The sequence below is a fragment of the Tachyglossus aculeatus genome (assembly GCF_015852505.1).
Source record: "Tachyglossus aculeatus isolate mTacAcu1 chromosome 12 unlocalized genomic scaffold, mTacAcu1.pri SUPER_6_unloc_2, whole genome shotgun sequence".
In the NCBI taxonomy this organism is placed as follows: Eukaryota; Metazoa; Chordata; class Mammalia; order Monotremata; family Tachyglossidae; genus Tachyglossus; species Tachyglossus aculeatus.
In genome coordinates, this window is record NW_024044829.1 from 1004247 (window position 1) to 1148425 (window position 144179).

General features: G+C 49.2%; 1 protein-coding gene across 1 annotated transcript; it reads left to right on the top strand.

Annotated features, from left to right (window-relative positions):
• Nucleotides 1-38124: 38124 nt before the first annotated feature.
• Nucleotides 38125-39188, top strand: LOC119921234 (olfactory receptor 5B21-like). The gene is made up of 4 exons (XM_038741568.1): nucleotides 38125-38401; nucleotides 38440-38688; nucleotides 38723-38773; nucleotides 39052-39188. The coding sequence occupies exons 1-4, from the start codon at nucleotides 38125-38127 to the stop codon at nucleotides 39186-39188; spliced, it is 714 nt and encodes a 237-aa protein (XP_038597496.1).
• The last annotated feature ends 104991 nt before the right edge of the window (nucleotides 39189-144179 follow it).

Below are 144179 nucleotides of genomic sequence, written 5' to 3' on the forward strand. Positions count from 1 at the left end.
AAGCCCGCAACCTTGGTTTCGTCCTCGACTCTGCACTGTCGTTCACCCCTCACATCCAATCTGTCACCAAAACCTGTCGGTCTCACCTCCGCAACATCGCCAAGATCCGCCCTTTCCACTTCATCCAAGCCGCTACCCTGCTGGTTCGAACTCTCATCCTATCCCGACTGGATGTCTGCATCAGCCTTCTCTCTGATCTCCCATCCTCTTGTCTTTCCCCACTTCAGTCTATACTGAAGTGCTGCTAGTATCATCTTTGTGCAGAAACGATCTGGGCATGTTACTCACCTCTTCAAAAATCTCCAGTAGCTACCAGTCAACCTACTCATCAGGCAAAAACTCCTCACTCTCGGTTTCAAGGCTCCCCATCACCTCGTCCCCTCCTATCTCACCTCCCTTCTTTCCTTCAACAGCCCAGCCGGCACCCTCCGCTCTTCTGCCGCTAACGTCCTTACTGTGCCTAGTTTTCGCCTGTCCCGCCGTCGACCCCCGGCCCACGTCCGCCCCTGGCCTGGAATGCCCTCCCTCCGCACACCTGCCAAGCTAGCTCTTTTCCTCCTTTCAAAGCCCTACGGAGAGCTCACCTCCTCAAGGAGGCCTTCCCAGACTGAGTCCCCTCCTTCCTCTACCTCGCCTCTTCCCTCCCTACCCTACCTCCTTCCCCTCGCCACAGCACCTGTATATATGTTTGTACAGATTTGTTACTCTTTTTATTCTACTTGTACGTATTCACTATTCTATTTATTTTATTTTGTTAATATGCTTTGTTTTGTTGTCTGTTTCCCCCATCTAGACTGTGAGCCCGTTGTTGGGTAGGGACGGTCTCTATATGTTGCCAACTTGTACTTCTCAAGCGCTAAGTACATTGCTCTGCACACAGTAAGTGCTCAATAAATACAAATGAATGAATGAATGAATGGCCTCTGTTTTTTCTTCTACTGGTATTTCATTCATTCATTCATTCATTTCTTAATTTCTTAAGGTGCTTCTTAATAAGTGCTTGCTATCTGCCAAGTACTGTGCTCGGCCCTGGGGTAGATTCAAGCTAATCTGGCTGGACACACCACTGCCCCACAAGGGACTAACAGTCTTCAACTTCCCTTCAAAAGATGAGGTAACTGAGGACCCGAGAATTAATTCCTTCCTTCCTTCCTCCCTTCCTCCCTTCCTCCCTTCCTTCCTTCCTTCCTCCCTTCCTTCCTTCCTCCCTTCCTTCCTTCCTTCCTTCCTTCCTTCCTTCCTTCCTTCCTTCCTTCCTTCCTTCCTTCCTTCCTTCCTTCCTTCCTCCCTTCCTTTCTTCCTTCCTTCCTTCCTTCCTTCCTTCCTTCCTTCCTTCCTTCTTTCTGACTGGTAGTTGGGTAGGCGGATCTGAACGCTGTAGAACGAGCATTTGGAGCGAGGTTGGAGTCTCCGTGTTTTGGATGCGACATATCACGGGGACTGGTAACAGGTGCTTAACAAATGACATGATTACTATCATTAGGAATGGGAAAACACTCTGAACATCTTCTTCCTGCATCTTCCGCGCTCCGCAAACTGGCTGCAGTTCCCCTGCAGGGCATGATGGGAGTGGTAGTTCGGTAGGTGGAGGGGAACGGTGTCTAGAACGAGCATCACACTACAACTCCCAGAAGTCTTTGTGCCCCTAACCCCCATGCCACTTTCTCTAACCTCGCGACAGGGATAGACGTGGCGCCTCGCCCCGCCGCTGGGCATAACGGGATGGGTAGTTCAGTATGCGGGGGTGAACGCTGTCTAGTACGATAGTCACACTACAATGCCCAGAAAACTTTACGTCCCGCGGAGCCATGCCACTCTCCTCGGGAAAAGGGCCTGGCATGGCTGATGCTCCGCCAAGGGGCGTGATGGGCATCTTAGTTCAGTAGGCGGAGGTGAACGCTGTCCAGAACGAGCATCACAATAAAATCCCTAATTCCCTTTGTGCCGTGAGCAGCCAAGCCACTCTCCCTCACCTCGTGGCAGGGCCAGACGTATCCGCGGGCCTATCCGCGGGATATGACTCCGCTCTCTCATTCACCCCTCACGTCCAAGCCGTCACCAAACCCTGCCGGTCTCAGCCCCGCAACATTGCCAAGATCCGCCCTTTTCTCTCCATCCAAACCGCTACCCTGCTCGTTCAAGCTCTCATCCCATCCCGTCTGGACTACTGTATCAGCCTTCTCTCTGATCTCCCAACCTCGTGTCTCTCCCCACTTCAATCCATATGTCCTGCTGCTACCCGGATTGTCTTTGTCCAGAAACGCTCTGGGACTGTTACTCCCCTCCTCAAAAATCTCCAGTGGCTACTAATCAATCTACACATCAAGTAGAAACTCCTCACACTCGGCTTCAAGGCTCTCCGTCACCTCGCCCCCTCCTACCTCACCTCCCTTCTCTCCTTCTACAGCCCAGCCCGCACCCTCCACTCCTCCGCCGCTAATCTCCTCACTGTGCCTCGTTCTCGCCTGTACCGCCGTCGACCCCCGACCCACGTCATCCCTCTGGCCTGGAATGCCCTCCCTCTGCCCATCCGCCAAGCTAGCTCTCTTCCTCCCTTCAAGGCCCTACTGAGAGCTCACCTCCTCCAGGAGGCCTTCCCAGACTGTGCCCCTTCCTTCCACTCCCCCTCGTCCCCCTCTCCATCCCCCCATCTTACCTCCTTCCCTTCCCCACAGCACCTGTATCTATGTATATATGGTTGTACATATTTATTACTCTATTTATTTATTTATTTATCTTACTTGTACATTTCTATTCTATTTATTTTAGTTTGTTACTATGGTTTTGGTCTCTGTCTCCCCCTTCTAGACTGTGAGCCCGCTGTTGGGTAGGGACTGTCTCTATGTGTTGTCGACTTGTACTTCCCAAGTGCTTAGTACAGTGCTCTGCACACAGTAAGCGCTCAATAAATACGATTGATTGATTGATTGATGAATGGGAAAACGTCTTAAACGTCCGCCTCCCGTGCCTTCTGCGCTCCGCAAAATCTCCGCGGCTCTCCCGCGGGGCATTAGGGGCGGGGTATTTCTGTAGGCAGAGCTGAACGCTGCCTAGAACGAGCATCACACTACAACTCCCAGAAGTCTTTGTGCCCCGAATAGCCATGCCACTCTCCCTGACCTCGTGACAGGGCCACGAGGGAGTTGGGGGGCATTCCGGGAGTGGTAGTTCGTGGTAGTTCGTTGGGCAGAGGTAACTGCTGTTTTCTACAAATGTCAGACTAGAACTCTCACAACTCTTTGTCTCACAAGCCGCTAAGCCACTCTGCCTCAGCTCGCGACGAGTCTTGAATGTCCGTGTCGGTGACTGGGCTCTATGAATAGGGTGGGGACGAAAGAGGGTTGGTTCTTGTAGGTACAGCGTCAGGATAGACAATGACACCTGCATTTGAAAGGGCGGAGCGGGCTTATTCAAAGGCAGGGATGTGTTGTAACCCAGCTTGGGTAAGATGCCCCTAACAGTGTAGGAGGGACCACTCAGTGCCTTGAAACTTGGTTGTGCGGTAAACTCTTTCAGGATCGGATGGGCTTAAAGAAGCCTGATTTGGAGCGAGGTTGGGGTCTCCTTGTTCTCTGTGCAACACCTCATGGAGAGTGGTAACTCGTACTTAGCAAATAACAAAATTACCATTATTACGAATGGGAGAACGTCCTGAACATCCGCCCCCCGCACCTTCTGCGCTCCCCTAAATGGCCGCCGCTTCCACGTGGTGCATGATGGGAGTGGTAGTTCGCTTGGCGGAGGTGAACGTTGTCAAAAACGTGCATCACACTACAACTCCCAGAAATCTTTGTTCATCGAGCTGCCAGGACGCTCTCTTCCTACGTGCCTGACGTGGCCTAGTCTCCCCCCGGCGAATGATGGGAGTTGTATTTCAGTAGGCGGAGATAAACGCTGTCGAGAACGACATTCGCACTACAATTCCCAGAGGTCTTTGTGCCCCGAGCCGCCATGCCACCCTCCCTCTCCTCCCCATAGGGACTGACTTTCGGTGGTCCCGCTGCGGGTCATGCTGGGAAATGTAGTTCAGTAGGTGGAGGTGAACGCTGTCTAGAAGGAGGATCACACTGCAGTCATTCGTTATGGTACACCTCACAGGGAGTGGTTTCAGGTACTTAACAATTACCATAATTACTATCACTGTGCATGGGAAACCGCCCTGAACATCCTCCTCCCGTGCCTTCTGAGCTATGTAAATGGCCGCTTCTCCCCTGCTCGGCATGACGGGAGTGATAGTTCGGTAGACGAAGGTGAACGCTATCTAGGACGACCATAATACTACAACTCCCAGAGGTCTTGTCACCGAGCCGCCATGCCACTCTCGCTCACTGTTCTGGCAAATACCACCCGATTCCGTCCCTGATGAACGGGACGGCCCAGGAATTCCGAAGAAGGATACAGACCACGCTATTTTGCTGAGTTATAGACGTTTACTGTGGGGAACGTATACTCGCCGATCGGCCCAGGGTGGCTGTAGGGCCCCGAATAGCACACCACAATCCCCCAATGCTATTGGAGTGGTTTATATAGCCGCCGCAGACTATACGCTCGCCATCAGTTGTTTATCGCTGTATCTTAGGACCACGGGGAGGGCTAACCGGTACGAGGGGGACTTCGTCGAAGCAACCCACCACAAGGTTAGACTAAAGGTTGTGAAGCAAGAACTGTTCCCAATTACACAGACACCCTGGGAAAATGATCCGCCCGCCCAGAGCGATGAGATAGCACTCTAGGAACGCATACCAAGAAGCAGAACATGGAAAAGCAGGTCGGAGCAGGGGCATTACCACAACACCCACCTCCCGACAGGGCCAGATATCGCCACGGGACATGATGGGAGTGGTTTTTCATTAGGCGGAGGGGTACGCTGTCTAGAACGAGCACCACATTAAAATTTCCAGAGGTCTCTGTGGGATTTTGTGGGAAGTCATCCCAGAAGACCGAGCAGATGACGAGGGCAAGGAATAGACAGACAAGTAGTATCAGGATCAGGGGGAGGAGTAAGTCCCTGACAGAATGGAGGAGGAGGGCCAGGACAGAATAGGGGAGCAGGACCAGGACTGGGTAGAGGAGGAGGGCCAGGACCCGGAGGTGGAGAAGGACCAGGACCAGGTATACGAAGAGGGCCAGGACCGGGCCGAGAAGGAGAGCCAGAACAGTGTAGAGGAGGAGGGCCATGTCTGGGCGGAGGATGAGGGCCAGGACTGGGCGAAGAAGGAGGGCCAGGACCAGATTTAGAAGGAGGGCGAGCACCGGATGGAGGGGCAGGGACAGAACCGGTTGCAGGCGGAAGGCCAGGACCCGACGGAGGAGGAGAACTAAAACCGAGTAGAGAGGTAGGGCCAGGACAAGATGGAAGCGGAGGGCCAGGGCCGGGTAGACGAGGAGGAGGGCTAGGATAGAGGAGGAGGGCTAGGACCAGATGGAGGAGGAGGGCCAGGACCGAGTGGAGGAGAAGGACCAGAACAGGGATGAGGAGGCGGGCCAGCACCAGTTAGGGGAAGAGGGCCAGAACCCGGCGGAGGAGGAGGGCCAGGAAAGGAGGAGAGCCAGCATCGGGCGGAGGAGGACCACGATCAGGTAAAGGAGGAGTGGAAGGACTGGACAGAGAAGGAAGGCTAGGATGGAGAGGAGGAGGAGGGCCAGGACAGGGTAGAGGAGAATGACAACAAACGAGCAGAGGAAGAGGACTAGGACCGGGAAGAGGAGAGGCCCAGGACCAGGTGGGGGAGGAGGGCCAGGACCGAGTGGAGGAGAATGACCAGAACCGGGAGGAGGAGGAGGGACAGCACAAATTAGGGGAAGCGGGCCAGAGCAGGGAAGAGGAGGAGGGCCAGGACCAGGCCGAAGAGGAAGAACAGAAGCAGGCATAGGAGAAAAACCAGGACAGGGAGGAGGAAGGGGGCCAAAGCCTTACAAAGGAGGAGGGCCATGAGCAGATAGAGGAGGAGGGCCAAGACTAGGCGGAGGAGGAGGGCCAGGACTCGGTGGAGGAGGAGGGCCACGGCCAGCCAGACGTCTAGTGACAGACGCGAGCTGAGAAGTAGCGCCAGGACCGTGCAGAGAAGTAAGTTCAGGACAAAGTGGAGGAGTAGCATAAAGCTTGGGTGGAGGGGAAGGGCCAGGTCCCAGAAAAAGTACGAGGGCCAGGACCAGTAGAAGGAAGGGGACCAGTGCCGGGAGGAAGAGGAGGTCCAGGAAAGGTTGGAGGAGGAGGGTCAGGACAGGGCGGAAGAGGAGGCCCAGTAGGAGACAAAGGAGAAGGACCAGGACAGGGAGGAGAAGGAGGGCAAGGACACGTTGGAGGAGAAAGGCCAGGAATGAGCAGAGGAGAAGGACCAGGACAGTGTGGAAGAGAAGGGCCAGGAATCAGCAGAGGAGAAGGACCAGGACGGGGAGGAGGAGGAGGGCCAGAACAGGGCGCAGGAGCAGGGCCGGGACTGGTTGGAGGAGGAGGGCCAGGATTGGGTACAGGAAGAGGTTCGGGACCTGGCGGAGGAAGAGGGATAGGACCGGGTAGAGGAAGAAGCCGAGACATAGGAGGAGGGCCAGGACCGCGGGGAAGAGTAGGTTCAGGACTCGGTGGAGGAGCAGCGCCAGGACCGCGCAGAGGGCTAAGTTCAGGACTAGGTGGAGGAGTAGCATAAAGATTAGGTGGTGGAGAAGGGCCAGTTCCCAGCATAGTAGGAGGGCCAGTACCAGTAGGAGGAAGGGGTCGAGGACTGGGGGGATAAGGAGGACCAGGACCGGGCTGAGAGGTTGGTCCAGGGCCTGTTGGAGGAGTAAGGCCAGGGCCGGGAAGAGAAGGAGGGCCGGGACCAGACATAGTAGCAGGGCCAGGACGGGGAAGAGGAAAAGCACCAAGATCGGTGGAAGATGAGGACCAGGAGCAGGCAGAGGAGAAGGACCGGGACAGGGTGGAGGTGAATGGGCCAGGACCGGGCGAAGGAGGAGGGACAGAACCAGACATAGTAGGAAGGCCAGGACCAGAGAAAGGAGTAGGGCCAGGAGTGGGTATAGGAGAAGCACGAGGACTGGGTGGAAGGGGAAGACCAGGAGTAGGCAAGGGAGTGGGTCCTGGACATGTTGGAAGAGTAGGGACAGGACTGCAAGGAGAAGAAGGACCGGGACAGGGTGGAGGTGAATGGGCCAGGACCGGGCGAAGGAGGAGGGACAGAACCAGACATAGGAGGAAGGCCAGGACCAGAGAAAGGAGTAGGGCCAGGAGTGGGTAGAGGAGAAGCACGAGGACTGGGTGGTAGGGGAAGACCAGGAGTAGGCAAGGGAGTGGGTCCTGGACATTTTGGAAGAGTAGGGACAGGACTGCAAGTAGGATAAGGGCAATGACCGTTTGGAGGAGTAGGGCCAGGACTGGGTAGAGAATGAGAGCAAGGACTAGGCGGAGGTGGAGGGCTGCGTCCGGGTGGAGGAAGATGACTGCTAACGAGCAGAAAACTAGTGCCCGGACCGCGCGGAGGAGTAAGCTCGGGACCTATCTGCCCCTGTCGCGAGGAGAGGAAGAGTGCCATGGCGGCTGAGGACACAAAGACTTCTGAGAGTTGTAGTATGATGCTCAATCTAGAGAGCGTTCATCTCTGCCAACTCAGCTACCACTCCCGTCACACTACGCCGGAAGCAGTGGACACTTATAGAGCGTGAAAAGCGCGGGAGGAGCATGTTTGGGGCGTTTTTCCATTACTAAAGACCGTAATTATGGTATTAGTTAAGTACCTGTTACCAATCCTAGTGAGGTGCCGCGTAGAGAACACGGAGACCCCAAATTAGCTGAAAATCAGGCACCTTTAATCCCGTTCTCTTTCGGGAGAATTTAAAACGTAATTAAGTGTCAACGCAATGAGCGGTTCCAAAATACTGTTTTCGGGCTTCTAACTCGGGATGGGTTATAACATCCTTGCGTTTGAATAAGCCCACTCCAAGCTGTCCAATGCAGATGGCGTTGCCTGTGACGAAGATGCTCCCACAAGAGCGAACCCTCATCAGTCCCCGCCCTATCCGTAGGGTACCTATGTACTTGAGCCCAGACTCTGACACAACCAATCATGCCCCTTCGCGAAGGGAGGGAAAATTAAGCGGTGGCTCGGGGCACAAAGACTTCTGGGAGTTGTAGTGTGATGCTCCTTGTTGACAGCGTTCATTTCTGCCTACCGAACAACCACACCCGTTATACCCACCGGCTTCTTGGAGATGGAGGTAACAGGAGGAGAATGATATGGCCATTTTCCCATTCATAATGATATTAAATATGGTGTTTGTTAAGTACCTGCTATGGCTCCCCTTGAGGTGTCGCAAAGTCAACACTGAGAACCCAAGCCTGCTCAAAATCTGGCACATTTATCCCTTTTCCCTCCCGAGAGAGTATAAAATACCAAGTGTCAAGGCTTTGAGCGGCGCCACAAACTGTTTTGAGGCCGCGTACCCAGGAAGTATTTTAACACATTCTTCCATTTGAATAAGCCCGCTCAGAACTAGGACATGCAAATTCAACTGTCGGTCCTGAAGATGCTCCCACAAGAGCGAACACTCCTTAGCCCCCGTCCTATCCGTAGGGTTCCGATGTAGGCGACACAAGCCAATCAGTCCCTGTCGCGAGGAGAGGGAGAGTGCCTAGGCAGCTGATAGGATAAAGACTTATTGGAGTTGTAGTGTGATACTCGTTCTAGAGAGCGTTCTTCTCCGTCTATTGAACTACCTCTCTCGCCATGCCTGGCAGCACGGCCCGCGGCCATCTCTGGCCTTGTCTCGAGGAGAAGGAGAGTGGCTAGGCGGCTGATGGGACAAAGACCTCTGCAAGCTTTCACCTCTGCCTATTCGTAATGCCCCACGGCAGGGCTGCGGCCATTTTACGGAGCGTGGAAGGTGAGGGAAGCGCGTGTTCAGGCCTTTTTCCTATTTATAATGAAAGGAATTGTGGTGTTTATTAAGTACTTGGTATTTAACACCCCGTGAGGTGTCGCATGGAGAACACCGATACTCCAACCTCGTTCCAACACAGGCTTCCTTAATCCCATTTCTTCCCAGACAGTTTACCACACAACTAATTTTCAAGGAACTGAGCGGCTCCATACACTGTGTTTGGGCTTCTTACCCTGGGTGGGATATAGCACAAGCTTGCATTTGAATGAGCCCATTCCGAGTTGTCAAATGCAGATGACCTGGCCTCTCCCAAAGGTGCTCCCACAAAAGCGAACTCTCATTAGTCCCCGACCAATCCGTAGGGTTCCTATGTAGTCGAAGGCAGTCACTGACACAAGCCAATCAGGCCCTGTCGCATTGTGCGGGGGAGTGGCTAGACGGCTGATGGGACAAAGTCTTCTGGGAGTTGTAGTTGATGATTTTAATAGACAGCGATCTCCTCCATCTTCCGAACATGCCTCGTGACTGGGCCTGCGGTACGATCTGACCCTGTCACGAGGAGAGGGAGAGTGGCGAGGCGGCTGATGGGACAAAGACTTCTGGGAGTTGTAGTGGGATACTCGTTCTAGGCAGCGTTCATCTCAGCCTACCAAACTGCTACTACAGTCATGCCTCCTGGAGATTTTCAGAACTTTTGTGGAGCCTGGAAGCCTCGGGGGGCGGGGGGGGAGGATGTAAAGGCGTTTTCCCATTTTTATTGGTATTAAGTATGGTATTTGTTAAGTACCTGTTACCACTCCCCGTGAGGTGTCGAGATCACGGAGACCCCAACCTTGCTGAGAATCAGGCTCCTTTAAATGCCTTCCCTCCCAGACAATTTACCACACAACCAAGTATCGTGGCCCTTTCAAACAAATCCACAGGAAATGTATCGAAGGGTCCTGGGCACTTTTCGAACCCATCTTCCTACTTGGGCGGATGTAGAGGAACTGCTCGAATTGTTTTTCACTTCTGATGAGCGCTCCCGTCTCAGAGCTCTGACTGTAAAGTTAGAGATCGATGGTCAGCCTCATGTGGCGTGGTCAACAATTGAGCACAAGTGGAATTTAAATGTGGAAATAGATTGGAATTGCCGCAAGAAAACCTCTCAAGGCTCGCTTGGTAGTGGGGCGAGGCATGCACTGAAACAGGCTCTCTCGCTTGGGGGCGATTGCTCCTTCTCCCGCCCACAACATGAACCCGAGATATTTTACCTGGGGCTGACATCACTGGATGGCGGCCAGGAGAGTCTGCCGTGTCTGTTACCGGTCTGATGAATTGAGCCGGAAACCTCCTAATTGGGACTCCTTCCACTGGATGATCCAGAGGGAAGGGGAAACCTCCGAAGACTTTTTCACTCGTCTTAGTGAGAGAGACGAGACGATGGTTAAAATAATTGTATGTGTATAAAGTAAGAAGGAGGGAAAAGGAGAAATAAAAGAGAAGGTGATGCAATTGCAGTTGAAGAAAATTGACTGCTCGGGCATCTACACCCTGCGAAGCAGGTGTCCCATAAGGGGGGAATGATGGGTGGAGAGATTGCCTTTGAAGGAAATTGTAGTGTATGAAGGCTAGAGGAAGTGTGTGTGAAGGAGAAAGAGAAGAGACACGAGAGAATTTTAGTTGAATGTCGGTCTCCTTGCAATACTCGGATGTTGCCTGTGCAAAAACCGGGCTCCCCTCTGTCTTATTAGCTAGTCCAGGACTTGCATCCTATTAACTTTTACGTTTTGCCCATACATGCTGTGGCTTCTGGTCCCACTGCGGTAGCTAGCTCCGTGAGTCCCAGAGCAACCTGATTTACTTGTATTGATCTAACGGGTGCTTACTTTACCATCCCGGTGTCCTGTGAGAACCAGTACCTTTTTGCCTTGACCTGGGAAGGTCGTCACCTAATGTGGACGAGGCTTCCCCAGGGTTTTGTCCACTCCCCAAGTATCTTTTTGAGGGAATTGTGCAGAGTCCTATCTCCCCTCAAATTACCCGAAGAGATCAGTATGTTCCAGTATGTGGATGATATCCTTATTGCTGGGGAAACGGAGGATCTGTGTCGGTCAGGTTCCCTCCAGGTCCTAGCTTGGTCGTAAAGTTAGTCGAGAGAAACTGGAGTGATGTCAGCCCCAGGTTAAATATCTTGGGTTCATGTTGCAGGCGGGAGAAGGAGCAATCACCCCCAAGCGAGCGAGCCCGTTTCAGTGCATGAATCGCCCCACTACCAAGCGAGCCTTGAGAGGTTTTCTTGGGAAGGCTGGGTTTTGTCGAGCCTGGATTCCAGAATTTGGGTTGTTAACCAGACCCCTTTTTGACCTCCTAAAAATGACCTCCCCAGAGCCTGGACGCCCGAGGCCGTAGAAGTCTTTCGGACACTAAACTCATGCCTGAGTTCAGCCCCTGCCCTGGGACTCCCTGACTATAGTAAGTCGTTCTATTTCTCCATTCATGAACGCCGTGGAACGGCCTCAGTTGTCTTGTGCAGAACGCTTGGTCCTCACTATAGTCCAGTAGCCTATTATTCGGGTGTCCTCGATCCTGTCATTCTATGCCAAATACCGTGTAACTACTGCATAGCTGCGGTGGTAATGCTGCTTGAAAAGTCTCAAGATATCCTCTGGGGACATCCCGTTGTTGTTCGTACTTCACATGAAGTTGTACGCCTCCTTCGTGGAGCGGCCACCCAACCCCTATCTGTGGCACGCCTGACTAAATATGAGTTTGCTTTATTGGAAAATGCGCAGGTACATGTGGAGCTCTGTGGCTCCTTGAATCCAGCTACCCTGCTTGAGTCCTCTCCCATGACTGACCAAATTCATGATTGTGATGAAGTAGTTCAGGAAACTGTCGCGCCTCGACCTGACCTTCGCGATGAGCCTTTGTCCTCTCCTGATATAACTTTGTTTACAGATGGCTCCTCCTTTATGGACCAAGGGGTGCTCCTCACCGGCGCTGCTGTTGTTCCCCTGACCTCTGTGCTGTGGACCGGCTCACTCCCAGCTTCTTGCAGTGCGCATGCGGCTGAGCCTGAAGCCCTTACACAGGTATTATTATTCGGTAAGGGGAGTGACCATCTATATGGACTCCAAGTATGCCTTTGGGGACTGTCACACTGCAGGTGTCCTGTGGCAAAATCGTGGGTTTCTTACTTCAGCTGGTCGTCAGGTTGCTAATGGGGATCGAGCGCCTATTACTCCTCTTGCTCAGAGCCTACATGGCCGTCGTGCATGTGCATGCCCACAGCCGAGGAAGTGATTCCCCGAGTTTGGGCAATCACCGAGACGAAGGGGCCTCTCGTTGAGCAGCTCGGCATGCCCCCACTTGTATGTGTAGCTCCTGTTATGGTCCTGGCCCCCACGTCTATGCCTGGCACTGTGTTGCCCTCCCTGATTACTAATAAGGAAAGAGCTGACTGGCCTCGGCAATATGAGGTGCTGGAACGGGACGGACTCTTTTGGGTCCCTGATGGATGCCCTATTTTGCCCGCTGCTGCATTGCGACCAGTTTGTTTGGGTCTTCACCAGGAGATTCACGTTGGCGCAGAAGCCTTGGCAGCCACAGTTCTCCGGGTTTGGTTTGCCCCAGGTATCCATCCTGTTGTCAAACGTGTTACAGCCAGTTGTGCTACTTGCCAGAGCTTCAGTGCTCACCCTGGTAGTCGGGTTCCCTTGGGGAGACGCCCTTGGGTCTATTCCCATTTTGAGGGTTTGCAGGTTGATTCTCTGACACTTCCAAGGGCTGGTCGTTTCCGATATTTATTGCTCATTGTTGATCACCTGACTGGGTGGATTGAGGCTTTCCCTTCCTCCCGAGCAACTGCTCTTACGGTTGTGAAATGTCTCTTGCGGAAAGTCATTCCCCGGTTTGGGCACATGCTGTTATTGATTCTGATCAAGGGTCACATTTTACTGAGTCTGTTCTATCTGAAATTTATCGATCACTTGGAATCGAACGTTCTTTACATGCACCATGCCATCCCCAGAGTTCAGGGAATGTGGAACGTGCCAATCGTGCGTTGAACACCCTTTTGGGAAAACTTTGTATGGAAACTCAGCTAAAATCGCCCGAGGTCCTAACTCTCTCCCTTTATCTTCTACAATGTCGCCCCCAGGCCCCTTTAAATATATCACATTATGAGATGCTATTTGGTCATTCCCCGTATTGGGGAAAACTTTCAGACCCCCGACATCCTCCGACCCTACATGTGGGCGATGATGCCCTGCAAGCTTATGCTTTGTCTCTCCAGGTAACTCTAATTGAGCTGCAGGCTGCTGGAATCCTCTGTCAGCGCACCCCTCTCACCGATCATCTGCATCGGTTCGTCGCTGGAGATTGGATTTGGGTTAAGCGCATGGTCGGTAACGCTACACTTAAGCCATCCTGGTCGGGGGGGCCTTACCAGGTTCTCTTGTCTTCCTTTTCTGCAGTTCGTGTTGCTGAGCGCCCCTCATGGATCCACCACTCCCAGGTGAAGCCAGCCGTTTTTGATGCTTCGCCTCCTGATTGTACTCCCCCATCGGTTTCTGCTGAATCTCAGGATTCTGAGCCACCCGCTATCCCAGCTTTACGGCTGCGTCGAACTTCTACCGGACAGGCCTCGGTCCTGTGAGATTTTGTCTGGTGGCTTATTTGTGTGTCTTCTGCTGGCTAGTTTTGGTGTTTGCCTTTGGGAAGGACAGACTGCTTGATATTTTTGCACCAGTGTCCCTCCTGAAGCGTTGAGTTTCCCTCAGGTATAGCATTTTGGCTTTTGGGCTCTATTCATTCTGCTTCCAGTGTTTCTTTCACTTCCCTTTCTCCAAGACCAGTTAAAATGAGGGTCCTCTGCCTCCTTTGCATCTTCCTCGCCTTGTCTTTGGGGGTTGGGGCTTGTCAGGATAATCTAGCAGTGGCGCTCGCACGTTCCATGAATGTCTCTTCTTTGACTTCTGGGATTATCTCCTCTTGCTGTATCTGTTTACATATTCCTAGCTCCCACGACTCGGGCTTCCTTTTACTCGGGGTCCCCTTGGCCCCACACCTTACAGATGAAAGTTGCTTCTATGATTTTTATAAGGGCTCCTGGCATCCCTAGTATCCAGGGACACACGATGTATATCTTTCCGTTCCCGTAACAGGGAGCCTGCAATCCCGGTGTCCTCTCGGGTATACGCTGAAGTGTGCTTCGTCCTCTTTAATTCTTCTTATAACCCTTATCAGCTCTCTTCCTCCTATCCGCTGTGCAATTCCACTCTTTACTTTTGCAGGTGTGTAATAAGCTATTCTGTTACTAATCCTCAAACCCCTTTCTGGACATTTGTTTCTAACTGTTCTGCAGGACCTTGACTACTGGGAGGGTGTCTAAACAGTTTTGGAATATTACCACCTTGCCACGTATACTTAATTTCACTGGGGAGCCGGATGTGGGGATACAGTTTGTTCCCGGCATGGGGCCCAATTAGGCCATACATCTCCTCGGCGGCCTACTGAAACAAGCCTTTGGCCGCAACCAGAGCCTTGTACTGTGGGTGCGGTTTCCCCTTTTTTTCCATTTTTTCAAAACCTGTCGCTACCCCATACTCGTAACATGGGCCTTCACCACTCTCGCCGTACTGCCCCACCGTGGGCGCTGGGGGATTCCTTTTCCTTGGGTAGCGCCTTCCTACACTGCCTATTCCCTGTTGTAGGTATAGAGCTTCTTGAGCGCTCCGTGTTCAACCTCTCAGCTCAATTTAGACTTTTTGCTAATGCCAATCTAGATGCCCTTACAGCCCTGAAAGAAGAGATCCGCTCGGTCTCTCAAGTCACTATCCAGAACCAATTGGCGCTGGACATCCTCTTGGCCAACCAAGGAGGAGTTTGTGCTCTGATCAATCAATCCTGTTGCTTCTACCAAGACCAGTAGGGCAGTACTGAAACTGATCTCTCTGTCCTACGAGGAGTCATGCAGTCCCTCCGGTCTCAGTATGCCTCCAGTTCGGACTCTTGGTGGTCATGGCTGGATTTTTCATCCTGGCCTGGCGGGATGACCAAAGATATTCTTGAACTCCTTCTGCCGTTACTGTGCATCTTGTTTTTGGTGTGCTGTGTTTTTCAGCTCCTGAAGGCCTGCCTCCGACGCGCTTCATCCGCCCGGATGCATCTGCAAACCCCGACCATACCCCTGTCCAAGGCTGAGGTCATGGGCATGCAGCACCATCTGGATGCCGCATTTCGCTGAGGAGGGAGATTGTTGTGTGTGTAAAGCTATGTCTGGATTTCTCTATCTTTTTTTTTACTTTAGGTGCCGGCTTTGCGGAAGACCTTTGGTAACCCGAGGAGGGTCGTATGTGATCCTCCCGGAGGCCATGGGCCTTGGAAGGATCAAAGGGGGGATTAGTGTCCAGTAGCGGACTTGACGTGACTGACTCCATTTTGTGTATACTGACAGTAACCCTCCATTTTGTGCAGGCTGAAAGAACAACTCCTTTTTGTATTTTATGCAAGGCTCAGCAACAGATGTCTTCAATGCCAGTAACAAGTAACAAGCGTGGGGATCGTGGGAAGGGGCTGAAACAGGGAGTATGTGCACACAAACCGTACCAAACGGCTCAAAGCCAAACAGACTCAACAACAGGAGATAAAGGGACCAGGGCAAGAAAAACAAGCTTGCACCTGCAAGGCTCGGAGGCAACCTCAAGGCCATATCCGCAGCCAGCGATGGTTGGCAATGGGTGGCTGGGGGCGTGCCAGAGCAAACGCTTCGTGATGGACAGAGCTGTTGCTAGGCTAGTGGCTGGAGGGTGGCGAGTGAGTGTGCTACATGGCCTGAGAAAATCCTGCCCCCGGGCAACGGGGGGTATAACAGACGAACAAGACAGGGGGGGGGGGGCACAGGTGCTCCCTCTCCCTCCCTCTCTCTCTCTCTCTCTCGTTCTCTCTCTCTTTATTAACCATGTAATCGCTGATAGCAAATAAACGGCAACCAAGCTTTGGACCTCTGGCTGACTCTTCCTGGTGTGAACGCGCGGCCCGCGTCCGGAGACGTCCGAAGACCCGGAGAGGGTAAAAACCCGAGAGTTGACCCCGAAACCCCGGGGAGCAACGACTGGCGCCCAACGTGGGGCTCGGGTACCCCCATAGGGGAAGACCAGGGAGAGTGCCCCGTAGGCCAGGTAGCTAAAGGTCAGGCGGGAAGATGGGGACGGTACGATCGCTGCCCATATATAAGCCAGAAGATAAGGAATTGTACACCCGGCACTGTTACAAGATATTGAGAAGTAAAGGGGTAAAGATTGAGCTGAAAACAATAAGGGAATTTATAGGGAAGGTAACTATGACCTCCCCGTGGATATTTGATTCCGGGATCACGGAGGAGCGGTGGGACGTTACTGGGGAACAGATGACGGCCTATGAAGACTCCCACCCGGGGGAGCTAAAGGACGTGGACTTTCTTATACACGGTATCCTCCGTGCGGCCTTTCAAGGGCCAGAGAGACTCGTTCGTAAGTTTGACGCGACCTGCCAGACTGACAAGGAGTAAGCGGGGCAGGAAGGGGAGAATAGCCGACAACCTGAGGAGACTGGTCAGGCCGAGGCAGAGACACCCCCCCCCCCCACGGGCCCCGAGTTACCACCGCATCTATCCTGATCTCGGGCCTTACACCCAGAGTGAAATGCCCAACGCCGAGAGGGAAAGAGGAGGTCAGGCTACACAGACGGAGGTTGAGAATGAGATAGGGGATACGCGGGAACAGTTCAGGCAGATGGATGTGGGAAGCACGAAATCGATCGTTAAAAGTGGGGAGGGGACGAGAGCGGTTTCAGCCCTACAGCTGGCTCTGGAAAAGGCGGCGGCGAGGGGAGAGGACGTCACGGGATGGGAGGTATTCCCCGTGATAGACAGACCAGACGGGGGACGAGGTTTCGCCCTGATACCTTGGGTGAAACTCAAAGAGTTGAAGGCGGCGTGTGCCGCCTACGGTCCCAGCTCACCTTATGTGAGCCAGCTCCTGGACACTATGTCCCTGGAAAGCGTTTTGATCCCGAATGATTGGAAATCCCTTGCCCGCGGGTGTTTGGATCCCGGACAGGGCCTTATATGGATGTCTGAGTTTACCACCGCTGCGAAAGAACTAATATACAGACGGGGTTTCCCGAACCCCGCCGAGGCTTTTGCAGCTATGACAGGGACGGGACAATTCGAGACTGCTGAGACGCAGGTCAACTACGATCCCGAGATGTATATGGTGATTGCCAGGGTTGCCCTAACTGCCTGGCAAAATGTTCCCGAGAAAGGGGACCATCGCTCCCCCTTAACGCAGATCAGACAGCGCCCGGACGAGGAGATTCAAGATTTCGTTTCACGCATGCAGTCCGCGGTCACCCGTATTATAGGGGATCGGGACGGCGCCGAAATTGTATTGAAGCAGATGATCCGAGAGAATGCGAATAGTGCCTGCGGGAAAGCATTGGCAGGGCTGCCCAGAGAGGCCACTTTGGGGGACATCCTGCAAAGATGCGAAGGGGTTGGAGGAGAAGAGTACAAGGCGCAGACGCTTGCGGGGGCAATAATGAAAGGATTATCAGGAGTCGGGGAAAGGGGGCGGCAGTGCTTTCGGTGCGGATGGATGGGACACCTGATGGCTCAATGCCGAGCTCAGGACAAAAGTGCCCCCCCAGCAAGCCGAGAAAGGGTGTGACCTGCTTTGAATGCGGGAAGCACGGGCATTATGCGAAACAATGCCGCTCGAAGCGGAGACCCCGAACGGCGTCGGGAAACGGTTGGAGGGGCCCCACTCGGGCCCCGAATCACGCGTTCCCCGTGTCAGCCGCGGGAGAGAGCCCGAAAAGGGTTTCTCTCATAGAGGAGTACCAGAGGCTTCGGTCCCGGAAGCCACTTGGGCTGAAGTCCGATGCCTGGCCCCAGTGGAAATCCGACCCGGGGACACTGTAAACGTCCCAATACAGCCCCTCCCCTGGAGGCCCCTAGTGGTGGGGCTTCAGACAAGAGCGGCGGGGGTCGTTCATTCGTCCGAACGGGGGGAAGGGCCCGGGAAGATCCCCCTCACCAATCATCATCCGTATGGTATATACCTGGGATCGGGAACGGTCATTGCTCGCGCTACGCCCCTTGACCCCCCGCCCCTTGATCCCCCGCCCCCAGCCATTGGACTAATACAAGAAATAACCCTTGATAAACCCTGGCGGACCCTCTTGGTTGAGGGAAAGCCCCTTAAAGGGCTCCTGGACACCGGGGCCGACCGCTCCATTATTCAGGATTGCTGTTGGGCAGCGGAGTGGCCACTAGCAAACCACTCGATGGGGGTGCAAGGCGTGGGGGGACTGCAAGCCGCACGAGAGGCGGGCCGTTCGTTGATTTGGTCTTGTCGGGGAAGGCGAGGTGCATTCGTCCCGCTGTGCGTTCAAGGTCTCCATATGAATCTGTGGGGTAGAGATGTGCTGCAGGGGCTGGGAGCCCACCTTATAGATGAAGCTGATCCTTTTTAGGTGGGGCCACTGGGTTCCGGGGCTTGTCAACACCCCCACTGATATGGCTTCCACACCCACCGGTATGGGTGGACCAGTGGCCCCTGACCAAGGACAAGCTGCAGGCGCTGAGGGAACTAGTTGCGCACCAATTTGCACAGGGGCACCTAGAGGAATCGTTCAGCCCCTGGAACGCCCCCGTATTCGTTATAAAAAAGAAAGCCGCGGGGAAGTGGCGCTTCCTCATGGATTTAAGAAAAATTAATGCGCTCATTGTACCAATGGGACCCCTACAACCCGGATTGCCCTCCCCTAACATGATTCCAAAAACTCACCAGATCCGGGTCATAGACATAAAGGACTGCTTTTACAGCATCCCGTTACACCCTGACGACAGGGTGAAGTTTGCCTTTACTGTTCCGAGCCCGAATTTCGCGGAGCCAGCACTCCGGTACCAGTGGAAGGTGCTGCCACAGGGCATGTCTTGTAGTCCCACCATATGCCAGTGGTTCGTGGAGCGGGTACTCGCCCCTTTCCGCAAGGAATACCTGGGGGCGACGATCGTCCATTACATGGACGACATCCTTCTGGGTGTGCCAGACAAGGGACAGGTACAGACGCTCACCCGCCGGGTGGTGGCAGCCCTCGCAGCCCAGGGTTTATTCGTAGCACCAGAGAAGGTACAAGAATCAGCCCCGTACACGTACCTCGGATTTGACGTCACCGAGACCCGGGTGACTCAAAGACCACCCCAAATTGACCCCCGAAAATACGTCACGTTAAAGGATATGCAGGGTTTGGTAGGGACGATTCAATGGATGCGCGCGAGAACGCCCATCCCCTCCGCCCTCATGCAACCCCTGTACGATCTCCTAAAAGGAGACCCCAATCTTAAATCGAACCGCGTATGGACAGAGTCCGCGAAAAGAGCACTCCGAGAAATCACACAGCGGTTGGCGGGTAGCCATACTTGTCGAGCTGAACCCCGCCTCCCCATGGAGGTCACGATATTTCGGGAGGGTAGCCTTTTCGCGGCTGTACACCAAGGGGCCGAGATTCTCGAATGGTGTTATCCTCGAAACCCCTCCCGTGTTCTCCCAAAGGAGACTGAGCTTCTCGGTCGCTTTTGCCAGAATGCCATACGGAGGGTAGTGGCGCTTTCAGCCACTTACCCTATAGTCCATGTCGGGATAGCCATGGGAGACCTTGAGGCGATAGCCAGGGACAGCTTCCTGTGGGCCCTGCTCCTACAGCAGGCCACCTTTACGGAACGCTCCCCCTTGACTCTTAGCCACTTATATGAGGGATCGGACATTCTGACCCCTCGGGTGATCTCCGATACTCCGGTAGGAGGGGACAATGTCTTTACAGACGCCACCAAGGAACACCGGGCGGCAGTCTTCAATCAGACCACCGGTGCCTTGTCGGTGCTCGACACACCATACGGCTCGACTCAGCGAAATGAACTTTTCGCTATCATATGGGCAATGACTAACTACCCCCAGGCGATCAACATTATCTCGGATAGCCTGTATGCCGTTAATCTTGCCCGGCGAATCGAAACCTCCATACTTTTCGACCAGCACTCGGAGATTGGGAACATGATCTCTCGGCTTCAGGCTGCCATAGCGGCCAGGGAATGTAGGGTATACCTCATGCACGTCCGTTCCCACACGGACGGTCAAGGGCCGATCTTTGAAGGCAACCGCACTGTGGATGCCAGCCTACACCCCACAGGGCCGTCACTAATGGGGCTGGATGCCGCGGCTGCGGCGCATAGGGAGTTCCATCTCCCAGCTACCTCGCTCCGCCGGCTGTATGGGGTCACCAGAGAGGAAGCCCGGTCTATTGTCCGGCGCTGTACTCGCTGTCTTCCGTTCACCCCACGGCCGGCAGGGTCGACGGGTGTGAACCCCCGGGGGCTCACGCCGAACGAGCTGTGGCAAATGGATGTCACCCATTGGGGGACCTCCACGATTCATATGACCGTTGACACCTTCTCCGGATTCATGCTGGCGACACGCCAAGCCGGAGAGGCCGCAAAACATGTGCAAAACCATTTGTACCATTGCTTTGCCACTGTAGGCACACCCCAGGAGATAAAGACCGATAATGGTCCCTGTTATGTCTCCAGAGCCATGTCCCTCTTTTTCTCCTCCTTTGGCATCTCCCATATTACCGGGATACCTTACAACCCCAACGGTCAAGGCATAGTGGAAAGGGCAAACAGGACTCTGAAAACTCTCCTGCAAAAGCAGGGGGTGGGGAAACGGATCACGCAGTGCGCCCTAGACAAGGCAACGTATACCCATAACTTTCTATCTATCGATCGGGAGACGGGACTCTCCCCCGCCATGCGGCAACTCTGCCACAGGTCCGCGACCGTGAAACCCCGGCGCCACCACCCGCACGCACGCACTATGGGGCGAGCGATGTGGCGTGCTGTGGAGGGCGATTGGCGCGGTCCTGATCCGGTATTAATTCGGGGTCGAGGATATGCTTGTATCTCCACAGGTGACGGCCCCGGTTGGATCTCCTCGCGACATCTCCACCTCGTCGAGGAAGACGATGCCCAGCTGCAGAGGAAGTCCCAGCGCCCTGATTCCCCTCCTCCTCCCCCTCCTTCCCCTTACCTTTCTTCTTCTCCCCGGGGGCGCGGTGGGGAGGGAGGCCGGGACACGGATTAACTGGACTGTTCTGGTAAATAGCCACCTGAAGGATGTTGAGGAGCAGAGCGGGGTTTGGAGGTGGGCCCTCCTTGCCAATGCGCCTTTGTTACGCATGGTCTCCTGGAAGGAGGACTCCCCCCAACTCTCATTCCAAGGGAACGTGAGCAAACTCACGGGCCAGCACCGGGGTCAGTCCCCGGACACAGACCAGCGTGGGATCCGTATTCGGGGCGCTGCCTTGCGCAGCACTGGTCCCCCCATATGCTGGTACACCGGCAATGGGGCTTTCTCGAACCAGCCCGAGGTAACCCGATCTTGCTTGCGGTTACTAAATTTCACTTACGCACTGGAAGTTACCATACCCCAAGGTCAGGGGCACCCCACACACCGAAACCTTACCCTGCTGGGGATCCACGGCACACTTCAGTGCACCCTCAACGGCAAAAAATCCAGCGAGGGATACGGGGGGTACTTTGGCCCTATCCAAAATGCGAGCTCGCTCCCCGGTCCTGGGAGACTGTGTGCCGAGGGTCGGGGGTGGCGTTTGGATGCCTCTAACTGACTGTTCCACGGGCATATTCCGCTGTATTCCCCATAACGATAGCGGTACCCTCCTACTCTCCTGGGATAACCACATTGGGGGCCACACATATACGGAGGCGGCCGCGCCCGGGCTTTATGCGCTACCGTGGGGGATGCACGACCCCGGTCTCTGGAAAGCCTTTACTTCCCTGAGCTCCCCCACCGCGACCGTCAGGCTCCGCTCGTGCGCCTGCCCTGACGGGGAGACGTGCCAGGACTACCCTTTCTCGGTGTATCGTATTATTTTCCGTGAGGGTCTGAACGTTTCCCTGCACTTGCAGGGCAATTGTGCCGACCATGATTATGCCTTTCAAGGGAACGCCCGCATCCCTGCCCCTTACGCGCTTATAGCCTGCCCAACTACTGACCTCAGCTGGAACCTTACAGCTTCCCGGTCGGCTTATGGCGACTTTTCCTTGTCCACCACGGGTTCCTCACAATGCGTCCTTATGTCTCGGGCGCGACCCATGACCACGGAGGGTGCGGCAGATTACGCCGTTTGGCTGGTCCGGCGGCCCCGCTACACCCTTATACCCGTTAAGTCCGCTGATCCTTGGTTTTCCCAGGCCTCCGACCATCGATGGCACACCCTTGCGACCCGCTTGCACGGCTTGCGCACCCGCAGGGAATTATTTGAGGCCATGCTGGGTATCGCGAACCTTGCATTTTCCGCCTTCCAGGAATGGTAAATCCTGAATCTGTACGATCGGACTGGTTTCCTCGCGTCTCAGCTCTCGGCCTTCATGCACTCCACCCAACTGGCGTGGGGGGTTCAACGTCACCTGGACGCTTCCCTGCAGCAGGAGCTGATCGGCCATGAGCGTGTGATCGAGACACTCGGTGATGAGGTTCGCCTCCTGTCCCTACGGCAGGTGGTGAAATGCGACTACCGGTATCGGCATGTCTGCGTGCTTCCGCTCCGCTGCAACGCCACCAACTCTTCGTTCCCTGCCTCCTGGGACGGAGTAAAGAAACACCTGGAGGGACTTTTCCTGGCCGCCAACGTGACCGGCGAGTTACAGGAACTGTGCCACCTTATCAACGAGCTCAACGCCCAGTCGCTGCGCTTCCCCAAGGCTTGGGATGACCTCGGCCGCGGGGAGGACGTGGTGGAGGAACTTTGGGACTGGATTAAACGCGTGATGCCAGGGGGATTGGCCCCTTGGCTGGTCTCGATCCTTGCCGCCGCTGGAGGGGTTTTGCTTTTGCTCATGTGCCTCCCGTGCCTCCTTCGTCTCTTTTGCTCCACTGTTGCCCGGGTGGTCCGCGAGCTTAAGGTCGAGATGCTCCCATTGCGCGGACGCCCTTAGCGGTCCCCGCCATAAAGGGAGGGGGACACGTGGGGAGCGTGGGAAGGCGCTGAGACAGGGAGTATGTGCACACAAACCGTACCCAACGGCTCAAAGCCAAACAGACTCAACAACAGGAGATAAAGGGACCAGGGCAAGAAAAACAAGCTTGCACCTGCAAGGCTCGGAGGCAACCTCAAGGCCATATCCGCAGCCAGCGATGGTTGGCAACGGGTGGCTGCGGGCGAGCCAGAGCAAACGCTTCGTGATGGACAGAGCTGTTTCTAGGCTAGTGGCTGGAGGGTGGCGAGTGAGTGTGCTGCATGGCCTGAGAAAACCCTACCCCCGGGCAACGGGGGGTATAAGAGACGAACAGGACAAGGGGGGGCACAGGTGCTCTCTCTCCCTCCCTCTCTCTCTTTATTAACCATGTAATCGCTGATAGCAAATAAACGGCAACCAAGCTTTGGACCTCTGGCTGACTCTTCCTGGTGTGAACGCACGGCCCGCGTCCGGAGACGTCCGAAGACCCGGAGAGGGTAAGAACCCGAGAGTTGCCCCCGAAACCACGGGGAGCAACGACAAGTATCTATGCAAGGCCATAGGGCAGATAACAACAACCTGCACAAGGCAGTGAGAACAGAGAATAATGAGAATTTGTAACATCCTGTCGGTTCTAATTGGATTCCTGAAATTCCCAAATGCTCCACTCCAATGTTGCTGTAAATCAATAAAAGAAAAAGTGAGAATGAGATCGGGGCTGCTTGTCACTCTCCCGGGAGGTGAATGGGCAGGTAGCCACTTTCCTTCTTTACTGCTCTACCTGAACTCATGTCTCCGAGTCATTTTTCCTATCTGTGTCACCACCTTGGGTACATGAACCCTGCGGAAGATTTACACCGGTTAACATGTTTTTGCACCCTACTTGTCGATAACAAGACAAAGACGTCTGGGAGTTGTAGTGTGATGCTCCTACTAGACAGCGTTCACCTCCGCCTACCGAATTAGCAATCCCGTCCTGCCACATGGGGGTGGGGGGCGGGGGGAAGAGTGGACATGTCTGTCCCTGTCATGAAGTGAGGGAAAGTGGCATGGCGGCTGATGGGACAAGGACGTCTGGGAGTTGCAGTGTAATGCTCGTTCTAGACAGCGTTCCCCTCCACCTACCGAACTATCAGTCCTGGAATGCCTTTTTGCAGGACACGCAGTCTTGCCTGGCCCTGTCACGAGGGGAGGGGGAGTAGCATGGCGGGTCGGGGAACAAAGTCTTCCGGGAGTTGTAGTGTGATGCTCGTTCTAGACAGCATTCACCTCCACCTACTGAACTGCCACTCCTGTTATCCCTAGGGGTAGGGCCCATAGCCATGTATGTCCCTGTCGTGAGGAGAGGGAGAGTGAAACGGCGGCTCGGGACACAAAGATCTTTGGGAGTTATAGTTTGATGCACATTTTAGAAAGCGCTTATCTCTGCCAACTAACCTGCCACTCCCGTAATGATTCGCGGGGAGCCGTGACCATTTATGGAGCGTGGAAAGCGTGGAAGGGGAATGTTCAGGGCGTTTCCCCGACCATAATGATAGTAATTATGGTATTTGTAAAGCATCTGTTACCACTCCACGCGAGGTGCCGCATAGAGAACAAGGCGACCCCAAACTCGCTCAAAATTAGGCTTCTTTAATCCCATTCCCTCCCCAGAGTGTTTAGAACACAACCAAGTGTGAAGGCACTGAGCGGCTCCAAATACTGTGTTTGGGCTTCTTACCCAGGCTGGGTCATAACACATCCTTGAATTTGAATAAGCCCGTTCCAAGCTGTCCAATGCAGATGGCCTTGTCCCTCACGAAGATGCTCCCTCAAGAGGGAACCCTCATTTGTCCCCACCCTATCCGTAGGGTAGCTATGTACTTGACCCCAGTCAACAACACAACCAATCAGGCCCTTTCGCAAATAATAATTATAATAATGTTGGCATTTGTTAAGTGCTTACTATGTGCAGAACACTGTTCTAAACGCTGGGGGGGCTACAAGCTGATCAAGTTGTACCATGTGGGGCTCACAGTCTTAATTCCCATTTTACAGATGAGGGAACCGAGGTGCAGAGAAGTGAAGTGACTAGCCCAAGGTCACACAGCAGACAGGTGGCGGAGTCGGGATTCGAACCCACGACCTCTGACTCCAAAACCCAGACTCTTTCCACTGAGCCACGCTGCTTCTCAGCGTGGGAGGGAAAATGGCGCTGCGACTTGGGGCACAAAGACTTCTAGAATTTGTAGTGTGATTCTCGTTCCTGACAGTGGTCAGGCCTGCCGACCGAACTACAACTCCCGTCATGCCCAGCGATGAATCCCGCTGCCTCTTTTTGCAGCGCGGAAGTAGCGGGATGAGGAAAGAAGAAGAAGAAGAAGAAAAGAAGAAGAAGAAGAAGAAGAAGAAGAAGAAGAAGAAGAAGAAGAAGAAGAAGAAGAAGAAGAAGAAGAAGAAGAAGAAGAAGAAGAAGAAGAAGAAAAGAAGAAGAAGAAGAATGGCATTTATTAAGCGTTTACTATGTGCAAAGCACTGTTCTAAGCACTGGGGCGTTTACAATGTGATCAGGTTGTCCCACGGGGGGCTCACAGTCTTAATCTCCATTTTGCAGATGAGGTAACAGTGGCCCAGAGAAGTGAAGCAACTTGCCCAGAGTCACACAGCTGACAAGTGGTGGAGCCTGGATTTGAGCCCATGACTTCTGACTCCAAAGACCGGGTTCTTTCCACTAAACCAGGCGCTTCCCCTTTGGCCGTTGTCACATTCATAATGACAATAATTATGGTGTTTGTTAAATTCCTGCTACTGCTCCTCTTGACGTGTCGCATAGAGAACATGGAGAACCCAAACTCTCTCAACGTCAGGCACCTTTAATCCCTCCCCGCCCCGGGGGAGTTAAAGACACCATCAAGTGTCAAGGCATTAAGCAGCTCCAAATATTCTATTACGGCCGCTTTCTCCGGTGGGGTTATAGCACCTCCTTGCATTTGAATAAGCCCGCTCAGTGCTGGGATATGCAGATTCAATTGTCAGTCCTGAGGATTCTCCCACAAGAGTGAGCACTCATTAGTCCCCGCTCTATCCATAGGGTTCCTATGTTTTCGCGCACATTCAATGACACATGTCAATCAGACCCTGCTGCTAGGAGAGGGAGAGTGGCTAGGCGACTGAGGGAGCAAAAACGTCTGGGAGTTGTAGTGTGATGGTCGTTCTAGAAAGCGTTTACCTCCGCCGACAGAACTACCATTCCCCTAATGCCTCGCGGCAGAACTGCGGACATTTTATGGAACGTGGAAGGCGCGGGAAGCAGATGTTCATGATTGTGGGGAAGGGCAAAGCAAGGCCGCAGCGTTGCATAAAGCTGCCCTCTGCCAGGGTGAATATTGGCTCCCTGCGCCTTCTGCGAGCCCCCCAATCGCCACGAGACAGGCCGTGGGGCACGAAGGGAATGATAGACCGGTGGGTGGACGTAATCGTGGTCCAGAGCGAACATCAGACTATGAGTCCCAGAGGACCTTGGACCTCGATCCTCAACAGAACACACACGGCAGGGTCTGAGTGAATGGTTCTGTACCTGGGCTGCCCTCCATGGGGAGCCGATGGAGGGCGGAAGGGGAATTAATGAGTGTTCGCTCCCGGGGGAGATTCTTGGGGAGGACCAAGGTCAGCTGCCGGGACCAGCAGGTAGCGGCCTCATGCCAATTATAGGAGGTGTAAAAACCCCTCCTCGTTAAAGGGCCCGGCCTTCAGAACATGGGACCTTGACGATTCGTATTTGGTAAACCCTTCCGAGAGCGAGTGGGATGAAAGAAACCCTATTTTGACCGGGTTTGGGGGTCTCTGTGTTTTCTGCGCTACACCTCCTAGTGAGTGGTAGCAAGAACCTAAGAAATACCGTACATACTATCAATCTCAACCAGTAAAGGTTCTAAACAACTTCCGCCAGCGCTTTCCGCACTCTAGCCTATGGTCTCGGGCCCCGTCGTGGTGCACGATGCGACCGGTAGCACAGGCGACGGAGGTGAACGCCAGTCAAGAGCGTGCAGCAGTCTACGACTCCCAGAAGTCTTGGTGCCTCGATCCTCGACCCCAGGCTCCCTCCCACCGCACACGGCCAGATTGGCTGTTTGGGTGCCTGGGCTGGCTTCTGTCACTTCCCCTTTCCCGTCGTGAAATTGGTTCAACGATTACTCTTGGCCAATCGCGAATGTGGGGACCATTCGACCAGAGCAGAGGCAGCCTGCCTCGCACATCAGGGCTCGCAGCCTGTGGAAGAGGGTTAACATGTAATTCATCCTCAAGTTTACAGGTGTAACAGCTGAGGCACACAGATTCCAAAGTGTCTGGGCCAAGGTCATACAACATTAAAGTGTCACAACCGGGACTTGGTACCGGGTCTATCAAATCCCAGTCCTGCGACCTTGCCAACTCGCTTCGCTGCTTCTGGAGGGTGGTGCGAGGTGGTTTCGATGGACGCGCGGCTCCGGGAATCAGCGGAGGCGTCCGGGGCCCGATGAATCAGGGCAGCTGCCCTCCTGTGGAAATTCTGGAGTATTGCATCGGCGTTCAATCGATGGTTCTGTCCTTTTGTACTTCGTCATGCTCTATGACGTCCTCCTACTGGGAAAATATAATTTTTGTCCCTCCTTCCGTCAACATTATCCAATTCCCTTGGCCAGAGTCCATGTTTGCCAGGGTCCTCAGAGCTTGGGAGAGTACACTATAAAAATCAACAGAAACAATTCCTGCCCACAGTGAGTTGACGGTCAAGAGAGGGAAACAGATGTCAATAAACAGAAATAAATAAAGACAGAAAGCAAAAATGAATCAATCAGTCATTTACAGAGAGGGAACCTGCCCACAGGGTGACATAGTGAAGACCCAGAAGGACCCGAGAATTCATTCATTCATTCATTCCTCCATTCATTCATTCACTCCTGTCTTCATTTGTTCAATCACATTGATTGAGCGCTTACTGTCCTCAGAGCTTGGGAAAGTACACTATAACAATAAACAAACACACTTCCTGCCCACAGGGAGCTCACAGTCTAGACGGGGAGACGAACGCTAATATACAGAAATAGGTAAAGAAGGAAAGAAAGAAATGAATGAATCAGTCGATTACAGAGGGGGGTCTTGCCCACACTGTGACATTGACAAGAGTCAGAATTAAAGCTCTGTCCACCAGATCCATCTGTTTTCCTTTAACATCACTGTAGACCGTACCACTTTTATTCCTGTCTCACAAGTCTGACACTTTGGTGTTGTGTTTGACTCAATCAATCGATCACAATCATGTTGATTGTGTGCATTCTGTGTGTAGAGCACTGTACTCAGCTTTTGCGGGACTACAACCCAACAATAAAAGAGACAGATTCCCCGGCCACAACGAGCTTTCAGTCAGCAGGGGGAGACAGACACCGATAGGAATTCAGTCACTGTGGATATAGACGGAAGTGCTGGGGGGGTGGCTGGGGGTTATGGGGAAGGGCTCGGCGCTACCGCATTGCTGTACTTTGTCGTCCTTTGTCAGGCTGAATATCGACTACACGCGCCTTCTGCGAGCCCCCTAAAGGCCAAGAGACAGGCCGTGGGTTACGACTGGGATGGGAGTTAGGTAGGCGGAGGTGATCGCTGTCCAGAAAGAGCATCGGACTACGGCTCTCAGAAGTCTTTGGGCCTCGAGCCTCCACAGAATCCTCCCGACAGGATCATGTCCTGGGCTGAGTTTCGTTGGGGATCCGACGGAGAGCGCGGCGGGCTAATGAGCATCTTGGGAAGGGCCCCCGGCAGCTGCCTGGATCAGCGGAAAGCGGCTTCTTGCCAATTAAAGGATGTGTAAAAACCCCTTCCAATTGAAGGCGCCGGCCTTTAGTACATGGAGCCGCTCAATGTCCTGACGGTTGGTTGTGTGGTAAACTGTTCGAGAGCGAATGGGATGAAAGGATCCCTATTAGGACCGAGTTTGGGGTCTCTGTTTTCTCTTTGCTACACCTCCCAGGAGTTGGAGCAAGGACCTAAAAATTACCGTAATTACTATCAATCTCAAAGATAAAATGTTATAAACAACGGCTGCCCGCGCCTTCTGCGTTCCGGCCCATGGCCTCGGGCCCCGCCGCTGGGCACGATGGGGCGAATAGTTCGAGAGGCGGAGGTGAACGCCCTTCAAGAGCGAGCGTCAGACTACGACTCCTAGATGTCTTTGTGCCCCAATCCGCCGCTCCACGCTCCCTCTTACCGTGACACGGCCGGATTGTTTGGGTGGGTGGCTGGTCTGGTCTCTGTCACATCCGATTTTTCACAGTGCTGTTGGTTCAGCGACTACTCTTGGCCAATAGCGGGTTTGGGGACCTCACAACCAGAGCAGAGGCGGCCTGCATCCCAAATCGGGGTTCGCAGCCTCTGGAAGAGGATTAAAAAATAATTCATCCTCAGGTTTAGTGGTGTGGCCGCTGAGACACAGATTCCAAAGTGTCTTGGCCAAGGTCACACCGCACAAAAGTGTCACAACCGAGACTTAGTCCCAGGTCTGCCACATCCTAGCACCGCTCCTTCTCCAACTCGCTTCGCTGCTTCTCGAGGTTGGTGCGTGGTGTTTACGACGGTGGCGGGGCTCTGGTAATCCAGAGGAGGCAGCTGGCGCCAGATGAACCCGGGAAGCTGCCTTCCTGTGGTAAATCTGGAGTTTTACATGGACGTTCAACCTATGCTTCTGTCTTTTTGTACTTCGTCATCCTCTATGGTGTCCTCCTACTGGGAAAATGTACTTTTGTCCCTCCTTCCATCTACATTCCCCTGTTCCTTGGGCCAGGGACTATGTGTACTGGGGACCAACGACACCTCCAACTACACATGTCCAAAACAGTTCTCTTACTCTTCAAATTTGAACCCTGTCCCGGCACCTGCTTTTTTATTGGTCTCTTTGTTTATTCTTCTACTAGTATTTCTTCACAAGCGCTTGCTCTGTGCCAGCCCCTGTGCTCGGCGCTGGGGTAGAATCAAGCTAATCTGGTTGGACACAGTCCTGTCCCACATGAGCCTCACAGTCTTCACCTTCCCTTTTGCAGATAAAGTAACTGAGGCCCAGATAATTAATTCATATATTCCCTCTTTCAATTATTCAATCGTTTAGCCGAGGCTCCCCGGTGGGTAATGGTGTGAGTGGTATTTGGGTAGCTGGATATCAACGCTGCATATAACGAGCATCACACTAAAACTCCTGGAAATCTTTGTGCCCGAGCCGCCACGACACTCTCCCACTCCTCACGATAGGGCCAAAATGGCAGTTGCCCCCTTGCTGGGTTTAATGGATGGGGTACTTGTATAGGTGGAGGTGAACGCTGTCCAGAACGAGCCTCACAATACAACTCGCAGAATTATTTGTGCCCCGAGTCGCCATGCCACTTTCCGTCTCTTCGCGACAGGTCTTCAATGTATGTGTTGGTGACCGGAGTCGACTATATGGGATAGCGAGGGGACTAATGAGGGATCGCGCTTGTGGGATCATCTTCAGGATAGACAAGGACTTCTGCATTTGGGAGCCTGTAGCGGGCTTATTCAAATGCAGAGAAGTGTTATAACCCATCCCGGGTAAGATGCCCGAACACATTATGTGGAGCCACTCAGTGCATTGAAACTTGGTTGTGTGGTAAACTTTTTCGCGGATAATGGGATGAAAGAAGCCTGATTTGAAGCAAGGTTGTTGTCTCCGTGTTCTCTATGATAGGTCCTATCATTAGGAATGGGAACACGCCCTGCACATCCGCCTCCGGCGAATTCCGCGCTCCTCAAAATGTCCGCGGCTTGATGGGAGTGGTAGTTCCGGAGGTGGAGGTGAACACTGATTAGAACGAACATCACACTAAAACAAAGACACTACAATTTCCAGAGGTTTTTGTGCCCCGAGAGGCCATGTCACTCGCACTCTCCTCGCGACAGGACCAGTAATGGTCGCAGGCCCTGCCGCGGGGCATTACAGCAGTAATAGCTGTTTAGGCAGCGGTGACCGCTGTCTAGCACGAGCATCAAACTATTACAACCATAGGTCCTTGTGCCCTGAGCCGCCATGCCAATGAATCAATCAATCAGTCAATCAAGCTTATTTATTGAACGCTTACTGTGTGCAGAGCACTGTACTAAGCGCTTGGGAAGTACAAGTTGATAGCATATAAAGACGGTCCCTGCCCAAAAGTGGGCTCACAGTCTAGAAGGGGGAGACAGAGAACAAAAACAAACATATTAACAAAATAAAATAAATAGAATAGATATGTACAAGTAAAATAAATAAATAGAGTAATAAATATGCACAATCATATATACATATATACAGGTGCTGCGGGGAAGGGAAGGAGGCAAGACGAGGGGATGGAGAGGGGCAGGAGGGGGAGAGGAAAGAGGGGGCTCAGTCTGGGAAGGTCTCCTGGAGGAGGTGAGCTCTCAGTAGGGCCTTGAAGGGAGGAAGAGAGCTAGCTTGGCGGATGTGCGGAAAGAGGACATTCCAGGCCAGGGGGATGACGTGGCCCGGGGGTCGACGGCGGGACAGGCGAGAATGAGGCACGGTGAGGAGATTAGCGGCAGAGGAGCGGAGGGTGCGGGCTGGGCTGTAGAAGGAGAGAAAGGAGGTGAGGTAGGAGGGGCCGAGGTGATGGAGAGCCTTAAAGCCGAGGGTGAGGAGTTTCTGCCTGATGCGCAGATTTATTGGTAGCCACTGGAGATTTTTGAGGAGGGGAGTAACATGCCCAGAGCGTTTCTGGACAAGGACAATCCGGGCAGCGACGTGAAGTATGGATTATAGTGGGGAGGGACACGAGGATGGGAGATCGGAGAGGAACCTGATACAGTAGTCCAGACGAGATAGGATGACAGCTTGAACGAGCAGGGTAGCGGTTTGGATGGAGAGGAAAGGGCGGATCTTGGCAATGTTGCGGAGCTGAGACCGGCAGGTTTTGGCGACGGCTTGGATGTGAGGGGTGAACGAGAGAGCGGAGTCGAGGATGACATACTCCCTCTCCTCCCGACAGGGCCAGACATGGTCGCACGCCCTGCCGCGAGGCAACCCTTCTAGCCTGTGAGCCCGCTTTTGGGTAGGGACCGTCTCTACATGTTGCCAACTTGTACTTCCTTAGCGCTTAGTACAGTGCTCTGCACACAGTAAGCGCTAAATAAATACGATTGAATGAATGATTGAATGAATGAGTGGTAGGTCCGTAGGCGGAGGTAAACGCTGTCTAGAACAAGCATCACACTAAACTCCCAAAAATGTTGTGCCCCATTCCTCCCCGCCACTCAACCTCTCCTGGGAAATTAATTAGGGCTCGCTCCCGTAAGAGGATTTTGGGTAGGGCCAAAGGCATCTGTCTGGACCAGCTGGGAGAGGGCTCATGCCAATGAAATGATGTGTTAAAATCCCTCCCGATTTGAGGGGCTGGCTTTCAGTATATGGGGCTGCTCAGAGCCTTGATACTTGGTAGTACGGAAAATTTTCCCGACAGCGAATGGGATGAAAGGAACACGATTTGAACCTAGTTTTGGGTCTCTGTGTTCTCTGCGCTGCACCTCACAGGGAACGGTAACAAGTACGTAAAAAATGTCGTAATTATTAACAATCGCAAACGGTAGACTTTCTAACCAACCGCTTCCTGCGCCTTCCGCTCTGGTGGCACGATGGGAGTGGTAGTTGGGGAGATGTTGGTGAATGCCAGTCAAGAGCAAGAATCAGACTGCGACTCCCAGAGGTCTTTGTGCTCAGTTTCTTGATGCTTCCCAGGCAACCCCGAGCCCCACAGCACATCCGTCCGTTACCACAATGAATTGATTCCTATTGGTGTTTGTCTCTCCCTGGAGACTGAAAGCTCGTTGTGGCCAGGGAATGTGTCTCTTTTAGTGTTAGGTTGTACTCCCGCGAAAGCTGAGTACAGTGCTCTACATGCAGAATGCACACAATCAAGCGATTGCTCAATCGATCGAACGATTGATTGAGTCAAACACAACTCCAAAGTGTCAGACTTGTGAGACGGGAAGAAAAGCGATACGCTCTACAGTTATGGAAAAGGAAAGCTGGATTTGGTGGAGAGAGCTCTAATTCTGACTCTTGACAATGTCACCCTGTTGGCATGTCCTCTCTCTGTAACTGACTGGTTCGTTTTATTCTTTCCATCTTCATCTATTTCTGTATATTACCGTCTGTCTCCCCCTCTAGACTGTGAGCTCACTGTGGGCAGCAATTGTGTCTGCTTGTTACCTCTCCCAATCCCTGAGGAGAGTACTTTCCATAGAGTAAGCGCTCAAACAATGCGATTGAATGAATGAAGGAATAGATGAATTAATTCTCGGGTCCTCAGTTACCTCATTTGTTAAAGGGAAGATGAAGACTGTGAATTCCAAGTGGGACAGAATTGTGTCCAACCAGATTAGCTGAATCTACCCCAGCGCTGCAGACAGTACCTGGCATATGGCAAGCGCTTTTGAAGAAAGTAGAAGAAAAAACAAAGAGACCAATTAAAAAACAGGTACCGGTACAGGGTTCGAAGAGAAGGAGGACTGTTTTGGACACGTGCAGTTAGAGGTGTCGGATGGCCCTAGGTCCACATGGTCCCTGTCCCAAGGAACTGGACAATATAAACGGGAGGAGGGACAAAAATATATTTTCCCAGTAGGAGAATGTCATATAGGACGATGAAGTAAAAAATTACTGAAGCACCGGTTGAACGCCGATGGATCATTCCTTTCTGCTGTCTTTATTAACAACAATAATAATAATAGTAATAATATGTTTTAAGTGCTTACTGTATGTCAAGGTAAGAATTTGAGAATGTGAGAATGTGAGAATCTCCTAACATTCGGCTTCAAGGCTCTCCATCACATCGCCCCCTCCTACCTCACCTCCCTTTTCTCCTTCTACAGCCCAGCCCACACCTTCCACTCCTCTGCCGCTAATCTCCAGACCGTGCCTCGTTCTCGCCTGTCCCGCCGTGGACCCCGGCCTACGTCATCCCCCTGACCTGGAATGCCCTCCCTCCCCACATCCGCCAAACTAACTCTCTTCCTCCCTTCAAGGCCCTACTGAGAGCTCAGCTCCCCCAGGAGGCTTTCCCAGACTGAGCCCCCTCCTTACTCTTCCCCTCCTCCCCCTCTGCATCCCCCCCGCCTTACCTCCGTCCGCTCCCCACAGCATCTGTATATATGTATATATGTTTGTACGTATTTATTACTCTATTTATTTCTTTATTTTATTTGTACATATTTATTCTATTTATTTTATTCTGTTAATAGGTTTTGTTTTGTTCTCTGTCTCCCCCATCTAGACTGTGAGCCCACTGTTCGGTAGGGACCGTATCTATATGTTGCCAACTTGTACTTCCCAAGCGCTTAGTACAGTGCTTTACACAAAGTAAGCGCTCAATAAATACGATTGAATGAATGAATGAATGAATGTGCCAGGCACTGTACTAAGTGCTGGGGTAGGTTCAAGAAAATTGCGATGGACTCAGCCCCTGTCCTACATAGGACTCACAGTCTTAATCCTCATTTAACAAATGTGGTAACCGAGGCACAGAGAAATGAAATGACTTGCTCGAGGTCACACAGCAGACAAGTGGCAAAGCTGGTGTTAGCACCCAAGTCTTTCTGATTCCCTGGCCAGTATTCTACCCATTAGGGCATACTGCTTCCCTAAGTACTGAGGAGAGTACAATAGAACAATAGAACAGACGAAACAGGTGAGAATATCAGATTAGCAGCGTGTCAGGCTGAGGATTGTCTTCTTCTGAGTGCTTAGTACAGCGCTCTGCACACAGTAAGTGCTCAATCAATACCACTGATTGATTGATTGATTGAATGTATCGTTGAATTTACTTATCTATGTAAATGCTGAGGATGGATGTAAGGCCATATTAGCTAAAACTGGCTGGCAATCGTTTTGATCCAATCCGGATGATTAGAAATTAATTGGTGAAGGCTTCCTGGAAATGGTGGGATTGTAGGAGGAGTTTGAAGATGGGGAGAACTGTGGTCTAGACTACCTTAAAGGGAAGAAACCTCTGGGCCAGGAGACTTGCAGGAGCGAGGATTCGGAGGGAAGAAAGACGATAGTGAGATACAGTTGATAGGTGATCTCGGGGTAAGGAAAGAATGAGAACCGAAAATTAGTGGGTGAAGACATCCAATAGGAAAAATCAATTGATCGATCTGTCAATCGAATCAACGTGGCCCAGTGGAAAGAGCCTGGACCTGGGAGTCAGATGACCTGGGTTCTAATACTGGGTCTGCCAATCATCTGCTCTGTGACGTTGGATGAGTCACTTCACTTCTCTTTGCCTCAGTGCCTCATCTGCAAAACGGGGATTAAGACGCTGATCCCTACGTTGGACATGGACTTTGTCCACCTTGATTAGCTTGTGCCTACACCAGTGCTTAGTATATAGTGCCTGGTGCATAGTAAGCCCTGAGAGACTACCCTATATATAAAAAAGAAAAGAATCTTTGTGAGGGAAAAATTAAGAACGGGTTTTTTTTTCATTTTTTTTTCTCCCCTCCTTCAAACCTCCAAGAGACCTTCCCTGACTAGATCCTAATTTCCTCTTCTCCCACTCCCTTCTGGGTCTCTCTTGCACTTGTATTTGCTCCCTTTATTCACTCCTCTTTCATTCCGACAGCACTTATGTTCATCTCGTTTTGGGCAGGGAATGTGTCTATTCGTTGTTATATTGTACTCTCCCAAGTGCTTAGTACAGAGCTTTTCACACAGTAGGCGCTCAATAAATACAATAGAATGAATCAATGAATATCCATAATTTATTTATAATAATAACAATAATTATGATATTTGTTAAGCGCTTAGTATGTGCCAAGCTCTAAGCCCGGGGATAGGTACAAAGTAAGCAGGTTGTCCCACTTGGGGCTCACGGTCTTTATCCCCATTTTACAAATGAGGTAACTGAGGCCCAAAGACGTTAAGTGGTTTGCCCGAGGTCACACAGCAGACAGATGGAGGAGCCGGAATTAGAACCCACATCCTCTGACTCCCAAACCCGGGATAGTACCACTAAGCCACACTGTTAATGTCTGTCTCTCCCTCTTGACTGCAAGCTCACAGTGGACAGAGAATGTGTCTACCAACTTTATTGTATTGTACTTTCCCAAATGTTTAGTACAGTGCCCTGCACAGAATAAGTGCTTGATAAGTATGACTGATTGATCGAATGACTTTTAGCCTAGACTGGAGAAGGTCGCGGAGTCAATTGATAACTATATTTGGGAAAGTGAGGAGAGGTAGACCAGCTTCCCAAGGCCAACTAAGGAGGAAATGAGCTAAGAAAGAAAGCAGGAGAGATTTGAATAGAATCACAATTGCGGTATTTGTTAAACCCTTATTGTATGTCAAGCCCTGTATTAAGTGCCTGGCAGATACAACACAGGCCTGGGAGTCAGAAGGATCTGGACTCCAATGCGACTTGTCTGCTGTGTGATATTGGATGAGTCACTTCACTATTTTGTGCCTCAGTTACCTCATCTGTGAAATGGAGATTAAGACTGTGAGGTGTGTGCAACCTGGTAAACTTGTATGTACGCCAGTGCTTAGTACAGAGCCTGACACACTTACGTACACTAAGTAAGCACTTAGCGAATGGGTAGTTGCAAGTTATTAATTTATTCATTCATTCAATCGTATTTATTGAGCGCTTACTGTGTACAGAGCACTGTACTAAGAGCTTGGGAAGTACAATTCAGCAATAAAGAGAAACGATCCCTGCCCACAATCAATCAATCGTTCACTCAATCAATCAATCGTATATATTGAGCTCTTACTGTGTGCAAAGCTCTGTAATAGCGCTTGGGTAGTACAATTTGGCAACATATAGAGATGGCCCCTACCCAACAGTGGACTCACAGTCTAGAAGGGGGAGACAGAGAACAAAACAAAACATATTAACCAAATAAAATAAATAGAATAAATATGTTCCAAGAAAATAAATAAATAAATAGAGTAATGAATACGTACAAACATATATGCATATATGCAGGTGCTGTGGGGAGCTGAAGGAGGTAAGGCGGGGGGGGATGGAGAGGGGGAGGAGGGGAAGAGTAAGGAGGGGGCTCAGTCTGGGAAGGCCTCCTGGAGGAGCTGAGCTCTCAGTAGGGCTTTGAAGGGAGGAAGAGTGCTAGCTTGGCGGATATGCGGAGGGAGTTCATTCCAGGCCAGGGGGATGACACAGGCCGGGGGTTGACGGCGGGACAGACGAGAACGAGGCACGGTGAGGAGATTAGCGGCAGAGGAGCGAGAGGTGTGGGCTGGGCTGTAGAAGGAGAGAAGGGAGGTGAGGTAGGAGGGGGCGAGGTGATGGAGTGCCTTGAAGCCGAAGATGAGGAGTTTTTGCCTGGTGCATAGGTTGATTGGTAGCCACTGGAGATTTCTGAGAAGTTTACAGTCTAGAAGGGGAGAGACAGACAACAAAACAAGTTTTGTTAAGCACTTACTATGTGCCACTCACTCTACTAAACACTGGGGTAGATACAAGGTCACCAGATGCCACCTGGGACACATAGTAAGCACTTAGTGAATGGGTGAATGGGTAGTTGCAGTCCTATCGGTGACTTCTGGATGTTGCTGCGGCAGATGCTAGGCCCGCTGGGGTCTCTTAGGCACCCATAGGACCGCTTTGGACCTATAGGACCTGTGGGACACATAGTCTAAGGAGGAAGAAGAATGGGTAGGGAATCCCCATTTCATAGATGAGGAAGATGAGACCCAGAAAGGTGAAATGACTTGTCTAAGTTCACTCAGCAGGCAAATGGTAGAGTCGGGACTGTGAGCCCGTTGTTGGGTAGGGATTGTCTCAGTTGCCGAATTGTCCTTTGCAAGCGCTTAGTTCAGTGCTCTGCACACAGTTACCGCACAATAACTATCGATTGAATGAATGAATGAATGAACCCAGGTGCTCTGCCTTCCAGACCCAGACCTGTCCCACTCCACAGATATGTCTTTTTTCTTTAGGGTATTTGTTAAGCACTTATCGTGTGCCGGGCACTGTACTAAGCTCTGGGGTAGGTTCAAGCTAATAAAACAGGACACAGTCCCAACCTCCATTTTACAGATGAGGAAACCGAAGCCCAGAGAAGTGGAGCGACTCGCCCGAGGTCACCCAGAAGATGAACGCGATTAGCTCCCTGGTCCTTCCTGCCCGCGGTCGGATCGAGTTCACCGCAAGAGAATGGCAGAGGGCAACAGGACCGGGGTGATCGGCTTCCTCCTGAAGAGACTGTCGGACCGGCCGGAGGTGCGATTCGCGGCCTTCGATGTCATCTACTCGGCCACGCCCCTGGCCAACGGTGTCCTCCTACTCGCTTTCTACACCGACCGCCATTTCCACTCGCCCATTTACTTCTTTTTCGTCAACCTGTCGTTGCTGGACGTCTCCCACCCCACGGCCGCGGTGCCTAAGATACTGCGGGGCCTCGCCACCGGAGACAGGCGATCTCGTTGGCCGGGTGCGTCCTTCAGCTCTATTTCTTGGTGGCCCCGACAGGGAAGAACGTCTTCCTCCTGGACGTGTCGGCCTCTGAGCATCTATTGGCCGTCCTCCGCCCTCTCCACTATGATGTTCACATTGACGGGAGGGTGTACGTCGTGCTGGTGGCCGGAGCCTGGCCGACCCGCTTCCTCAAGTCCCCTCTGCACGTGTCCTTCACCTTCACGATGTTCTTGTGCCGCTCCAACCTGGTGGACCAGTACTACTGCGACGTCCCTCTGGTGACGGGCCTATCCCGCTTTGGCGGTGGGCGGGATCGGCGTCTTCTCCATCACTTTAGGCTCCTACGTCCTCGTCATAGCCACCATCCTGAAGAGCCCTTTGGCCGAGGGTAAGCGCTGGGCCTGGTCCACCTGCACCTACTGAATGTGGCCGTCGGCCTCTTCTATGGCCCTGTCATCTTCACCTACATCAGGTCGTCTTCTGGTCACTCTCCCAGAAGTGACTGGCTCATGGGCATGCTTTATGGCGTCCTCGACTCTCCCTCATCGATAACCGGAGGAATGAGGAGGTCAAGGGGGCCCTATGGAAGTTGCTGTATCAGAGGTTAGGCCCGATGGCGTCTCCTTGGCACCCATAGGACCGCTATGGACTGGGCTCCCCCGGGAGTCGGTGCGCTGGACTGGGCCCTCGGTAAACCGAAACAGAAGACTCATTCCCTGTCCAAGGGGAGCTTACACTCCTCGGAAGCAGGGTTGCATAGTGGAAAGCTCACGGAGCTGGACGTCAGAGGACTTCATTCATGAATCATTCAATTTCTTTAATTGAGCGCTTCCTTTCATTCCTTCTTCCATTCAATTGTCTTTATTGAGTGCTTACTGTGTGCACAGTACTGCATGCAAGGTACTGTACTAAGCACTTGGGAGAGTACAATATAACAATAAGCAGACCTTTTCCCTGCCCACAAACAGCTCGCACTGGGTTATGATCCTGGTTTCCCCTCCCACTTGCTGTGTGACCCTGGGCCAGTCACTTTAGGTCTCTAGACTGTAGTTCTAGTGTGTAGCTCTCAGATCAAAAGGGGCTGACAGCTGGTGGACCCAGAATAAAGGTTTAAAAGGACACTGAATCTATAATTTATTTTAATGTCTGCCTCCCCGTGTTGTCTGTAAACTTATTGTACTCTTCCAGGTGCTTGGTACAGTGCTCTGCACAGCCAGTGCTCAGTACGTATGACTGCTTGCTTGCCTGCCTGACTGATAGATATACACAAATGTATAGACCAGTTTAGAGAAACAATGTAGCCAAGTGGATAGAGCACGGGCCTGGAAGTCAGAGGACCTGGATTCTGCTCTCAGCTCTGCCACTTGCCTGCTGTGTGACCTTGGGCTCGTCACTTCACTTTTTGGGCTTCAGTTTCTTTTTGTATAAAATGGAAATTCAAATCATGTTGCCCCTTTTACTGTGAACTGAGTCCCATTTGTTTAGCATATATCTACCACAGTGCTTAGTATAGTGCTTGACACAGAGTAAGCACTTAACGAATGTCATTGTGTTGATGCTGATGATGCACTGTGCTCCTCTGTGCCTCAGCTGCCTCATCTGGAAAATGGGGATGAAGACTGTGAACCCCACGTGGGACAACCTGATTATCTTGTACCTACCCCAGTATTAGGAACAGTGCTTGGCATATAGTGAGCACTTGACAAATATTATTATTATTATTAGCATTATTATTATTATTATCGTGATGTGTTTTGCTACTCTTTTATGCACCACCCCAGCATTTAGTGCAGTTTCTAGCACACAGTAGATCTGTGATAGACTGAAAAGAGCAAAATTGATTGCACTTTATCTCCTTTGGCTTGTAAATTTCTCGAGGGCCTGGGACAAGTATCTTGTACTCTTCCAAGCATTTAGTACAGTACCTATCACTGACAGATTGATCTCATGAATCTCCATTATACTGTACGTTACTCGAGGGAAGGAAAGGTATGACTTACTATTCATTCAATCGTATTTATTGAGCGCTTGCTGTGTGCGGAGCACTGTAATGAGCGCTATTGTAGTATGTGCTTCACGGATTATAGTGGGAAGAGCCTGGGTCTGGGAATCAGAGGACCTGACTTCTAATCCTATCCCTTCTGGACTACTGCATCAGCCTTCTCTCTAATCTCCCATCCTCATGTCTCTCCCCACTTCAATCCATACTTCATGCTGCTGCCCGGATTATCTTTGTCCAGAAACGCTCTGGGCATATTACTCCCCTCCTCAAAAATCTCCAGTGGCTACCAATCAATCTGCGCATCAGGCAGAAACTCCTCACCCTGGGCTTCAAGGCTATTCATCACCTCGCCCCCTCCTACCTCTCCTCCCTTCTCTCCTTCTACAGCCCACCCCGCACCCTCCACTCCTCTGCCGCTACTCTCCTCATCGTACCTCGTTCTCGCCTGTCCCGCCATCGACCTCCGGCCCACGTCATCCCCCGGGCCTGGAATGCCCTCCCTCTGCCCATCCGCCAAACTAGCTCTCTTCCTCCCTTCAAGACCCTACTAAGAGCTCACCTCCTCCAGGAGACCTTCCCAGACTGAGCCCGTTCCTTCCTCTCCCCCTCGTCCCCCTCTCCATCCCCCCATCTTACCTCCTTCCCTTCCCCACAGCACCTGTATATATGTATATATGTTTGTACATATTTATTACTCCATTTATTTATTTATTTATCTAACTTGTACATATCTATTCTATTTATTTTATTTTGTTAGTATGTTTGGTTTTGTTCTCTGTCTCCCCCTTTTAGACTGTGAGCCCACTGTTGTGTAGGGACTGTCTCTATTTGTTGCCAACTTGTACTTCCCAAGCGCTTAGTACAGTGCTCTGCACAGAGTAAGCGCTCAATAAATACGATTGATTGATTGATTGATTCTAATCCCTACTTCTCCGCTTGTCTGCAGCGTGACCTCGGAAAAGTCGCTTGACTTTTCTCTGCCTCAGCCTCCTTGTAAAATGGGGATTCCATCCCAGTTCTCCCTCTCCTCTGCACGGAGAAGTCAGTTAACTTCTCTGTGTCTCAGTTAACCTATCTGTAAAATGGGGATTAAGACCGTGAACTCCATGGGGGACACGGACTGTTTTCTATCCTTCTATCCTATTATCTTGCATGTTCCCAAGAGTTCAGTACGGTACCTGGCATGTGGTAGGTGTTTAAAAAATACCATAAAAGAAGCAGAAATTGTAATAAATTGTGCGGCAAGTTTGGGGCAGGAAATGTGTCCGACCTGATTTAGTTGTATCTACCTCTGTGCTTAGTACCAATATCGTAATGATGATGATGACGATAATAATAAAGTATTTAGTATAGGTTTAACACTCGGTAGGTGCTCAATAAATGCCATCAAGTGACCTATTGTGTACTGTGTCTTTGGTAGCTCCAAATAGCACAAAATGGCTAACACAGACAGCCTGTGGAGGATTGTAGGAAATATTTGCCACACTTAGAGGAGGTTGAAATCTTGATTTCATGCTTTTTTTTCTAAATCGTATTTGCTGAGTGCTTGCTTTATGCGAGGCACTATAGTAAACACTGTGGTAGATACAAGTTAATCAGGTTGGAACAGTCCATGTCCCACATAGAGCCCACAGTGAATTTAACAGTCCAGAGGAGGAGACTGTTACTCTCCCAAGCCTTTAGTACTGTGCTCTGTACAGAGAAAAAATTCAATAAATACTATTAATTCATTGATGCATATGCATGAATATGTTTATTAATTGTTATATTCATCCTTATACATACTTACACTTATTCAATTTTTTATTCAACCATTTCATCCTGATACATTTCCTTTTAAATCCTCATTTTTCCTTCAGGTTTTATTCTTTTAAATACTTTTGATCTCTCCTCCCATTTAACTGTAAGCTCCTTGGGGGCAAGGCAATGTGTCTCTTGCTTCTCTTGAACTCTTCGCAGTGCTTAGTACTTAGAGCTGAATACTTAGTACAGTACATAACTCAATGCTTAGCTCAGTACTATGGACACAGTCGTCTATGGATAAACATCGCCGATTCATTGATCAGATAGGGGAAAAACAGCTGTAAACCAAACTTTTCCTGTATAGGCGGTTGGTGAATGGCCACCCTAGTGTGCATGTATGCATGCATATGTATGTTTGCGAGTGTAGTTAGTAATAATGATGGTATATGTTAAGCGCTTACTATGCTCCGAGTATTGTTCTAAGCACCGGGGGAGATACAAGGTAATCAGGTTCTCCCATGTCGGACTCACGGTCATCACCTCCATTTTAATAATAATAATAATAATAACAATAATAATAATAATAATAACGGCATTTATTAAGCGCTTACTAAGTGCAAAGCACTGTTCTAAGCCCTGGGGAGGTTACAAAGTGATCAGGTTGTCCCACGGGGGCTCACAGTGTTAATCCCCATTTTAGAGTTGAGGGAAATGAAGCACGGAGACGTTAAGGGATTTTCCCAAAGTCAAACAGCTGACAAGTGGCAGAGCCGGGATTAGAACCCACGATCTCTGACTCCCAAACCCGGGTTTAGTCCACTAAGCCACGGCTGCCTCCCCTGCATAGGCGTGCACTTTCATTCATTCATTCATTCATTCATTCATTCAATCGTATTTATTGAGCGCTTAATGTGTACAGAGTACTGTACTAACCGCTTGGGAAGTACTAGTTGATAACATATAGAGACGGTCCCTACCCAACAGTGGGCTCACAGTCTAGAAGGGGGAGACAGAGAACAAAACAAAACATATTAATAAAATAAAATGAGTAGAATAAATATGTACGAGTAAAATATATAAATTAATAGAGTAATGAATACGTACAAACATATATACATGTATACAGGAGCTGTGGGGAAGGGAAGGAGGTAAGGCCGGGGGGATGGGGACTAGGGAATCTGTCTATTACTCTACTGCACTGTGCTCTCCCAAGTGCTCAGTTCAGTGCTCTCATCACAGTAAGCACTCAATAAATACCATTGATTGATTGAGATGGGGGTAGGATGATGCTTTGTCCTGAGCAGATGCCACAAGGAATAAGTGGTGTTATAAGCAATTAGTAAAGTGCTCTGCACACAGTTAGAGAAGCAGCGTGGCTCAGTGGAAAGACCACGGGCTTTGGAGTCAGAGGTCATGGGTTCAAATCCCGACTTCGCCAATTGTCAGTTGTGTGACTTCGGGCAAGTCACTTAACTTCTCTGAGCCTCAGTTCCCTCATCTGTAAAATGGGGATTAAGACTGTAAACCCCACGTGGGACAACCTGATCACCTTGAGGCCTCCCACAAGGTGCTTTGCACATAGTAAGCGCTTAATAAATGCCATCATCATCATCAGTAAGCGCTCAGTAAATACGATGGCATGAATCTCATCTCGGGGCAGATGAGATGAAAAGGCCCATGGTGTCAACTGAAGGTGCCAAGTAAGGGTGACTTCCCCACCCTTGTCTGTCTGGTCCTGACCTCCCCACTCTTGTCTGTCTGAGCCTCTCCCCCCTTGTCTGTCTGGTACTGACGTCCCCCCTTCTCCATCAGGTCCTACTGTCCCCTTCTCTCTCTGCGAAAATGAACTTCCAGTGCCTAATTGCGTAAACAGGCTCACGGCCTCTTCAAAAGTTCAGTTTTGGCGGGATCCGGTTATATTTCCTTTTAAGACATCGGCCCCTCAGGACCCTCCCCAGGGTGGCCTTCACGTAGCCGTTCCTCAGGCTGTAGATGAGGGGGTTTCGGGTGGGGGACACCAAAGCATATAATACCGACACCAGCATGTCCGGCGTCAAGGGGGAGAGGGACGGCGGCTTCAGGCGGGAGGAGGAGACTGTGGTGAAGAAAATAGTAGTGACAGCGAGGTGGGGAAGGCAGGTGGAGAAGGCTTGGGCCCGGCACTCGGCGGCCGGCATCATCAGCACGTCCTGAAAGATGCGAGTGTACGAGACGACGATTGAGGCCAAGCACACCACACCCAGGGAGACACTGCTGGTCACGATCGTATCAAGGGCCGCGAGTTTGACAGAACAAGAGACCTTTACTAAGAAGGGGATATCGCAGAAGAATTGGTGAAGCGTGGAGGATCTGCAGAAGAACAGGGAGGAGGTACCAGCTGAGAATAAGCCTCCAAACATACTCCTGCTGGGACAGGAGGCGGCCGCCATCTTCCCACAGGCCCTGGGGGCCATGACGACCTTGTAGCTCGGGGAAGGCAGATAGTGGCATAGCGATCCTAGGACACGGCCGTGAGGACGAACAGCTCTGAGCCGGCAAACCAGACAACGGAGAAGATTTGTATGACAGAGCCCGGGAGGGAGATTTTTCTACGGTCGGACTAGGAGTTATGGATGACTTTGGGGACGATGATGGAGACGAGGCAGGGATCGAGGACGGCCAGGTTCCTGAGGAAGAAGTACATGGGGATGTGGAGGCGCCTGTCAAGAGCTGTGATGGTGACAATGAAATGATTCCCCATCAGGGCTGCCAGGTAGACCAGGAGGAACATCGCGCCGTGGACCAGCTGCAGTTCCCGGACCTCTGAGAATCCCAGCATGAGGAATTGCGTCATTCTAGTCTAGTTCATTCAATCACATTTATTGAGCGCTTACTGTGTGCAGAGCACTGTACTAAGTGTCTAGTTGACCATTTCTTGGAGAAGACGTCCTTTGGAGACAAGACAGAATGTGCTTCAGACCAGTGGTGCCCAGTGACGGGGCAGGGAGGTGGGTGCTTATTTTATTGCTATCCTAACAATTACTTTGGGATTTATTAAATGCTGATTATGTCAGGGCACTGCGATAAGTGGTAGATTGTCTCCTAGTCTGAGAGGCAGATGGGTGACCTAGTGGAAAGGGCACGGACTTGTTAGTAGATTTTGGTGGGTTATGATTTCTGCCCTGCTAGTGGCCTGAGACCTTGGGCAAGTCACTTATTCCCTTGGTGCATAGGTTTTCTGGAAGAGGTAAAATGAAGAGGTTTTATCTGCTCCCCCCACGTGTTGGCCTGGAAGACCCATGTGGGTCATCATCATCATCATCATCATCATCAATCGTATTTATTGAGCGCTTACTATGTGCAGAGCACTGTACTAAGCGCTTGGGAAGTACAAATTGGCAACACATAGAGACAGTCCCTACCCAACAGTGGGCACACAGTCTAAAAGGGGGAGACAGAGAACAAAACCAAACATACCAACAAAATAAAATAAATAGGATAGATATGTACAAGTAAAATAAATAAATAAATAAATAGAGTAATAAATATGAACAACCATATATACATATATACAGGTGCTGTGGGGAAGGGAAGGAGGTAAGATGGGGGGATGGAGAGAGGGACGGGGGGGGAGAGGAAGGAAGGGGCTCAGTCTGGGAAGGCCTCCTGGAGGAGGTGAGTTCTCAGCAGGGCCTTGAAGGGAGGAAGAGAGCTAGTTTGGCGGATGGGCAGAGGGAGGGCATTCCAGGCCCGGGGGATGACGTGGGCCGGGGGTCGATGGCGGGACAGGCGAGAACGAGGTACGGTGAGGAGATTAGCGGCGGAGGAGCAGAGGGTGCGGGCTGGGCAGTAGAAGGAGAAAAGGGAGGTGAGGTAGGAGGGGGCGAGGTGATGGACAGCCTTGAAGCCCAGGGTGAGGAGTTTCTGCCTGATGCGCAGATTGATTGGTAGCCATTGGAGGGTCAGGGATAGTGTCCTATCTGTTTAGTCTCAGTCAGTCAGTCGGTCAGGTCCTGTAGCCTGGAACGCCCTCCCTCCTCAAATCCGCCAGACTAGCACACATCATCCCTTCAAAACCCTACTGAAAGCTCACCTCCTCCAGGAGGCCTTCTCAGACTAAGCCCCCCTTTTTATCTGCTCCCTCTTCCCTCCCCATCACCCCGACTAACTCCCTTGACCCTACCCCCCTCCCCACCTAATAGCACTTGTGCATATATGTACGTATATATACGAATTCTATTTATTTTCGATTAATGGTGTGTATGTATCTATAATTCCATTTTTCATAATCATGCTACTGATGCCTGTTTACTTGTTTTGATGTCTGTCTCGCCCCTTCTAGACTTGAAGCCCGTTGTGGTCAGGGATTGTCTCTGTTGCTGAACTGTACTTCCCAAGCGCTAGTACAGTGCTCTGCACACAGTAAGTATTCAATGAAAACGATTAAATGAGTGAATGAATGAATTGCATTACTTGAGCGCTTACTGTGTGCAGAGCACTGGACCTAGTGCTATGGAGAGTACAATATAACAATATAACTGACAAATTCCCTGCCCTCAGCAAGATTTCAGTCTGGGGACTATAGGCCTACAGTCTTCCATATCAACCTCAGCGTTTGGAGTGGTGTTTAGCTCATTGCAAGTTCTGAAGAAATGCAGGAAGTAAGAATCATAACAAGGGATTTACTTCACCACCACCACACCCTCCGTTCCCTTTCTATCCCAACAGGGCTCTCTGGCTCCTTACTCTGCCACTCGTCTGGTGTGTGATCTTGGTCCACTAACTTCACGTCTGTATGCCAGAGTCAATTCATAATACTACTTCTACTACTACTACTACTACTAATAACAATAATAATAATAACAATGGCATTCGTTAAGCTCTTACTATGTGCCAAGCACTATTCTAAGCGCTGGGGTAGATACAAGGTATTCAGGTTGTCTCACGTGGGGATCACAGTCTTAATCCCTATTTAACAGATGAGGAAACTGAGGCACAGGGAAGTTAAGTGACTTGCCCAAAGTCACAAGGCAGACAAGTGTCCCACCTAGGGCTCACAGTCTAAATAGGAGGGACAACAGAAGTACTGAGGCCCAGAGAAGTGAAGTAACTTGCCCAAGGTCACCCAGCCAGAAATTGGTACCATACGCAGGTCCTTCTGAATCCCAGATTCGGGCCATGCTGCTTTTCGAACCTTAGCTCAAGCCATTCCAGTAGTCTGGAACGCCTCCCCACTCCAAATCCATCAAGACAATCAATCATATTCATTAAACGTGTACTGTGTGCAGATACTACTACTACTAATAATAATGTTGGCATTTGTTAAGCGCTTACTATTTTCCAAGTACTGTTCTAAGCGCTGGGTTGGATACAAGGTATTCAGGTTGTCCCACGTGGGGCTCACAGTCTTCATACCCATTTTACAGATGAGGGAACCGAGGCCATGAGAATTTAAGTGACTTGCCCAAGGTCACACAGCAGACAAGTGTCCCACATAGGGCTTACAGTCTAAATAGGAGGGACAACAGAAGAACTGAGACCCAGAGAAGTGAAGCAACTTGCCCAAGGTCACCCAGCCAGAAATTGGTACCATGCCCAGGTCCTTCTGACTCCCAGGTTCGGGCCATGCTGCTCTTCGACCCCTAGCTCAAGCCATTCCACTAGTCTGGGACGCCTCCCCACTCCAAATTCATCGTCAGTCAATCATATTTATTGAGCGTGTACTATGTGCAGATGCCACTACTAATAATAACAATGTTGGCATTTGTTAAGCGCTTACTATGTGGCAAGCACTGTTCTAAGCGCTGGGGTGGACACAAGGCATTCAGGTTGTACCACGTGGGGCTCACAGTCTTCATCCCCATTTTACAGATGAGGGAACCGAGGCCAGGTGAAGTTCAGTGACTTGCCCAAGGTCACACAGCTGACAGGTGGTGGAGCCAGGATTTGAACCCACGACCTCTGATTCTAAATCTCGGGCTCTTTCCACTGAGCCACGCTGGTTGTACAGTGTCACAATATAAGAGACACATTCCCTGCCCACAACGAGCTGACAGTCTAGAGGGGGAGACAGACATTGATATAAGTAAATGAATTACGAGTATATACATAAATGCTGTGGGATTGAGGGTAGGGTGAATAAAGGGAGCAAATCAGGGTGACGCAGCAAAGAGTGGGAGAAGAGGAAAGAAGAGCTTATTCAGGGAAGACCACTTGGAGGAGACGGGCCTTCAATAAGACTTCGACCAGGCGGGGGTCGTTGTGTAAGATCGCGGCTCTCCATCTCTTCAGTGTCCTCCTAATATTATCATTTGTTTCCCTTGAATTTCCCACGGGGAACACCATCTCCTCCCCACAAACTGTCCTAACTCAATCAAAGATATTTACTGAGCACTTACTATGTGCAGAACACTGTACTAAGCGCTTTGGAGAGTAGAATACAACAGAATTAGCAGGCACGTTCCCTGATCATAAGGAGCTCCCCGTTTATACTCATCAGGTCAGGCCCGAGCTGGCATTCGGTGGTCTCTCCTGGCTTCCTGTCACGTCGGCATGCCTCTGATCTCTCAGTGTTCCCCGGATTGTCGGAGAGCCTTCTAAAAAGGAAGACCACTAGGAGCCTTCTAATAAGGGAGACCCCCCAACCCCCTTCTCCCATTCGCAAAGAGCCGAGAGGCTCTCCAAATGGTGACGTCTTCTTTCTTTCCCAAAGCTCCTGGGTCATCTGTGGGCGCTTCTCCAGAGGGGACGAGGGCAAAGCTCTTTAGAGGAGTTTGTGTGCATCGTGGCATGAGCTATCCGGGGCCTTTCAGGCCCTTGGTGGCTTTTATTCATTCATTCATTAAATGGTATTTATTGAGCGCTTACTATGTGCAGAGCACTGTACTAAGCACTTGGGAAGTACAGGTCTGCAACATATAGAGACGGTCCCTACCGAACAACGAGCTCACAGTCTAGAAGGGGGAGAGAGACAACATAACAAAACATGTAGACAGGTGTCAAAATCTTTAGAAAAAAAAGAATTAAAGGTATATGCACATCATTAACAAAATAAATAGAATAGTAAATAGTAAATGTACAAGTAAAATACATAGACTAATAAATCTGTACAAATAGATATAGAAGAGCTGTGAGGAGGGGAAGGAGGTAGTGCCGGGGGGACAGGAAAGAGGAGAGGAAAAAGGAGACTCAGTCTGGGAAGGCCTCCTGGAGGAGGTGAGCTCTCAGTAGGGCGGGAGAGAGGGAGAGGAAGAGAACTAGCTTGGCGGATGTGTTGAGGGAGGACATTCTTGAGGGAGGACATTCCAGGCCAGGGGAAGGACGTGGGCCGGGGGTCGACGGTGGAACAGGCGAGAACGAAGTACAGTGAGTTGGTTAGTGGCAGATGAGCGGAGGGTGTGGGCTGGACTGTAGAAGGAGAGGAGGGAAGTGAGGTAGGAGTGGGCGAGGTGATGGAGAGCCTTGAAGCCGAGAGGGAGGAATTTTTGCTTGATTCGAAGGTTGATAGGCAGCCACTGGAGATTTTTGAGGCGAGGAGTAACATGCCCAGAGCGTTTCTGCACAGAGATAATCCGGGGAACAGAGTGAAGTATAAACTGAAGTGGGGAGAGACAGGTGGATGTTAGATCAGAGAGGAGGCTTATGCAGAAATCCAGTCGGGATAGGATGAGAGATCGAACCAGCAAGGTAGAGGTTTGGATGGAGAGGAAAGGGTGGATCTTGGCGGTGTTGTGGAAGTGAGATCGGCAGGTTTTGGTGACGGATTGGATGTGAGGGGTGAACGAGAGTGCAGAGTCGAGGACGACATCATGTTTGCGGGCTTGTGAGACGGGAAGGATGGTAGTGCCATCCACAGTGACGGGAAACTCAGGGAGAGGGCAGAGATTGGGAGGGAAGATAAGGAGATCAGTCTTGGACTTACTGAGTTCTAGATGGCGGGCAGACATCCAGATGGAATTGTCCTGAAGTTAGGAGGAGATACGAGCCTGGAGGGAGGGAGAGAGCGCAGGAGTAGAGATGTAGACTTGGGTGTCATAGATAAGATGATAGTTGAAGCCATGGAAGCCAATGAGTTCACCAAGGGTGTGAGTGTAGATAGAGAACAGAAGGGGACCAAGACCTGAACCTTGAGGAATCCCTACAGTAAGGGGATGGGAGGGGGAGGAGGAGCCCACAAAGGAGACTGAGAATAGGCGTCGAGGCGGCCATCCCAATTTGTAAACAAACTGGTTCCTCTTGATTTCCTGGGTCAGTAGCTTTCAACCTACGCATCAAGCAGAAACTCCTCAACCTCGGCCTCAAGGCTATTCATCACCTCGCCCCCTCTTACCTCTCCTCCCTTCTCTCCTTCTACAGCCCAGCTCGCACCCTCCGCTCCTCTGCCGCTAATCTCCTCACCGTGCCTCGCTCTCGCCTGCTCCGCCGTTGACCCCCGGCCCATGTCATCCCCCTGGCCTGGAATGCCCTCCCTCCCTACATCCACCTAGCTCGCTCTCTTCCTCCCTTCAAGGCCCTACGGAGAGCACACCTCCTCCATGAGGCCTTCCCAGACTGAGCCCCACCCTTCCTCTCCCCCTACTGCCCCTCTCCATCCCCCCCGCTTTACCTCCTTCCCTTCCCCACAGCACCTGTATATATGTATATATGTTTGTACGTATTTATTACTCTATTTATTTATTTTACTTGTAAATATCTATTCTATTCATTTTATTTTGTAAATATGTTTTGTTTTGTTCTCTGTCACCCCCTTCTAGACTGACTGTGAGCCCACTGTTGAGTAGGGACCGTCTCTATGTGTTATTAACTTGTACTTCCCAAGCGCTTAGTACAGTGCTCTGCACACAGTAAGCTCTCAATAAATACGATTGATTGATTGATTGATTGATTTTGCATTTCTCTTGCCTTACTACAGCCTAGTCCACACGCTTTGCTCTTCTAATGCCAGCTTGCCCCATTCTTGTCCATCTCACCGCCGATCCTTTTACCACATCCTGCCACTGGCTTGTACCACCCCTGCCATGTACACCAGAACACCATTCCCTCCATCTTTGAAGTCTTATTAAGATCACATCTCTAAGAGGACTTGACCGAATGAGCCCTCTTTTTCCTGGCTCTCTTTCCCTTCCGCATCATCTTAGCATTTGGATCTGGGACCTCTGGGGGTGGGGGGTCTGATATTTGCCCCACCCTTACCTTCCCAGCATTTCTGCACACATATTTAAATTACAGACTATTAATTATGTATTCATATCTATATCTGTCTTCACCTCTAGACGGTAGGCTTTTTGTGGGTGGGGAACGTGTCCACCAACTCTGTCGTATTGGATTCTCCCAAACACTTAGTACAGTGCTCCCTCCAAAGTAACCCTTGGCAATTGGCTTAAAAACGTCTCACCAGCTTCGCCAATCTCACCCACCATCTCTCTCCATTCTACCCACCCGTTCCCTCGCCTCACAGGTTTCACTTCTCTTCCCAAGATCACCTTCCAACTGTATCTAGCTCTTGCCTCCCAACTCTGACTCCCAACCCTTCTCCAGATGATGCTACTGTTTCTTCAAACCGGAACTTTCTTCCGTCCAATTCCCTTACATTCAAAGCTCTAAAATCCCACATCCTCTGAGACGTATTCCTGATTAATTCGCCTCACCCCACAATCTAGACAATTTAACAGCTCTCTTACCCGTTATGAGCTCCATTTCTATCTTGAGCACATATGGAACTACTTTCTATATATCTGCTTGTGCAATGACTTGCATTGTAATTATTTATGTATTTCCTCCTGATCCATTTTACAACTTCCTGCTATATGCTTCTTTTTTATCCTGCTCCCTCTGTTTTTTTATGTTATTTGTTAATCGCTTACTATCTGTCGAGCACTGTTCTAAGTGCTGGGGTAGATACAAGTTCGTCATATCAGACACAGTTTATGTTCCAAATAGGACTCACAGTCTAACTATTGAATCCCAATTTTACAGTTGAGGAAACTGAGGCACAGAGAAGTGAAATAACTTGCCCAAGGTCCCACAGCAGACAAGGGGCAGAGCTCTCAAGTCTGTGATCTTTCCACTGGTCACACTGCTTCTCTTCCAGTAAACTATTAGCTCCTCGGAGACAGGGGTTATGCCTTCCCTTTTTAATCGTATTCACTAAATGCTTACTATGTGCCAGGCACTGATCTAAGTTCTGGTAAAATGCAAGCTAATCAGGTTGGACACAGTCCTTATCCCACATGCGGCTCACAGTCTGAATCTCCATTTCACAGATGAGGTAACTAAGGCACAGAGAAGTGAAATAACTTGCCCAAGGTCCCACAGCAGACAAGGGGCAGAGCTCTCAAGTCTGTGATCTTTCCACTGGTCACACTGCTTCTCTTCCAGTAAACTATTAGCTCCTCGGAGACAGGGGTTATGCCTTCCCTTTTTAATCGTATTCACTAAATGCTTACTATGTGCCAGGCACTGATCTAAGTTCTGGTAAAATGCAAGCTAATCAGGTTGGACACAGTCATTATCCCACATGCGGCTCACAGTCTGAATCTCCATTTCACAGATGAGGTAACTAAGGCACAGAGAAGTTAAATGACTTGCCCAAGGTCACATAGCAGAGAAGTGGCATCCCCTGACTCCCAGGTTCTGTTGCTACTAGGCCATGCAGCTACTTAGTATTGGGTGCAGTAGAGTATAGATAGATATCTATATCTCTTTCCATACCTATCTCTATCTCTATAATCTATCTATCCCTATACCTACTATTCTAGACTGTCAGCTCCTATGGACAGGAAACGTACCCGCTAATTCTCTTGTATAGTGCTCTCCCAACCGCTTAATTCAGTCCTCTGCTCACAGCAAGTACTCAGTAAATACGCACCATGTTATGGTCTAGGGTAGATCAAGGACAATCTGATTGCCCACACTCCCTCGTCCACACGGGATTCGATGCCTCGGATTGAGGAAAAGCAGGTAGTTTATCCCCAATCTCCAGATAGGGAAATCAAGGCTTCGTTCAGTGGAAGGGGTGGAATTAGAACCTCAGTCTCCTAATTAACCAGTCAATGGTATATATTAACTGATTACTATGTGCAGAGCACAATACCAAGGACTTGGGAGAGCACTGCTAATAATTGTGGTATTTGTTAAGTGCTTACTGTGTGCCAAGCATTGTACTAAGCACTGGGATGGAGACAAACAGATTGGGTTGGACGCATCCCTGCCCAACCTGGGGCTCACATCCTCAAACCCCATTTTACAGAGGAGGTAACTGAGGCACAGAGAAGTCAAGTGACATGCCCAAGGTCAAACAGCAGACACATAGCAGTGCTGGGATTAGAACCTATGACTTTCTGACTCCTAGGCCCGTGCTGTATCCACTATGCCAGTTGCTATGCATGATCCCTGCTCGCAAGAGGCTTACGGCCTCGAGGGGTAGACAGGCATTAAAATAATTACAGCCTAGCCCGCACAATCCGCTCCGCTGCCACTAACCTCCTCACTGTGCCTCATTCTCACTTCTTCTGCCATCGACCCCTAGTCCATGTCCTACCTCTGGCCTGGAAAGCCCTTCCGCCTCACATCTGCCAAACTAGCCCTTTAACCCATTCAAAGCCCTATTGAGAGCTTACCTCCTCCAGGAGACCTTCTCAGATTGAGTCCCTCTTTTCCTCTGTTCCTCCTCCCTTCCCCATTGCCCCTACTCCCTCCCTCTGTTAAACCCCCCTCCCCACCCCACAGCACTTGTGTAAATATGTACATATTTATTATTGTATTTATTGTATTAATGATGTATATAGATGTATAATTCTGTTTATCTATTTTGATGCTATTGATGCCTGTCTACATTTTTGGTTTCATTGTCTGTCTCCCCGCTTCTAGACTGTGAGCCCGTTGTTGGGTAGGGATTGTCTCTATCTGTTGCCGAATTGTACTTTCCAAGCGCTTAGTCCAGTGCTCTGCCCACAGTAAGTGCTCAATAAATACGACTGAATGAGTGAATGAATGAATAAATTACGGAGATGGACATAAGTGCTGTGGGCTGAGGGTGGAGTAAAAAATAAAGTTTTGAAAGGGAACAGATCCAAGATCACAAGTGATACAGTGGGAGAAAGAGTAAGGGAAATAGGGACCTAGTCTGGGAAGGCGTCCTGGAGGAGATGGGATTTTATACCTGGGGAATGTTGGTGAGCAGGGGTGGGGAAGGAGGTGGTGTCATAGGGAGAGACAATCTGGTAGCTGGAGTCTGGACATATCCAGGAATAGGTTATGGGGTGTGGTGGAGGAGGAGGGAGAGGAAGCAAATGGCCGAGGCCAAGAGTGAACCCTAGATCAAACTAGGAAGACGGTTTGGAGACAGAAAGCAGTGACCATAGTGGGGCTGACTGGAGTTTATCCATTTGAGAGACACGTTATGGTGACAGGTCACATGTTCCCCACGGGGCGGTCGCGTGGGGCAGGGCAACTACCCTGCCCATGGGGCCAGGCCCTAGAGATAATGGCCCCTAGGGAAGCCAGCCCCAAACAGGACATAATGAAGCTCCTTCAGCCCAACGTGTGGCCCGTCCCCTGGGGGGAATCCCTCAGGAGCGGCAGAGAGTTTTTCCAGAAAGGCCAGGCCTCGCCGAGGGCCCATCACGTTCCGATCGGGAGGGAAGAGGAGCCAGAACCTTTGATATTTCTTGGAGACGCTCCTGTTCCCGACGTCCGGGAGCTGAGGGGACAGGGATGGTTGAAGGACAGCAGAGACCAGCGCCCGATTGCCCCAGACTGACCGGTGAGTCTGGGCCTGGGAGAACACGGTTGGGACGTGGTTCACGGGCGGGCCGGCGGTGACAGAGAAGGAATGAACGCTCCCCCAACTCCTCACATCTCCACGCATAACACATTTCTCTCCCCCCGGCGTCTCCATCTGTCTCCATCCGCCCGATCTCCTGGGTGGGTGGCAGAGATGGACGGGGTTTGATCAGTGAAAAATGTTCCGAGAAGAGCAGTCTCCATATCCCTGGACATAGCAGGTTATTTCTGCCACAAACCGGAGTTTACTGAGCCACTACGATGTGCAGAGAGCTGCACAAAAAGCTCTGAAAGAAAAGACTGGGTAGTCCCAGTCCCAAACAAGGGCTCACAATCTCAAAACAACGGGTGAAGGGGAAGACTACACTGTGTATCTGATTCGTCTTGTTCCTGCTTGGGTGATGGAAGTTGGAGTGGATCTACGTGGGTTTGGGGCAATTATGTCAGCTCAGACCCCATACTTGATGGGGGATTTTGGATAATAATAATAACAATAATAATAATTGTGGTATTCCGTATGTGCATACCATGTGCCAGGCACTGTACTAAGCTCTGGGTTGCATACAAGAAAATCGGGTTGGAAACAGTCCCTGTGCTACTTGGGGCTCACAGTCTCAATCGCCATTTTACAGATGAGGGAAGTGAGGAACAGAGAAGTGAAGTCACTTGACCAAGATCACACAGTAGACAAGTAGCAGCGCTGGCATTAGAACCCAGGTTGTTTTGAATCCCAGGTCTGTGCGCAATCCACTACACCATGTTGCATCTCTAATCCGAAACCGCCCTCTCAAAGGTCACCAATGACCTCCTTCTTGCCAAATCCAACGGCTCCTACTCTATCCTAATCCTCCTCGACCTCTCAGCTGCCTTCGACACTATGGACCACCCCCTTCTCCTCAACATGCTATCCAACCTTGGCTTCACAGACTCCATCCTCTCCTGGTTTTCCTCTTCTCTCTCCGGCCCTTCATTCTCAGTCTCCTTTGCAGGCACCTCCTCCCCCTCCCATCCCCTTACTCTAGGGGTTCCTCAAGGGTCAGTTCTTGGTCCCCTTCTGTTCTCTATCTACACTTACTCCCTTGGTGAACTCATTCGCTCCCACGGCTTCAACTATCATCTCTACGCTGATGAAACCCAAATCTACATCTCCGTCCCTGCTCATTCTCCCTCCCTTCAGGCTCGGGTCTCCTCCTGCCTTCAGGACATCTCCATCGGGATGTCTGCTCGCCATCTATAACTCAATATGTCCAAGACTGATCTCCTTATCTTCCCTCCCAAACCCTGCCCTCTCCCTGAGTTTTCCGTCATTGTAGACGGCACTACCATCCTTCCCGTCTCACAAGCCCGCAACCTTGGTGTCATACTCGACTCTGCTCTCTCGTTCACCCCTCACATCCAATCCGTCACCAAAACCTGCCTGTCTAACCTCCACAACATCGCCAAGATCTGCCCTGTCCTCTCCATCCAAACCTCTACCTTGATCGTTCGATCTCTCATCCTATCCAGACTGGATTACTGTATCAGCCTCCTCTCTGATCTAACATCCTCCTGTCTCTCCCCACCTAAGTCTATACTACACTCTGCTGCCCGGATTATATCTGTGCAGAAAAGATATGGGCATGTTACTCCTCTCCTCAAAAACCTTCAGTGGCTGCCTGTAAAGCTACAGATCAAGCCAAAACCCCTCCCTCTCGGCTTCAAGGCTCTCCATCACCTCGCCCACTCCTACCTCACCTCCCTTCTCTCCTTCTACAGCCCAGCCCGCACCCTCCGCTCCTCTGCTGCAAACCAACACAGTGTACTTCTCCGTCGACACCCGGCCCACGTCCTTCCCCTGTCCTGGAATGCCCTCCCTCAACACATCTGTCAAGCTAGGTCTCTTCGTCTCTTCAAAGCCCAGCTGAGAGCTCACCTCCTCCACGAGGCCTTCAGAGACTGAGCCCCCTTTTTTCTCTCCCCCTCCCCATTCCCTCGCCCTACCTCCTTCCCCTCCCCACAGCACCTGTATATATGTTTGTACAGATTTTGTACTCTATTCTACTTGTACATATTTACTATTCATCATCATCATCATCAATCGTATTTATTGAGCGCTTACTGTGTGCAGAGCACTGTACTAAGCACATGGGAAGTACACGTTGGGACAGTCCCTACCCAACAGTGGGCTCACAGTCTAAAAGGAGGAAACAGAGAACAAAACCAAACATACTAACAAAATAAAATAAATAGAATAGATATGCACAAGTAAAATAAATAAATAAATAAGTAGAGTAATTAATATGTACAACCATATATACATATATGCAGGTGCTGTGGGGAAGGGAAGGAGGTAAGATGGGGGGATGGAGAGGGGGACGAGGGGGAGAGGAAGGAAGGGGCTCAGTCTGGGAAGGCCTCCTGGAGGAGGTGAGCTCTCAGTAGGGCCTTGAAGAGAGGAAGAGAGCTAGCTTGGCGGATGGGCAGAGGGAGGGCATTCCAGGCCCGGGGGATGACGTGAGCCGGGGGTCGATGTCGGGACAGGTGAGAACGAGGTACTCTGAGGAGATTAGTAGCAGAGGAGCGGAGGGTGCCGGGTGGGCTGTAGAAGGAGAGAAGGGAGGTGAGGTAGGAGGGGGCGAGGTGATGGACAGCCTTGAAGCCCAGGGTGAGGAGTTTCTGCCTGATGTGAAGATTGATTGGTAGCCACTGGAGATTTTTGAGGAGGGGAGTAATATGCCCAGAGCGTTTCTGGACAAAGATAATCCGGGCAGCAGCATGAAGTATGGATGGAAGTGGGGAGAGACACGAGGATGGGAGATCAGGGAGAAGGCTGATGCAGTAGTCCAGACGGGATAGGATGAGAGCTTCAATGATCAGGGTAGCGGTATGGATGGAGAGGAAAGGGCGGATCTTTGCAATGTTGCGGAGCTGAAACCGGCAGGTTTTGGTGACGGCTTGGATGTGAGGGGTGAATGAGAGAGCGGAGTCGAGTATGACACCAAGGTTGCGGGCTTCTGAGACATTAAGGATGGTAGTGCCGTCAACAGAGATGGGAAAGTCAGGGAGAGGGCAGGGTTTGGGATGGAAGACAAGGAGTTCAGTCTTGGACATGTTGAGTTTTAGGTGGCGGGCAGACCGCGAGGCCTTGCTGCTCCCGGAAGGATCCTCTCCTCAGAGCGCCGCCATAGACGCCCGGGACTCCGTTCCCGAGAGGCCCGCCCGCCCGCCATCACACCGCGAGACGCCCGGGACTCCGTTCCCGGGAGGCCCACCCGCCATCACACCGCGAGGCCTTGCTGCTCCCGGAAGGATCCTCTCCTCTGAGCGCCGCCATAAACGCCCGGGACTCCGTTCCCGAGAAGCCCGCCCGCCCGCCATCACACCGCGAGACGCCCGGGACTCCGTTCCCGAGAGGCCCGCCCGCCATCACACCGCGAGGCCTTGCTGCTCCCGGAAGGATCCTCTCCTCAGAGCGCCGCCATAGACGCCCGGGACTCCGTTCCCGGGAGGCCCACCCGCCATCACACCGCGAGGCCTTGCTGCTCCCGGAAGGATCCTCTCCTCTGAGCGCCGCCATAAACGCCCGGGACTCCGTTCCCGAGAGGCCCGTCCGCCCGCCATCACACCGCGAGACGCCCGGGACTCCGTTCCCGAGAGGCCCGCCCGCCATCACACCGCGAGGCCTTGCTGCTCCCGGAAGGATCCTCTCCTCAGAGCGCCGCCATAGACGCCCGGGACTCCGTTCCCGAGAGGCCCGCCCCGCCCGCCATCACACCGCGAGACGCCCGGGACTCCGTTCCCGGGAGGCCCACCCGCCATCACACCGCGAGGCCTTGCTGCTCCCGGAAGGATCCTCTCCTCTGAGCGCCGCCATAAACGCCCGGGACTCCGTTCCCGAGAGGCCCGCCCGCCCGCCATCACACCGCGAGGACTTGCCGCTCCCGGAAGGCTCCTCTCCTCAGAGCGCCGCCATTGACGCCCGTGACTCCGTTCCCGAGAGGCCTGGCCGCCCACCCTCCCGCCATCTCAGCGCCCCCACGGACGCCCCGCCTGCTTCCACCCCCCCCACTTAGGAGGCCTTCCGTAAAGTGCCCCTCATCCCCCCCACCCCCTTCCCGGTCCGGTCCTGACTGACTCTACCCCCGCCCGCCCCCAGGTAAAAAGCCCTTGTTAGCACCTTGTTAGCACCATGTTACATGTTACATTAACGACAACCTCATTCACACCTCCTCAGCCCTCCCATGCTAGTTGACTGTTCGCTCCCCTCCCCAGGTATCTCTGCTCCCTGACCCCCCTTAACTGGCCCACCCTACTCCAGCTCTTAATAGTTTGTATCTGCTCTCTGTGGCATCATTGTTTGCCAATTCTATTATTGCCATAGCATATTGATTGCTCAACTACACCCTGTGATGCCATCGCCTACTTTTATCATTGCTACTGTTTTATTGCTTCTGCATCTCAATTGTTAACCCCCCACTGTACTGTCACTCGCCCTGCTGACCTCACCATGAACTTTCAGTTCCCTTGCTCCCAACTGCCATTCCCATTCCTCACCTTCCCCTTCCCCTCTCCCACCCAGCTGTTTCCCTCCCTCTCACCCACCAAGACCGCTCCCCCTCAACCCCTACCAAGGATTCCTCTGTACCAGCGCAGGTCCTCTGCTTCTCCCTCCCGACCCCCCTCCTCCCCTTCTCCCCGCCCCCACCCCATCCCAGTTCTCCTTTCCCATCGCCACCCCCCCTTCCCACTCTCCCCGCCCAGGCCCCCGCCAACTCATCCCAATCCAAACCCTCCCCACCCCTCGCACCCTTCCCCCTCCCTCCCCACCCTCGACAGCTGATGCCAAGTGTGGCCTCTGGAACCCCCGCTCCGTTTTAAGTAAGATTCCTTTCATCCTGGACCTTTTCCTTTCCAGTTCTCTACTCCTCCTCGCCCTAACTGAAACATGGCTGTCGTCGGACGACACGGTCTCTTCTGCTGCTCTCTGCAGTGCAGGCCTCTTCTTCTCCCACTCCCCCAGACTCACTGGAAAAGGAGGAGGTGTCGGTTTCCTTCTCGCCCCCCAATGTCGCTTTCGCACTATCCCTCCTCCCCCTTCCCTTTCCTTCCCCTCCTTTGAAGCCCACATTATTCGCCTCTACCACCCCCTCCAGATTCTTGTAGCCGTCATCTACCGCCCTCCGGGCCCCACTTCCAACTTCTTTAACGACTTTGACCCCTTCCTCACATTCCTTCTCTCCTTCTCCATGCCCACTCTGATCCTTGGAGACTTCAATATCCACATGGATATCCCTAACGACTCCTCTGCCGCCCGCCTTCTATCTCTCCTTGACGCTGCCAACCTCTTCCTCCACCCCACCTCACCCACTCACCAACTTGGTCATACCCTCGACCTCATCATCTCCTACCGCTGCACTGTGTCCACCCTCACCAACTCTGTGATCCCTCTCTCTGATCATAATCTTCTCACCTGCCTCCTCACTCACACTCCTTTCCCCTGTAAATCCGTATTACTCCCTCACAGAGATCTCCGCTCTCTGGACCCCACCCATCTTTCGGAACGCCTCACACCCCACCTCGCCGCCCTCTCCTCTCTACCCAGTCTTGATGATCAGATTACTGCTCTCAACTCTACCCTTTCTACTCAGCTAGACTCGCTCGCTCCCCTTTCCCTTCGCCGCTCTCGCACCACTAACCCACAGCCCTGGATCACTGCCACTGTCCGCCTCCTTCGCTCTTATGCTCGAGCTGCCGAACGCTGCTGGCGAAAGTCTAAACACCATGCCAACCTCGTTCACTTCAAGTTTATCCTTTCCTGCCTTAACTCAGCCCTCTCTTCTGCCAGACAAAACTATTTCTCCTCCCTTATTGACACCCATGCCCATCACCCCCGCCAGCTCTTCCGTACATTCAACTCCCTTCTCAGGCCCCCGGTTCCTCCCCCTCCTCCTTCCCTCACCCCCAACGATCTGGCCTCCTACTTCATTAACAAAATTAAATCCATCAGGTCCGACCTCCCCAAAGTCTCTTCCCCCCTTTCTCCAACCCCCCGGCTCTCAACATTCTCTGCTACTCTCCCATCCTTCCCAGTGGTATCCTCAGAGGAACTCTCCTCCCTCCTCTCAAGTGCTACTCCGGCCACCTGTGCTTCTGACCCCATTCCCTCTCATCTTATGAAATCTCTCGCTCCATCCCTTCTCCCCTCCTTAACTTCCATCTTCAACCGCTCACTCTCCACTGGTTCCTTCCCCTCTGCCTTCAAACATGCCCATGTCTCTCCCATCCTAAAAAAACCCTCTCTTGACCCCACCTCACCTTCTAGTTATCGTCCCATATCCCTCCTACCATTCCTTTCCAAACTCCTTGAACGAGTTGTCTACACGCGCTGCCTAGAATTCCTCAACAACAACTCTCTCCTCGACCCCCTCCAGTCTGGCTTCCGTCCCCTTCATTCCACGGAAACTGCGCTCTCAAAGGTCACCAATGACCTCCTGCTTGCCAAATCCAACGGCTCATACTCTGTCCTAATCCTCCTCGACCTCTCAGCTGCCTTTGACACTGTGGACCACCCCCTTCTCCTCAACACGTTATCTGACCTTGGCTTCACAGACTCCGTCCTCTCCTGGTTCTCCTCTTATCTCTCCGGTCGTTCTTTCTCAGTCTCTTTTGCAGGCTCCTCCTCCCCCTCCCATCCTCTTACTGTGGGAGTTCCCCAAGGTTCAGTGCTTGGTCCCCTTCTGTTCTCAATCTACACTCACTCCCTTGGTGACCTCATTCGCTCCCACGGCTTCAACTATCACCTCTACGCTGATGACACCCAGATCTACATCTCTGCCCCTGCTCTCTCCCCCTCCCTCCAGGCTCGCATCTCCTCCTGCCTTCAGGACATCTCCATCTGGATGTCCGCCCGCCACCTAAAGCTCAACATGTCGAAGACTGAGCTCCTTGTCTTCCCTCCCAAACCTTGTCCTCTCCCTGACTTTCCCATCTCTGTTGACGGCACTACCATCCTTCCCGTCTCACAAGCCCGCAACCTTGGTGTCATCCTCGACTCCGCTCTCTCATTCACCCCTCACATCCAAGCCGTCACCAAAACCTGCCGGTCTCAGCTCCGCAACATTGCCAAGATCCGCCCTTTCCTCTCCATCCAAACCGCTACCCTGCTAATTCAAGCTCTCATCCTATCCCGTCTGGACTACTGCACTAGCCTTCTCTCTGATCTCCCATCCTCGTGTCTCTCTCCACTTCAATCCATACTTCATGCTGCTGCCCGGCTTATCTTTGTCCAGAAACGCTCTGGACATATCACTCCCCTCCTCAAAAACCTCCAATGGCTACCGATCAATCTGCGCATCAGGCAGAAACTCCTCACCCTGGGCTTCAAGGCTCTCCATCACCTCGCCCCCTCCTACCTCACCTCCCTTCTCTCCTTCTACTGCCCAGCCCGCACCCTCCGCTCCTCCACCACTAATCTCCTCACTGTACCTCGCTCTCGCCTGTCCCGCCATCGACCCCCGGCCCACGTCATCCCCCGGGCCTGGAATGCCCTCCCTCTGCCCATCCGCCAAGCTAGCTCTCTTCCTCCCTTCAAGGCCCTGCTGCGAGCTCACCTCCTCCAGGAGGCCTTCCCAGATTGAGCCCCTTCTTTCCTCTCCCCCTCGTCCCCCTCTCCATCCACCCGCCTTACCGCCTTCCCCTCCCCACAGCACCTGTATATATGTATATATGGTTGTACATATTTATTACTCTGTTTATTTATTTATTTATTTATTTTACTTGTACATTTCTATCCTACTTATTTTATTTTGTTGGTATGTTTGGTTCTGTTCTCTGTCTCCCCCTTTTAGACTGTGAGCCCACTATCGGGTAGGGACTGTCTCTATGTGATGCCAATTTGTACTTCCCAAGCGCTTAGTACAGTGCTCTGCACATAGTAAGCGCTCAATAAATACGATTGATTGATTGATCGATTGATCCAGATGGAGATGTCCTGAAGGGAGGAGGAGATGCGAGCCTGGAGAGAGGGGTAGAGAGCAGGGGCAGAGATGTAAATCTGGGTGTCATCAGCGTAGAGATGATAGTTGAAGCCGTTGGAGCGCATGAGGTCACCAAGGGAGTGCGTGTAGATCGACTATTCTATTCATTTTGTCAATGATGTCCATCTAGCTTTATTTCTATTTATTCTGATAACTTGAAACCTTACCACATTTTTTTTGGTTTTCTGTCTCCCCCTTCTAGACTGTGAGCCCGTTGTTGGGTAGGGACCGTCTCTATATGTTGCCGACTTGTACTTCCCAAGCGCTTAGTACAGTGATCTGCACAGAGTAAGTGCTCAATAAATACAATTGAATGAATGAATGAATGAATCCAGAAAATGTCTCTAACACAGGAATATAAGACAAGAACCTGGAGGTGACTATCCGGGAGCTCCCCATTTTCAGCTGGTCTGTTCCCTTCTGCTATGATTCCTTCGTGTAGGGTTTATTTTTGTTTTCAGATCTCATCCTTCCTCTGCCCCTGCCTCTGTCGTCAGTTCCCATGGCTCTGAAGCAATTCTGGGTTCCGAGGGGCCTGAGAAAGGAACATTGGCTCTTTCATTCGATCATATTTATTGAGCCTTTACTGTGTGCAAAGCACTGTAATAAGGCTCTACACCCCATTGGATGGTGAGGAGGGAGGCTTTTTAATGGTATTTGCAAAGCATGTTCTCATCCTTTTCTATGCATGTTCGCTAGTATCTATCCCAGCGCTTAGAACAGTGCTTGGCACATAGCATGTTCGCTAGAATCTATCCCAGAGCTTAGAACGGTGCTTGGCACATAGTAAGCGCTTAGCAAAAGCAATGATAATAATGATAATAATAATAACATAAATTGATGCAGGAGGGGCAGAGGGGCTGGTGGAGATCAGTGGATGGAGCTGTTGGTAGAAGGGTGTGGAGAAGTGATGGGGGTGGCAGTTTACAGAAGGAGTGTAGTCTCAGAGAAAGCAGGGAGGTTAAGGACTGGGATCAGGGGTAGGAGGGTTAAAGTGAGGTCTGGAGGAGGGAGGACAGCTACATCCAAACCATTTTAAAATGTCCATCCCACAGCCGTGAAGCGGATGGAGCCAGTGGGTCACTGACAAAAAACAAGTTGGACACCTCGTTGTAAACTCCGCAGTTATTCTGGAGGTTTTTACTGTGCGGCGCACGCCAGTGAGGGGTCACAGGGTCCCCAGTGGGGTAGTCACATGGGGCAGGGCCACTACCCCACCCAAGGTCCCCAAGGTCCCCATTGGCGCCGGACCCCCGGGAAGTCAGGACCGAGCAGCACATAATGAGGCCCCTCAGCCGAAGGTGTGACCCGTCCCGCGGAGTGGGGAGTCCCGCAGGAGCGGCAGGGAGCTTTTCCAGCAAGGCCCGGCTTCAGCGAGAGTCCGACACGCTCCAAGCAAGAAGCCAGAACAACCAGGACCCCGCACACCTCCCGGAGATTCTCCTCCAGACGACGTCCGGGAGCTGAGGGGACGGGGAAACTTTAAGGACAACAGAGACCAGAGCCCACTTGCTCCAGTCTGACCAGTGAGTCTGGGCCGGGGAGAACACCGATGGGTTGGGGTTTTACAGGGGAGCCGGCAGTGACAGACAACTGGAATCTCCCCACGTCTCCATATGTAAAAGCGATCTCTCCCCGCGGCATCTCCATGGCTCTTCATCCCCTGGAACTATTGGGTGGGTGGCAGGGATGGACGGGGATGAATGGGTGACAAACATTCTCGGTCGCCAATCGATCATATTTATTGAGCACTTACTGTGTGGAGAGTAAGTGTTTGGGAGAGTAGAATATAAGATTGGCAGTCATATTCCTTGCTTGTAAGGAAACTGCAGTCTAGAAGGGGAGACAAACATTAGTAGAAATAAATGAATTAAGGATCCATACATAAATGCTGTGGGATCGAGAGAGCGGCAAACAAAAGGGGAAAATTCAAGTGAAGGGCGACATGGAAGGGAGTGGGAGAAGAGGAAATCAGGACTTGATCGGGAACAGCCAGGTTAGGGAAAGCCTCGAAGAGGCAATGTGATTTTAATAAGGCTTTGAAGGTGGGGCGAGTGAACGTTTTTCAGATATGAAGAGGGAGGACATTCCAGGCAAGTGACAGGACGTGGACAAGAGGTGGTTGGCGGGAGAGATGAGATGGAGGTATGGTGAATAGGTTGGCACTAGAGGAGCGAAGTGTGCGGGCTGGCTTGTAGTAGGAGAGTAGAGAGGTTAGATGGGGGGGAGGTAACTGAGAGCTTTAAAGATGATGGTGAAGAGTTTCCTTTTGAAGTAGGGGTGGATGGACAACCACTGGAGGTTCTTGAGGACTGGGAAAACACGGTCAGAGCTGGTAATGTCTGCCACTCAGTGGTGTTTACTAAGCACCTACTGTCTGAAGAGCACTGTACTCAGTTTTGAGGAAGAGAACAATGGTGGCTACATTAGACACTGTCCTTTGAGAGGCCAGTCCCTGACAACTAGATGAGGGTTAAGCTCACATGGGAAATGAACTGCTCTCCTACCCCAGATTTGCCATGAAACAGGAGGCTTCATCTGGTGAGAGATAATTCATTTGGTTGCGCTCAGCCTAGAGCTCTGCACATAGTAAGTGCTCAGGATATTTGATCGATTGATTGATTTTGGTTTCCTTCTGCCTGGACGATGAAGGTTAAGAGGGGAAGCTTCTCATGGTCACCCAGTCCTTACATTTGGCTCGCTGAAAACCAACGAACTGACTGTATTTTGGTCTCATCTATCCCGCTACTGACCCGTAGCCCATGTCCTTCCAATGGTCTGGAACACCCTCCCTCTTCATATAATAATAATGATGATTGTGTTTGATAGCACTGTTATAAGCGCTGGGGTAGGTACAAGCCTATCAGGTTGGACACAGACCCTGCTCCACATGGGGCTCATGGGCTTAATTTCCAATTTATAGATGAGGGAACCGAGGCACATAGAAGTGAAGTGATTTTTACAAGGTCAAACAACAGGCAAGTGGAATGGAAAGGACAGGAACCCAGATCCTTTTAACTCTAAGGCCCTTGCTCTTTCCACTAGGCCTCGCTGTCTACTCTGACAGACCATTGCTTTCCCCACTTTCAGAGACTTAGTAAAATCACATCTCTTCCACGAGGCTTTCCCCTACTAAGCCCACATTTTCCATACTTCCTCTCCCTTCTTCCTTGCCCTTCCACTTGGATTTGCACCCTTTATTCTCCCCACCCTCTTCCCCACAGCACTTATGTAAGTATTTGAAATTTATTTATGTCTCCCCCTCTAGCCTGTAAGCTCCTTGTGGGCAGCAAATATTTCTGCCAGCAATGATATATTACACTCTCCCAATCGCTTAGTAAAGTGCTTTGTGCAAAGTAAGTGCTGAAAAAATAGAATTGATGGATTGATGTGAGTGTCATTGTCTGTTGAGGTTCTGAAATAGCTTCCTCATTTTTTTGTAGGTGGCTTCAGCAATCCTTGGGAAATGGTCAACCTCACGGACGTGAGGGAATTCCTCCTACTGGGTTTCTCGGAGGTCCGGGAGCTGCAGCTGGTCCATGCCTCACTGTTCCTCCTTGTCTACCTGGCGGCCCTGACAGGAAATCTCCTAATAGTCGCTATCACCGCCCTCGAACGGCGCCTCCACACCCCCATGTATTTCTTCCTCAGGAACCTGTCTGTCCTTGACCTCTGCTACATTTCCGTCACCGTCCCCAAAACCATCCTCAACTCCCTGACCGACTGTAGAGAAATATCCGTCCTGGGCTGTTTTTTACAGGTCTTCTTCGTGATTCTGTTTGCCAGCACAGAGATATCCATGCTCACAGTCATGTCCTACGACCGATACCTGGTCATCTGTAGTGCTCTGTATTACGAAGTCATCATGAACAACAGAACCTGCCTTGAGATGGCAGTAGGCTCCTGGCTGATCGGGGGAATTTTTGGTGTCTTTGCTTCAGCTGCGACATTCTCTGTGCCTTCCTGCAGGTCCTATGTGATCGCACAGTTTTCTGCGACGTCTCGTCTGTAATAAGACTCTCTTGCTCTAAAACGTTTGCAGTCCTCAAGGTGGTTATAGCCACTGGTGCCTGTTTCAGTGTTTTCTGCTTCGTCTCCATCGTGGTCTCGTATGCGCCCATCTTCCAGGCCGTGCTGAGGATGCCGGCCACCGAGGCCTGGGCCAAAGCCTTCTCCACCTGCCTGCCCCACCTTGTCGTCGTCACGGTTTTTTTCTTCACGGCCGCCTTCGCCCACTTAAAACCGACTTCCAGCTCCTCCTTCCACCTGGACCTGCTAGTGTCCGTATTCTACACCGTGGTGCCCCCAACCCTGAACCCCCTCATCTACAGCCTGAGGAACCGGGATGTGAAAATGGCGATGGGGAGGGTCCTGGCTGGGAGTCTTTTCTCCAGAGATAGAAAATTACACTTCACGCTCTGACCCTAGACAGACTTGACTATATTAATTGACTTGATTGACTGTAGATGGACTGAGCTGTCTGTAAAGATCTGAGATATTTGCCGTTAGAGACTTTTCCTGACTTCATGCTGCCTATTATCAATGGCTTTGACTAGTTTGGTAGAAGAGGTTTTATCCAGCTCTTCTTGAATGGTATTTAAATCTAGTTCCCATGACTGGGGATGGATCCCTGTGATGGGGTCGCTTTGGAGTCACATGCTGTTCGGCCCAGGGTACCATGGAAGTTGCAGACATTGCTCGAGCGTAGGCGGTCCTGTTGCCATATTTGGTATGGCCTTAGACCCTGCAGCCATTTGGCTCGGTCCAGGGAACCAAACCAAATAAGGAGATAGACTCTGCTGAGCTATGCACCGAGCTAATCTTCTCCGCTGAGCCAAATGTACAGCAATCACTGCGATCAGAAACAACAGTATATAAGCTCGTTACATCGGGCACTCGGTGCGCCTTTTCCCTTGAGGAAAGGAGCCCGAGGGGGGTGTTACCCCCTATTCGGTATTCGTCTTTACCAATAAAGCTTTATTAAAACTTTCAATAGTCACATGCTATTTGACTGATTGTTTAGTCGCCCGGCGACCCAGGCAGCGATTCAGAAATGCCGCTGACATCATTTGGTGGCCCGTACTGGGATCCAGTTGATGTGACTGCCGCTGTCCTGGCTGACCACTGCACAGCCTGAAGCCATCGGAATGGTGAGTCCTGTTTTGATTGTTCTTGTCTGCTGTCGCAGAGGCACCCTCTAGTTTCCGGGTACACTGGGGGGAAGACGAAGGCCGACCGGGTCGTTCCGGGAAAGGGACCTCTCATCAGGAGACGGTCCGGGGAAGGGGCCTATCGTCAGAGGACGCCCTGAGGTAGAGGGATCGCAGCTTGGAAGTTCATTACAGCGCCAGTGGAACGCCACGCGGCGCTTAGGCATAACCCGAGAGAAACACAGAACCTCAAAAGAGGAACGTTTTCCACCCATTATGGGACAAGGTTCCTCAATCCCAGGAGACTCGCCATTGGATTGCTTGTTGAACACCAAGAATAAGAACAAATTTGGTTTGGCCAATCTAAAATGCCAGTGACTGACTTCTTTGTGCACCACAGAATAGCCCCAGTATAAATTAGAGGATCAGGAGGTCTGGCCCGAACATGGGTCCTTAAATTTTAATACGATTCTCCAGCTGGACTTATATTGCATGCGGTTAGAGAAATGGTCAGAAGTCCCCTATGTCCAAGCGTTTATAGCTTTGTCCCAGAGCCCCGAGGGAAAGAACTGCCACATGTGTATTGCCTGGGCCCATCCTGAGGGCCTAATCCTCATCCCCGATTCCCCAGATATCCTGGATGATCATCTCCTCGGTCGCGGACCCCAGAAGAGTGGTTCGCCCACTCCCTCTCCCTCTCCTCCCTTTCCCTCCGGCCAGGAATGTCAGGAGGCTTCTACACCCCCCTCAGCCCCCTGAGAGGACAGATAATACCGTTATTATGGGGCCCAACCCGTTGCTATGTCCTCCTCCGTATCTCTCCACCTCTTCGTGGGCCCTGAGTGCCCCCAGCACCCGGGAAGACACATGCTATGCCCCTCCGGAGAGAGAGGAAAGGATACTCCCCTTGAGAGAGGTCGCAGGAGAAAGGGGACAGATAGTGCGAGTACAGGCAGCTTTCTCTTTGAGCGATTGGGAAATGGCAAAACGGAAATTGGGAAAATATTCTGCGGCTGCCGCGCGCTTTCGGGACGAATTCCGGAGTCTGACCCTGCAGTACGATCTGTTATAGGAGGATCTTAACCTGTTGCTTTCTTTCTGCCTGACGGTAAAGGAAAAGAGAGTAGTTTGGGATTATGCTGAAAGGGCGGGGGATGAAGTTCCCGTGCACAGTCATGGGAGGTACCCACCGGGAGAGATAGCTGTCCCTCGCTCCAAACCAGAGTGGAATTATCAGGGGGAGAGTAGCGATAGACAGCTCCGGGATCATATGATTACTTGCCTGCTGGCGGGCATGAAGAAAATAATTAGGAAGCAGGTTAGCTATGACCGGATCCGAGCCGTGACCCGGGACTCTACCGAGAACCCCGCCATGTTTATACTCAGACTGGCAGAGGCGATTCGAACGTACACTCAGTTTGATCCAGACTCGGTAGAGTCATACTCGGTAGTGTCATTCTGAATATGTATTTTATTAATCAATCGGCTGAAGATATTCGCCGAAATTTACAGAAGCAGCAGTTGGGGCCACAAACCCCCATAAAGCAGTTGATAGAGGCTGCCTTTAGAGTTTTTAACAACCATGACTAGGCAGCACGGGATGAGAAGAATGGCAGGGCAAAAGTGAAAGGCAGAGAGCAGGCCCAGTTACTTGTCGCGGCCCTGTCGAAGGGTCGATCTCATCCTGGAAGGTCGCCTGATGCGGCCACGGCGCTTGCCCGCTGCCCAGGGTCCGGGAAGCCCTGTTTTGTGTGGCCATTGGGCCCGGGAGTGCCCCCAGGCGCGGAGACCTGGTTGCGGCCGCCAGCCATCTGGACCGTGCCCTCTCTGCCGGGTACCCCACTGAATGTGAACGCTGACCCCGAGGCTGGCCAGCTCCCGGCTGCTGGTGAGTCTGAGACCTGGGACTGACGGGCCCCAGGGAATGGCCGGGCTCCCGCAGGAACCATCTCCATGGCCGAACCCAGTGTGAGCGTGGAAGTGTCCGGTAAGATCATAAATTTTCTTATCGATACGAGGACCACCTACTCTGTCCTTCACAGTTTTCGCGGTCCTATCCATACACCTGGAGTAAGGGTGGTGGGGATCAATAGCATCTCAAAATCCTGTCGCCAAACTGATCCCCTACCATGTTTATACCTGCTGGAATTGTTTGCCTTGTTATTCCCTCTACCCCTGTGCCCCTACTGGGGAGGGATATCATGACCAAGCTGGGATCGTTCTTTGCACTCGTCTGTCCAGTTGGCATCCACATTGCCACGGCCACTAGGGAGGACCTACCTGTGTACTTCATGGAAAACGTTGACGCACTAGTTTGGGATAAAGGTCTCCCCGGCCGAGCCATTGATGCAATTCCAGTAGAGGTGCGATCGAGTGATTTCTCGAACACAGATTACTTGTGCCATGCCGCTCTCCCTGAAACGCCCCTGTCCTCCTGATAAAGAAACCAGACGGGACCTATCGCTTTGTCCAGGACCTGCGGAGGGTGAATGCGGCAACCATCACTTTGTACCCGACAGTCACGAACCCATACACTCTCTTTGCGCAGGTACCGGGGACACTAAGTTGTTCTCAGTAATAGATTTGAAGGACGCTTTCTTTTGTATCCCCTTGAGTAAAGGGTCCCCGTATATTTTCGCCTTTGAGTGAACAGGTCCAAGGGAAAAGTTGGGGCTTCATTACACCTGGAAAGTCCTCCCGCAAGGATTCCGGGATAGCCCTCACCTTTTTGGGGAATGCTAAGGCCGGGATCCCCGTGCACCATAACATCAGGCTCACTCGTTCTCTTGAAAACGTGGCAGATGGGGGGAAGGCAGATTTAGAGCCAAAATGGACAGGTCCTTCCCGGGTGATACTTGCTTCCCCCACTCCTGTGAAACTGGAGGGCCAGTCCTCGTGGACCCATAACTCGCGCATTTTAACCCTAAACATCTTTTGTCTCAGATTCCTCTAAATCTCCCCAAGAGGACGCTCCCTCACAGTACACTTGTGACGGAATCGGCGACCTCCTCTGGCTCTGCAGCGAGGTACATCAACCCACGGTAGAAAAGTCACTCGAGGAGCCTAATGGGGGCGTAGACCCCGTTTTACAAGCCATACAAGAACTTACCCCGACCGTGACACCACCACCTCGCTGTCGGGCTCACGGCCAGTTTGCGGAATGAAACAGATCGCATCTTAACGGACGTCCATTCAGGTATGGAGGTCCTGGCGGTCCTCCCGAGGGGAACCCAGGGTTTCTCTTCCGGCGAGAGTTGGTGGGATTAGCTCCCCAGGGTTCCAAGCCTTGTCCCTTCTCTCCTCCCTAGTTTCCCTACACGGCCCGCTATCAGAAAACCCTAGTCATCGCCCACAGTCAGCATGAAGCCGCTCCAGAAGACGGACCATCGACCCTCAGCAACCCCTTAGGAATAAGTGCCGTATGTCTCTGAGGGGGGAATGATGAGGTCTCTTTGGAGTCACATGCTGTTTCGTCCCAATGTATCATGGAAAGCTGCAGACATTGCATGAGCATAGGTGGTCCTGTTACCATAGTTGGTATGGACCTTAAACCCTGCAGCCCATTGGCTGGGTCCCGGGAACCAAACAAAATAAGGAGTTAGACTGCGCCCAGCTCTGCACCAAATCTGCCTCGCTGCACCAAATCTACAGCAATCACTGTGATCAGCAAGAGCAGTATAGAAGCTTGTTACATCGGGCACTCGGCACGCCTTTTCCCTTAAGGAAATGAGCCCGCCGAGTGCATTACCCCCTATTCGGTCTGCGGTCTTACCAATAAAACTTTATCAAAACTTTCAATAGTCACATGCTGTTTGATTAAATCTTTAGTCGCCCGGCGACCTTGGTGGCAATTCAGAACCGCCCTCGCCATTACCTGCACTTGGATTCACCCTCTGTATTCACCACTAGCAGAGGGTAGAGCACGGGCCTGGGAGTCAGAAAGACCTGGGTTCTAATCCTGGCTCTGCCACTTGTCTGCTGTGTGACCTTGGGGAAGTTACTTCATTTCTCTTGACTTCAGTTCCCTCATCTGTAAATGGGGATTAATACTGTGGGCCCCATGTGTCCAACTTGATTAGCTTGTATCTACCCCTGTGGTTAATACAGTGCCTGGCACAAAGTAAATGCTTAACAAATACCATTAAATAAAATTGAAGGCATAGCTGCAGAAGGGTGTTTTAGATTTAATTTTGATCCTCACATCTGCCCCAACAAGCCAGGAGCAGGGGTACAGATTGAGGTTTTCCAACCACTTAATGCTCTCAGTTGTCAGTCAATAGTCACCAGTATGATTTCTCCTCCTATTACTGTTGCTACTATTATTATGAATTGTACAATTTACTTCAATATTTAAGTATTAATTCAATCAATCAATCAAATTGAAATACAGCAGAAGGCCAAAATACATTCTTTGCACACAAGAAGCTTACGCTTTTCAAAAATGTTGTAGGTGCCTGTGACACAGAACCATTCAGTATCGAAACTGGAATGGATCTTGTGGTCCTTTTCTTTTTTTTGCAAGTCTATATGAATATTGGATTCAACCATGACAAACCAAATGGGTTAGAGCGCCTATTCCCCTTACCACGGTATATCTCTAATCCCCAGAGTTGAAAAGGAAAACTATTAGCAATCATGGAAAGAGAACGATGAGTCCGTTGAGGTTGTTCTAGGAAGGAGTCCCAAAGTGGGACTCACGTGGGATTGGGAAGTTACTTAGGTTGTGGGGGCCCGGGACCACAGAGGGCTCACGATCCCGGCCTTCCGAGATTCCCGGCATTCACCTGTCTCAGCGGAAGCCTGGGACCGTCTTCCCACGAGGAATAACCTGGCCGTCGTGTGATGGGAAGGTGCAGCCATCCGGAGAGCCGAGAGGGGGAGGGAGGATCCTGACAACTCCCACACCCTAACTAGACCTTTCTTTCACCACCACCAGTGTCCAGGACCGACGAGGTGGAGTGAGCCTCTCTCTCAGCAGAAGTCGGTGCTCTCAAGCGTGGAACAGGACAGGGACTCCAGAGAGGAGCAAGGGAAAGGTGAGGGGCAGGGAAGAGAAATTTCAATATAAGTCCAGGATATAACAGGAGTTTTCCTGTTCTTTCTTAATAATAATAATGATTGTGGTATTTGTTAAGTTCTTACCATGTGCCAAACACCATATATTCAGTGCAGGAGTAGAAATGATATAATCAGATTGGACACTGTACCTGTTCCGCCTGGGGTTCACTGTCTTGAATCCCATTTTACAGATGAGGAAACCGAGGAACAGAAAAGTTAAGTGACTTGCCCGAGGTCACCCAGCAGGTACATGGCAGGGCCGGGATTAAGACCAAGGTCCCCTAGACTCCCAGGACCATCCTCTTTCCACTAGGCTGTGCTGCTTTTCCAATTATGTCGAATTATGTGACCGCAATCCTTGCAGATGTTTGCAAATGGAATAGACTTCTAGGTGTCAGAAAGTTTTTTGTGCCGTCCTGAACATTGCAAGGCAGGTTGATTGGAGGAGATGAACAACCTGACTAGCTTTTATCTACTCCAGTGCTTAGTACAGTGTCTGGCACATAGTAAGCATGTGAAATTACCATAAAAGACCCCCGAGAGTCCCTCCAACCCAAGGACTTTCTCCTCTCCTGTAAACCTTTGATTGGAATATTATTCCCAACCCTATATTTTCTAAATGTCCTTAGGCAGTCAACGTCAATTCCCAGAAAATGACCAATGTCACCGTGACGACAGAATTCCTGCTCCTGGGATTCTCGGAGGTCCGGGAGCTGCAGCTGGTCTAGGCCGCACTGTTCCTCCTGGTATACCTGGCGGCCCTGATGAGGAATCTCCTCATCTTCTGTGTCACCCCCCTCGACCGATGCCTCCACACCCCCATGTACTTCTTCCTCAGGCACCTGTCCCTCATAGACAACTGTTACATCTCCGTCAAATTCCCCAACTCCTTCCACAACTCCCTGACAAACAAGAGATCAATCTCCCTAGTGGGCTGTGCCTTTCAGTTCTTCTCCGTGGCCTGGTTTGCCAGCGCAGAGCTGTCCGTCCTCACGGTGATGTCCTACGACCGCTACGCTGCCATCTGCCTCCCCCTTAGCTTCGAAATAGTCCTGGATCGAGGTTCCTGTGGGAAGACGGCCGCCGCCTCCTGGCTCAGCGGGGGCCTGTATGCAGCACTGTATTCAGCTAGGACGTTCTCCCTGTCCTTCTGGGCGTCCATCACCATCCCCCAGTTCTTCTGTGACGTCCCCCCTCTGCGGAAGATCATCTGCTCCGAGGAGCACAACGCCATCGACGCGACTATGATTTTTGGGGCAGCCTTAGGTATCGTCTGCTGCATTTCCATTGTCATCTTGTACGCGCACATCTTCCGGGCAGTGCTAAGGATGTTGGCTGCCGAGGACCGGGCCAAAGCCTTCTCCTCCTGCCTGCCTCACCTCGGCGTCCTCACTGTTATCCTATCTGCTGCTATATTTGTCTATATGAAGCTGCCCCCAGACTCCTCCTTTATCATAGACCTGCTGTTTTCCGTGTTCTATACGGTGGTGCTCCCTCCTTGAACCCCTTTATTTACAGCTTAAGTAACCGGGACATGAATGCCGCCATTGGCAGGATCCTGAAAGGGTCACTCACCCAGCCTCGGCTCGGGGACAAAATGTCTCCTTCCTTGTGCAAATAATCTCACACCACCCTTTAACCGAGGAATTGCCCTTGGACCTAGACAGATACTTAGCTGTCCTACAGGGCTCACAGAAAAACGCTGGGTATTGATGAATTGTCAAAGCCTGGGATGGAGGTGGCTAAGAATGAAGTATGACTGACAATCCAGTTTTGGGGAGGCATCATGGCCTAAAGGAAGGGGAGTCCCTGTAGGCTCTAAGCACACTGTGGGCAGGGAATGTGTTTAATAACTCTGTTAAACTGACCTCTCCCAAGTGCTTAGTACAGTAAATCCAGTTTTGAGGATGTTCCAATCCCTGCTTTGCCACTTGTCCTCTGCGTGAGCCACTTAACTTCTCCAGGCCTCAGTTGCCTCATTTATAAAATGGAGATTAAGACAGTGAACCCCACGTGCGACGACCCGATTACCTTGTATCTACTCCAGTGCTTAGAACAGTGCTTGGCACATAGCAAGTGCTCAACAAATACCGTAATTTTGTTTTAAACTTTATCATGGCCTAAACAAATGGGAATTTATCTAGACTGTAAATTCACTGTGGGCAGGAAACGTTTCTACCCACTCTATCATACTGAACTTTTCCAAGTGCTTAGTACTGTGCTGGGCCCAGAGTAAATGCTCAAAAAATATGATTGTTTGATTGAGACTTGGGTTCTGATGCCATCTCTGCTACTGACCTGCTTTGTGACCTAGGGCAGTGACTTAACATCTCTAGGATCTCTATTCCTCTTGCACTCTAAGCCCCTGTGAGACGGAAATTGTGTCTGAACTGATTCTTTTGTTTCTACTCCAACAAGTGGAACACTTTAGGCACACACCTCTTAGTAAATACAATAATGATATTATTATTCATTCATTCATCCAAACGTATTCATTGAGCGCTTACTGTGTGCAGAGCATTATTAGCAATAACTACGTATTTACTGAGCGCTTACTGTGTGCAGAACATTATTAGTAATAACTATGCAAATGTAATGATGCACACTTTAGCATGACTCTGAGGGTGGGTATGAAAGTTGCAAAAAGGGAAGAGGCATGGAATAAGGGAAGAAAGGATGACTGCAGCTCCATCTGTCTTGTCAAATCCATCCTCTCTCATCTATCCAATCAATTAATCAATCGTATTTATTGAGTGCCTACTGTGTGCAGAGCACTGTACTAAGCGCTTGGGAAGTACAAGTTGGCAACATATAGAGACGGTCCCTACCCTACAGTGGGCTCACAGTCTAGAAGGGGGAGACAGAGAACAAAACAAAACATTTTAACAAAATAAAATAAATGGAAAAAATATGTACAAATAAATAAATAAATAAATAAATGGAGTAATAAATACGTACAAACATATATACAGATATACAGGTGCTGTGGGAAGGAGGTAAGGCGGGGGGATGGGGAGGGGGAGGAGGGGAAGAATAAGGAGGGGGCTCAGTCTGGGAAGGCCTCCTGGAGGAGCTGAGCTCTCAGTAGGGCTTTCCTTCCTTCCATCCATCCATCCTCCCAACCATTCATCTATCCATCCATCATCTATCCATCCATCAAGCGCTTAGTACAGTGCTCTTAACACAATAAGTGCTCAATAAATACGACTGAATGAATCCATCCAGAGAGCGGACTTGGACGTCAGAGGTCGTGGGTTCTAATCCAGTTTCTGCTACTTGTCTGCCATGTGACCTTGGGCAGGTCACTTCACTTCTCTGTGCCTCAGGTTCCTCATCTGTAAAATCGGGATTGAGACTGCGAGCCCCATGTGTGACAGGGACTGTGTCTGGAATGTCCTCCCTCTGCCCATCCGCCAAGCTAGCTCTCTTCCTCCCTTCAAGGCCCTACTGAAAGCTCACCTCCTCCACGAGGCCTTCCCAGACTGAACCCCTTCCTTCCTCTCCTCCTCGTCCCCCTCTCCATCCACCCCATCTTACCTCCTTCCCTTCCCCACAGCACCTGTATATATGTATATATGTTTGTACATATTTATTACTCTATTTATTTATTTATTTATTTTACTTGTACATATCTATTCTATTTATTTTATTTTGTTAGTATGTTTGGTTTTGTTCTCCGTCTCCCCCTTTTAGACTGTAAGCCCACTGTTGCGTAGGGACTGTGTCTATGTGTTGCCGACTTGTACTTGCCAAGGGCTTAGTACAGTGCTCTGCACACAGTAAGCGCTCAATAAATACGATTGATTGATTGATTACCTTTGCTTGATGAATAGAAAGCGCTTAACAAAGACCATAATTATTACTATTATTCTTATCAGTGGTATTTATTGACCACCTCTTGGGTGCGAAACACTGTAGTAAGCTCTCAGGACAGTTGAAAAGAGATATAATTGCATTATTCCTACTCTCCAGGAGATTATGATCTAATGAGGAAGATAGACACAGAACGAATTACGTAGAGGAGGAAGGAGAGAAGGGAAAGATGAAAAAGAGGATGAACGCTTGATTCAAGAGTACAGTTTATATAGTCACTATGAACATTGCTTCAACGGATTTGCAATCAGGACAAGTCATAAGTAGTAGCGTTGCCTAGTGTGTAGAGCGCGGGCCTGGGATTTAAATGGACATGGGTTTTGATCTCGGTTCTACCACCCGACTACTGTGTGACCTTGGGCACGGTCACTTAACTTTTCCATGCCTCAGTTTCCTCATCTGTAAAATGGGGATTGAGATGTGAGCCCTACTGGGGACATGGACTCTTTCCAATCTGATTATCTTGTAACTACTCCAGCACTTACTATAGTGTCTGATATATAGTAAGCTTTTCACAAAGGGTGTAAGAAACATTACAGTTGGTTGATTGACTGACAGATTGAGTGTCTCAGTTGTGAATTAGACAAAAGTGAAACCATTCACCGTGGCTAAAGACTGTAGTTGAAATCAGGAACCGTTGGGAAGTTGGTATGCAGAGGCCGCTGTTTCCAGGGGATTCCCAGGGGCCGGCACCATCGCTGATGCTGCATGAGACCATACCCTTGTCTCCCAGGAGCCTCAGGAACCACGTGAACAGAGGGTGTTTGGCTTGTTCTGGCCATGATGTCCCTCGGCAGGGCCCCGAGCCATCCTCCAGGAATCCCCCTTGGAGCAGCTCCTACTTTAGAGGGACAGGGCCCCAACTGGAGAGCTTCTTGGGGTCTGAGAGAGATCCGGGATAGACTGAGAGCTTCTCTCTCTGTTCCCTTCTGACTGACCGAAACCAAGAGCCTAAGGGGAAAGAGGGGACCAGCCCAGCCCTGTAGAAGTCAGCAACTCCAGCCCCACGTTGCCCCGGTGAGAGTGACTGTGGGTGAGTGGAATGGAGGAACAGAAAGAGACAAGGATGAGGATGAAAGAGATGGACCCAGTCTGGGGCCTAGGTTGGGGTTCGTGCCAGGGCCGCGGCCCCCAGAGGGGCAGGGGTGGTAGTAGGAGGGGAGCTGTTGTCCAGTTCAGTCATACCCAAGCGTCAAACATCTCCGCTCCTTCCTCCCTAAACCTCGCTACCATGCCAACTACTCACTGGGCAACGGTGCTCCAGCACAGTGCCAACACTGTGGACAGTCACCCTGGCTTTTTGTGGGTCTCAGAATTATTTGCATAGCGTAAATGACAACCAGGGCTGAGAGAGTGTGACCAGCTTTGGACAGCCACTAACACTATCAGCAATTCCTCCCAGTAAGCGTTCTTCCCAAATGTAGGGAGGAGACAAATAGTGGGAAAGGTTGTAATCCCTGCCCTCATGGGCTTACCAGCCTAGTAGGCTAGGTTGACACAGTCTAATTTACTATCAGTCAATTAATCTTGAATCATATTTATTGAGTGCTTAATGTGTGCACTAAGCACTTGGAGAGTAACAATAATAGTAGTGTCTGTTAAGCTCTTACTAAGTCCCAAGCACTGTCCTAAGAGCTGGGGTAGATACAATTTAAGCAGGTTGAATACAGTCCTTGTTCCACATGGGGATCACAGTCTTAACTCCCATTTTACAGGTGAGGTAACAGAGGCTCAGAGAAGTTAAATCACTTGCCCATGGTCACACAACAGACATGAATAAGAATAATAATAATGATAATGACATTTGTTTATCGCCATTAGTATTACTATTCAAGCACTGTTCTAAGCGCTGGGGAGGTTACAAGGCGATCAGGTTGTCACACGTGGGGCTCACGGTCTTAATCTCCATTTTACAGATGAAGGAAATAAGGCCCAGAGAAGTTAAGTGACTTGCCCAAGGTCATACAGCTGACAAGTGCCGGAGCCGGGATTTGAGCCCATGACCTCTGACTCCAAAGCCCGTGCTCTTTCCACTGAGCACACTGCTTATCTGCTTCAGAGACAGAATTAGATCCCAGGGCCTTCTGACTCCTTCTGACTCCCAGACCCATGCTCTATCCACCTAAAACAATGTAACAGACACATTCCCTACCCCTTCTAGAAGGAAAAAAAGAATGGAAAGATGAATATGCAATTAGTGCATGCCATTTTACAGATGAGGAAACTCAGGCCCAGAAAAGTGAAGCGACTTGCCCAGGGTCACACAGCAACAAACGGACAGAGGCAGGATTAGAACCCAAGTTCTCTGACTCCCAAAAAGATAGGTTTGGGAGTGTACAATAGAACAGAGCTGGTAGATGTGTAGGCTGCACTCAAGGAGCTCACGGTCAGGAAGAGAACTCTTGGAACTATGATTGTTCCACTAAATGAGGATAGACATGAGTTGATTTACACTTGAGTTAAGTGAAGTGGATTTAGAGGACTGGGAAATGAATCGGGGTAGCTGGTTGGAGGAGGGGAGATTTTAGCAGTGCTCAGAATTCAGAAATAACCCTGCTGTCTCTGATTTTGAGTGGATAAGAGAGGGAGTTCCAGGCTAGGATGGAAAAGGGACAGTCGATGGTAACAACTAGAAAGTTGCTTTGAGAGCTGAGAAGACGTGTTGAACAACGGAAAGGGGGTGAAGTGCAGTCGTAGAGCAGAGAGTCTTCAAGCCGATTGTGAGTTTTCGTTGCTTGTGAAAAGACACAACTTGTCCTGAGGGAAGTTTGAGGAGAGAAGAGATGTAAGCTGAACCATGCTTTCGGAAAGGACTAGGTGAATGATGAGGTATGCTTGTGTTTGTGTGAGTCCAATTGTGAATGCGGATATGTGAGCAAACGGAATCAGTTTGGAGTATACAGGGTTTTTTTGTGTTGTTGTTTATTTGTTGGTTGGTTTGTTTTATGGTATCGTTAAGTGCTTACTATGTGCCAGGTACTGTGCTAAGCACTGGGGTGGATAAAAGCTAATCATCTTTGACATAGTTCATGCCCAATAGGTTGCTCACAGTTGTAATCCCCAATTTACAGGTGAGGTACCTGAGGCGCACAGAATGTAAGTGTCTGGCCCCAGGTCACACAGCTGACAAAGAGAGGAGACAAGATTAAAATCCAGGTCCTTCTGTCTACCAGGTCCATTCTCTTTCCACTAAATTGGTGAATTTATATGTAAGGACACTTCTTGTTCGACTCTAAAACCACATATCTTTATGTTCTCTGACCTCTGTTATCTGCTATTCATTATAGGTTCGGTCTCCTCAAAGAAAATTAATTCTCTAGATCTTTATTAAGTACTTACTATGTGTCAAGCAAAGTACCAGGTTGTAGGGGAAATTTACTACAATCTGGTAGAGCACAGTCCGTGTCCCCCCAAAGGATTCACAGACTAAGTAGGAGAGAAAACAGGTATTGAATCCTCAATTTACTATTGAGAAAACTGAGACGTAGAGAAATTAAGTCACTTTCTCATGGCTAAGCAGCCGATAAGTGGTAGACAGAGTTGGGATAATAACCCACGTCCTCTGACTCCCAGGCCTGTGTTCTTCCCAATAGTGCACCCTGCTTCTACACGGTTCGAACTTGGTGCTTCCAATGTAATGGAAGCTTCTTGGGGGCAGTGATCATATGTACTAATACCGTGTCCTCTGTAGGTACTCAACATGTAGAATTGATTGACTTAGTCCTATTCCTTCACTGCCAACATCAATGTCTCTACATTGTAGTCTTCCCTCTTCCTGTCCAGCGAGTCAACATCATTCCCCAGAAATGGTCAATGTCTCCGCGGTGAACTCAAAGAACATTTTCTATTCAATAACTGACTCCTCTCCATAGATAATCACCAGCAAGTGTCCTGTCAATTACTTCATCCCATCAATGGACTCCAACTTTGACTCTTCCCTCATCACATGCAGAAAGTCAATGCTGCCTCCCTAAAATGTCCAATGTCTCCACGGTGATGGGATTCCTCCTGCTGGGTTTCTCGGAGATCTGGGAGTTGCAGCTGGTCCGCACCGTGCTGTTCATTCTAGTTTACCTGGTGGCCCTTCCGGAGAATCTCGTTATCCTCGCCATCAGTGCCCTCAACCGGCATCTCCAAACCCCCATGTATGTCTTCCTCATGCACCTGTCCGTCCTTGGTCTCTGATACATCTCTGTCATCGTCCCCAAGTCTATCGTCATCTCTCTGACCTATCCTAGATCCATCTCCCTCTTGGGCCGTGTGGCCCAAGTCTTTTGGGTGGTTCTGTTTGCTGTTTTAGAGCTGTTCGTCCTCACGGCCATATCTTACGACCGCTATGCTGCCATCTGCCCCCCTTGCGCTATGAGCTCCTTATGTCCAACAGGGTCAGTGGAAAGATGGCAGCCGCCTCCAGACTCACCGGAGTGCTCTCTGGGGTCTTGCATTCACCTTCGACTTTGTCGCTGAGCTTCTGTGGGTTCAACATCGTCCAGCAGGTCTTCTGTGACGTCCCCTCCCTGCTGAAGCTCTCCTGCTCCTAGGACCACGTCTCCATCGATGTAAGCATAACCGCCGGGGTAGCGTTAGCTATTGTCTGCTTCATTCTCATCATTGTCTCATATGCGCGCATCTTCTGAGCCATGCTGAAGATACCTGCCACAGAGGGCCAAGCCAATGCCTTCTCCACCTGCATGCCCCATGTCACAGTCGTCACCTTCTTCCTCATTACTGGAGCCGTTGCCTACCTCGCCCATGGGCCTGCTGGTGTTTACACTGTGGTGCCCTCCACTCTGAACCCCCTCATCCACAGCCTGAGAAACCGGGATATCAAGGCCGCCATGGGGAGAGTCCTAAAGGGGAGATTCCTCCTCCTTCCTCTAAGGGACAAAATGTCTGTTTCCTTTTGCTGACTATCCCATTCCTCACCAGGGTTCTGACCGTGGGGGTATCCATATAAAGAGCTGTCCAAAGAGAAAGTCCAGCGCCTGGTGATTTATCAATATCTGGGACAGAGGTTGAGAAGACATGTGTGACTGTAAGCCCGGTCTGGGCAGGGATTATCTCTTTTTATTCTGAATGGTACTTTCCAAAATCTTAGTACAGTGCTCTTCACACGGAAAGCACTCAATATATCTGATGGAATGAATGAATGAATGAGTGAATGACAAATGATTGTTTAGGCGGCATCATGGCTTAGTAGAATGAGCATGTGGCTGGAAATCATGAGATTTGAAAGGTCTGCCCGCTTCTGCCACCAGACTTCTGTATGGCCTTGGTCCGGCCATGTAACCTCTTTGGATCTCTTTTTAAAATCGGGATTCAATATGTGCTCTATTTTTCTCTTACAAAATGAGCCCTTGTGAGTCAGGAAAGGTGACCGATCGATTAGTTTGTTTCTAATCCAAGACTTGGCAGTCTTTTGCAAGTAAATCCTTAATGATTAAGAATTGTAAGTAAATTCGATAATGATAATGTTGATACTACTACAGATCATAGCAGTAATTCTGTTAATTTTAAGATCACTCGGTGGTTTTGAAAATCAGAAAATCGGAGGGTGAAAAGGGATGAGACACAGTCATGGAAACTGTCCCCGACATTTGACTACCTGTTTACTTGTTTTGATGCCTATCTCCCCATTCTAGACTGTGAGCCCTTTGCAGACAGGGATTGTCTCTATTTGTTGCCGAATGGTACTTTCCGAGGGCTTAATACAGTGTTCTGCACGCTGTAAGCGCTCAATAAATACAATCGATTGGATGAATTAATTTGTCTGATCAAATCCTTGCCTCAAATCCATTCGTTCCTCCGTCCATCCATCTGAACATCCATCCATCCATCCATCCATCCATCCATCCATCCATCCATCCACCCATCCATCTATCCATCCATAATAATAATAATGATAGTGGTATTTGTTAAGTGCTTACTATGTGCTAGGCATTGTATTATGTGCTGGGGCAGATACAGGTTAATCAAGATTTCCACAGTCCCTGTCCCACATGGTGCTCACAGTCTTAAGTAAGTATGGATTGAAGTGGAGAGAGACACGAGGATGGGAGATCAGAGAGAAGGCTGATGCAGTAGTCCAGACGGGATGGGATGAGAGCTTGAACGAGCAGGGTAGCGGTTTGGATGGAGAGGAAAGGGCAGATCTTGGCAATGTTGCGGAGCTGAGACCGGCAGGTTTTGGTGACGGCTTGGATGTGAGGGGTGAATGAGAGAGCGGAGTCGAGGATGACACCAAGGTTGCGGGCTTGTGAGACGGGAAGGATGGTAGTGCCGTCAACAGAGATGGGAAAGTCAGGGAGAGGGCAAGGTTTGAGAGGGAAGAAAAGGAGTTCAGTCTTGGACAAATATACATAAGTACTGTAGGGAGGGGAAGGAGTAAGGCAGAAGGAGGGAATGGGATGATGGGGAGAAGGGGAGAAGCAGGGGAAAGAGGGATACTCAGTCTAGGAAGGCCTCCTGGAAGTGGCGAGCTCTCAGTAGGGCTTTGAAGGGAGGAAAGGAACTAGTTTGGCAGAGGGAGGGCATTCCAGGCCACAGGTAGGACGTGGGCAAGGAGTCAACGGCGGGACAGGAGAGAACGAGGCACAGTGGGGGGTTAACGGCAGAGGAGTGGAGTGTGTGGGCTGGGCTGCAGAAGGAGGTAAGGGAGGTGAGGTAGGAGGGGGCAAGCTGATGGAGAGCTTTGAAGCCAATAGTGAGGAGCTTTTCCTTCATGCGAAGGTTGATAGGGAACCATTGGAGGTGTTTGAAGAGGGGAGTGACATGCCCGGAGCGTTTCTGCAGCAGGATAATCCGGGTAGCAGATTGAAGTCTAGACTGAAGTGGGGACAGACAGGAGGATGTGAGATCAGAAAGGAGGTTGATGCAGTAATCCGGTCGGGATAGGTGAGAGATTGTACCAACAAGGTATCAGTCTGGATAGAGAGGAAAGGGAGGATTTTGGCGATGTTGTGACAGTAAGACCGGAAAGGATTTGTGCCGGATTGGATGTGTGGGGTGAATGAGAGAACGGAGTCAAGGATGATAACAAGACTGTGGGCCTGTGAGACGGGAAGGATGGTAGTGCCGTTTACAGTGACGGGAAAGTCAGGGAGAGAGCAGGGCTTGGGAGGGAAGATAAGGAGCTCAGTCTTTGACATATTAGGATTTAGATGTCGGGCAGACATCCACATGGAGATGTCCTGAAGGCAGGAGAAGATATGAGCTTGGAGGGTGGGAGAGAGAGCAGGGACAGAGATGTAGATTTGGGTGTCAACAGCGTAGAAATGTTAGTTGTAGCTGTGGGAGCGAAAGAGTTCATCGAGTGAGTTCAGATATAGAACAGAAGGGGACCAAGAACTAACCCTTGAGAAACTCGTACAGTAAGGGGATGGGAGCGGGAGGAGCAGCCCGCGAAGGAGACTGAGAATGTACGCCCATAGAGAAAAGAGGAGAACCAGGAGAGGACGGAGTACGTGAAGCAAAGATTGGATAACGTCTTGAGGAGAAGGGGATGGTCGACACTGTCAAAGGCAGCTGAGAGGTCGGGGAGGATTAGGATAGAGTAGAAGCCATTGGTTCAGGCAAGAAGGAGGTCATTGCTGACCTTTGAGAGGGCAGTGTGGGTGGAGCTGAGGGGGCGGAAGCCAGATGTGAGGAGGTCTAGGAGAGAGTTGGAGTTAAGGAATTCGAGGAAGCACGTGTAGATGACTCGTTCTAGTAGTTTGGAAAGGAAGGGTAGGAGGGAGATAGGGCGATAACTGGAGGGGCAGTGGGGTCAATGGAGGGGTTTTCTAAGGATGGGGGTGACGTCTGCATGTTTGAAGGCAGAGGGGAAGAAATCATTGAAGGGTGAGTGGTTGAAGATGGAAGTTGAGGAGGGGAGGAGGTTAAGGGGGTGAGATGTTCTATGAGATGAGAGGGAATGGGGTCCGGAGCACAGGTGAATGAGGTGGCACTTGAGAGGAGGGAGGAGATCTCATCTGACGATACTGCTGGGAAGGATGAGAAAGTTGAGGAAGGGGTGGGAGCGGGGTTGGGAGGAGTGGAGAAGGGGGAGGGGTGACTTGGGGGAGCTCAGACCTGATGGTGTTAATATTCCTAATGACGTAGGTTGGCAGATGGTTGGCGGTGAAGGTTGGAGGAGGAGGTGGAACAGGGGGCCTGAGGAGTGGGTTAAATGTCCGAAACAACTGACAGGGATGAAGGGCATGAGTGTCAGAAAAAACATAGTTTTGTTTATCAGAAGAGAGGGCAGATTTAAAGCAGGAAAAGTTAATTTAAAGTGAGCAGGGTGGGCCTGATCTTTAGACTTTCGACAGCAGCATTCAGCAGCTCGAGCATAATTGCGAAGAAGACGGACAGTAGCAATGATCTAAGGTTGTGGGTTAGTGGTGTAAGAGCGACGAAGGGAAAAGGGAGCGAGCGAGTTGAGTTGAGTACAGAGGGTGGAGTTGAGAGCAGTAATCTGGTCATCAACAGTGGGTAGAGAGGATACGGAGGCGAGGTGGGGTGTGTTGCGCTGAGAGAGAAGGACGGGGTCGAGACAGCGGAGATCTCTTTGGGGGAGTAATATAGATTTACGGGGGGATGAGTGTGAGAGATGAGGCAGGGGAGAAGGTTGTGGTCAGAGAGAGGGATTTCAGAGTTGTTGAGGGTGGAGAGAGTGCAGCGGTATGAGATGATGAGGTTAATGTGTAACCAAGTTAGTGAGTGGGCAAGGTAGGGTGGAGAAGGAGGTTGGCAGAGCCAAGGAGAGATAGACGGCAGACGGCAGAAGAGTAACCAGGTACAACAATGTGGATATTGAAGTCTCCGAGGATCAGAGAGGGCATGGAAAAGGAGAGAACGAAGGTGAGAAAACTGTCTAAATGGTTAATGAAGTTGGAGGTAAGACCAGGGGGGAGGTATATGACCCCTCTCAATCCTCCTGCGGATGGTCAACCCTCCTTTAGAATTCCCTCTTAGTTACGTAGAAGTCTTTTACCATGTTTCTAGGTCATTTTAGTATTGATAACTCTCTTCAAATATTCCATAAGTTGCTCCTCCCTTAGACTCACCGGATAAACCCCTGTTGATTTCTTCATGTCAACGAAATCTTTGTCCTTTGTAGGGAGTCATCATCACCTACCAATGAGCAACATCTCCACGGTGAGTGAATTCCTCCTGCTGGGATTCTTGGAGGTCCTGGAGCTGCAGGTTGTCCAAGCCGCACTGTTCCTCCTGGTCTACCTAGCGGCTCTGATGGGGAATTTCCTTATTGTCGCCCTCACTGCCCTCGACCGGCCCCTCCACACCCTCATGTAATTCTTTCTCAGGAACTTCACCGTCCTTGACCTCTGCCTCATCTTCGTCACCGTCCACAACTCCATCCACAACTCCCTGACCAACAAGAGACCCATCTCCCTAGTGGACTGTGCCGTCCAAGTCTCCTCTGTGGTCTGGCTTGCTGTCTGGTACTTGTTGGTACCCACGGCCATGTCCTACGACCGCTACGCCTCCATCTGCCTTCCCCTGAGCTACGAGGTCGTCATGGCTCAAAGGGCCTGTGGGAAGATGGCCGCCGCCTCGTGGCTCAGCTGGGGCCTTTTTGGAGTCTTGTTTGCAGCTTCGACATTCTCCCTGTCTTTCTGTGGGTCCAACATCTTCCAGCAGTTTTTCTGTGACGTCCTCTCCCTTCTGAAGATCATCTGCTACCAGGACCACGTTGCAGTCGACGTGAGCGTCACCTATGTGGTAGCGTTCGGCGTCGTCTCCTCCATTCTCACCATTGTCTCATACGTGTGCATCTTCCGGGCCATGCTGAGGATGCCGGCCGCCGAGGGCAGGGCCAAAGCCTTCTCCAACTTCCTGTCCCATCTTATCGTCGTCAACATTTTTTTCTGCACGGTCGCCTTCTCCCACTTAAAACCAACTTCCAGCTCCTCCTTCTAGCTGGACCTGCTGTTGTCCGTGTTCTACACCGTTGTGCCCTCTGCTGTAACCCCCCTCGTTTGCATCTTGAGGAAAAGAGACGTGAAGATGGCGATGGGGAGGGTCCTGGTTGGGCGTCTTTTCTCCAGAGGTAGAAAATTTATCTTTGCTGGAGGAGTAGAGCCAGGGCAGGGTGGAGGAGGAGGGCCCGGAACAGATGGAGGAGGAGGGCTGGGACCGGGCAGAAGAGGAGGCTTAGGATGAAGCAGAGGAGAAGGACCAGGACAGAAAAGAGGAGGGCCAGGACCAAGCAGAGGAGGAAGGCCATGATCGGTTGAATGAGGAGGGCCAGGACCAGGTAGAGGAGGAGAGCCAGGCCTGGGCGAAGGAGGGGGGCCAGGTCCAGACATAGGACGATGGCCAGGACCGGTTAGAGGAGAAGCACCAGGACCCGGTGGAAAAGGAGAATAAGGAGCAGGCATAGGAGGAGGACAAGGACAGAGAATGGGAGGAGGGCCAGGACAAGGTAGAGGAAAAAGGCCAGGAATGGTTGAAGGTGGAGGGCTAGGATCGGGCGGAGGAGGAGGGCCAGGACCAGATGAAGGAGGAAGGCCAGGAACTGACGGAGAGTAGGGCCAGGACCAGATAGAGGAGGAGGGCAATGACCGGATGGAGAAGAAAGGCCGGAACCAGACATTGGAAGTGGGCCAGGACAGGACAGAGGAGCAAGACCAGGAACGGGTAAAGGAGCAGAGTCAGAACTCGGTGGAGGAGGAGGGACAGGACAGTACAGAGAATCAGGGCTCTAGAGGTTTTGCTTAGAGATAGGGTTAAGTTTAGGGTTAGGGTTAGGGATAGGGTTGGGGTAAGTGTTAGTTAGGGTTACAGTTATGCTTAGGTTTAGGGCAATGATAAGGGCGAGGACTGGGACAGGGCTATGGCTAGGGTTAGGGTTACAGATGGGGTTTGGATTAAGGTTAAGGTTAGAAATTGTGGATAGGGTTGGGCTTAGGTTTAGGGCTAGGGCTTAGGGTAGAGTTAAGATAGGGGTAGGGCTAGGATAAGAGCTATGGTTAAGTGTATGCTGATAGTTAAGGTTAGAGTTAGGGTTAAGATTAGGGTTTAATGTTAGGGTGGGTTTTAGGGTCAGGACTAGGGTCATGGTTAAAGGTTAGGGTTTGGGTTAGTTTTGGCATTAGGGTTTAGGCTAGGTCTAGGATTTGCACAGTGCATTGACCTGGTAACGGCTAGGGCAACTCCTTGGGTTAGGATTATGGTTAGTGTTTTGTCTAGGGTTATGGTTAGGACTCGATCTAGGGTTAAGTTTAGGGTTAGGGCCAGGGTTAGTTTAGGTGTTAGAGGTTGGTTAAAGGTTAGGGTTTGGTTTGAAGTTAGCTCGAGGGCTAGGGCTAGGGCCAAAGTTAAGGTTAGAGCTAGATTTGGAGTTAGGGTTAGACTTAGGGCTAAGGTTAGGCTTAGGGATAGCATTATGGTTAGTTGCACCCGAAGGCTAGGCTTAGGGTTAGTCTTTGAGATAGGGTTGGTGTAAGGGTTAAGGTGAGGTTTAGTATTACAACTAGGGTTAACACCAGGGCTAGGGCTAGAGTTAGTTTTTGGGTTAGGGATAGGGTTAGTACTAGGTCTAGGCTTGGGCTTACTTTTAGGATAAGGGTTTGGGTTAGGGATAGAGTTGGTGTTACACTTAGTTGTACACCTAAGGCTAGGCCTAGGGGTAGAACTAAGGCTTAGGGTTAGGGCTAGATCTAGAGCAACATTTAGGATTAAATATAGAGATAGGGTTAGTGTTTGGGTTTGGGTTGTGGTGAGGGTTAACCATTGGGCTAGGAGTAGACAGAGATAGGGTTAGGGTTTGGCCTAGGTTTGGACATAGGGTTAAGGTTAGAGCCAGCATTAGAATTAATGTTAGGGTTAGGGCTAGGTTTAGTTGTAGACTTCAGGCTGGGCAGAGTGCTAGGGTTCTGGTTATGTTTAATGCTAAGCCTAGGGCTAAGATAAGGTGTAGAGATTGGATTGGGGTTGGGATTTAGGTAATTGGGATTAGGGTTAGAGATAGGTCCAGGGTTGATGTTATGGTTAGTTGTAGACTTAAGGGTAGGCCTAGGGCTAGTGTTAGGGTTAAACCTAAGGTTATGGCTAGTGTTAGCGCTACAGCTAGGGTTAAGGACAGAGTTTGGGGTAGTGTTATGTTTAGTTGTAGACTTGAGGCTTAGCACTAGGGCTAGAGTTATGGTTTAGGGTTAGGGCTAGGCCCCTTGGCCCTAGCTAGGTTTAGGATTAGGTGTAGAGATAGGGTTAGAGTTAGGGCTTGGGTTATGGTGAGGTTTAGTGTTATGGGTAGGGTTAGCAATTGGACTAAGACTAGGTTTAGGGAAACGGTTAGCATTAGGTCTAGCTTTGGGCATAAAGTTTGTGTTAGGGTTAAGTTTAGATTTAGAGCTCTGGATAGGTTTAGACTTAGGTTTAGTGTAAGATTTACAATTAGGGTTAGTGTTAGGCTAGGGCCAGGGCTTAGTGTTTAGTGGTTAGTGTTAGTATTTGTGGCAGGTTAGAATTATGGTTATGATTAGGACTAGGGTAAAGGTTTGAGTTAGTAAGTGTAAGAGTAGGCCTAGGGCTAGGGTTAGTGTTTGGGATGGGGCTAGGACTAGGACTAGGGTTAGGATTACAGTTAGAGCATTAGGGTTAAGATTAGGATTTTTGTGAGTTTTAGTGATAGGGTTAGGATTAGGGTTAGGGTTAGGGCTAGGGTTGTGGTTAGGGTTTAAGTTTTTGTTTGGCTTACGTCTAGGCCTAAGGCTAGGGTTAGTGTTAGGGATGGAGCTACAACTAAGACTAAGGCTAGGATTAGGTTTAGAGAAAGGGGATTAAGGTTAAAGTTAGGATTTTGGTGATGTTCAGGGTTAGGAGTAGGATGAGGATTAGGATTTGGGTTAGGGCTAGGAATAGGGTGGTAGTTAGGGTTAGGGCCAGCCCTAGAGTTAGGGATAATATTAGGATTAGGGTTAGAGGTAGTGTTAGTTTTAGGGTAAAGGCTATGGCTCTGGTAAAGTTAAAGCATAAGGTTAGGTTTAGGGTTAGGGTTAAAGGTAGCAGTAAGGTTAGGTTTGTGGAGTAGAGTTTGAAATAGGGATAGCATTGGGGTTAGGATTTGCCTAAGATTTACAGTTAGAGTTAGGGTTATGGTTAAGCTTGGGTAAAGTTCAGTAAGGTAAGGGTTCAGTTAATGGTTAGATTTGATTTTATGGTAAGGTTTCGGTTAGTGTTTGGGTCAGTGTAAAGGTTCCTATAAAGTTAATGTTAGCAGTAGACCTAGATGTAGGGTTAGGGGTAAGATTAGAATTAGAATTGAGGTTATGGTTAACGCTAAGGCTAAGGGTAGGCTTAGAGACAAGGGTAGGGTTCAGTGTAGGGCTAGCTGAGGGCTAAGGTTAAGTTTAGAGTTAGGGTTAAGGTTTGGATTAGGATTATGGTTAGAGTTCTGGTTCAATTTATTGTTCGGGTTAGAGTAAGGGTTGTTAGGGTTAGAGTTAAATTTAGGTTTAAAGTTAGGGTTAAGGCTACGGCAAGGTTAAGGGTTAAGGCTATACCTGGGGTTAGGATGAGGTTTTGGGTTAGAGTTAGGGCGAGTAGCAAGGTTACAGTTATTGTTAAGGTTAGTGTCGGGTACAGAGTTAGGGTTAGGGTTAAATCTATGGTTAGAGTTACCATAAAGACAAGGGGTTGGGTTTTGGACAGGGTTTAGGTTAAGTTTAGGGCTAAGGTTAGGATAAAGGTTAGGGTTAGGGTTGTGGTTACAATTATGGTTCACGTTAAGGGATAGGAATGGATCTAGGGTAAGAGTTAGGGTCAGAGGTATGACTAGGTTTAACATTTGTGGCTTGGGTTTGTGTTAGTTGGTATTAGCTTAAGGTTAGGGATATTGTTAGGGATAAAAATAAGATTTGGGTTAGAGTTAGGGTTAGAGCTTGGGTTAGCACTAGGGCTAAAGTTAGGGTTAGCTGGTGCTAACGTTAGGGTTATGGATATGCTTAGGGTTAAGCTTAGAGCTAGGACAAGTATTGGCTTAGGTTTGAAGTTAACTCACAGGGTAGGCCCAGGGAAAGAGTTAAGGTTATGCTTATTGTTAGGATTAGGGTTAGATCGAGGTTTTGGGTATGTTTTAGTGTTAACATTATGGTTAGGTTTAGGGTTAGCGTTACAGCTAATTACAGCTTTAAGACAATGCCTAGGTCTGGGCCTCGGGACAATGGTGGTGTTTGAGTTACGGTGAGGTTTAATATTACCGTTAGTGTTAACTCTAGAGCTAGGGCTAGGATTAGGTCTTGGGTTAAGGTTAGGGTTAGCGTTAGGTCTAGGTCTGGGCTTACTTTTAGAATTAGCGTTAGGGCTGGGGTTAGATGGACAAAATCACACATTTACTCAATTTGCCTACTTAGCAGGAGAGAAGAAAAATGGCACAAGACAAAGAGTCGACTGTAGAAGGGCTATAAGCTGCAAAGCAAAGATCTGTGTAGATATCTTCTGTTACTGCATTACTTTTCTCCATGGAACTGAACATTCGAAATTTCAAGAAGAGTGCCTGTGGTATTCTGTGGCATGGTTCTTTCAACACAAGTAATTTTGCCAGATGGAAAGAAGCACACATTCACTCAACCTTCTTAGCAGGATAGAAGAAAGATGGCACATGTAGAACTCTAGACACTTGTAGGAATGCACAGTGCAGGGCAGCATCAGTGTAGATATTTGCTGTTACTGGATTACTATTGTACATTGAACTGAGTATTTAAAATGTCAAGAAGAGGTGATTTGGCTTTCTGTGCCAGACGGGCCTTAATGTAAATGCCTTTGACAGGATGGAGAGAAGCATACATTCCCTCAACTTTCTTACTCAGCAGGAGAGAAGCAAAACAGCCCATGCTGAAGAATAGACTCTTGATGGGGTGTGCAGTTCACGGCAAGAATTCCGCTTGATTACTTCGTTATTCTTTTACTTAGAAGTGAACGTTTGAAATTTCAAGAAGCGCTCAAATGGCATTTTGGGCCAGTTGGGTTTCGACGCAGGGTGCCTTGACTCAATGGAGAGAAACACACATTCTCTCAACTTTCCTTCTTCGCAGGATAGAAGACAAATTGCCCATGCTGATTACTTGACTCCTGATAGGCTGCATCGGGAGGGCATTGCAGGACAAGGATCAGTGTAGCTATCTTCTGTTACTGAAGGGCTGTATGCTGCAGGGCTCTAGATGGAACTGCTACCTATATGAAATCGAAAATTCAAAATTTCAAGAAGAGGCCATTCATAGGCGTTTCAACGCAGGTGACTTTTACAGAATGGAGAGAAGCACTTTCCCTCAAAGCTATTATTGAGTAGGATAGAAGGAAAACAGCACTTGCAGAAAGCTAGACTCCTCATGGACTGTACCGCGTAGGGCAAGGATCAGTTTAGCTCTCTACTGTTACTATATTGCAGCTGTACATGGAACTGAATATTTGATCTTGCAAGAAGAGTTCATATGGGATTTCTTGAAACCATACAGGTTTCTCCGCAAGTAGCTTTGACAAGATTGGAAGAAGAACGCAATCAATTAGCATTCTTATTTAACTTGCCTACTTTGCAGGATAGAAGAAAAAATGGTACAGGCGGAATGCTAGACATCCGATGAGGTTCAATACTGCAGGGCAAGGATCAGTGCAGGCATCTTCTCTTTCTGGATTATTATTTCACATGGAACTGAATAATTCAAATTTCATGGAGCTCCCATTTAGCAATACTTGACAGAGTATTTCCAGCACAAGTGACTTTTCTGAAGGGTGAAAACGCATATTCAACTCATCACATTCACGCATACCTAGCAGGCTAGAAGAAAAATGACTCGTTCAGAGAACTAGACTCTTGCTAAGCTGTCAACGCTACTGTATTGTACTGTTCTGTTACTGCATTATTGTTGCAAATGGAACTGAATATTTGGAATTTCGAGATGATGTCATATGGCATCTCTCACCAGGCAGGTTTCAAGGCAAGTGGTTTTGACAGGTTTGAAAGAAACACAGAATCAATCAAATTTCTTGCTAGCAAGATAGAAGAAAAGTGATTCATGCAGAAACGTAGACTCCAAATCGGGATGCATAGATCAATGCAATGATCAGTATAGGTATCTTCTCTTTCAGTATTTACTATTTTACATGGAACTGAACAGCTGATATTTCAAGCAGCTCCCATATAGTATTTCGTGCCAGAGAGGTTTCAACATAAGCAACTTTTACAGAATAGAAAAAACGCACAGTCACTCAACAACATATTCACTTAGCAAGCTAGGAGAAAAATGACTCATACAGAGCACTATGCCCATAGTGGGCTGAACACAGGAGGGCAAGGATCAGTATCTATATCCTCTGTTACCTTATTTCTGTAGTTCTTGGAAATGAGCATTTGAACTTACAAGAAGAGTTTATATAGCATCTCGATCCATGTGAGTTTCACTGCAAGTTTCTTTGATAGGATTGAGAGAAGCACACATTCAATCCACTTTCATATTTAACTTGCTTACTTTTCAGGTTAGAAGAAAAACGGTGTGTGCAGAAGGCTAGACGCCTAATGGGTTGCATACTGCAGTAAAAGCATCAGAGTAGGCACGTTCTGTTTCAGTATTTATTATTTTACATGAGACTGAACATTTGATATTTCATGAAGCTCTCTTATAGTATTTCGTCCTGAGGGGTTTCAGTGCAAGTGAGTTTTACAGAATGGAGAATGTGAATCTCTTAGGTTTGAAAAATAAATATACGGTCATTCAACTTTTTTATGCATCTTGCCTACGTAGAAGACTAGAACAAAAATGATATATATGCAGAAAACTAGACTCCCTATGGGCTACATAGAAGGATAGGTTTGGCATGCTTTATATCTGTGTTAACTATTTTACATTGGAACTGAATAGTTGAAATTACAAGAAGGCTTCATATAGCATTTCGTGCCAGTACAGTTTCAACCTCAGTGACTTTTACAGAATGTAGGAAACGCATATTCATTTTTTCAAATTTACTCTTAATTAGCAAGCTAGAAGAAAAATGACTCATACAGAGGACTGGACTCCCCATGGGAGAAACTGTATAGGGCAAGGATCAGGGTAGATATCTTCTCTCACCTTATATCTAAAACTGAACTGACATTTGAAATTTCAAGGTGATTGCATACAGCATTTCGTGCCATGCCGGTTTCACCTCGAGTGACTGTGATAGGATTGAAACAGACACTAAATTTTTTTTCTTATTTTACTTAACTATTTTGCAGGACAGAAGAAAAATGATACATGCAGAAAACAAGACTCCTGATGAGCTACATACTACAATGCAAGGATTGGTGTAGGCATCTTCTCTTTCAGTACTACTATTTTACATGGAACTGAGCATTTGAAATTACAAGAAGATCTCAAAAAGTATTTGGTGCCAGAAGGATTTTAATGCGAGAGACTTTTGCAGAACGGAGAAACCGTACAATCCTTCAACACATTCACTCTTAATTAGCAGTGTAGTTGAAAAATGACTCGTGCAGAGATCTAGATTCCTGATGGGCTGTATACTGCAGGACAAATCAATCAATAAATCAATCAATCGCATTTATTGAGCGCTTACTGTATGCAGAGCACTGTACTAAGCGCTTGGGAAGTGCAAGTTGGCGACATATAGAGACAGTCCCTACGCAACAGTGGGTTCACAGTCTAGAAGGGAGAGACAGAGAACAAAACCAAACATATTAACAAAATAAAATAAATAGAATAGATATGTACAAGTAAAATAAATAAATAAATAAATAAATAGAGTATAATATGTACAAACATATATACATATATACAGGTGCTGTGGGGAAGGGAAGGAAGTAAAACGGGGGGATGGAGAGGGGGACGAGGGGGAGAGGAAGGAGGGGGCTCAGTCTGGGAAGGCCTCCTGGAGGAGGTGAGCTCTCAGTAGGGCCTTGAAGGGAGAAAGAGAGCTAGCTTGGCGGATGGGCAGAGGGAGGGCATTCCAGGCCCGGGGGATGACGTGGGCCAGAGGTCGACGGCGGGACAGGCGAGAACGAGGCACGGTGAGGAGATTAGCGGCAGAGGAGCTGAGGGTGCGGGGTGGGCTGTAGAAGGAGAGAAGGGAGGAGAGGTAGGAGGGGGCGAGGTGATGGAGAGCCTTGAAGCCGAGGGTGAGGAGTTTCTGCCTGATGCGCAGGTTGATTGGTAGCCACTGGAGATTTTTGAGGAGGGGAGTAACATGCCCAGAGCATTTCTGGACAAAGACAATCCGGGCAGCAGCATGAAGTATGGATTGAAGTGGGGAGAGAGACGAGGATGGGAGATCAGAGAGAAGGCTGATGCAGTAGTCCAGACGGGATAGGATAGACGGATAGTGCCAGTTTCCTGGCACTGGCCAAAGTTCAGCGTAGATGTCTTCTATAGTTATATTACTATTTTATGTGGAACAGAACATTTGAAATTTCAAGATGTGTCATAACTATTCGTGCCATATGGGTTTGAAGGCAAGTCGCTTCTTTAGGCATGTGAGACACACAATCAGTCAACTTTCTTATTTAACTTGCCTAGTTAAGCAGGATAGTACCAAAATGATATATGCAGACTCCTGAATATATGTACACCACAGTCAAGGAGTGGTATCGACATCTTCTGTTTCAGTATTTACTATTTTACATGGATCTGAACGGTTGAAACTTCGAGAAGCTCCCATGTAGTATTCGATACTGAATGGAGAAAACGCACAATCAATCAGCACATGCACTCTTACTTAGCAGCCTAGTTGAAAAATGACTCATGCAAAGTACTATGCCCGTAATGAGCTGAACACGGCACGGTAAGGCTCAGCGTAGATATCCTCTGTTGCCTTATTTATATAGTACATGGAAATGAGCATTTGAACTTAAAAGAGCGTTACTATATCGAGACATATGAGTTTCATTGCAGGTTTCTTTGATAGGATTGAGAGAAACACACAGTCAATCAACTTTCATATTTAACCTGCCTACTTAGAAGATAGAAGAAAAATTATGCATGCAGAAAACTAGAATCCTAATGGGTCACATACAGGGATTGGTGTAGGCACCTTCTCTTTGGATATTTACTATTTTACATAGACCTGAATATTTGCTATTTCACAAAGCTGCCATACAGAATTCTGTTCCAGTGGGCTTTCAGCGCAAATGACTTTTAAAGAATGGAGAAAACGCATATTTACTCAACCCATTCATTCTTAGATGGCTAGAAGAAAAATGAATCATGCAGAAGACTAGACTCATGATTGCCTGAACAATGCATGACTACTTTCAGTGTATATATCCTCTTTCACCTTATTTCTGAACATGCAACTGAATACTTGAAATTTCAAGATGAGTTTGTTATGGCTATTCGAGCCATACCGATTTCAACGGTTTGTTAGGTTCGCGAGAAACACATATTCAATCATTTTTTTTATTTAACTTTCCTACTTAGAGGGACAGAAACAAAATGATATATCCAGAAAACTAGACTCCAGATGGGCTGCATACTGCAGTGCAAGGATTGGTGTAGGCATGTTTTGTTTCCCTATTTACTATTTTACCATAAATTGAACATCTGAAATTACAAGAAGCTTCCACATAGTATTTTGTGCCAGAGGGGTTTCAACATAAGTGACTTTTACAGCATGGAGAAAAAGCAAAATCAATCAACACATTTAATCTTTCTTTAGCAAGCCAGAATAATAATGACTCATACAGATTACTAGACTTCTGATGGGCTGTACACTGAAAGCCTAGGGTCAGTCTAGATATCTTCTATTTCTGTGTTTTCATTTTACTTGGAACTGAACATTTGAAATTTGAAGGTGTCATGGCATTTCATGCAAACGCAAGTGGCTTTGTTAAGTTTGCGAGAAACACACATCCAATTCAACTTTTTTTATTTAATTTTCCTACTTAAGCATGATAGAACCAAACTGGTATGTGCAGAAAACTAGGCTCCTGCAGGGCTACATGCTCCAATCCAAGGATCGGTGTAGACATCTTTGATTTCTGAATTTACCTTTTTACATGGGACTGAGTATTTGAAATTACAAGAAAGGTTCATATAACATTTTGAGCCAGTGCGGTTTCTATGTAAGTGACTTCTGTGATTTTTGTGAGATGTGATAAGGCTTTCTTATTCAACACATTCACTCTTAGCAGCCTAGTAGAAAAATGATTCATATAGAGGATTAGACTCTTAGTGGGCTGTACACTGCAGACGAAAGTTCAGTGTAGATAGACTATTTTACCTTATATTTGCAGTATATGGAAATGAACATTTGAATTTACAAGAACAGTTCATAAAGCATCTCGTGCCATTCGAGTTTTGATGCAAGTGGCTTTGATAGGATTAAGAGATACACACATTCAACCTTCATATTTAACTTGCTTACGTAGCAGGATGAAAGGAAAATGATGAAGGAAGCTAGACTCCTAATGGGTTGCATATTGCAATCCAAGGATCGTTTAAGGCACATTTTATTTCTGTATTCACTAGTTTAGGTGGAACTGAACAGTTGAAATTTCATGAAGCTCACATATAGTATTTCGTCCAATAGGGGATTCATCGCAAGTGTCTTTTACAGAATGAAGAAAAGGCACAATCACTCAAACAATTCACTCTAACATAGCATGCTACAAGAAAAATGCCTTATGCATAAGATTAAGTCCCTGATGGGCTGTGCACTGCAGGCCAAGGTAGAGTGTAGCTACCTTTTATTCCTGTATTATTTTACAGGTAACTGAACATTTGAAATTTTGAGATGAGTTTCTTATGGCTATTCATGCCATACAGGTTTCAACGCAAATGGTTTTGTTAGATTTGCGATAAACACACTTTCAGTCAATTTGCTGATTTGATTTCTAACTTGTCTACTTAGCGGGATAAAAGCAAACATTATATTCAGAAAAATAGACTCCAGGTGCGCCATGTACAACGGTGTAACGATCGGTGTAGGCCTCTTCAATTTGTGTATTCATTATTTTACATTGAACTGAACATTTGAAATTACAAGAAAAGTTCATATAGTATTTCCGTGTCAGTGTGGTTTCAATGTCAGACATCTTTACAGACTGGAGAAAGCTCGGATTCACGCAAAACCTTCACTCTTACTTAGCAGGCTAGACGAAACGTGACTCAGGCAGAGGACTAGACTCCCGATGTGCTGTTACGTGGCAGGCCAAGGTCCAGTGCAGATAACTTCTGTCACCTTATTTCTGAAAATTGAACATTTGAAATTTCAAGAAGACTTCATTTGACATTTCCTTCCATATTCATTCATTCATTTCATTCAATCTTATTTATTGAGCTCTTACTGTGTGCAGAGCACTGTACTAAGCGCTTTAGAAGTACAAGTTGTAAACATATAGAGACGGTCCCTACCCAACAGTGGACTCACAGTCTAGAAGGGGGAGACAGAGAGCAAAACAAAGTATATTAACAAAATAAAATAAGTACAATAAATACGTACCAGTAAAATAAATAAATAAATAGAGTAATAAGTATGTACAAACATATATACATATATACAGGTGCTGTAGGGAAGGGAAGGAGGTAAAGGGGGGGATGGAGGGGGGAGGAAGGGGAGAGGAAGGAGGGGGCTCAGTCTGGGAAGGCCTCCTGGAGGAGATGAGCTCTCAGTAGGGCCTTGAATGGAGGAAGAGAGCTAGCTTGGTGGATGTGGGGAGGGAGGGCATTCCAGGCCAGGGGGATGAGGTGGGCCGGGGTTTGACGGGGGGACAGGTGAGAACGAGGCACTGTGAGGAGATTAGCGGCACAGGAATGGAGGGTGCCGTCTGGGCTGCAGAAGGAGAGAAGGTAGGTATGGTAGGAGGGGGCGAGGTGATGGAGAGCCCTGAAGCCGAGGGTGAGGAGTTTCTGCCTGATATGGGTTTCAACGCTAGAGACCATGATAGAACTGAGAGGAATACACACTCAATCGATATCCCTATATGACCTCCCTTCACTGCAGGCTAGAAGAAAAACGATACCTGCAGAAAACCACTATCCGGGCTCTCTCCTCGACCCCCTCCAGTCTGGCTTCCGTCCCCTACATTCCACGGAAACTGCCCTCTCAAAGGTTACCAATGACCTCCGGCTTGCCATATCCAACGGCTCACACTCTGTCCTAATCCTCCTCGACCTCTCAGCTGCCTTCGACACTGTGGACCACCCCCTTCTCCTCAACACGCTATCTGACCTTGGCTGCACAGACTCCGTCCTCTCCTGGTTCTCCTCTTACCTCTCCGGTCGTTCATTCTCAGTCTGTTTTGCAGGCTCCTCCTCCCCCTCCCATCCTCTTACTGTGGGCCTTCCCCCAAGGTTCAGTGCTTGGTCCCCTTCTGTTCTCGATCTACACGCACTCCCTTGGTGACCTCATTCGCTCCCACGGCTTCAACTATCATCTCTACGCTGATGACACCCAGATCTACATCTCTGCCCCTGCTCTCTCCCCCTCTCTCCAGGCTCGCATCTACTCCTGCCTTCAGGACATCTCCATCTGGATGTCTGCCCGCCACCTAAAGCTCAACATGTCGAAGACTGAACTCCTTGTCTTCCCTCCCAAACCTTGCCCTTTCCCTGACTTTCCCATCTCTGTTGACGGCACTACCATCCTTCCCGTCTCACAAGCCCGCAACCTTGGTGTCATCCTCGACTCCGCTCTGTCATTCACCCTTCACAACCAAGCCGTCACCAAAACCTGCCGGTCTCAGGTCCGCAACATTGCCAAGATCCGCCCTTTCCTCTCCATCCATACCGCTACCCTGCTCATTCAAGCTCTCATCCTATCGCGTCTGGACTACTGTATCAGCCTTCTCTCTGATCTCCCATCTTCGTGTCTCTCTCCACTTCAATCCATACTTCATGCTGCTGCCCGGATTATCTTTGTCCAGAAACGCTCTGGGCATATTACGCCCTTCCTCAAAAATCTCCAGTGGCTACCAATCAATCTGCGCATCAGGCAGAAACTCCTCACCCTAGGCTTCAAGGCTCTCCATCACCTGGCCCCCTCCTACCTCACCTCCCTTCTCTCCTTCTACAGCCCACCCCGCACCCGCCACTCCACCGCCGCTAGTCCCCTCACCGTACCTCGTTTTCGCCTGTCCCGCCATCGACCCCCGACACACGTCATCCCCCGGGCCTGGAATGCCCTCCCTCTGCCCATCCGCCAAGCTAGCTCTCTTTCTCCCTTCAAGGCCCTACTGAGAGCTCACCTCCTCCAGGAGGCCTTCCCAGACTGAGCCCCTTCCTTCCTCTCCTCTTCGTCCCCCTGTCCATCCCCCCATCTTACCTCCTTCCCTTCCCCACAGCGCCTGTATATATGCATATATGTTTGTACATATTTATTACTCTATTTATTTATTTATTTTACTTGTATATATCTATTCTATTTATTTTAATTTGTTAGTATGTTTGGTTTTGTTCTCTGTCTCCCCCTTTTAGACTGTGAGCCCACTGTTGGGTAGGGACTGTCTCTATATGTTGCCAATTTGTACTTCCCAAGAGCTTAGTACAATGCTCTGCACAGAGTAAGCGCTCAATAAATGCGATTGATGATGATGATGATAATACCGTGCAAGAATCAGTGTAGGCATTTTCTGTTTCAGCATCCGCTATTTTACCTGGAACTGAACACTTGAAATTTCATGAAATTGCTATATAGTATTTAATGCCGGAGACTTATCTACGCAAGTGACTTTTACCGAATGGAAATAAACACAGTTTCCCTCAACTTTATTTTTTACTATTGGGATAGAAGAAAACTGGCACTAGCAGAACATATGCTCCTAAAGGGATGTACCATGCAGGGAAAGGATCGGTGTAGATCACTTCCCTTACAAAATTGTTGTTGTATATAGAACTGAACATTTGGTATTTCTAGCTGAGTTCATATGGAATTTCGTGCCATACGGGTTTCAACGCAAGTAGCTTTGACAGGATCATAGTATTAATCAACATTCCTACTTAACATGCACACCTAAGAGTCTAGAAGAAAAATGCTGCTTTCAGAAACCTAGACTCTAATATGGGCTGCATGCTGCAGTGCAAGGATCGGTGTAGGGCTCTTTTAGTTCAGCATTTACTATTTTACATGGAACTGAACATTTAAATTTACAAGAAACTCCCATATAGTATTTGGTGCCAGAGGATTTTCAACACAAGCGACTTTTAGAGAATGGAGAAAACGCACAATCTCTTATTCATTCATTCATTCATTCAATCGTATTTATTGAGCGCTTACTGTGTGCAGAGCACTGTACTAAGCGCTTGGGAAGTACAAGTTGGCAACATATGGAGATGGTCCCTACCCAACAATGGGCTCACAGTCTAGAAGTCTATCCCATTCACTCTTACTTAGCAGGCTAGAAGAAAATTAACTCAAGCAGAGTACTAGATGCATAATGCGCTGAATATTGCAGAGCAAAGATCAGTGTAACTATTTTCCGTCACCTTATTGATGAACTGAACAACTGAAATTTCAAACACTTTCATATGACATTTCGTGTCACACGAGTTTCCCCTCAAGTGACTACGATAGGATTGAGAGAAACACATATTTCATAAAGGTTATTTTTTTAACTTGCTTACTTTGCAAGATAGAAGAAAAATGATACCTGAAGAAAACTGGACTTCTACTGAGGTACACACTGCAGTGCAAGGATCGGTGTAGGCATCTTCTTTTTCAGTATTTACTATTTTACTTGGAGCTAAACAGTTGAAATTTCACGAAGCGCCCATGTTTCATTTCGTACCAGAGAGGTTCCAACGCGAGAGACTTTAACAGAATAGAGGAAAAGCACATTTACGTAACACATTCACTCTTAGCAAGCTTGAAAAAAATGACATGTGCAGAAGACTAGACTCCTGATGGATTGTGTACTGCAGGGTAAGGAACAGTGTAGATCTCTTCTGTTACTATATGGCTGTTTTACATGGAGCTGGACATTTAATATTTTAAGAAGAGTTCTGTACATTTCGTTTCCTACTGGTTTCAGTGCAAGTAGATTTGACCAGATTGAAAAGAAACACAAAAACACAGATTGAAAGGAACACAGAATCACATTGTTATTTCACTTGCCAATTTTGCAAGATAGAAGGAAAAGGGTACTTTCAGAGCAACAGAATCCTAATTCGCTGCATTTCGCAGTAAAAAAATTGGTGAAGAGATCTTCTGTTTCTGTTATTACCATTTTACATGGAAGTGAAGAGTTGATATTTCATGAGCATACCCCCAACCCCCCATCCCCCGCCCATCTAGTATTTCATCCCAGAGGGTTTTCAACACAAGTGACTTTTAATGATTGGAGAATATGCATATTCAGTCATCACATTCACGCCTTCTTAACAAGCTAGAAGAAAAATGTGTCATGTAGAGAACTCGACTCCTGGTGAACTGAACACTCTAAGGCAAGGATAAGTGTAGATAACGTCTCTTACCGTATCGTTGTATAAGGAATTGTGCATTTGAAATTTCAACGTGAGTTCATATGACATTGCTTACTCTATGGGTTTCAATGCAAGTGGCTTTGACAGGATTGAAGGAAGCACAGAAGCAGTCAACATTCTTATTTAACTAGCCTACTAAGCAGAATAAAAGAAAAAGGGTATATGCACAAAACTAGTGTCTTGATGGGCTAAAATATTGCAGAGCAAAGAAAGTTTCCGAATTACTATTTTACATGGAATTGAACAGTTGCACTTTCGTGAAGTTCCCACTTACATTTTTTGCCAGATGGGTTTCAACAGAAGTGATTTCCATAGATTTGAGAAAACGCACATTCACTCAAACACATCCACACGTACTTAGCCGGCTAGAAGAAAAATAATACGCGCAGAAAGCTAGACTCCTGATGGGCTGCAAACTTCTTCTGTTTCTGCATTTACTATTTTTAATGGAACTGAACATTTGAAATTACAATAACACTTCATATAGCACTTCGTACCCGTGGGATTTCGACAACTCAGTGGAAAGCGCACAGGCTTGGGAGTCAGAAGTTCTGGGTTCTAATGCTGGCTCCGCCACTTAGCTGTGTGACTTTGAGCGGGTCATTTAAATTCTATGTGCCTCAGCTACCTCATCCGTAAAATTCATTCATTCATTCAATCGTATTTATTGAGCGCTTACTGTGTACAGAGCACTGTACTAAGTGCTTGGGAAGTACAAGCTGGCAACATATAGAGGCGGTCCCTAGCCAACAGCGGGCTCACAGTATAGAAGGGGGAGACAGACAACAAAACAACACATATTAACAAAATAAAATAAATAGAATAAATATGTACAAATAAAATAAATAAATAAATAAATAGAATAATAAATACGTACAAACATATATACATATATACAGGTGCTGTGGGGAAGGGAAGGAAGTAAGGCGGGGGGATGGGGATGGGGAAACTGGGGATTAAGACTGTGAGCCCCACGTGAGACAACCCATGTGAGAACACTGCTTGGCACAAAGTAAGCGCTTAACAAATGTCATCATTATTATTAAAAATTGGAGAGAATGCACATCCATTCATCACATTTTATCGTAATTAGCAGGCTCGAAGACAAATGACTTATTGAATGATCAGTATAGGTATCTTCTGTTTCATTATTACTATTTTCATGTGGAGCTGAACATTTAAAATTTCATGAAGTTCCCATTTGGCATTTTGTGCCAAACGGGTTTCCACACAAGTGACTTGTACAGAATGGAGAAAATGTACTTTCACTCAAAATGTTCTCTCTTACTTGGAAGGCTAGAAGAAAAATGACTTATACAGAAGACTAGACTCCTGATGGGCTGAACACCGATAGCCTCTGCCTCCTTATTTCTGTTGTGCATAGAATTGATCATAAGAAATTTCAAGATGAGTTCATATTGCACTTCGTGCCAAACGAGTTTCCACATAAGAAGCTCTGATAGGGTTGAGAGAAACACACATTCAATCAACTTTATTTAACTTTCCTACTTAGCAGGATAGAAGAAAAATGGTAAATGTAGAACACTCGAGTCCCGATGACCCGCGGCCGGGCTCCTGGCCATCCCCTGCCCGGACATCTGCATCCCTTCCTGAGGTCACCGAGGCCCCTGGGCTGGGCCCCCCCATCATCACCAGACTCACCCCTCGAAGCCACCTCCACTCTGTCCAAGTAGCCAACTGGGATCGTGGGACATTGTGTCCTCCTGCTTCCATTTCCGCCCCCCACCCCATAAGTGACCTTCTTTGAGGAGCGCCCTCGCTCCCTCTTTCCCGGACCAGAAATGACTGATTCCCCCACTCCCCTCCCCGGGGAAAAAGGCCCTTGTTATCACCGAGTTACTTTAAAAACAACCCCATTCGCACCTAGTCAGACCACCTAGTCAGCTATTTGTCTGTTTACTGCTCTTCCCAGTATTCTCCTCTCCCATGTCACCCCTTAACAGTTCCGCCCTACTTCAGAACTACCATCCATAGGACTCCATACTCCACCACTTCAGAGACATTTTTGCCAAAACCCCTGGACTCTCCTTGACATTAGCATTTTTGATTTGATTTGACTGACCCACGGACAATTCATCTTTTTGCTTTGGGCACCATCTGCCTATTTTATGATTGCTTCTGCATGTTAATTGTTAACAGCTCTCTGTGATGCCATAATCTGCCTATTGTATTACTGCCATGGAATGTTAATTGTTGACGTCTCTCGATGAAGTCAACACCTGCTTATTTTATTGCCATCGCATGTTAATTGTTAACTGCTCTCTGTGATTTCATTGTCTGCATGTATTATTGCCATCGCATGTTAATTGTTAACTGTTCTCTGTAATGTCATCAACTGCTTATTTCATTATTGCTGTAGCGTATTTATTGTTACCAGCTCTCTGTCGTGTCATCGGCTGCTTATTTTATTGACATCGCATGTTAATTGTTAACTGCTCTCTGTGATGTCATCATCTATTTATTTTATTATTGCTACTGCATTATTGCTACAGCATGTTAATTGTTAATTACCCGCTGTGCTGTCATTTACTTTGCTGACCTCACCACGAACTATCAATTCCCCTGCTCCCAACTGCCTTTCACATTCTTCACCTTCCCCTTCCCCGTTCCCTACCCCACCAAGCACTTTTCCTTTCTGTTGTGTGACTTTGGACATGTCTCTTCACTTTTCTGGGCTTCGGTTCCCTCATCTGTAAAATGGGGATTGAGTCTGTGAGCCCCATGTGGGACAGAGACTATGTCCAACCTGATTAGCCTGTATAGACTCCCAAGACGGTACAGTGCCTGGCACATAGTAAGCGCTTAGCAGGGACCATTGAAGAAAAAAAAAAAGCTGAAGTGCCCACCCGTTGACTCAGAAGGTTACTAATTTACACAACCATTAAGATACTATTGCCAAGGGAACCTTGCACTTAAGTGCCATCACCGGATCCTCATCTCTGTGGGGACTCAAAGACTGTGGGGATAAGCCTCCATGATCCGGTTATCCGGGGACGCCCCCCTAGAAGCAGCGGTGGCATTATCTTAAGGGACGGGGGCCCTGCCTCAAAGGCGTGTCTCAGCGTCCGCGGCAGAGCAGAGAGGGGCTGACGGCTCCTCGTTGTCCAAGGGTGGAGAGTGACAGGGAGGGACCATCATGCTAATCGATGTGAGTGTGAAGGTCACTCTGGGAAGACGTTCATACCCGGGGTCCAGGGTGGAGTTGGAACCAGAGCTGCATACACAAGCACAGATAAATGATTTGCTCCTACGGTAGCCTCCTGGCCCACTACATCCACCTCCCAAACCCCGACTACTACGGCTGCCGGGCTAGGTCGTTACGGCATGGTGTCAGCCCGGTGCCGTGGTGACTTCAACCATCGGCTCAACCCTCCGGACAGTGACAAGAGGATATGACTAAGACTGCACCAGCCAGATGCTTCATCACCAATTCTTTCTCACAGGACTACCACCTCAAAATCTCGGGCGTTTGCAAGAGAGAAGCAATGATGCCTAGTGGATAGAGCATGGGCTGGGAGTCAGAGGCATTGGGTTCTAATAACGGCTCCCCCCTCTTTTTTATTTTTCAAACATTCTTCTAAGCACTGGACAAGTTGATCTGGTTGGGCGCAATCCCTGTACCTCTTGGTGCTCACAGTCTGAGGAGGAGCGAGAACAAGGAGAACTGAGGCACAGAGAAGAAAGTGACTTGCCCAAGGTCAGACAGCTAGCAATTGACAGAGCTGCAAATAGAGCTCAGTCCATTGTTCTTTCCACTTGGCCAGGATGCTTCTCTTCTGGGTGATTTGGGGCAAGTCCCTTCACTTCTCTGTGCCTCAGTTCCCTCATCTGTAAGATTGAGACTGAGACTGTGAGCCCTGTGTGGGAAGTGGACTGTGACCCAACCAATTTTCTTGTTTTCACCCCAGAGCTTAGATAGTGCCAGACACGTAATGAGAGCTTAACGAATACTATAAAAACAACGGTAAAAGTGATGACTCCTGCCCTCAAAGACTTCCCAATCTACTAGGCTAGATAGGCAAAATGCCATTTACAACTGGGAGGAGAAAAAATGGAACAGTGTGTATGTGGATGAGAAAGGGGGTGGTTTAGTGGAATGAACACAGGCATGGGAGTCAGAGGTCGTGGGTTCTAAACCCGGATCCGCCATTTGTCGGCTGTGTGACTTCGGGCAAGTCACTTAAATTCTCTCTGTCTCCGTTACCTCGTCTGTAAAATGGAGATTAAGACTGTGAGCCCCAGGTGGGACAACCTGATTACCTCCTATCTCCTCCAGTGCACAGAACACTGCTTGACAAATAGTAAGCGCTTAAAAAATACTATTATTATTATTATTATTATTATTATTTTTACTATTAGTGCTTGATAATCATATTTTTGAGTGTTTAATGTGCGCAGAGCACTAAACTGAGTGAGGAGGAGTGTTTCCTTATAAAAGACTTGGTAGACATGTTACCTGCCCACAAGGAGCTCACCATCTAGGGGGGAAATAGATATTAATCAGTTAGTCAATCGGAGTCATTTATTGAGTGCTTACTGCGTGCACAGCATTGTATTAAATGCTTGGAGAAATACCATATAAATAAGCTGGTAGACATATTTCCTCAAGGATCTTACAGTCCAGAGTAATGGGCCTTACCTTCAGCAGCAATATCCTGAGGGTCTGCGGATGCATTAAGCCTGGAGATGGTCACTGACAGATAGTGGGAAGGAATGAATTAACTAAATCCGCCTTGAGAAGATGGAATTCCAGAGGGTTTTTGAGGCTGGGGTATCTTCTGGGTAAGGATTTGAAAAGGGTGGATTTCCAGGCCGAAGGAAGGGAGGGAGCCAGAGGCGGGAGGAAGACGCGTCGAAAGCAAGTCACAGTAAGAAAGTTCCTCTTGGATGTTTGGTTGAACAACGAGGATAATGAGGAGGAGAGTTAGAACAGGTGGATGGCACTGAAGCCAGTAATCAGGCATTCGTTGAAGTCTACTCAACTACAATCGGTTATTCCTCTAGACTGTAAGATCGTTGTGGGATGAGAAGGTGTCTGTTTATTATTCTATTGTACTTTCCCCAACATTTACTTCAGTGCTCTGCAAACAGTAAGTGCTCAATCAATATTACTGAACTAATTTATTTTCCACGTTAGAGGAGCTGCTGCAAGCATGTTCCATCTGCCAGAAGCTGTGTGTGTTTGTATGTGTATGTGTGTGCACGCAAACTATTGGGTAGTGGAAACAGCGAACGAGTTCAGGCAGTGGGGAGGGTTGAAGATGAAGATAGGAAAAAGATCTCCCTTCAGACTGTAAACTCTATGTGGGTAGGGAATGTGTCTAACAACTCTGTAGGGGTGGCGGAGGGGACAAAATCTCATGAATTCCCTTTAGATCGACCAAAATAATCTGAAAATCTGGATCTTTCCTTATCCCTGCTGGATATGAAACTCAAAGATCATTTTGAATTCAATAACTGTCTCCTTTCTATAAAGAATCATTAGCAAATGTCTTGTCAGTTTCTCCTCTCATCAGTGGACTCTAACTTTGGCTCTTCCCTCATCCACTGCAAAAAGTCAGTGCTGCCTCCCAAAACTGCCTAACATCTCCACGTTGACAGGGTTCCTTCTGCAGGGATTCTTGGAGATCCGGGAGCTGCAGCTGGTCCACACGGCACAGTTCATCGTGTTCTACCTGGTGGCCCTGATGGGGAATCTCCTCATTGTCGCCATCGTGGCCCTCGACCACCACCTCCACACCATCATGTACTTCTTCCTCAGGCACCTGTCCGTCCTGGACTGTCCTCATCTCCGTTACTCTCCCCAAATCCGTCACCATCTCATTGACTAATAACGTCTCCAACTTCTTTTTGGGCTGTGTGGCTCAGCTCTTACTAGTAATCTTGCTTGGTGCTTCAGAGTATTTTGTCCTCACGGAGATGTCCTATGACCACTATGCCGCCATCTGCTGCCCCCTGTACTACGAATTCATCATGGACAAAGGGGCCTGTCAGAAGAAGACCGCCACCTCCTGGCTCAGTGGAGGGCTCTTAGGGATTCTATTTTCAACTTGGAATTTCTTCCTGTCCTTCTGCGGTTCCAACGTTGTCCAGTAGTTCTTCTGTGATGTCCCCTCCCTGCTGGGGTCACCTGCTCTGAGGACCACATCGCCAACGACTTGAGCGTGATCGTCGGGGTAGCGTTAGCTGTCATATGACTCGACTCTATCGTCACCTCGTACGCGCGCATCTTCCGGGCCCTGCTGAGGATGCCGGCTGCACCACCTGCCTGCCTCACCTCGACATTGTTATCATTGTCATTTTGACAGCCATGTCCGCCCATCTGAAGCCACCCTTATACTCCTCCTCAATCCTGGCCCTGCTGGTATCCGTGTTCTCCGCAGTGGTACCCCCCCCTGCCATGAACCCCCTCATCTGCAGCCTGAGGAACCGGGACATGAAGGCCGCCAACGGGAGAGTCATAAAGGGGAGCTTTTCCCACCCTGTTCTCTGGAAAAAAAACCTGCCTCCTTGTGTTCATATCACTCACCTCACTAAGACACCCTACGGAGGGGTGCATGTGAACAGTTGTCTTTTCTGGCTGAAAAGAGGCTTTCTCAATAGTCCAGAGGGACGTCTGATAAAATCAGTGTGTGATGCACAATCCCTCCTCAGAGGGCATTGCTCTGGGGTCAATACCAGCTAACAGGTTGGACCCAGTTTATATCCCACAATATTCATTCCCATTTTACAAATGAGGGAACTGAAACCACAGAGAAGTGAAGTAACTTGTCCAAAGTCTCACAGTAGACAAGCTGCAGATCCGGGATTATTACCCAGGTCCTTGTGACTCCCAGGCCTGAGCTCTCTCCACTTGCGGAAGTTACTCCTCTTGGGCGTGTCATTTAATCTTCATAATTAACAAAATTATTTTTTCGTTCCCAGGCCATTGAAGCTCTCCAAAATCTATTAGTTTCACCAAATGTGGAAAAATTCCCTCTTTCTGTTGCATTCCTTAGTATCATTGTCTTCTTCTGAATAAAATTTATCTATCCGACTTGTTACTTTTCCTCGGAGTGAACGTGTTATCAGTGCTGTGACTTGTGAAGTAGTTTGATCCAGTGGAAGGAGCATGGACCTAAGAGTCATTCATTCATTCAATCACTTTATTGAGTGCTTACTGTGTGCAGAGCACTGTCAGAGCTCATCCAAACTGCTACACTGTGCCAAAACCCGGCAGGCAGCTGCCTGGTAGCCATAGTTGGGCAGTGGATAATAATAATAATAACAATATTTGCTAATCAATCAATCAATCAACCGTATTTATTTAGCGCTTACTGTGTGCAGAGAACTGTACTAAGCGCTTGGGAAGTACAAGTTGGCAATACATAGAGACAGTCCCTACCCAACAGTGGGCTCACAGTCTAGAAGGGGGAGACAGAGAACAAAACCAAATATACTAACACAATGAAATAAATAGAATAGATATGTACATGTAGGATAAATAAATAAATAAATAGAGTAATAAATATGTACAAACATATATACATATATACAGGTGCTGTGGGGAAGGGAAGGAGGTAAGATGGGGGGATGGAGAGGGGGACGAGGGGGAGAGGAAGGAAGGGGCTCAGTCTGGGAAGGCTTTCTGGAGGAGGTGAGCTCTCAGTAGGGCCTTGAAGGGAGGAAGAGAGCTATCTTGGAGGATGGGCAGAGGGAGGGAATTTCTGGCCCGGGGGATGACGTGGGCCGGGGGTCGATGGCTGGACAGGCGAGAACGAGGCACGGTGAGAAGATTAGCGGCAGAGGAGTGGAGGGTGCGGGGTGGGTTGTAGAAGGAGAGAAGGGAGGTGAGGTAGGAGGGGGCGTGGTGATGAAGAGCCTTGAAGCCGAGGGTGATGAGTTTCTGCCTGATGTGCAGATTGATTGGTAGCCACTGGTGATTTTTTGAGGAGGGGAGTAACATGCCCCGAGCGTTTCTGGACAAAGACAATCCGGGCAGCAGCATGAAGTATGGATTGAAGTGGGGAGAGACACGAGGTCTTACTATGTACCATGCACTGTACTAAGCAATGGGGTGGATACAAGCCAATCAGGATGGAGGAGATTGCGATGGTTGGGCTCACTGCAGTGGACAACGCCCCCCTCCTGTAAACCCCCTGGCCGGTCCAGGGATGTGGCCCTGGTCTGAACCCCAACATAAGTCCCGAGTGTGAGCATCTCCCCAGACTGGCTCCGACTCTTCCATCCACCTCCTTGTCCCTCCCTGTACCTCTACCTCCCGACCTTCTAGCAAAGTCACTCTCACTGGGGCAGCGTGGGTCTGAGGTATCCTGACCTCCATCTACCCTTCGTCTTCTAACTGGGGTAGGTCACAAAGTCTCCCAAAAGCTGGCTACCACATATTAGGGACTGTCTCTATATGTTGCCAATTTGAACTTCCCAAGCGCTTAAGTGCAGTGCTCTGCACATAGTAAGCGTTCAATAAATACAATTGATGATGATGATGGCACACAAGATGTGCTCAATCAATTGCAGTAATTTCTACTGGATGGATGAATGAATGGATGAACGGATAGATGGTTGGATGAGAGGAGATGAATCTGAGCAGCGTGGCTCAGTGGAAAGAGCACGGGATTTGGAGCCAGTGGTCATGGGTTCAAATCCCGGCTCCACCAATTGTCAGCTGTGTGACCTTGGGCAAGTTTACTTAACTTTTCTGTGCCTCAGTTACCTCATCTGCAAAATGGGGATTGACTGTGAGCTCCCCATGGGACAACCTGATCACCTTGTATCCCCCCAGCGCTTATAACAGTGCTTTGTACATAGTGAGAGCTTAATAAATGCCATTATTATTATTATTATTATTATTATTATTATTATTCCAATGGTCGTACCCACCCTAAAAGTGTGTCATTCTCCACCTTTTCAAAGCTTTACTTAAGGATATCTCCTCCAAGAGGCCTTCACTAAGTCCTCTTTCCTTTTCTTCCACTCCCTTTTACGTCACCCTAACTTGCTGTCTTTATACATATATTATATATCCCCCTCCCAGACTCACATCACTTATGTCCATATCCATAACATATTTATTCATGTTAATTCCTGTCTCCCACTCCAGACTGTAAGCTCATTGTGAGCAGAGAATGTGTCTGTTATATTGTTATACTATACTCTCCCAAGTGCTTAGTACAGTGTTCTGCATACCGTAAGTACTCACTAAATGCGATTGATTGACTCCTAAACCACTTTTATTAATATCATCGTCGTCATCATCCTCAGTCAGAAGTATTTATTGAGCACTTACTATGCGCAGAGCACTCTTCTAAAATCTTGGGTGAGTACAATACAACACAATCAGCCATCATGTTCCCTGCCCATAACAAACTAGCAGTCTAGAAGACCACCTAATTGAATATTTGGTCAGCCCAGTGGGTAAGATCACCCAGACCTGGGACAGCTGGGAGGCTAAAATGTCTTGGTTATTAGATCGGGATTCCACAGACTATCCCTCTTACCCCCAGTACTTTAGGAAAAATCAAAGCAATGCAGGGAATCAGTGTAGTCTATACATCCGGATTCTAATCCCCGCTCTGCCACTAGTCTGCTGTGTGATCTTGGGCAAGTCCCTTTACTTCTCAGGCCCTCATCTGCAAAATGGAGATTGAGACTGTGAGCCCCACGTGGGACAGGGGACTGTGTCTAACCCGATTTGCTTGTATCCAGCCTAGTGTTTAGCACAGTGCCTGGCACAAAGAAAGCGCCTAACTAATACCATAATAATAATAGTTACTATCATTATTAATAACCCACCTGGAAGATACCCTAGAAAGCAACTACAAGTTCCCTCTAAAAATAATGTTGCAAGACTCTGCACGGGGTAGTTGGAGCTAATCCATGAAGTATAAATTCATGGGCTCCTGATTATAATCATAATTAATTATCATAATCATAATTATCAACATTAGCATTATAGTCTTTATTAACAGTTTACATACAAAAGGCAGTAACAATTGCTGTGCCGAAACAAAATGATCAGTTCAGACAAAGGCTCTGGCCATAAGAGGCTCAGAATATAAGAGAAAGTGTGGCAGAGAAACTCAGAGCGTTTAAGTTGATCACCCAAGGTCACACAGCTCGTCGATGGAAGGGTTGATATTAGAACTCAAGTGTCATGGCTCCCAGTGGCATGATCAGTCCCCTCTAAACTGTAAGCTTCTTGTGGGCAGGAATCGTGCCTACTAAATCTTTTCTTTATCTTAACCTCCAAACCTTGTCCCCCCTTGATTTTCCCATCACCGTAGATGACCCACCATTCTTCCTGTCTCACAGGCCCATTATACTCACTTGGCATTATTCTCAACTCCTCTCTTTCATTCAACCCACAAATTCAATCCATCACTAAATCCTGTCAGTTCCACCTTCACAGCATGGCAAAGATCTGACCTTTGCCCTCCATCCAAACTGCTACCATGTTAATCCAATACCTTATTCTATCCCACCTCGTTTACTTTATAAGTCTTCTTGTTGACCTCCCAAGCCTCCTGTCTCTCCCCATTCCAGTCCATACTTAACTTTGCTGCCTAGATTATTTTCCTCTAAAAGCTTTCAGTCCGTGTTTCCCCACTCCTCGAGAACCTCCAGCATTTGCCCATGCACTTCTGCATCAATCGGAAACTCCTCACCACTGGCTATAATGTACTCTATACCCTCCTACCTTACCTTGCTACTCTCCTACTGCAACCTAGACAACATCCTTTGCTCCTTTGCTCCTGTAGTAAATATGATTGATTGAGTGATGGATTGAATATCAGTACAAGGAAACGGGCATTTCGACCTAAGGAGGGGTCTGGGAGAATGTTCTTTTTTTTAAGACTGTCCACAAAACAGCTTCAAGTCCCAGTTCCTCAGGATGTAGATGAGGGGGTTCAGGGCCGGGGGCATGACGACGTAGAACACAGACAGCAGCAGGTCGAACATCGAAGAAGAGTGTGACGGCCAAACACGCCTGTGGAGAGGAAGATGGTAAGACCTTGACAACGACAAGATGTGGCAGGCAGGTGGAGAAAGCTTTGGCCTAGCCCTCGGCGGCTGGCATCCTCAGAACGAACCAGAAGATGTGCACGTAAGAGGCGATTATGGAAATGGAGCCTACGACACCTATAGTTAGCCCTAATGTCACACTCACATCGATGGCAGAGTGGTCTTCAGAGCAGGTGATTTTCAGCAGGGAGGGGATATCATAGAGGAACTGCTGGACAACCTTGGACCCGCAGAAGGACAAGAAATTGGAAGCTGAAAACAAGAACCCGAACAGCCCTCCACTGATCCAGGAGGCAACCGCTATCTTCCCACACGTCCATGGTTTCATGACGACCTCGTAGCGCAGGGTGAAGCAGATAGTGGCCTAGCGGTCGTAGGACATCGCCATGAGGACAAAACTCCGAGGCAGCAAACAGGACCACCAGGAAGAGCTGAGAGGCACAGCTTAAGAAGGAGATGGATTGGCAGTCACGGAGATGGTGACGGATTTGACGACAGTGACGGAGTTGACGCAGAAGTCGATGAGGGCGAGGTTCCTGAGGAAGAAGTACTTGGGGATGTGGGGGCGCCGGTCGAGGACGGTGACGGCTACGATGAGAATATTCCCCATCAGTGTCGCCAGGTAGACCAGAAGGAACAGCGCGGTGTAGACCAGCTGCAGCTCCCAGACCTCCGAGAATCTCAGCAAGAGGAATTTCCTCACCGTAGAGATGCTGGACTTTCAGGGGGATGATGTCAACTGCTTGCAGAGGAAGAGGGAAGAGTTCAATTTACAGACATTGATGAAGTCGATAAAGGAATCAACATTTATTCCCATAAGAAGAAATCAATCATTTGTAGTTCTCAGCACCTACAGTGTTTAATAGTATTAGTACAAATGATCCCTGTTATGAAGGAATTCCAAGCTCACAGTCTTGTTGGAGTGGCATAATGAAGTGGAAAGGGGATAGTCCTTGGAGTCCGAGGACCTGGGTTCTAATTCTGGCTCTACCACGTGCCTCTTCTTTGACCTTGGACAGCATACCTAAATTCTCTGTGTACCAGATTCTTCATCTATGAAACGGAAATTCAACGACTCAATTCATCCTTCGCTACTGAGACTGTGATCCCAGTATGGGGAAAACACAGTGTCTTACCTGATTAATGTGCATCTACCCCTGTACATACTACTGTGGTTGGTGTATAATTAGCATTTAACATGAGACAGAAGCATTGTTATTATTTGGGGAGACAGAAACCTAAAGTAAATTGCAGATAGGAGACCATCAGAGAGCATAAAGAGGTGAACCTGGCTATTGTGAAATTTTGTAGGTCAATCAACGTATTTATTGAGCAGTTACTATGTGCAGAGCACTGTACTAAATACTCAGGAGAATCCAGCATGACGGAGTTGGTAAGTACGTTCCCTACCTATGATGAGAGTGCAATCTAGAAGTGATTTTATCCTCAAACTAATGTCCTCAGCCCCTCTCAGTATAACGCCTGGAGAGTCTTCAGTACTCAACCAGTCTCGGCTATAGAAGGGAGAGTCAAGCAGAGACATTTCCATTCCGAGTTTGGGCAGTGGCTAGTGAGTGGCAGGAAATCTGCTACAAGTTAAAGCTCATCTCTTCTGGAAAGCAACGGCATGGGAGAGAGTCGAGGATGGAGACTCAGGTATACTGCATGGAAGAAGACAATGGTAAACTACTGCCATATGATTACCAAGAAGGCTTTATGGATAAACTACCAGTAGACATTCTGGTATGTGAATCAATATTAATAATAATAATGACATATGCTAAGCGCTTAGTTTGTGCCAAGCAATGTTGTAAGCCCTGGGGGGAATACAAGGTGATCAGGCTGTCCCACATGGGGCTCACAGTCTTAATCCCTATTTTACTGATGGCGTAACCGAGGCTCAGAGAAGTTAAGTGACTTACCCAAGGTCACACAGCAGGCATGTGGTGGAGCCAGGATTAGAACCCATAACCTCTGACTCCCAAGCCCGAGCTCTTCCACTGAGCCACGCTTCTTGGTAAACATAAAGAAGTGGTTTACCATTGCCTCCATCTGCGCAGTGAAAACCTGAGTCTCGGCCATTGTCTTTGATTTTCATTTTAATCTTTTGTTCATCTGCCTTTGACTCTTTCCCATGCCGCTGCTGCCCAGCACAAGTAAATCAACTTTGATGGGTAACCCTAGCGAGCGTATCTATCAATGGCATGGCTCTAAGCTACATTGGTGTACGCAAACTCTCCTGACCTGGTAAGGCATTGATTAGAAGGAGAATTTCCGTTCAGAAAAATTGATGATGGTATCGGGGTTTTTCCCAGAATAAGTCACGCTCTCTCATCCCTGACAAACACGTTCCCGCTGAAAACGGTTTTGACATACGGGAACTACTGACCGCCGAATTGGTGTAGCATCGTGCCGATGTTCGGCTATAGCATCCGAGCCTGGCAGGCAGCTACCATGGTAGCCAGGATGGGGATGTTGGAGGGAGAAGAGCTGTGTCGGTGATGGGGCCACTGGTGGATACAACACGGGCCTGGGAGCCAAAGGATGTGGGTTCTAATCCCGGCTCCCTCACAAGCCTGCTGTGTCACCTTGAGCAAATCACTTCTCTTCCCTTTGCCTCGGTTACCTTATGTGTAAAATGGGGATAAGAGTGTGAGCCACATGATGGACAGGGACTGTGCCCAAGCTGATTAACCTTTATCTAAACCCAGCGTATAGGACAGTGCTTGGCATACATTAAACGCTTAACATGTACCAAAATTATTCATTATTTATTATTGATGGTAAGCCATTCCCCTCCTACAAGCCTGCCCCGTTTGGAGTACGGTCTTGTTCTGAACTGGTATCTTCCCTATCCTAGACTATAAGCCCGTTGTGGGTAGGGATTGTCTCCATTTGTTGGTGAATTGTACTTTGCAAGCACTTAGTACGGTGCTCTGCACACAGTAAGCACTCAATAAATACGATTGAATTAATGAATGAACTTTAATCTGTTCCCCGAGTGCGAAAACCTCCCCTAAATGGCTCCTTCTCCGGCTTCATCTTTCTGGTTCCATACTGCCTCTCTCCATGCCCGCTCACTCTCAACAGGGCATCTGGGGCTCTGGATTGGGTTGGTCTCCTCTTTCTCCTCGGATTCCTGGGGTCTGTCAGCTACAAAGGGACAGCCAGGAGCCCTGAGACACTCTCTGCTCTCCCATTGGTACTGACCCGCTCTCCAGACAGGACCTGTCTCCGTAGATAAAGCAGTCGCTGCTCTGAGGGGGATCCCTGGAGGACCGCCTTGGGCGCCTGTGGTAGGATCTTGTGGGCCAGCCGACGTGAGAATCCTCTGGAGATAAGGACCTGGCACTCCCAACTGCAACAAAGGTTCTGGCCCGTGATGTTCCCATGGAAAGAACAGCAGCTTCTTCTACATAAATATACCTGTATTCAGAGAGACAGAGATAGGGAGAAAGTGCTATGCTGCTGAATAGGAGAAACAGCATGATTTAGTAGAAAGCACCTGGGCATGAAAGTCAGAATAACTGTGTTCTAATCCCGGCTCTACCGAATGCTTGCAGGGTGACCCTGGGGAAGCCACTTCACTTCTCTGGGTCTCATTTTCCTCAGCTGTAAAATGAGGTGCACTACCGGTTCTCCCTTCTACATAGACTGTGAACCTCATGTGGGACAGGGATTGTGTGCAACCTGATTGATTTGTATCTACCCCAAAGCTTAGAACATTGCTTGGCACGAAGTAAGTGCTTAACAAATAGCATATCAAAAATAGAATATATCATCATGTCCTCAATGGGGGAGTATGATTGGTTACTCAGAGTAACAAGAGTACTCTAAAAGGAACTCCCTTCCTCAAAAATCTCCAGTGCCTACCAATCAACCTACGCATCAGGCAAAAACTCCTCGCTCTCAGTTTCAAGGCTCTCTATCACCTCGCCCACTCCTACTTCACCTCCCTTCTTTCCTTCTACAGCCCAGCCCGCACCCTCCGCTCCTCTGCCGCTAACCTCCTTACTGTGCCTCGGTCTCGCCTGTCCCGCCGTCGACCCCCAGCCCACGTCCTCCCCCTGGCCTGGAATGCCCTCCCTCCGCACATCCACCAAGGTAGCTCTCTTCCTCCCTTTAAAGCCCTACTGAGAGCTCACCTCCTCCAGGATGACTTCCCAGACCGAGTCTCCTCCTTCCTCTCCCCCCTTCCCCCTCCCCATCCCCCCGCCCTACTTCCTTCACCTCCCCACAGCACCTGTATATATGTTTGTACAGATTTATTACTCTATTTATTTTACTTGTACATATTTACTATTCTATTTATTTTATTTTGTTAATATGTTTTGTTTTGTTGTCTGTGCCCCTCTTCTAGACTGTGAGCCTGCTGTTGGGTAGGGACCGTCTCTACATGTTACCAACGTGTACTTCCCAAGCGCTTAGTACCGGGCTCTGCACACAGTAAGCACTCAATAAATACGATTGAATGAATGAATGAATGAACCAAAGGAGAATCAGAGCCCTGAACCCAGAGGTAGGGAGTGACAAATTGGCAAACTCAGTTAGTGTCTGGAGACAAGAAGCAGCTTGTCCTAGTGGAAAGAGACCGGACCTGGGAGTCAGAGAACCTGGGTTCTAATCCCGACTTCACCGATCATCTGCTGTGTAACCTTGGGCACGTCACTTCATTTTTCAGTGCCTCAGTTATCCCCTGTGAGGAAATTCCCCAAGTCAGCAGGGATCGTTGCCCAGAGAGCATTTCCGGTTCTTTATATTAGGCGATGACGAGCCAAAGACCAGACATCGACCCAAAGTGATCAGTTCTGCCTCTTTATTGGGTGCATTCACATAGCTATAGCGCAACAAGCAGGCCAGGAAGGGGGTCCGAGTCCTAATTAACAGGGCAGGCTCTGCAGGACTCTGTCTAAAAGCCTACAACTAAACTTAGCAGCAATACCCCTTATATACGACGTCCCCCCGTCCTGGTTAACCCTCCCTGCATTCCCAGGATGTCTATCTGATGGGGACACTTCCCATTCCGCAAACCTGTAGTAAAACAGTTCCATGTCCTTGCTGCGGGTTGCTCAGGGGGAGGGAGGGGGTGAATTCGCAGATAGGGCACTAGGGCACTCTTCCGACATTCCACCCCTTCGTCCCCTCCATACACCTAGAGCTACCTGGAGCTGGGGACTACAATAGTTTTGATGGACGGCCTGCACGAGTAACAGCATCCTAGCACCAAAGCTGCGTAGAGCACGACGCAAACTAGCACGATCCACTGGGACCAGTACCCCGTTCCCACACTCCCACATCCCAAAAGCCATGAAAACCACCCACAGTCTGTCATCATCTTTGGGTTCAGTGTCCGTATCTGCAGTCCGGCTTTTGTTAGGCAGAGCGTGGTGCGGTTCCAATCTCACAGTGCATCCACCAGGGCTTGTCGTATCACTTCCATGGCCTCCTCCACCTGCTCCGGCCAAGCTAATGAGTCCACAAGATCCCTCGGAACGTCCCAGAGGAGGGTGTGGTGTTCATGCCACTCCCATACGCAGAGGCTGATACAATTACCAATGTGTAACCCTACTAAAGAAATATTACTACAATCAAGCATTAAATTAGCACAGGCAGCACTAACATTACAATTAAAAGTGATCATGGTTATATGTATATGCTCTCTGTACGTCCAATAGAATTTCCCATTACCCAAATACCAGTAGTCTCCCTCTTCCACCCCGGTGATGGAAATCGGCCAACTGTCCTGTACGCTCTCATGCCCTCTGTGGTCATGTAAGCAGAACCAATCCCTCTTTATTTGGGTACATCTGGAAGGGGAGAAGGGCTTCCATTGATTCCTGGACCCATTCCACCATCACCACCTCCCTCTCAGGGGGAACACCCGTTTCCAATCCTGCACTATCCCTAATCCCAATAGGGCGTGGCTTGCATAGGCAGGTTGCCCACCGGGTGGCATACCCTAAGTTTACAGTAATGGGCAGAACTCCCTCCATATAGTACCTGGATGGCCGGCCATGCGAGAGAGGCTGGATACAGGCGAAGCAGGCTGGGAGGCCACTGTGCTTGGTTTACGTCTTCCATTAGGGTGGTGAGATATGGCAGCAGTCCTAACTGAATCTGGATGTAGGCATACGAGCAGGCGGCGTTTCGGGCCCAACGGGCCAACTTCCCTTTGAGAATGCCCGCCCATGTTTTCAGAGCTCCAGCTGACAGTGCCATTCATCTCTATCTCCCGGCGTCCTGCAACTTTCCAGTGCTAATTAGCTGCTGGATCTGGCTTTCATATTACAGGACTCGGCCTTGGGCATCCCATAGGCCTTATTGTGTCTGCTTGGTTCCATACCCCCAGTGCACTGCCGACCCACCCAGTGATGTCTTTCTTCCGCCGTCCGGGGGTCCTTGCTGGTTACCGGTTCCCTACCCACCAGGTCAGTTGTCGCCGGAGCTGGGGCAGGGCAGTGAAGCTGTTCGGGTGATGGGTATCTACCCACCACGGTTCCGACTACCAGGGGATTGCCTCGGTAGTCCTTCAAATGTGGGTGAACAGGCAAGCCCCTTCCCACAGGTATGCGGCCCTGATCCCTTGGTATCCATTGCCCATATTGTCCAATATTACTTCGACAATCAGCAGGAGGGTGCCCGAGGTCCAGGAACCATAAGTGGCGTTTTCCCAGCCCGGGCCGGGGTGTTCAGCCAATAACCATACTTGTGCCATGGATCCTCATATATGGCCAGTTTCACGGTTATCGGGGTGAGGCGCAGCCATGTCGTTTTCCTGCCCATGTCATTGGTGATCTGCCACGACATGGTGCCCTCCATGTTGACACTGGTGACATTTGTCTTTGACATCGTTACGCTCACACTCCAAATATGAGAAGTATAAAGTATATGGCAGGACACCTGCACAGTGGTGTTGAATACCGTCACAGCCTCCCACGTCCCATTCTATTCTCCGGCTGTGATTACAGTGACAGAAAACTATCATCCTTTAGGGGCGGCGTCCAATGATACTTCGGTTCGTTGAAGTGGTGGTCTCACCTTCCAGGCGGGTAAGGGCCAAGGAATGTCATGTTGTGTGGTCACTCCTTGAACTTGTGCCCCGTAGAGAGGGTCACCTGATTAGGATCTGTTCAGCCGGCAAGCCATGACCAGCCCTCATCACCTGAAGCCGTTGTATAGTAGCAACCTGCATGGCTGCTGCCACCGGGTAGGCGAATGCCACTACTGTACTAGTATCCACAACGGTGAGCGTGTACCTCTTTCCCTGGCTTAGGGGCAGGGGCCCTATGTTGTCCATAGGGCCGCGAATTCTTTTACATACAGTATTTATAATCTTGCAATAATTTGCATACCTCCCTGCACGTTCCTTCCCACTCCGGACCCCGGAGGGTTTGATATGTGGCATCCAACCCGCTGTGAGCTAGTGCCTCATCCACCCCCTGGATAGCGTTGTTGTGCCATGCCTCCTGCACCTGTGCGAAAGCGTCTGCATCCAGGTTCCCGGGGGTCCCCTGGTGAGCTGGCACATGGTATGTTGTGAGGGGGGTCTCCCGGGCTATTAATATTCTAGCGATGTCACCCCATATCTCTTTTCCCATACTTCGCCCCACGCTACCTTCCACCGCTTGGCTTCCCACACCTCAACCATGGGGCTAGGCTGCTGTATATGGCCACGAATCCATCGCCAAGGCATCCACATCAGGGGCCGTGGATAGGAGCTTCCATACCGCCCTGGTTCAGCCCATTGTCTGGACTGCCGGACCCCTTCTCCTCAGAGGATGGTATCCATGGCGGGAGTGGTGGTGGTGGACTGCAACTTCAGCCCACGAACTCGGGTTCCCTTTGGCTGACCCGTCAGTGTATCATGCGCCCCCTCCCCCTTCTCCAAAGGCCAGTTCTTGCAAATTGGTACTGAGAGGATTGAGGTAGGAGGACCCGCCCCCCCGCCATCACACCGCGTGTCCCCTGCTGCTCCCGGAAGGATCCTCTCCTCAGAGCGCCCCCATAGACGCCCGGGACTCCGTTACCGAGCGGCCAGCCCGCCATCACACCTCGTGGCCCCCGCTGCTCCCGGCAGGATCCTCTCCTCAGAGGGCCGCCATAGAGTCCCGGGACTCCGTTCCCGAGAGGCCCGCCCGCCATCACACCGTGTGACCCCTGCTGCTCCCGGAAGGATCCTCTCCTCAGAGCGCCACCATAGACGCCCGGTACTCCGTTCCCGAGAGGCCCGCCCTCCATCACACCGCGCGGCCTTGCTGCTCCCGGAAGGCTCCTCTCCTCAGAGCGCCCCCATAGACGTCCCCTGCTTCCACCCCCCCAACTTAAGCGAAATTCCCTAAAGTGCCCCCCATTCCCCCCTTCCCGGTACGGTCCTGACTAAATCTCCCCCCCCCCCGGAAAAAGGCCCTTGTTATCACCAAGTTGCATTAATGACAACCTCATTCGCACCTACTCAGCCCTCCCATGCTAGTTGGATGTTCACTCCTCTCCCCAGGTTTCTCTGCTCCCTGACCCTCTTAACAGGTCCACCCTACTCCAGCACACAATAGTTTGTATCTGCTCTCTGTGACATCATTATTTGCCAATTTTATTATTGCCACAGCATGTTAATCATTAACTACCCCCTGTGATGCCATCGCCTATTTGTGTCATTGCTACTGTTTTACGGCTTCGGCATCTCAATTGTTAACCTCCCTCTGTGGTGTCACTCTCCCCGCTGATCTCACCATGAACTTTCAAATCCCTTGCTCCCAACTGCCATTCCCATTCCTCACCTTCCCCTTCCCCCTCCCCTCTCCCACCCAGCTTTTTCCCTCCCTCTCCCCCACCAAGACCACTTCCCCTGCCCCCCACCAAGGATTCCCCTGTACCAGCGCCAATCCTCGACTCCTCCCTCCCAGCCCCCTCTCTCCCTCCTCCCCACCCCCACCCCATCCCAGTTGTCCTTTCCCATCACCACCCTTCTCCCCACTCGCCCCGCCTAGGCCCCCGCCAACTCATCCCAATCCAAACCCTCCCCACCCCTCGCACTCTTCCCCCTCCCTCCCCTCCCTCGACAGCTACTGCCAAGTGTGGCCTCTGGAATCCCCGCTCCGTTTTAAGTAAGATGCCTTTCATCCTGGACCTATTCCTTTCCAGCGCTCTACTCCTCCTAGCCCTAACTGAAACATGGTTGTCTCCGGACGACACGGTCTCTTCTGCTGCTCTCTCCAGTAGAGGCCTCTTCTTCTCCCACTCCCCCAGACTCACCGGAAAAGGAGGAGGTGTAGGTTTCCTTTTGGCCCCCCAAGGTCGCTTTCGCACTATCCCTCCTCCCCCTTCCGTTTCCTTCCCTTCCTTTGAAGCCCACATTATTCGCCTCTACCACCCCCTCCAGATTCTTGTAGCCATCATCTACCGCCCCGGCGTCCCCACCTACCACTTCTTTAACGATTTTGACCCCTTCCTCACCTTCCTTCTCTACTTTTCCATGCCCACTCTGATCCTCGGAGACTTCAACATCCACATGGATATCCCTGATGACTCCCCTGCTGCCCGCCTTCTATCTCTCCTTGATGCTGCCAACCTCTTGCTCCACCCCACTTCACCCACTCACCCACTTGGTCATAACCTCGACCTCATCATCTCCTACCGCTGCACTGTGTCCACCCTCACCAACTCTGAAATCCCTCTCCATGATCTTAATCTTCTCAACTGCCTCCTCACTCACACTCATTGCCCCTGTAAATCCATATTACTCCCTTACAGAGATCTTCGCTCTCTTGACCCCATCCATCTTTCTGAGCGACTCAGACCCCACCTCGCCTCCCTCTCCTCTCTACCCAGTCTGGATGATCAGATTACTGCTCTCAACTCTACCCTTTCTACTCAGCTAGACTCACTCGCTCCCCTTTCCCTTCGCTGCTCTCGTACCACTAACCCACAGCCCTGGATCACTGCCACTGTCCACTTCCTTCGCTCTTATGCTCGAGCTGCCGAACGCTGCTGGCGAAAGTCTGAACACCATGCCAACCTCGTTCACTTCAGGTTCATCCTTTCCTACCTTAACTCGGCCCTCTCCGCTGCCAGACAAAACTATTTCCCCTCCCTTATTGACACCCTTGCCCATCATCCCCGTCAGCTCTTCCGTACATTCAACTCCCTTCTCAGGCCCCCGGTTCCTCCCCCTCCTCCTTCCCTCAACCCCAACGATCTGGCCTCCTACTTCATTAATAAAATTAAATCCATCAGGTCCGACCTCCCCAAAGTAACTCCCCCTCCCCTTCTCCAACCCCCTGGCTCTCAACACTCTCTGCTACTCTCCCATCCTTCCCAGCAGTATCCTCAGAGGAGCTATCCTCCCTCCTCTCAAGTGCTACTCCGGCCACCTGTGCTTCTGACCCCATTCCCTCTCATCTCATGAAATCTCTTGCTCCATCCCTTCTCCCCTTCTTAACTTCCATCTTCAACCGCTCACTCTCCACTGGTTCCTTCCCCTCTGCTTTCAAACATGCCCATGTCTCTCCCATCCTAAAAAAACCATCTCTTGACCTCACCTCACCTTCTAGTTATCAGCCCATCTCCCTCCTACTATTCCTTTCCAAACTCCTTGAACGAGTTGTCGACACGCGCTGCCTCGAATTCCTCAACAACAACTCTCTCCTCGACCCCCTCCAGTCTGGCTTCCGTCCCCTACATTCCACGGAAATTGCCCCCTCAAAGGTCACCAATGACCTCCTGCTTGCCAAATTCAACGGCTCACACTCTATCCTAATCCTCCTTGACCTCTCAGCTGAATTCGACACTGGGGAACACCCCCTTCTTCCCAATACGCTATCCAACCTAGGTTTCACAGACTCAGTCCTCTCCTGGTTCTCCTTTTATCTCTACGGTCGTTCATTCTCAGTCTCTTTTGCAGGCTCCTCCTTCCCCTCCCAACCCCTTACTGTGGGGGTTCCCCAAGGTTCAGTGCTTGGTCCCCTTCTGTTCTCGATCTACACTCACTCCCTTGGTGACCTCATTCACTCCCACGGCTTCAACTATCATCTCTACGCTGATGACACCCAAATCTACATCTCTGCCCCTGCTCTCTCCCCCTCCCTCCAGGAACTCATCTCCTCCTGCCTTCAGGACATATCCATCTGGATGTGTGCCCGCCACCTAAAACTCAACATGTCCAAGACTGAACTCATTGTCTTCCCTCCCAAACCGTTCCCTCTCCCGACTTTCCCATCTCTATTGACGGCACTACTATCCTTCCCGTCTCACAAGCCCACAAACTTGGTGTTATCCTCGACTCCGCTCTCTCATTCACCCCTCACATCCAAGCCGTCACCAAAACCTGCCGGTCTCAGCTCCGCAACACTGCCAAGATCTGCCCTTTACTCTCCATCCAAACCGCTACCCTGCTCGTTGAAGCTCTCATCCTATCCCGTCTGGACTACTGCATCAGCCTTCCCATCCTCCTGTCTCTCCCCACTTCAATCCATACTTCATGCTGCTGCCCGGATTGTCTTTGTCCAGAAACGCTCTAGGCATGTTACTTCCCTCCTCAAAATCTCTAGGGGCTACCAATCAATCTGCACATGAGGCAGAAACTCCTCACCCTCGGCTTCAAGGCTCTCCATCACCTCGTCCCCTCCTGCCTCACCTCACTTCTTTCCTTCTACATCCCAGCCCGCACCCTCAGCTTCTCTGCCGCTATTCTCCTCACCGTACCTCGTTCTCGCCTGTCCCATCATCGACCCCCGGCCCACGTCATCCCCCTGGCCTGGAATGTCCTCCCTCTGCCCATCCGCCAAACTAGCTCTCTTCCTCCCTTCAAGGCCCTACTGAGAGCTCACCTCCTCCAGGATGCCTTCCCAGACTGAGCCCCCTCCTTCCTCTCCCCCATGCCCCCTCTCCATCTTCCCGTTTTACCTCCTTCCCTTCCCCACAGCATCTTTATATACGTATATATGTTTGTACATATTTGTTACTCCATTTATTTATTTATTTATTTTACTTGTACATATCTATTCTATTTATTTTATTTTGTTAATATGTTTGGTTTTTTTCTCTGTCTACCCCTTCTAGACAGTGAGCCCACTGTTGGGTAGGGACTGTCTCTACATCTTACCAACTTGTACTTCCCAAACGCTTAGTACAGTGCTCTGCACAGAGTAAGCGCTCAATAAATGCGATTGATTGATTGATTGATTGATTGACCCGGGGCCTCAATTGTCACCACCCCCAATGTGCACTCGGGTACGGCTGTGATGACTACCTAATAGGTTACGGAGCCCATGGGCCCCACAACCAATCGGAGAGTAGGTCTCACGGCGAAGGTGCTCTGCCCCCCAAACCCTCCGATCCACATCCGGGGCCCGTGAACTTTCTGGGGTCCCCGTGTACAGGGGTCACTTCTGCACCAGTGTTTACCAATGTAAGGGTGGACTGACTATTCCGGGGACCCCAGTAAATGGTCAAAGTAACATATGGCCTCCGATTCCCTCCGACTGACCTGCCCCGAAGGGAGGGGCTTTGGACACTTCCCTGTGGCTGGTCTCTCCATTCGCTCAGATCCGGGTGTAGTGGTGCAAAAGGCACCACCCGGGGCAGAATGAACGGGCCCACTCTTTTGTGCCCATTGACACTTTCGGGTGCTTCAGCTGTGGGTTTGCTTTCCCTGTGGTATACCTCTTATCCTTATGTGATTTTTTCCATAGGGCGAACAGCACGATGTTTGGTTGCTTACCTATCTTTTCTAGTTTGGTGTCGACCGCTATTAAATCTCTCCACATTTGGGATCGGGATACCTTCTGTATCGCTCCTTCCGGAGAGAGGGGTTTTGTCGGGGCCGCCCCTCGAATCCTGCTAGGATTTGCAATCAGCCCCTCCAGAATCCCCAAAACCAGTATAAGATCTGTGCCAGGGTTGCACATCTTTTCCTCAGCCAGGGGCAGCAGCACTCGTTGTATTGGGGGCGGGGGGAGGCGTCACCGACCGAAGTAGTTTACAGCACATCCCGAAATTCAAGGGTGATGCATTGGGAACATAATCTCCCGCGGCATATATTTGCTGCCACATTCACAACCTTCTCAATAACGTGTATGGCCCGTCTATATCCACCCACTCTTTTGGTTCAGTGGGTAGCTCGTCCGGGGTGGCCCAGGTGTCTGCCACTACCCAATCCATCAGTGAGTGGTTACCCCTGTTGCCCTGACCCAACTTCAACCGCTGCCTGATTTGGGGGGTAGCTGTTACTCCAGCTAGTTTAATCCCGTCAACTCCCTACTCCCAGCATCGGACCATCCAGGATAGCAGCGTTTCTCAAGACTGCTGCTGATATTGCTCATGGACCTCCATCCTTTCCGCTGGGGTATAATCGCATACAGTGATGTGGTCTCTGGATTCGGGGTTCCTTATCCCTTCAGGGCTCAGGATAATTTTAGCTTCCTGAGCGAAGAGGGGTCATACTCTTCCCTCGATGTCTTATTCTATGATGTTTATCATTTCCTCATCACCCCATTCTTCGTCTGGGTGCCCGGCGTCCGGGTTCCAGTTGGTGCCCATTATAAGTGCCATACTCTAGGGCGGCCCATCGATCGCCCCTTCAGCTTTACTAGCCTGCATTCCAAGATGACCCCCTTCTCGACTGCTACTTCGGCGGTCTTATTTGCCATTTGTAGGAGTCCCGCATAAAGTTCTTTGGACTCATGGTTCTCGCGAGCCACCCTTTTTGCTTTGTGGGCCTTACTTTCACGTTCCAGCCACATATTCATTTCATACTGGCATGAGGCCCGCAGCAGCTACCCTAGGTTCGCAACAGCTCTCCTCTCTATTCTTCTTCTTCTTCTTCTTCTTCTTCTTCTTCTTCTTCTTCTTCTTCTTCTTCTTCTTCTTCTTCTTCTTCTTCTTCTTCTTCTTCTTCTTCTTCTTCTTCTTATTATTATTATTATTATTTCGACATCTTATGGATGTCCAGGGCTCGTAGAGTGCACTCTACGCCCTTCGGGGTCTCAACTAGAGCACTCCATTCCTTGGTGGGAGGGGGCAGCCATATCAAGGACTTCAGCTACATCTGTCCACACCCCTGACTCTGATTTCGACATTTTATGGATGTCCAGGGCTTGTAGAGCGTTCTCTGTGCCCTTTGAGGTCTCCACTAGAGTTTCCCATTCCCGGAGTGGGGGGGGCGTGGGGAGGGGCGGGGAGGCGGGCAGCTATATCAAGCATTTCAGCTACACCTATCCAAACCCCCGAGTTCTACCACGGGATAAGAGATCACGGGTGCCCCGCCTCCTTTTTACCCATGTTTGGGGTTTGGGGCGTCGCCATCTAATCCAGCCAACTACGCCAATTGTGGGGAGATGCCCCTCATATTAGTTGGGGTCACCGACCAGGGCGGCTCTGAGTTCTTTAGATTGGATGATTAACGAGCCAAAGACCAGACATCGAGGCAGAGTGATCAGTTCTGCCCTCTTTATTGGGTGTGCTCACGTAGTTGTAGGGCGGCAAGCAGTGAAGAAGGTGGTCCGAGTCCTAATCAGCAGGGCAAGCTCTGCGGGACTCGGTCTAAACACCTACAACTAATAATAGCAACAATGCTTCATATATGAAGCCCCCTCGTACCGGTTAGCCCTCCCTGTATTCCCAGGATGTCTATCTAATTCAGACTGCCTTGTAGTGTAGCAGTTCTCTGTCCTTGCTGTGGGTTGCTCAGGCAGAGGGAAGGGGTGAATTCACAGATAGGCCACTCTTCCCACACCCGTCTGAGAGGCTGAGAGTCCCATGTAGGACAGGGACTGGTTCAAAGTGATTATCTTGTATCTACCCCAGCGTTTAGCCACATGTTAGCTAGCTGACCTTGTAAAAGTCACTTTCCTTCTATGCACCAGTCTTCTTATCTGTAAAGTGGGGATTAAATCCTATGCCCTCCTTACTTAGACTGTGAGCCCCATGTGGACAAAGGCTATATTCAACCTGATTATTCCTTTATTCATTCAATAAATCGCATTTATTGAGCACTTGCGATGTACTAAGGGCTTGGAAAGTACAATGCAGCAACAAAAGAGACAATCCAAGCCCACAACGGGCTCACAGTCTAGAAGCGGGGAGACGGGCATCAAAACAAGTAAACAGGCATCAATCGCATCAATATGAGTAAATCGAGTCATAAGTATGTACAAATATACACATGTGTTGTAGAGGGAGGGGGTAAGCAAAGAGAGACAGTCTGGGCGATGGGGAGGGAGGGGAGCAGAGGAAAAGCGGGGCTTCGTCTGGGATTAGTTTGTATCCACTTCAGTATATAGCTCAGTGGCTAGCACAAAGTAAGCACATAACCAATACCTTAAAAATAGTCCTCACTGGCCTCTGGAAGGATTCAACCTCCTCCTAGGTGGGTCTACAAAACCATGCATAACAGCAGGGGTGGTGCAAAAGTGCTGAAGAGGTAATCTGATCAATCATTCAATCTGTATTACTTATTGAGCTCCTAAGGTATACAGAGTCTTAAGATAAGATCTTTAAGAAAGGACGATAGAATACCAAGATATAAAACATCTCCTCAGTGCATAGGGGGGAAACAGACACTAAAGGTATAGACAGAGTGAAGAAGGAAAAGTAAGAGCTTAATTAATAGGGCGTGTAGAAACTCAATCAGTGGTATTTACCGAGTGCTTATTATATGCAGAGCATTGTACTAAGGGCTTGGGTAGGGAGTACAGTGTGAAAGTATTAGCGGACACATTCCCTGATTATAACGAGCTTACGAAATCTATAGAAAAGCAAAGGGAGTTAGTGGGTGTGATCTTTAGTGAAGTGAAATGAATGGGGAAACGTTCTGGGTGATGATGATAATGGTATTATGATTATGATTATGGTATTTGTTAAGTGCTTACTATGTTCCAAGCACTGTTCTGAGCACTGGGGTAGATACAAGGTCATCAGGTTGTCCCACATAGGGCTCACAGTCTTAATCTCCATTTTACGGATAAGGTAACTTAGGCACAGAGAAGTAAAGTGACTTGCTCAAGGTCACACAGCACACAAGTGGAGGATCAGGATTAGAACCCGTGTCCTTTGACTCCCAGGCCTGTGCTCTTTCCCCGAAGTCACGGTGCTTCTCAGCGTGGGATGGGATGAGATTTCCAAAGGATTTTGAAGATGGGGAGAGCAGATGCCTGGTGGTTATCGATCAATCAATCACTAAATAGTATTTATTGAGTACTTACTGAGCTCAGAGCACTGAACTACACACTTGGAAGAGTAAATATAACAGAGATGGTAGGCCCGATCCTTGCCCATGATGGGCCTAACAGTCTATAGGTAGACAGACGTGAATATCAATAAATGAATGATGGATATGGACATAAGTATTGTGGCATCGATAATAGGGTGAATAAAAGGAGCAAATCGAGATTGAACAGAGAAGAATTTCCTGACAGGAGCAATGGCAAGAGCTGGATGACTGTTACAATATCTGTGATGCCGGGCTCCCCTCCCTGCTCAGGGGTCAGAAACGGTATTTGTTACGTGCTTACAGTGTGTCGAACACTCTTCTAAGTGCTGGGATAGATACAAGTGAATTAGGTTGGACACGGTCTTTGACCCGCATGAGACTCATCGTCTAAGTAGGAGAGAGAACAGAAGAACAAGGTCACACAGCAAACAAGTTGAGAAGCTGAAATTAGAACCCAAGTACTCTGACTCCCAGGACCGTGATCTAACTATGAGGCCATGGTGCGTCTAACTCCTCAACTTTGCTGACTTCATCCTTCACCCCACCTTCTCACTAACTTGGATGCAAGCTTGAACTTGTCATCTCTAATCACTGTGCATGTTGCCTATTACTGTCTTCCTTCCACAAGGAATCGGGGTTACTACATTCCAGGTAGCGGTAAGAAATTATAAGTGTAATCAATCAATCGGTCAGCCAATCAAGGGTGTTTATTGAGCACTTCTTATGTGCAGAGCTCTGTATTAAATGCTTGGGAGAGTCCAAAACAACAGTTCAATGAGGTGCGAGTGGGCTCTCGCAGTCATAGAAGCAATATGATCTTGCAGGTAGAGCACAGGCCTGGGAGTCAGAGGATTTGGGTTCTAATCCCGGCTCTGTCACTCATTAACTGTGTGACTTTGGGCAAGTCACTTAACTTTTCTGGGCCTCAATTACCTCATCTGTAAAATGGGGATTGACTGTAAGCACCACGTGGGACAACCTGATTATCTTGTATCTACCCCAGTGCTTAGAACAGTGCATGCACATAGTAAGCACTTAACTATACCATCATCATTATCATCATCATTATTATTAATTTCATCTCCTCGACTTTTCTGTTATGTGACGTTGGCCAATTCACTTGACTTTTCTGTGCCTCTGTTCTACAACTATACCCCAGCTCACACTCTTTAATCCCTGTAATAATAATAATTGCAGCATTTACTAAGCACTTATTATGTACCAGGCACTGTATTAAGTGCTGGGGTGGTTACAAGCAAATTGGGTTATACACAGTCCCTGTCCCACATGAAGCTCACAGTCTTAATCCCCATTTTACAGAATAGGTAACTGAGGCACAGAGAAGTGAAGTGACTTGCCCAAGGTCTCACGGAAGACAAAGGGCAGCGGCAGGATTAGAACCCAGGTCCTTCTGACTACCATGCTCGTGCTCTATCCATTAGGCAGTGCTGCATTTCAAGCCAACCTACTTACTCGTCGTTGCCTTCCTATTTTTCGCTGCTGGTATCTTGCTCACAGTTTCTAATCCCGGCTCTACCATGTGCCTGCTGTGTGACCTTGGACAAGTCCCTTAACTTCTCTGTCGTCCAGTTCCCTCATCTGCAAAAATGGGGATTCGATTCCTGTTCTCGCTCCTACTGTGAGCCCTATGTGGGATCTTGAATCCATCCCAGTGCTTCTTGCAGTTCTTAGCACACAATAAGCCCTTAACAAATACCACAAGTATTATTATTACAAGTCCCCCTTTTCCTCCCAGAATAAGACCCCCTTTTGCTCAGCTCTGCATTGCCCCATCTCTCTCCCTTTGTTCTTCCCCCGCCCCACAACACTTATGTATATATGTACATACCTATAATTCTATTTATCTATATTAATGCCTGTTTACTTGTTTTGTTGCATATGTAAATATATATATATATATACATATATATATATATGATTTTCTATTTATTTCCATTGATGCCTGTTTACTTGTCTTGTTGTCTGTCTCCCCGATTCTAGACTGTGAACACATAGTGGGCAGGAATTGTCTCTTTTTATTGCTTAATTGTACTTTCTAAGCACTTAGTACGGTGCTCTGCACACAGTAAGTGCTCAATAAACACAATTGAATGAATGAATGATTGTCAGTTCAGAATTTTGAACTACCTATGAACTTGAGTACTCAAAATCTCCTTTAGCATTTGTATAAATATTGTATATACCTTATTATTTACACAGTAAATCATCCCCTTTTCTTTCTTCCTCTTGTTTATAGTTTATTCTGGTGCCTTTTTTCCCTGTTTGATTGTAAGCTTACTGAAGGCAGGAATTGTGTCTGCTAACTCTTTGTATTCTCCCAGATGCCTAGTACAATGCTCTGCACATAGTCAGAGTCTAATAAATACGACTGAATGACTGATTGATCATGCCAACGAATTCCATTGTTCTCTTCAAAGCACCTACTACAGTGCTCAGGCTCAGTTGATTCACAATGAGTAGTGAGTACTCATTGAGTACACAATGAGTACTACTCATGAGTAGTAGTCAGCGAACATGTCTGTCAGCTCGGTTAAACTGTCCTCTCCCAAGCGCTTAGTACAGTGCTCTGCACATAGTAAGCACTCAATTAATATGATTACTTGATGGATGAATTGATTCCTATGGGAAAATATGGGTAACACACTTAGGTAAAAAGAATAGGTCCCTGACCAATACTGGGTTAATTCAAGTAATAAGATGATGATTTTCTCACCAAAATGGAAATCATTCCCTCCAAGGACCCTCCCCAGTGCGGCCTTCTTGTCCCGGTTCCTCAGGCGGTACTTGAGGGGGCTGAGGGCTGGGAGCACCGTGGTGTAGAACAGGGACACCAGCAGATCCAGCGTCGAGTGAGAGCCTGACGGAGGATTCAGGTAAGCATAGGAACAAGTCATGACAAAGAGAGTGACGACAGTGAGATGGGGCAGGCAGGTCGAGAAGGCGTTGGTCCGGCCCTTGGAGGCCGGCATCTTCAGCACGGCTCGGAAGATGCACGTGTAGGAGATGACGATGGAGACGAAGCAGACCAAAGCGAACACCACCCCGGTAGTCACACACACATCGAGGGGGACGTGGTCCTCGGAGCAGGAGATCTTCAACAGGGAGGGGGCGTCACAGAAGAACTGCTGGACGACGGTGGACCCACAGAACGACAGAGAGAAGGCTGGAGCTGAAAGCAAGATTCCACACAAACCCCCGCAGAGCCAGGAGGCGGCAGCCATCTTTAAACAGGCCCTTGGGTCATGATGACACCGTAGCTCAGGGGGAGGCAGATGGCCACGTAGCGGTTGTAGGACAACGCCGTGAGGATGAAAAACTCTGAACTGCCAAACAGGATCACCAGGAAGACTTGAGCAGCACAGCCCAAGAAAGAGATGTAGTTGCAGTTGGTCAAGGAGTTGAGGACAAAGTTAGGGATGGTGATGGTGGTGAGGCAGAGTTCGAGTATAGACAGGTTCCTGAGGAAGAAGTACATGGGGGTGTGGAGGTGCCGGTCGAGGGCGGTGACGGAGGCGTTAAGAAGATCCCCCATCAGGGCCGACAGATAGACCAGGAGGAACAGCACGCCATGGGCCAGCTGCAGCTCCCTAAAGTCCGAGAAACCTAGAAGGAGGAATTCCGTCACCATGGAGATGTTGGCCACGTCCTGAGTTAGTCCTTTTGCCATCACGTTTAAAGATGTGGGTTGTAATCTCTGGGCTCCAACCCCGGTTCCGCCACTTGTCTGCTGGGTGACCTTGGACAGGTGACATCTTCTCGGTGTCTCAGTTCCCTCATCTGTAAAATGGTGATTCAGACTGTGAGCCCCATGTGGGACATGGACTGTGTCCAAACCGATTAGCTTGTATCGACCCCTGTGCTTAGTAATAATAATAATAATAATTGTGGTATTTGTTAAGCGTTTAGCATGTGCCAAGCACTATTCTAAGCGCTGGGATAGATACAGGGTAATCAGGTTGTCCCATGTGGGGCTCACACTTTAATCCTCATTTTACAGATGAGGTAACTGAGGCACAGAGAAGTTAAGTGACTTGTTTAAATTCACACACCAGACAAGTGTCAGAGTTGGGATTAGAACCCATGTAATTTAACTCCCAAATCCGTGCTCTCTCCCCTAAACTATGCTGCTTCTCTAGCACAGTGCTTTGCACCGTGCCTAGCACATAGCAAGTGCTTAACCAAAACGATAAAAAACCTGATTCAGCGGTAGATGACAACCTTCAGAGAGAAGTTTGCACAACAGGACAGTGACACCGTACCTGACTAAGCCTCTTCTGCTCACCTCATCCAGCTTCCTGGCTTGGTTTAGGACAAAACAGAAAACCTTCCAGAGTTTATTCATGTTTAGTTTGCTCTAAACATCAGTAGGAATTGTGGCTACACAGCTTCCCGCCCTTCTTCTGTCATTTACACCCATTTCTTCTAGAATGCAGTGGTTGCGTTCTCACAAAACAGTGTGCTAAGGAGAACCCTGCTGTAGTACTCACTGCGCCCAACACCGCGCTCATCACCATCAATAGTAGTTATTGAGCACGCCCTGTGTGCAGAGCATTGTACTAAACACTTGGGAGAGTAGAGGCAGCTTTTCTTCCTAAAACATATAAGGTATCCTAGTAGGCTCATAGAGTTGGATAATAGTAGTAGTAATAATGATAATAAATTGTGGTGTTTGTTAAGCATTTATTATCTAAACTGTAAGTTCATTATGGACAGGGAACACGTCTGCTTCCAAGGGTTAAGAACAATACAATGCACTGCACGTAGGAAGCGCTCAATAAATGCCACTGATCGATTAGTTGAGATGTGCCGAGCACTGGATTAAGATCCCTGGAATCGTTCTATCAACCAATCAAACAAAGTATGTTTAGTTTTGTTGTCTGTCTCCCCCTTCTAGACTGTGAGCCTGCTTCTGGGTAGGGACCGTCTCTATATGTTGCCAACCTGTACTTCCCAAGCGCTTAGTACAGTGCTCTGCACACAGTAAGTGCTCAATAAATACGATTGAATGAATGAAAGAATGAATTTATTGAGCGCTTGCTATATGCAGAGCACTGTACTAGGTTCTTGGGAGAGTACAACATAACAGAGTTGATAAACACGTCCCCTGCCCACAAAGATCTTATCTTTGGGGATAAGGGGAGGCAGACATTGATATAAATAAATGACTGAATGAATTATATATATAAATGTAAGTGCTGTTTGGCTAAAGCGGGAGTGAATACCAAGCCCTGAGAGGGTACAGATCCAATTGCAAGCTCTAGCCAAAACCCATCAGAGTGAGGCAGAACAGATTTTTTAATAGTTATAATATATTATTCTCAAATTCTGTCTCTGACTGTCAGCTTCTCTGTGGCTCACCTTTGCTCCTTCCACTCCGGAGAATTAGATAAGGTTAAATGATAACTATGTATCAACAAATGCTCTGCCACATGTCCGCTGGGTGAGCTTCACTTTTCTGTGCCCCAGTTACCACACTTGTAAAATAGGGATTAAGACTGTGAGTTCCCTATGGAATATGTTCTCTATCCAACTTAACTAGCTTGTGTCTACCGCAGTGCTCAGTACAAAATCTGATACATGGTAAGTGCTTAACAAATACCACAAAAAAGCCCTGTACTAGGCCCTTTTGTATTGTACTTTTTGAAATGATAATAATGGTATTTGTTAAGGTCTTACTATCTGCCTGTCACTGTAATGTTTAGTAAGATACTCTGCACTCAATCACTGTTCAATAAATGCCCCTGTCTGATTGATAGATTGATCAACTCACAGAAACTCGAGGAAGAAACAGGAGAAATTTCAACTCAGATCTCCTCTTATCACAGACTGCCATTTCAATTCTCTCTTCCCTGCCTCTCAATTTTCCCCTGTTCCTCTCCTGAGTTATCGCGCCTGTCCTGGGCTGGGGAGAGTCGACCTCTGCTGAGAGAGAGGCTCACTCCATCTCCTTGGTCCTAGATGAGGGTGGCAGTGACAGGAAGGTCTGGGTGAGAGGTGAGAGCTGTCGGGATTCTCTCTCCCTGTCTCGGCTCTCCGGATGGCTGCGCCGTCCACTCATATGATGGCTGGGTTATTTCCCGGGGGATTCCTGTGGGAGGACGGGCCCGGAGCTCCGCTGAGACAGCTGACCATCCGGGAATCTCGGAAGGCCCGGTTCGTTGGCTTCCTGTACTCCCAGCGCTCACAACATAAATAACTGCCTATTCCCATGTGGTTTCCAAAATGGGACTTCTTCGTAGAATGACGTCAACAGACTAATGATCACTCCAGAGGTGGGCCGAAATGGAAACTGGTACTGAGACTGGGTCCTAGGCTTACCAGCTGCACCCTAACAAAGCTGCTTTGCATGGGATGTTTATCACTGACCTGATGACATCATCCAAATCCAAGGGAGGAAGCTGGGAAAATGGAGAAGAATCCTCAGTCCTCCCCTAGTTCTTCTCCAATTTTGCTGGCTGGGTCCCCGTCGGCCTCCCATCCTGTAACGCTGGGAATCCCTCAAGGTTCAGTTCTGAGTCCCTTTCTTTGTTGACTGGTTGATTGATTTCCTCCCAATCTCTCACTCTATTTCCCTCTCTCCCTTCCCAATTCTTCCTCCACAGCATCTCAATAATCTGCCCTTCCTTCTCTATCAGTGCTTCATGCTGGTGCAAGCACTGATCGTGTCCCCTCTCGACTTCTCCATCTGCCTCCTCGCCGACCTCCCTGCCACCAGTCTCCCTCCTCCCCAGGCCACAGTAAACCCTGTTGCTTGGATCATTTTTCTAAAACCTCGAATTGCATATATCTTTCTACCTCCGTGAAATTCTCATTGGCTTTCCATTCCTATCTGGAGGAACTTCTGGCAATGACTGTAGGGCACTCAATAAGCTCTTTCTCCACAATTCATCCCCACCCTCCCCACTATATCCCAACAACCACACTTTACTACTCTCAATTTAATCTGCTCACTCTGTCTCATTCCCATCTGTTTCATCGTCAGTTCTTTCCCACACCCTTCCTTCTGTCGGGCTCTCTCTCCCCCAACTACCTCATCAGCATTTCCTTGTCACCTAAGCACTTGGATACTGACAATCTCCCTCATTGTCCTAATATATGTATTACTATACTTGATTGCTTTCCCCTACCTGCATTTTATTTTGATATCTAAATCCACCACTAGATTATAAACTCTTTGAGAACAGGAATCATATCTACCATTCATTCATTCATTCAGTCAGTCGTATTTCTTGAGCGCTTACTGTGTGCAGAGCACTGTTCTAAGAGCTTGGAAAGTACAATTCGGCAATAAAAAGAGAAACTCCCTGCCCATACCGGGCTTACAGTCTAGAAAGGGGGAGAGAGACGTCAAAACAAGTAAACAAGCATCAATATAAACAAATAGAACTATAGATATATAACGATAACGGACGAACAATTAGAAATTTGCAGATAACGGCAGAAGACAGGACGTCCTGAAGCATACATCTCTGGAGTTCTGGAGTATACATCTAAGGCGTCACTGTGAATCAGAAATAACTCGACAGCACTTAATAATAATAACAGATGTAAACACGCCAAGAGTAAACAGGTAGTAATATAAATAAATAACAAGTGCTTGCTATTGGGGGGGAGAGGTAGGTAGAGCAAAGGGAGCGGGTCAGGGAGACGAGAAGAGGAGGGGGAGCAAAGGGAAAGGGGGGCTCAGTGTGGGAAGACCTCCTGGAGGAGGTGAGCTTTCGGCAGGGCTTTGAAGGGGGAAAGTATGATCGTTTGGTGGATTTGAAGAGGGAGGGCGTTTCAGGCCAGAGGCAGGTCGTGGGCCAGCGGTCGGTGGTAGAACAGGCAAGAACGAGGCCCATTGAGAAGGTTAGCAGCACCAGAGGAGCGGAGTGTGTGGGCTGGGCTGGAGAAAGAGAGAAGGGAGGTGAGGTAGGAGGGGTAAAGGGATCGTGAGCTTTGAAACCAACAGTGAGGAGTTTTTGTTTGATACCAACTCTATCATGAGCTTGGTATAGTGCTCTGCACAGAGTGCAATTAATGAGGCACTCAATAATAATAATAATAATAATGATGGCATTTGTTAAGCTCTTACTTTGGGCCAAGCACTGTTCTAAAAGAATGATTAGGCTGGGGCTCCAGGCTTACCCGCTGCACCCTGCCAAAGCTGTTTTGCATGGGATGTCTATCACTGAGCCGATGACATCATCCAAGTCTGAGGGTGGAAGCTGGGAAAGTGGAAAATAATTCTCAGTTCTCTCCCACTTCTTCTCCAAATTTGCCGGCTGGGTCCTCCTCGGCCATCCATCGTGTAACGCAGGGAGTCCCTCAAGGTTCAGTTCTGGGTCCCCTTCTTCATTGACTGACTGATTGATTTACTCCCAATCTCTCTCTCTCTCTCCCCTCCCAATTCTTCCTCCACAGCAACTTCATAATCTGCCCTTCCTTCTTCATCCAAACTGGCGTTATGCTGGTGCAAGCACTGATCTTGTTCCCTGTCGACTACTGCATCAGCCTCCTCGCCGACCTCCCCGCCACCAATTTCTCACCTCTCCATTTCACATCAAGCTCTGTTGTTTGGATCATTTACCTAAAACATCGTACTGCACATATCTCTCTCCACCCCCGTGAAATTCTCATTGGCTGTCCATTCACTTCTGCAGGAACTGCTGAACTTTAGTTTAGGGCACTCAATCGGTTCTTTCTCCACAATTCATCCTCTGCTTTCCCCACTACATCGCAACAACCACACTTTACTACTGTCAATTTAATCTACTCACTGTGACTAATTCTCATCTCTTCCATCACCAATTACTTTCCCACACTCTCCCTTTTGCCTGCCCCGCCCCTACCCCCAACTACCAGATCAGTACTTCCCTGTCAACTAAGCTCTTGGATACTCACAATCTCGCTCATTTTTCTTATATACGTATTATTATATTGTATTGTTTTACAGTACAATGCTCACGCCTACCAACTCCATCATACTTTTACATGAGCTTAGTATAGTGCTCTGCACAGAGTAACCACTCAATAAATACTACTGATTTGTTCATTGAGATTAAGACTAGGGGTGTTCATTTTTAAGCCTCTGAAGGTACTGTTATGTGCAGGTGATTGCTTGGAAAGGAGTGGATCGGAAAGGAAATAGTGATTCATTCATTCACTCATTCATATTTATTGAGTGCTTACTGTGTGCAAAGCACTATACTAAGTTCCTGGGAGAGTACAACACAACAACAGACACATTTCCTGCCCACAATGAACTCACAATCTAGACGGGGTGAATGACATTAATATATACAAATAAATAAATAAATAAATTACAGATATATACATCTGTGCTGTGGGGATACGAGGGAGGATGAATAATAATAATGGCGGTACATGTTAAGCACTTTCTATGTGTCAGACACTGGACAACAGCTGAGGTGGAAACAAGCAAATCAGGTTGAACACTATCCTTGTCCCTCATATGGTTCACAGTCTTAATCCCGATTTTACACATGAGGTAACTGAGGTCCAAAGAAGTGAAGTGACTTGCCCAGTATTACACCGCAGACAGGTGGCAGAGCCAGGATTAGAACCCAGGTCCTTCTGACTCCCAGACCCGGGCACTTTCCCCTAGGCCATGTCGCTTCCACTGGGGCTACAATGGGATAACAGGTGCCAAACAGTTATAGAAAGATCAGAAATCCACATGGCCCATGGTCAGGTGAGGGATTCTAGGGACCTAGCGAGATTTGTGGCCCAATAATACATTTCTAAATATTCAGAAAGGAGGCACAGAACTGAGTTTAATCTCAAAGAAGAGAAAGAGAGGAAGGGAATAATAGAGTCAAAACCAAATAGTCAGCCTATTGTATTTATTGAGCGCTTGCCGTTTCCAGAGCACCGTACTAAGTGCTTGGGAGAGTCCAATATAACAATATAACAGACACAGTTCCTGCCCACAATGACCTTAAAGTCTAGAGATGAGCTTACAGTCTAGAGACTGTAGAACATGACACCCTAAATAACCTAAACCATGTGACCTTTCCACAGTGTTTCATTACAAGAAGGGTTTCTTAACTAGATACTTGATTGGCTCCCATGCCTAACTGCTGTAGGGAAATTTTGACCTATGGCCTCCTGGGAAACATATTTTCCAGAGTGAAGTTTTCACTATTTAGTTTCCCTATTTCCCTTCATTTCTTTAATTCTGCCTCCAGGGGAAACCTGATTCTTGACCACAGTGGTGTTCAAGGCCAGAAAAATGTATCCTTCATCATCCATGGTGTTTGGTGCATGGACATCTTCAGGAAAAGATGATGTGGATTAAAAACCATGATTCTGATTGGTGTGTCCTAAAGACTTCTCTGACCAATCAATCAATCAATCAATCAATGTTTTCCTAGTAATTTCCCCAGGGCGGCCTTCACGTCCTGGTTCCTTAGGCTGTAGATGAGGAGGTTCAGGGCGAGGGGCACCACAATGTAGAGCACGGGCACCAGCAGGTCCACAGTTGGGGAAGTGTCTGATGGTGGCTTGAGGTGATCGAAGGCAGCTGTCGTCAAAAAGACGATGACCACCAAAAATGAGGCAGGCAGGTGGAGAAGGCTTTCAACCGATTAATGGCTGATGGGATTCCCAAGACCTCAGAGATGATGGAGATGTATGACGCCATGATGGAGACTATACACCCAAAACCCAAACATAAACCAATAGCAACACTCAAATCGATGGCGAAGTGGTTCTCGGAGCAGGTGGTCTTCAGCAAGGAGGGGTATCACAGAAGGACTAGGGGATGATGTGGGATCAGCAGAATATGAGGTTCAGATTGAAACTGAAAACAATACACCCAGTGAACCAGGAAGTGGCCACGCCGGTATTTGGGTTCATGACAACTTTGTAGCGAAGGGGACAGAAGGTAGTAATAATAATAATGGCATTTATTAAGCGCTTCCCATGTGCAAAGCACTGTTCTAAACGCTGTGGAGGTTACAAGGTGATCAGGTTGTCTCACGAGGGGCTCACAGTCTTAACCCTTATTTCACTGCCTCCCCCTTCTAGACTGTGAGCCCACTGTTGGGTAGGGACCCTCTCTATATGTTGCCAACATGTACTTCCCAAGCGCTTAGTACAGTGCTCTGCACACAGTAAGCGCTCAATAAATAAGATTGAATGAATGAATGAATGAACTGAGGCCAAGAGAAGTTAAGTGACTTGCCCAAAGTCACACAGCTGACAATGGACAGAGCTGGGATTTCAATCATGACCTCTGACTCCAAAGCCCGTGCTCTTTCAACTGAGCCATGCTGCTCTCTAATGGTCGTAGAACATCGCCGTGATAATGCACATCTCTGAAGCGGCAAACAGAATCACCAGGAGACGGAGCTGCAGTAGGTCAGGGCGTTGAAGATGGATTTGGGGATGGTGATGGAAATGAGGGAGAAGTCAAGGAAGAAGTACAGAGGGGTGCGGAGGCGTTAGTTGAGGGAGATGACTGCGACGAAGAGGTAGTCAGGGCAGCCAGGTAGACCAGGAGGGGACCAGCTGCAGAGCCCGGCCTTCCGAGAACTCCAGAAGGAGGAATCTCGTCACTATTGTGATATTGGTCATTTTTGGTGACTTGACAATGACTGCCTAAAGACACTTAGAAAAGAGAAGTAGTTTCAGATAGGGATGAGAATGTTCTAGAGGAATGTGCACAGAGAGGAGAAAAATCTTTGGGTTGGATGGAATCTTAGGTTTTCAGTTCGGTTTTGTGTTATTTTTTCAGCACTTACATGGCGTAGTAGATAGAGATGGGGCTGGGTCACAAGGTCATGTGTTCTAATCCTAACTCTGCCAATTGTGTACTGTGCAATTCTCGGAAAGTCACACAATTTCTCTGTGCTTCTGTTACCTCACCTGTAAAATGGAGATTGTGACTGTGATCACCATGTCGGACAAAGGACTGTCGGACAACCTAATTTACATATATCCACCCCAGCACTTAGTACAGTGCCTGGCACATATAAAGTGCTAAAAATATCATAATTATTACTATTAGTAATCATGTTCCAGGCACTGAACTAAGCAATGGAATACTTAGAAGCTAATCATTCATTCATTCATTTGATTGTAGTTTTTGAGTGATTACTATGTGCAAAGCACTGTACTAAGCCCTTAGGAGAGTAGAGTACAACAACAAACAGACATGTTCCCTGCCCACAACAAGATCACAATCTAGAGGAGGAGACAGTCATTAATATTAATAATAAATGACTAAATAAATTATGGATCTGTACACATGCATTCTGGGATGGGAGAGGGGATAAATAAAGGGAGCAAGTCAGGGAGACGCAGAAGGGAGTGGGAGAAGAGGAAAGTATGACTTAGTCAGGGAAGGCCTCTTGGAGGAGATGGGCCTTCAATAAGTCTTTGAAGTAGGGAAGAGCAATTATTTGTCTCATATGAAGAAGGAGGGCGTTCCAGGACAGATGTGGGATGTAGGTGAGCATTTGGCAGTGAGACAGATACATATGTAGTGTGGGATGGGAGAGAGGATGAAGGAAGGGAGCAAGTCAGGGAGACGCAGAAAGGAGTGAGAGAAGAGGAAAGGATGACTTGGGGAAGGCCTCTTGGAGGAGATGGCCCTTCAATAAGGCTTTGAATTAGGGGAGAGTAATTATTTGTTTCATACGAAGAGAGAGGGCATTCCAGGCCAGAGGAATGATGTAGGTGAGAGTTTGACAGTGAGATAGACGATATCGAGGTACGGTGAGAAGCTTGGCATTAGAGGAGCGAGGTGTGCGGACTGGGCTGAGGTAGGAGAGTAGCGAGGTGAGGTATTCATTCATTCAACCGTATTTATTGAGCACTTACTGTGTGCAGAGCATTGTACTAAGTGCTTGGAATGTACAATACAGCAATAAAGAGAGACAATCTCTGCACCCAATGGGTTCACAGTCTAGAGGGGAGGACACAGGAACTAAAACAAGTAAACAGGCATAAATACAAATAAATAGAATTATAGAAATATACGTATAGTCATAAGTGCTGTGGGGTGGGGGAAAGAGCAAAGGGAGCGAGTCAGTGTGAAGCAGAAGGGAGGGGGAATCGAGGAAAAGGGAAATTAGTCTGGGAAAGTCTCTTGGAGGAGGTGCGCCTTCAGTAGGGCTTTGAAGGGATGAAGAATGATTGTGCATTCCAGGCCAGGGGTAGGACACGGGCCAGGGGTCGGCCATGAGACAGGAGAAATCGAGGGACCCTGAGAAGGTTAGCATCAGAGGAGCGGAGTGGGCGGGATGGGATGTGGAAACAGAGAAGGGAGGTGAGGTAAGAAGGGGCAAGGTGATGGAGAGCTCTGAAGCCAATAATGAGGAGTCTATGTTTCATACGGAGGTTGATAGGGTGTTAGGAGGGAGCAAGGTGATTGAGTGCTTTAAAGTCAATGGTGAGGAGATTTTGTTTGATGCGGAGGGTGATGGGCAACCACAGGGGGTTTTTGAGGATCAGGGTGACATGTCCTCAACATTTCTGTAGAAAAATGATCCGGGCAAGAGAGTGAAGTATGAACTGGAGTGGGGAGAGACAGGAGAGAGGGAGGTCAGCAAGTAGGCTGGTACAATAATTATAACGGGATTGGGTAAGTGATTGCATTAATGTGATAGCAATTTGGATGGGGAGGAAGCTGAGGATTTTAGCTAATTAGGCTTTTCATCTCCTCCATTCCACCTGCCTTGGTTCAGAGCAGCACTGAAAGCCATCCCGACTCCGAGATGTCTATTCCATATGCAAACATCCGAAAGGATAGTGATCTCAAAATTCCACATAAGTTGAAAAGCAGCACAGCCTAGTGGAAAGAGCAAAGGCTGGTAGCCAGAGGATTGGGACTTAATCCTTGCTCTTCCACTTACCTGCTCTGTGAACTCAGGCAAGTCATTTCACTTCTTTGTGCCTCAATTTCCTCATATGAAAAATGGTAATTAAAAGTGAGCCCCACGTGGGACAAGGACTTTGTCAAACCTGATTATATTGTGTCTAATCCAGGATTTAGTATGGTGCCTGGCACATAGTAAGTGCTTAAAAAAATCACCACAATTATTAATATGAATGAACAGAAAAAGTCTTCCACATTCCTGGTCTCACATTGAAATTTCCCTTCCCTGCACCTCACATTCTCCTACTCCTTTCCGGAGTCACCGAGCCCGTATTGAGCTGGGGAGCGCTGATCTCTCCTGAGAGAGAGAGAGAGAGAGGTTCACTCCATCTCGTCAGTCATGGACGCTGGTGGGTGTGACAGAAGGGTCCGAGTTGAGGAGAGGGGCTGTCAGGATCCTCCCTATGCCTCTCCGCTCTCCAGATGTCTGCGTCATCCCCTCAGACGACAGCAGGGTTATTTCCTGGGGGAATTCCCCATGGGAGGACGGGCCCAGAACTCTACTGAGATACCTGACTATACGGGAATCTTGGAAGGCCGCGATCGTGGGCTCTCTGCGGTCTCAGCCCTCACAACCTAAGTAATTACCCGGTCCCACGTGATTCCCACTCTGGGACTCCTTCCTAGAA

What these genes read in the sequence shown, in the direction of transcription:
- LOC119921234 (XM_038741568.1), top strand. Translation starts at nt 38,125, where the DNA reads ATGGCAGAGGGCAACAGGACCGGGGTGATCGGCTTCCTCCTGAAGAGA. An exon ending in CAGGCGATCTCGTTGGCCGG is followed by an intron (nt 38,402 to 38,439) that starts GTGCGTCCTTCA and finishes TGGCCCCGACAG; the next exon opens with GGAAGAACGTCTTCCTCCTG. An exon ending in GAAGAGCCCTTTGGCCGAGG is followed by an intron (nt 38,774 to 39,051) that starts GTAAGCGCTGGG and finishes CTCCCCCGGGAG; the next exon opens with TCGGTGCGCTGGACTGGGCC.